We start from the raw sequence: 144,179 nt of genomic DNA on the forward strand, positions 1-144,179 counted from the left end.
ATTTCCATCAAGGTAAAACAGTTTAGACCAACTCAGCTCTAAAGATGCAAATCTAAGTGTGAATCTGTCAGGACAATGCTTGGAGTTAAATCAAAGCATCATAAGCTGACAGCAGGGAGAATTTACTTCAAATGTTCTTTCATCCAAAGTTGAGAGGCCCTGTGTTGGTTTGTGTGTTTGCATGACGACATGTGTGCATACATTTCTTTACAGGTTTTTCTCAATGGAAAAAGGAAACTCTGCTTCTGAGCTATTTATTCAGAATTAGGATTTCTGGCTTTATAATTACTTTACAGACATTGAAAGTGATTGCTTTTATAGAAAACATGGGAGTATTCCATTGATTGTTGACAATGTTGAGTAAAGGCATATCTCTATGTTTTTATGATTGAGTCTTTAATCACAGAAATACTCTTATCTCATTAATTCTCACACTATTAATAAAGAACTTATAAAAGCAATTTCTCTAAATTCCATTAACAAGAATTTGAGGACTCCTCAAATTCTTGCAGGTTCAAATCCTTTCACTGGTACTAAATATTGAAACTGTTTTTCTTTTCTCTCAATTAGCTGATAATAAGTGTTCACCTTAATGGGTTTAATGGTGACATTTTCACACATGCATAAAATATATTTTGGTCATAATCACCCCTTCCCCTCTTTTGGCCCCCTTCCCCTTTCTTTCCTGTGGACCTCTTCCTCTTCTCAAATGGTCCTCCTTCTACTATCATGTCTTTAATAATTCCTGGATTTTGCATATGAAAGAAAATGTGATATTTGTCTTTCTGAGTCCGGCTAATTTTGATTAACATGATGATCTCCAGTTCTATTAATTTTCTTCCAAATGACATGATTTTATTCTTTATAGCACATCATATTTTCTTTTCCCACCCTTCCATTAATGGGTACCTATAGAATCACCTAAGATTCTATACCTTGTCCATTGTGAATAGTGCCACAATAAACATGGGTAGGTAGGTATCTGTATTGCATGCTGACTTTGATTCCTTTGGGAATTTACCTAGCATTATTATACATGGAACATAACAATAGTTCTACTTTTTGATTTTTGAGGAACCTCCACACTGTTTTTCACAATGCCTGGACTACTTTACTTTCCCAACAGTGTATAGGGGTTCCTTCCCCTTCCTTGCCTCTTTATCCTCACCAGCATTTGTTGTCATTTGTATTCTTGATGATTGCCATTCTGACTGGGGTGAGATACAATCTCAATGCTTTAATATGGGTGGAAGAATGGCTCAAGTGGTAGAGCACCCAACAAGTAACCACAAGGTCCTGAGTTCAAACCCCAGTACTGCCAAAAAAAAAGAGAGAGAGAGAGTTAATGCTTTGATTCCCTGATTGTTAAAGATAGTAAACCTTATTTCTTTTGTTTATCAGGAATTTTTCCTTTTCTTGAGAACTGTATATTCAGTTCAGTTGCCCGTTTATTTATTGTATCATTGATTTTCTTGGTTCTTAATTTTTTTCACTTCTTTATACATTATAGATATTAATCCCGTCAGTTGAACAGATGACGATTATTTTTTTCCCATTCTGCAGACTGATTTAACTCTCTTAATCATTTCCTTTTGCTGTGCAGCAGCTTCTTACTCGGGTGCAATCCTATTGTGAATTCTTGTTATTATTTTCTGACCTATTGAACCTTTATTAGGAAAGTCATTTCCAAAGCTTATATCTTTTTTTGACTTTTCTTTCTTTGGTCGGACTAAGGTTTGAACTCTGGGCTTTGTGCTTATTCTTATGCAAGTAAAAGTAGGCACTCTACCACTTGAGTCACACATTCAGCTCACTTTGCTTGGTTATTTTCGAAATAGGAACTTGGTTACTTTTTGTCAGAGCTGGCCTTGAATTTAGATCATACCTGTCTCAGACTCCCAAGTAGCTAGGATTACAGATGTGAGCCATTGGTGCCTGGATTCTATGCTTATATCTTGAATTGTTGTCTTTATGCTTTACTGTATTAATTTGAAAGTTTTAGGTCTTATATTAAGGTATTTGATCAAGTTTGAAGTCATTTTTGTAGGATGGGAGATAGGCATCAATCTTCTATTCAGTTTTCCCAGTACACATTTTGTCAACAGAAGAAGCTGTCTGTTCCCCTATATATGTTTTTGGCACCTTCATCAAGAATCAGATGGCTGAAGCTGTGTGGGGTTTTTCTGGGTCATGTATTCTATTCTGTTGTTCTACATATCTATTTTTATGCCAGGATCATGCAGTTTTCATTACTATGACTCAATATTTAAAAATTGAGTCATATTGAGCAATATTTGAAATCAGGCCATGTGAGAACTTCAGCTTTGCTCTTTTTACTCAGGTCTGCTATGGCTATTCTGGGTATTTATGCTTCCATGTAAATTTAGGATTTTTTTATAGTTCTATAAAAATCATCATTGGGATTTTGATGCCAATTGCATTGAATCCATGGAATTTTTTTGGTAATGTGGTTATTTTCACAATATAATTCTGCCAGTCCATGAACATGGATCTTCTAGTCATTTTCAAATTAATTCCTGAATATTTTATAGTTTTCATTGTAAAGATCTTTCATCTCCTTGGTCAGATTTAATTTAGTTCTTTTTTTGAGGCTATTGCAAATGGTATTGTTTTTCTATTTTTTTCTTAGTCTTTTCTTAAAAGAAAAGGTACTGTTTTCTGTGTATTGATTTTGTGTCCTGCTGCTTTGCTTAGCATTCTTCTGAGATCTAAGAATTTTCTGATGGAATATTTATACTCTCCTATGTATGTAATCATATTGTCTGAAAACAGAGATAATTTGACTTCTGTCTTTCTTATTTTGTATCTTTTTTACTTCTTTCTTTAGCCTTCTTTCTCTGTGTAAGAAATCCAGAAGTATTTTAAGAAAGAGTGGTGAGAGTAAACACCCCTCTCTCATTCTAATTTTAGAGGAAATATTTTCCATTTTCCACCTTAGTATCATGTTGGGTATATTTTTTGTATAGTGTCTTTATTATGCTGAGGTATGATCTTTCTATTATCAGTTTCTTCAGGACTCTTATCATGAAGGATGTTGAATGTTATGAAAGGTTTCTTCTGTATCTACTGACATGATCATGTGATTTTTGCCCTGATTCTGTTTATGTGCAGTGATACATTTATTGATTTGTGTATATTGAACCACCCTTGCATTGTGGTATAAAACCAAATTTATCATTGTTTATGATGTTTTTAACACACTATTGAATTCAGTTTGTGAATATTTTATTTTCTTTCAGTTTTATGAGCTTCGTCGTAATCATCTGGAGCATCGTTGTGACCCAGTTTGAAATGAAGGGACAAGTATGAGTCATCAGCTTTGTCATTTTTGTCACATAGGTGAACTGGTTATGATGAGAGTGAGCCCTTTCTACATGTGCTTTGTTTTCTTGAAATGTAGCAGCTTGGACTAGATTAGCAATTACAAATAGTAATCTGCACATCGACCATATCATAATCCTTTCTAAAGTTGTCTTCAAACTGTAGAATGCACTAAATACAATATTGTATTGTCTTGGATTAAATCTTACAGCAGAAAAGTAACAACGGTGGTTACATTGGTGATAGCTGAATAAAGTCTATAGTTCAGTTAATTATATTTCTCCTGTCTCAATCTTAGTTTTGGATTGGCATAGTGGTATATGCCTGTACTTCCATCTCTTTGGAGGTGAAGGTAGTTTGATCTGTGGTTCAAGGCCAGCCTGACCTAGACAGTGAAGCATTGTCCCCCCCTAAAAGATAAATTTATTAGTTTTGTCAAACATGCCATGGCTATTAGGAAAAGTGGGGGTGTAAAGACTAGCAACAACTGGGGTAAAGGACAGAAAGCAAGTCCCTGATCAACCTTTATGTTAATATAAAACCTTTATGTTAATATATAAACTTTTATGTTAATATAAAATTGTCACAAAATAAAAAGTTTATTTAACAATATGGAATTCATATTCCTATACCAAAATGAGCATGAAGCCTACATTCCTGGAAAAAAATCGTATAACAACAATATATGCAGCAGAGACAGAAGTTATGAGTTAGAAAGACTATTCAAATCTACAAAAGTCATTAATTTATGAGCCACCTGAATTAAAAAAATCCCAACCATCCTTCAATTCCCTATAACTATCTCAATTTGCCTCGAGGCATTTCCTAACATCAATTTTCTCCCACTTTTCCAAAACCCACTATTTGGTACAATAAAACTATGCAATTTATTCCATTCTGTTATATTATTGTTCTCTGCCTTTCTCATGTGCTGAAAAGCAGTAGTATATAATGGAGAGAAGGAAATAATGGTAGTCATAAGCCAGATCAGATGCAATCTACCGGATCCTTATGTTCTTTTCTTGATAATAAAGGGTCATAGTACTTATTTTGTAAAGCTTTTGCCTAGTTTACATTGTGAAACATACATAAAAATATTTGGCATTCTATTGGTAGATACTCAGTATTGTTCACTTTTTTCTTCAGCTCTATGCATTTTATAATTTAAAATAGTATCTAATACTTATAGAGCTTTTCACAATTCATAAACTCGTAAAGTTCTGGTAAAGTGTATATGGATACACAATTTCACCAGTGAAAAAAGTGATGGGATCCCAAAAGTTTAAATACTTCCCACAAACCACAAATTTATGTGAGTTTGCTGACAAAACCTGGTCCTTCCATGATATTACAACAAATGTTTGTAAGTTGATCATAATAATTAATTCACTCACATCCAAGGGATCATCTTTTATTCACGAAGTTGTCAGCTACACATTCCAGGTATAGTAATCAATGAGAGACTTAAACTGTTTATTCATGGAATTTAGCGACTAGCAATTATTATTACAGCAAAGATGATATGAGTAGACCCATTGATGTTGAGGCCAAACTCTTTCTGCTAACTCTAACACTGTGGAACATTAACATAAAAGTGATGGCCTAACCTGAGTCAGCAACATTTCTAACGGTCATGGCCCTTATGATCAACCATACTCATGGAGACAGATATTGGCAGACTAAAATTAACTCACCCCTATGTCCATCAAACCTGCCACCCTGTCCTCATTAACACATATCAGAAATTTCCAGAAGCTAAGCACTCTAACAAGATTACTACAATTACAGAAATAATAATCATTAGTTCTATTCTGTTCTTTATAGGAGAGCAATCCTTTGGAGGACAGTCAGACAGATCTTCCCTCACATAGTCTCACTTTCCCTCAGGCTAACATTCATCCTAACCTAGAAATGTCCTTTTACAGTTGGTGACTTATGACAAAGTGACTTTAAAAAATCCACTGTAGTAGGCTTTGTAGACACCCTGTCTCTACTATCAGATTACTAGGTTATTGTGTTGGAAAGATAGTGAGATGGAGGTTAGATTGTGCCTCTCCTTACCCCTGAGCAAGCCACAAATCTGGGACATTTGTGCTCCTGCTGATGTCCATGATTTATGTACAGCCTGAAAACCAGCTTTCCACCATCGCACTAGAGAAAGACTCACTAATCCCATTCTTGGAGTTCTTTAGATTCTTGCCTTCAAGCACTTGCCACTGCTCCAGCTTATCCATTGTTACCACTTACAGCTGTACGTGTTTTGAAAGTGGAGCGTTTGTTGTAGTCTCCCTTGCCTTTGAAGAAATTATCAATGAATCCAATACTTACCCTAGTTATCTTGTTTATTTGTTTTTCTCATTTTTTCTAAAACAGTATAGAAAATTGGTGGAAAACAAAAGCTGGTATGATGATTTACATCACCTAATTTCAACATTACTAACCTATGTCCTTGGGTAAATACTTGCCATATTATGATTTTGTAATCCCAAGAGCAAAATGATTGGATTTAATTGGCATCCCATATTTCTGAAACTATTAGTGAATAGTGATAGTGAAGGAAGTAATGGCAAAAAACAGGTTAGCAGTTTTATAAGCAAATAAGTTCAGAAGTTGCCTCACTAAATAAGAGATACTCTAAACTCATTCTTAATAATTTTTGTGTTGTATAACTCTAGTTAATTAAAAGAATTCCACATCTTTTATTGTGTGCAAATTGATTCTTCCAAGTACTCTTCCTGACTGAAGATTTTCTGTGGCATTGTGTCTGTTAATTAATCCTATGATTATCATATCAACAGAAAACATGCAAAACAGCTAATAATGATTAGAACAGTATATGGCTCAATTTTATTTAAGACTTAAATTCTCATGTTCTTTATTTCTCTTATTATTTAGACACTGAAACATATATCTTCCTGTCTGTGCCTATTGACGTGACTGATTTTGCAAATTATTCCAGTGTACTTGAATCATTTAAAAGAAGTCTGGGGTATTCAAAAAGTTATACAAAACAGCTCTTGAGCAGTTATGGAATACTGGGTTGTTTGGGTAAAATTTTCCATGAATTCTACATTGACTGAGGCAGAAAGAAAAGTTAGATAGTGGTGGGGGTATTATTCTTAAAACTAATCATTGCTGTGAATAGCTTAAGAATGATGAGGCGGGGACAACAATAAAACCTGTTTCCCCAGCTGGGTAACGTGCCATAGCAGAACAGAGCCCCTGGAGATCAATGAACACACAGTTTCATCAGCTCACTTGGAGACATGGCACATGAATGGGCCATGCACAGCTGGTGTGCTCAGCACCATGCTGAGAGAGAGCTAAGTAATCATTTTCTATCCCCCTTTGTTTTCCCAGCAAACATTTCTCCATAACACCCATGTAGGCCAGGAATCATCTGTAAGATTCTCAGGGACAGAGTCAAATGCCTTTAGGAATTCACAGAGGGCATCATGATATACCACCTATAGCCCCATTCTTGAGGCCCACCCTGTACTAAAAATGAAATTGAAATGGCAATTTCAATTACTAAGACAATTTGTATTTCTAGCCTGTTGCTCACTGTGGACCAGCAAACCTCTATCTACAACAGCCTCCTTCAACTTCATGTTCAACATAAATAAAATTAATCTAATAATATTTTTTCTATGTCTGGTTTTTGCTTTCAGGTTACCTGGCAAAAAAATAGAAAGCCCCCTTTTCCTTGTTTCAAGTCTAAACTCCACCTTTTCTCTTCATCATGTAAGCTCTAGAATTAAAGGGACTCTGTTTTATTCATATCGTATCTCAGGATATCCAAGGAGATACTAATGAAATAAATTAATGATGAATAAACAATCAAAATGCAAAAACAATAATGCACTGTCAAAGACTATGGTATGCAATATCATTAAGAAACATGTGAAGCTGAAAAGACAAGCATCTTTTTTTGGGGGGGGAGGGAGTTTTTGGAGTTTTTTTTTGGTAGTACTGGTGTTTGAACTCAGAACCTTCAATTTGAACCACTCCACCAGCCATTTTTTCTAGATAGGGTCTCAAAAATTATTTGCTGGGGCTGGCTTCCAACCTCAATCCTCCTGATCTCTGCCTCCTGAGTAGCTAGGATTACAAGCATGAGCCACTGGCATCAGGGTGCATGTAGGTTTTATATAATGAAAATCATGTAAATTAAAGAAAAAATAACCTTTTGTCTTTAGTTTTGTTTTGTTGGTATAACAAGTTGCCACAAACTTAGTTGCCTAAAACAATAGAAGTGTAATACCTTACAGATCTGAAGGTCAGAATTCTGAAAGGAATTTCACTGAGCTAAGATCAAAGTGTTGTCACAGCTGCATTGCGTTTTGGAGGCCAGATGGGAGAGTCTGTTTTCTTGTTCCTCAGCTTCTGAAGTTGGCCCACATTCTTTGGATCATGGCATGATTCAATGTTCAAATCCAATATTGACTGAATAATTTCTCTCATACTTCCATTTGTCTTGTTCTGGTTCTTCTAGCCCCCTCTTCCCCTTTACTAACCCTGGGATAATATTGGATCTATCCATCCAAATAATCTAAGATAACATTTTTTTAAGGTCAACTGATTAGCAACTCTATGAATATCCAATAGTACGCAACCTTAAATCTTTCTTCGCAACCTTAAATCTTTCTTGTCATGCAACATAACACTTCACACATTCTGACAATTAGGACATGGATGTTTGTGAGGCCACTGTTCTGATCACCACAGCATACTAGACTGATAACCAGATTATTTCCAACTGTCAGATGAGAAGAAATCACCTGGATAATGAGAGAATTAAAGGGATGTGTGTCTGTGATGTTTCTTGTTCCCATTTTGGCATGTTGAACTAAAACTTAATCTCCAAGTGTTGCCCTAAATGACTCTTCTATGATTCCTTTTGTGATTGTCCTTGTGGACATCCATTATTTCTTTCTTGAATTTTCATGTAGTTTTAAAATTTATTTTGTAATAATTTTATTAAAATTTTGAATTAGCATACATTAACATTTTGAGGGGGCTTCATTTTGGTAGTTTCATGCATCCGTATAGTGTGTTTAAGCAAGATCACCCTCACCATTACATTCCTATTTCCCACTCTCTCCTCCCCCATTTTTCACAGTGTTTGGTGGGTTTCATTATGTTACATATATATATATATATATATATATATATATATATATATATACACACACACACATATACCTCTTACTCCCATCAATCTTCTTCACACGTCAGTATCCTCATCCCCAAGTGTTCTCCTTTCTCACTCATGTCCCATTATTGTTGTTATCATCACCATCAGTTTAGGTCTAGAATCCACAAATGAGTGAGAGCATGTGATATTTAGCTTTATGAGCTTGACTTATTTCACTCAACATGGTGATCTCTGGTTCATTAATTTTCTTGCAATTATATATTTTTTTTGGTGCTAGTGTTTGAACTTATAGCCTTATGTTTGGTACCCAAGTGCTCTACCACTTGAGCCACACCCCTGGCACATTTTATTTATATGAGAAGTTCCTTTAAAGTTTGCACACTGGATAGACAGGCTCACATAATGTATCTCTTTATTTTGAATTTAAACTTCTTGAGGAAAAAAGTCTTTTCTGAACCAATATTAAGACATTACTTCTTTACAATTCCTTTGTTATTTAGGGACTTTGTTTTCCTTCCATTTTTATTAAGTTTGCACATAAGAAATATGAAGCCCAAACAGTATGTTGGCACATGTTGATCATTCAATGACTGTTATTTCTTTTCCTAACATATGTGCATGGAAAAATTAAATTTACTTGTGTGAGGTTCTCCTCTAGGACAGATAGTCCACACTTGTGTATTTTTCCTAAATGACTACAATCTAAGAGAGTGCAGAGACCTGGTTTTTCATGTTCATTGCCATGTCCCAATGCCAGTGTGCCTTGAAAAGATAAACATTTGCTGAACTAATGAATAATTCTCCCTGAAATCAATAGGAATGACTTTTTGTCTTCTAATTGTGTATACTCTCAGCTACATATTTTGTCACAGATTTACATGGTTCAATTGGCTTTATACAGATCCCTAAACCATTCATTCCCATCCACAAAATAGACCCTAGCAAAGTTAAAAATTTTTGCATACTTAAAGCTTAAAAGACATCCAATCTGCCTATCTCCTGCTTTTACTATCACTGCCTGCAGATGTCTACATCTCCCCTTTATGTTAATGCAAAGACAAAAAGAAGTGTAATTCCTAAAATGAATAATTAACATTTCTTCAGAGCAAGCTACCCTATTCTACTTGTTCTCTTAATTTACTCGGTTTATACCAATTGATGACAGAAGCCCATTGTTTTGCTGAAACATTAACTTCACAAAGTCATTCTGCTCCCATCTGCAGCACTAAAATTAATGATTCCCTCTGCAACATCTGTTTAATTAACTATCGGCACCATAGAAGAGGCATCCAAATACCCCAGCGACTAAATCAGGCTCAAATTAGGGAAATACGTTGTTAAATTGTATCAGGGAGAAGCTGAGTTTATCCTTCTGAGCACTGGCATTCATTAGCAAGAAGTCACCACATGCATCTTTATAATGAAGTAGTGTCTGCAGTGCCTGCCTGTAAAGTTCTCGTTTAGGGGATGCCCTGGTCCTTCTACTCATAGTCGTAATAAGGAGGCAAGGAAGAGGGACATCGAAGGCCTCAGAACACATCATTCTATCATTTTAGTTCTTGGAAAGAGCAATGGGGTTTCATTTTGGCGTATGCAGGTGAAGGATGCTGGGAACAGTAGAAGTGTTGAGAAAATGAAAATTGTGAATCATTTCTATTAGCACTGCTCTATTTTCTGAGTTCTTTTAGGTGTATTTGCATAATTATTTGAACTATCTACATCAGCAGAAAATTTGTCTGGTCTCATCATGTATACTGGAGATTCTCTGAAATTGATATTCCTTAGAGTGATTACTCAGCAATGATCTATAAAGAATCTACTTTGCTCAAAGCATTATCCTTGGCACCAGAGACAGGAAAACTATATGAAGACCTTGCTCATCAGCATTTTACACTAGACAGAGGGCACTGTGAACATTAGTAAAAGCTTGTGTGTACTTATATGTACATACGTAACTAAACATACTAGCACTCTGCTCCTTGTTGGAATGAGAGTTAACAAGGTGACATGATTTCTCATACTAGGAAGTTTAGGGTTTAATTGTCCACACACACAAAGAAATTTGAAAACCAAGTACAATACAATGAATAAAGCAGCAATATTATGGGAAAAATAGATAGCATGAGTTATAGGAATTCAGATGGAGGATATATAATATTTAATTCTGAGGATTGTATAAAAGAAAGAGTTGGTGAAACTGATATTTTTTCACCTGCTGTTTTTTCTTATTATTTTCTTTAGTTTTTTAAGGATAATAAAATTTGTGTGTGCATCTATTTTGAGAATGGGCAATTAAGAGGTATAGAAAAAAGAACTTTCGGAATCCAGGAGTACTATATTATGTAGTTTTTTGGATGACCAGGATGTTTGAGGAGAAAATTCTCCTTTCTTTCATCCAATATTATTTCTGCAATTGTCCTAAAATAATAAGTGGTCAGTGTAAAAGGAGAATTTTATTCACTCATAGGTGGCTGATGTCTCTATATTTTAAGTTTTTCACTGTGTAGCAACAGGTGTACCTGGTGTCCCTTCTTAAACCTGACTTTTCAAGTAATCTTTCTTTTTTGATTGGTCTTCTCTCAGATCTGGTCATTAAGCTCCATTTTAGTTTTATACCAGACTTTGACCGTGAAATACAACTTAATTAAGCTAACTCCTGATGTCCAATCTCAGGTTTTGTCTGACCAAAATTCCTATATGTCCCTCTTCAATTATAACATTTAGTTTGGAAGCAATTCTCTCCACATTCTTTGACCTACACAGAGGGCTATGATAAACATTATTTCTTAAACTTCAATTGTTTCCAAAGCTTATTTTCCATCTCAGATGAAGACCTACTGAAAATAAGATTAGGGGTATACAAGGGCAAAAAAAAAGTCTTGGTCATGTAACAAGTTTAGACCAGAAGAAAACAAGATTAGAAAAGAAGGGATTGAGACAGGTTGGAATTGAAGGCTAAGTTCTAAAGATCTCAGGAATTATTTCAGTCCATTATGTAGGTCACCCAAGACACAGTGATGTGTTTGACGTACACCCAGTAGACATATATCTGGGGCTGTGTCAGCAAATTTTCCACTTTGTAGGGGTGTTTTGTTGGTATGGGAACAAATATGGTGTGATATTGCAAGTTTGCAAACTGTACAGTCAGACAGTTCCTGAAGCCATACGCTGGACAAAGCCTGAAGATGTGAGGAAGGTAGAGGAAACAGAACAAGAACAAAATGGTCCAAGAAATTACCATATTTCTCCACAGTAGTGTTCTCATTTTCTCCCCTCCTAGAACTGCTATTAGTCCCGAATATAAGTGACCATGTGGGAAAGAATATTACAGTCAGATGTACACATGTGTTACTTTAGTCACATGTACGAAATGAAGAATGTCATATAAGGTTGGTAGTTAGTTTTTAAGAAAATCCCTGAAATATTGCAACTTTTAGTAATGGGAAAAAATCCTAGTGCATTGTACTATTACATCATTGAGGTTTCTTAGTTATCATCTACAGGAAACGAGTCTTTTTTTCTCTTTCTTTTCCTGTTCATTCTCAATCCGAAGATCACTGTGGTTCCATTCTCAATGCAAACTTGAATTTGGGTATGTGTTCTATCAAAATTGGCCAAGAGGCAAGTTGTTTTGGTGAATAGGAATTGGGCTCCAATATCAACAAATCTAGGCTCTAGATCTGGTTAAGTTGTTAATTCACCACACAAGTTTTGAGCTTCTGATCTGATATTTCTAAGCCTTGGGCTTTGACTGTCTTGTTTTAATCAGAAAAAAAAGTAGTGTTTTTTCTTAAACTACCTATCTTGCAGGATTATTGTATTAAAGGAAGTAAGATTCACAAAGAATTTAGTAGCATTTGTCATAAGATAAACACTCAAATTTTAGTTATTATGATTATAATCAACTAACTTCTGCTATAATCTTTGACAGGCTAGAGTATTTAGTGTCTCTCCTTTTTGAATGAAACGAAAATCATGCTCCATTGTGGATTCATGGGAAAGGGGTAAAAAGGGAAATATGGGTGTAAAAGAATTTACCTCTCATATAAAGAAAGGTTTAATTGCATCTTTCTAAACATGTACCAGAAGTGATGATGCGGGAACAGATAATGGAATCAACAGCAGAATAACATATAAAAATAATCTCCAGCTCAAACACTGATAGAAGACAAGAGGGTTATCTAGAAATGCTGGCATCAAGAAAACTCAGGACTTTATTTAAAGAAGGAGTAATATAGGGTACAAACTTGGACAATCTAGAAAAACTCCTTAGAAATACAAACCTGGAGGTTTTGACTTCAGCACAGTCTATGTGCAGACAAGTTTCAGACAAGGTCAGAGCAGAGTTCAGAGCAAATTTCTATAACCTGGATGTAGAAATTAGGAAAGAAAGATGTAATGACTCTCTAAGTGTGAGAAATATGAGACTAATTTTGGAAAGTAACACAAAGGAAGAGCACAGAACATCAAACTCTAAAAGGAGGCAAAAATGATTGATAGACACATTCAAGAAATGTTGAAAATACTTTAAGTGCATAGATGAATAAAAGTCATAGTCCTGTGCTTATATAATTATGAAGTACAGAAATCAAAAGCACAAATATAGAACAGTGAATGTAACAATGGCACTGCCTTATAGAGGGACTCTTTATTTACCCCATCCAAGAATGTTGGGACACCAAGTAATGTTCATCACACAATTTTGGTTGAATATTAAAATAGTAAAATGTAAATATGTGCCAGGTGCCAGTGGCTGCACCTGTCATCTAGCTATACAGGAGGCAGAGATCAGGAGGATCGCGATATGAAGTCAGCCCAGGCAAATAGTTCACAAGACCCTATATCAAAATACCCTTCACAAATATAGGGCTGGTGGAGTGACTAAAGGAGAACGCCCTGAGTTCAAGCCCCAGTAGAGCAAAAAAAAAAAAAAATGTAAATAAGTGGATACAAATAATGTAGAAATCAAACCATCTGGTCTGTAGCATTTCCAAGTACTGTGTGGGGCTATTATCTGAAACATAAGGCAAAAATTATACTAGTGGCTTGAAATCAAGCATGTACTACCAAAAACTTTGGCATTGATTCCCTGAATGCTGGGAATAAGGGTTTTTTTTGTTTTTGTTTTGTTTTTTTATCATTTTCCAACAGAGGGCAGGACTGGATCCAAAGTCTGCAGTTACTTCCATATTATGAGATTCCCGGTACATTATATAAAAACCAGAAAAATACCAACAGGAAAACATTTTTGAAATGATATATTTTTAAGTGTTTACGTTTGAAAATTTTATACAAGCATTTTTGTTGAAGCTCACTTAAATAAGCATGAGTATTATGTAAAAAAAAACACTTACTTATACCAAAACAACCATTTCCTTATAAGGTTATCTATACAAAATTTACTTATCCAAAGTGGGCAATGTAGCAAAGTGTATAAGCCATGAGATAGACATGCTTGTAAAACATGGAATTCATTTTCTTATTTTGGGGAACAATTTTTAAAATCCAATCAGAGAGGCTCTGTGATTATATGAGCAAAGCCATTTGTCTAAATTTCTATCTCTCCTGAGGCCACATGGTCTTCCTCTCCCCTTTCCTCTCTACTCCTTCAGCACTCCCCTCATTATTCCCATTGACTTTTGCTTGGGGTTACCAAAGCCTTATTCACCCAGAGATTAGTTAGATTAGTAGTGCAAAACCAAAGAAATGGCAGATCATCCTTGGAGAACGTCAACATCTCCCCCGCCCCACCTGCTCTCTTTCTGGCTGAACCTATTTAGCCACATAATTCTTTTGTTTGTTTTCTATTGAATTGCAAGTTTATCTATGGCATTTAATGGTTGTTGTTGCAAAGCAATAACTGTGATTTTGATCATGTAAAAGATGTGTTTCAGAAGTTCATAGATGGATTGTCGTTTTCTGCTTTGCTTTTGAGTCTAAGAGGTTTTGGTCTGTTGTCTTCACCTGTGTTGTTTTCTTCTTGAGACAAGATAAGGTTAATTATTGGCTCAACAATATTTATTTGGAAAAGTTTAAGGAGCGAGAACAAAGAAATATCACAGAAGTGGGGAGCACTTTAACTGTATATTCCAAGAAAAATGTTAGCCAGTTGCCAAGAAACTACTGGAATCTGATGTCACATCAAGCAAAAACACTAAATGTAATAAATTACAAAAAGAAACTGGCTATCATTTCTTTAGAAATAACCACCTTAGTCCTGTTTGTATTTAAAATTAAGATAACCAATTTTCATCTAAAATTCACTCACTCTATAGTTGCTAATTAATAATGAATGGAAAATGGATGACTTTTGAAATCAGCCTTTCACACTTGGTGGACATTAAAAAAACATAGTCACTTCCTAACTTGTACTTTAATGCAGTATTAATCTTTGTGGTATTTGAAACTCCATATAGAAAGGGAAACGTACCCTGTATAGCTATCCTTATCTCAACCAGCAAAACCCCTTGTTCCTTCCTATTATTGCTTATACTCTCTCTACAACAAAATTAGAGATAAGGGGAAAATAGTTTCTGCTGGGTATTGAGGGGGGGGAGCGGGAGGGGGTGGAGTGGGTGGTAAGGGAGGGGGTGGGGGCAGGGGGGAGAAATGAACCAAGCCTTGTATGCACATATGAATAATAAAAGAAAAAAAAAAAAAAAAGAAAGGGAAACGTAAACCAGTGAGGCTTTCGTGTATTCTACAACAGACTACAAGTTCAGACAAGGAGATCCTAAGACATTCAGTATCTGTTCAACATATGGTCCTCATGCATACTATTCCATTTCATCTTTACTCTTTCTTTATTTAGTAGGGATGATTTTCTCCCTTATACAGATGAACAGAGACAAAGAAAATTATATTATTTGGCTAGTTAATGAAAGAACAAAATTTGTGTTAATCCCAGCCCTTTGCTTTTATCTACTATATAATTCTGTCTGAAATAATAAATTATTGAATGAGTGAGATTATCTGAACAACCACAAATTAGATAAAGTTTGCTTAATGAAATCATATAATAAAATTGTTAGAATTTTCAGTAGCAGTACTAGAATGATAGGTATATAATCTAATTTGAGTATCTTTGATAAATATAATAATCTCTACTAATATCATTCTCCTTATAAGTGAGGATATAGGTTAGGTAAATACTAAGACATAAACACTGTTTATAAAAAATTGAGGCCTGTAGAGAACATGAGAGACAGGTTTTCTACCTGACAGACAGTTGATATTGAAGTCATTCTATATGAGTCAAACCTATGAAAATACAATTCATATTCCCACCAAACATTCTGAGCTCAGACGCTTTCAGGGTGGTATGGCTGTAGATGCTACCTCCCACCAAACATTCTGGTACTTGAGTTCTGGTGGCTATTCATCTATTCCATATAGCAAATGTAAGTGACTCACAATGAAGTGTATATTGTTGGAATGTTGTTAACACTTTTCATCTCTTGTAATGGAATTTCAGAGTTAATATACAAATGCCTGTTAATGAAGTCTTGATTGGGTAATAGGCTATTTGTACATAATTCTGTTAAGTGCCATTTTGTAGTAAAAACTAATTGACACAACAAAATGGGTATTATTTTATAATCCAGACTTCAGATATTCTAACAGGACTTCCTATAGATCATGTGAGTTAGCAACAGTTATAAGCTTCACTGTAACTTTAATTATTCCAAATATTGTGGTTACCAAAATATGTTTGTCTATTTTTCTCATGAGTTGTGCCTATGGTGGACATTGTCACTACACCATGGCCCATGTGTATCATTATTCTTGATATTCAATAAAGGATTTCAAGATTCTCACTAGCTATTGATTGGTGATAATTGCCTGAATTGAAATGTTCTGACTTTCACCAATCTTTTAGGAAAAAAAATAAACAAACATTGACTGGGGCCACAATATTGGATCAGAAGCCACTTTTTCCTAATAGGCACAATTAATAAACAAGTATCAGAGTGCATCAGATTTTCATCTCTTCCAAACACCTGTGAAATATCAGAGAAGTCACAGTGAAAAATGTACAGGTGTTAGGTAACTTCCGATAGGCTGATATTTGCTATGGGTCTCATTTAAGCAATGGGGGATATTTTTCTTCCTGTTGGGAATTATAAACCTTGCTCATACCAGGAAAGTCATAAAATCCTCGCTCATATCTATAATCAATCATGGCTAGTATATCTACCATTCATTCTCCAAGTTTAAAATAGAATAAAGTCACATAATAATCTTTCTCCCAGCAGCTACATTGCTTTCAGCACAATGACCCACACTCTATGACTGTATTAACAGATACGATCTATTCTTTAATGGAGCTCAGCCATCGGGATTAGCTACCTGTAATGCAGTTTAGGCTGTCAAGCACTCTACTAAACTGCTAACACATTACAAGTTATAGGCATCAATTCTTTCTAAGTGAAAAGGCATTTCACATTCAAAACACTTCAAACCTAATAACAGGAAATTATCATGATGGATCCCCTTCAGCTGCTGAAAGGTAAAGAGACGGAGAGGAAAAAAAAGACAGGTACCCAATCAAAAAATTCATATCAATTTTTTTTGATCTACCTGGTCAGATTAATCCTGAGTAGTAGATAAGGCTGTCAAAAGGATTGCAGGAGCTCAGTGTAGATCAGAAGTGTTTCTATTTGATGGGAGAAGGCAAATCCTAATTGAATAGGAATAATCTGAAAGAAGGGAGACATCAGTTTGGCTAGACTCAGCGTGGCCTGACCAGTGGATGGAGTCAAAGTAATATATATAGAGATAGATAGACAGATAGATAGATCACTTATTTTCCCTATGCTCAGTGTTACTCCAGGATGTTGGAAACCCCTTGGCAATCTGATCTGGAGTGAGATGCTGGAAGAAAGATCCAAATAGACCAGAATGTTCTATCATCCCTGTCTGATTTCATATGGCTTTCCAACTGTGGCTAGTTACTTGGTTGGTCAGAAGATTCTGTTGACTACAAAATAAACTAAGGGGCAGAAATGCTTAAATTATCCTGCATTTGCTTTTGTTTCTGTTTTTGATTTTTGGCAGTTCTGAGAATTAAACTCAGGGCCTCACACTGGCTAGACAGACACTGTGTGAACTGAGTCACTTCCAGTCCTCACCCTGCATTTGGGATTGCATGCAAAAATTAAGGATCATATTGCTGTTATTCCTCTGTGACTCATTCACATTTATTCATCTTTAAATCCATGCATTTAGTCATGCATCCAATTTGGATGCTGTATTTAACTATTTAAAGGTTCTATTAAGTGAGGAATGGTGGTGCACATTTGTCATTCCAGCATTTGGCAGGCAGAGGCCTGAGGATCATAGGTTCCAGGTTAACTTGAGCTGCAGAGTGAAACTCTGCCTTCCTCCCCCTCAAAAAAAAGAAAGAAAAATGAAAAAGTCTATAAATTAGTCATTTCTATAACCTCCTATTTAGAAAAGTGAAAAGTGTGGCTCAAAATTGTGAACTGAAGTGAAATTAAGCTTATGATTTTGGAGATAGAGGGATGTAAACCTAAGGAAGTAAATTGAAACCCTGCAGCAGTCTCTACTTTTGCTGATTTATCTCCACTCCAAACTCTGGAAAACGTTCTTTGCTCCAGTCCTCTGCTTTTCATTCATGCCTGCATAGCCTCATATCCTTTGAGCTCACAGTGTTTTTGTGGATACCTGAATTCCCCTCTTGATGTACCAGTCTAGCTTCAAAAAATATATATGACAATGTAGCAGAGAAGTGATGGAAGCTATGAAGTTAATTTTTCATAGAACTCATTTTCTGAAAATCCCTGTGATTGAACTCTGGTTTCATTTACTTTTCTGACTCTTCCACAAGCCTGAAGGGGAGGACAAATGTTTGCTCCTGTGAAAAAGGGGGCTGAGGGAAGCAAGCCTATTTGGTCTTGTTAGTGACACAGTTTAGGAGACTGTTCAGACTGTCTCATTAGTCATACAGCATTTGCACATTGATGACTGAAGGCAGAATATGACCTTAATTACATTATCATGCTAAACATAATTTTTCCTTGAGGGACAAGGGAGGAAGGGAGAAGGATTGAGGCAGCAATTATGAGCCCAGGATGTAAGACAACACAGTGTTTTGTAAATGATAAGATGATGAAGCAGGACATTTAAAGCAAAACAAGTGAGATAGTTTGATTGTATGCTCTCAGGGAAAAAGAAAAGACTAAGCTATGTTTAGATACATCTCATATAAAATAATTAGTAAGAATACTAGAGAATTTACATTATGAGTAAAACAACATAAAATTTTTTGGAGTTTACAATGCACTTTAGAAATAGTAAGCACTATTGTGTTATAATTTGAAGAGGTCAGTAAATCACAAAATTTTCTTTCCCTCAAGGTCAGAAATAGCTGAGAAATAGAAGTGACTGATGGGAACAAAAGTTAAGTTTATTGTGGTTAAAGAAGTAAGGTAATCAGTTTTTCTAATTAAGTTCTTATCCCCCACATTTACCCTTACCCATCTAGGTAACAACAGAGGGAAAGGGGACAGGTCAGTTGACTCACAAGAGCACTTGAAGGCATGATGTTGCAAAGAATTTCTACTTGGAGATCCTTGCACCTTATTGTTACTCAACCCTCAAGTGTTGCTCCTCCTTCTCTGAGAAGAACACAGCTGTGAGAACAGACCTCTAGAAAACATCCCTCCGGTAAAAATTGTAATAGCAGAATAGTTCCCATCATTGCATGGCAGATTTCAAAGATCATGGTCTTTAAAGGAAACAAAGCACTTAATAAGTTGCCTCCTACAGTTCCCTGAACAAATCAAGAGTGATCTTTTGTTTTTCTCTTTTTTATTGAAATATAATATTTTACACCTTTATTGCATAGATAAAAACAATACACATAATGTCTAATTATGAAATCAGAGTAATACACATTTCTATCTCCTTAAACGCTAATAACTTTTATATGTTGGGAAATTTGAATTATTCTAGTAATTTTGAAACCTGTCATAGATTACTTTAATCTATGTTTATTCTACTGTGCTAACAATGAACCAGACTAATTTCTCTACTCTGTGTTTGGGTGCCCCTTATTGAAATTTCTTCTAATTTCCTCTTTCTCCCTGCCCTTCCTAATCTCTAGTGATCACTATTCCACTAATTTGTTTGACAAGATTGACTTACTAGTTTCCACAAATGGGCTTATTTCACTTAAGATAATGACCTCCAGTTCTATACATGTTGCTACAAATCACAGGATTTCATTCCTTTTCATGACTATATAATGTCCCATGGTGTATATATATCATATGTTCATTTTTGTTATTCATCTATGGAAGGTCATCTGATGCATACAAAACCCTAAATACTTCTTCAAAAATCTGTTGGAACTTTTAAACAAATTAAGTAAACATACAGGATACAAAATAACATATGAAAAAAGAGTAGAGTTTATATATACTAGTAATGAACTTGTTGAAAAAGAAATTTAGAAAACCATCCCATTTACCATACCTGTAAAAAATAAAATACTAACTTTAATCAAGGAAGTGAAAGATCTGATGAATGCAAACTATAAGACACTGAGGAAGGAATTATAGGGAACACAATACAATGGAAAGATATCATGTTCATGGATAAGAAGAATAGACCTTGTTAAAATGATTATACTACTCAAAGTAATCTATACACTCAATGAAATTCCTAATGATTTTCCTCACAGAAATAAAAAGGTGAAATCCATAAGGAGGGATCATATCTGCTTATATATACATTTATTGAATATTTTAATGCTTTGTTCACAGGAAACCTTTGTATTAATTTTTATTTTTCATATGTTTACATTTTGAGGTTATATCAAAATAACACAATATTAAAATATTTATCTTGATTTCTAAGGTTTTGATGTCTTACCATGCTGTTTGCACATACAGAGGCATAGCAAAAGTACCTGGGTACATTGCATTATGTAAAAAAATATATCACTGGACATAAGGACCTACAATGAAAAATGGGACATGCTTGTAAAGAACAGTATGAGTTTATATGTAGGATATGAACTACAGGTGGCACTCAAATGATTAGAGGAGATAGGTAAACTAATTTTTTAAATGTTATATCTGTGTTATTTTGATAATTCCTCAAATAATATATGTACATATATATAATTTCATCAAAATTTACTTAATATATAAGTCTAAGAAAGAAACTCATAATAAATACTTTTAGGTGGTTCATATCAAGAGAATAATGAATCAATATAAAACAGACAGCACACAGATTTAGCAAAATATCTCAAACAAATGTGCAGATGGATGAAACATGTTTGCAGTCAAATGGTAGGAAATTATAGTAGCTACACCAATAGATGCAGAAAACATGAAGAAAATATTTGAAAGAAAGTAGAAATTAATGTAAATTTTTGGGAATGTGAGAAAGCTTTAAGGAGGAAACAATCACTGAACTAGGTCTTGAAGACTGGAAAGAACATTAAGAATCACAGTAAAAGCCATTCTCTAAATATTTGAGTTCCAAACCTCAGGCTGCATTTTATTTCAGAGTCTAATTCTGTTTCACTTCATCTAGCCTCATGTCCATGCCACGTGTGAAGAGCTGGTTGCATTTCTAATCCCCACAAAGAATTATTTGTTTTGCACTTTAAGGTCACCTGAATAATGACAACAATTTCTCACTTCTTTAACATTGCTTGATTGTCTTCTAAATTTGTTTATGATGCAATTATAGACAAGAACCCAATTAAGGGTGTTCATTCCCCACGTAAGTGTGATCAGCAGCACCTGGAAACAATAACAGTGTTCCCCCTACCACCACCACACACATCCTTTTCTTTGTAAATTTTATTTCTTAAAATGAAAGTCAGTTAAGGATCCATTAAGTGAGGGTTGTAACAGGAGGGAGGTGAAGTGAGCTGTATGTGGGTTGAAGAGATGAGCTGCATAAATCAGCTCACCTTGCAGCTGAACATGTCTTTAAATAGCTGAACAGGAAAAGAACATGCCTCTTCTATTAATAGCACCAGCACTCCCTCCTGTCTTCAGGTGAAACCTGCCCAAGATGTTGGGATGCAATTATTTAGTGCTGAGGGACTTTGGACTCAACCATGAGAGTGCATTGGTCAAATTTTCTGTACTGAAATCGACCCTAGGGCAGATTTTGTCCCAGCGAATACTTGGCATCTGTGTTCCTCTGCATCTTCATCACATTCAAACCTACCTATTTTGCATTCTGTCTAATAAGTTTCCTTTCTCTCACCTGGAAACTCTGAGTTGATGAAATCTGAGTGTTAAGTCCGTTTCAAGTAGGAATATACCAAGCTATGCCTGGCTAAGGCAAAAACTGTCATTATTTGTAGTTCCTTTTATAAAATGACTAGAAATTCTTTCTAAAGTTTGCCTGCCCAGATGCAGGAGCTCAAACCTGTATTCACCTATTTGGGTAGCAGAGATAGAAGGATTGCAGTTTGAGGGCAGCCTAGGACCCCACACCCTCAAAAAAAGAAAAAAAAAAAGATAGTACCTTTCTCAAAGAACAAGCTCCACATGGTGGATCATACCTGTTAATTCTAGCTATGAGAAAGGCATAGGTGGGAGGATCCACAGATCCAAGGCTATTCTGGGGAAAAAGAGCAGGAGACCTTATCTCAAATAACTAAAGCAAAAAGTTCACAGGTCTCAAGTGGTAGTGCTTGCCTAGCAAGTGCAAAGCTGTTTTTAAACTTCAGTACTGCCAACAAAAGTTTTAACTTATCATGTGTATTTTATTTTATGTGTTACAGAAGAATTTTGTTGTAGAAAGCAAAGTACAAGAAATAGCTGAGCAAAAAGGAAAAAAATCCACTCAAAAACTGCACCAAGTAAAGATAATAGTTTTGGTGTGAAGATGCAGGAATTGGATATGTTGAAGAACTGCTTCTGATTTAGAAAGTTAATCTGGAGCATATTCTTTATATGCCATATCACCCACAGTAGATTCTGGGGCTGAATTATTGAAAATTATGAATATTTATATCATGTGTCACTTAGATCTATAAATAAGCATATGTCAGTTCTGATTACATTTTGTGGCCAAAATTTGTTTTGGTAACAAATATTAAAAAGTACATCTAGTTTGTGAAGTGTTTTGGCTTTTTGAGTTGAACATTAATGCTCAAACTATTACTATTCCCGAAACTGTTTTTCAACATGATGAGTATACTATCAACAGCTTTGAATGTGAAAAAATATCTACACCATCATTGAATATCAAATTTCCACTGTTAAAAATTAATATGTACGTATTTTAAATGCAAATTACATAGAAATGTGAAACAAAGATGCTAAGTACCATTTCAAACTGCCTCATGAGATAACCTCTACTAGCTGGCATACACCCTTCTCAGTCTTCATTTCAATCCCCAAAAACCTGATACCTTTTAGTGAGTTGGAATAATAGTATACACACAATTCTAAAATCTGTTTTCTCCCTGCAATATATTTTGGAAATACTCCCATATTATTAATACAGATAAGCTTCATAATTATGAATGACTTAACAATAATAAACATAACCAATGGATTTCCCTTCTCTTTCATTCCTTCCTATTCTCCCTATTCCCCCTCTTTTCCTTTCTTCTGTCAATGATCTTTTGTTCCCAACACTATTATTCTGAGTGCTAGTAATATGGAGAGAATAATTCAAACACAAACTCCTGCATTTATAAAACATAGTTTCTAAGGGAGTGAAAGGCATCAATCAAGACAAAAAAGTACAATTTATAGTGCCTTCAGTTGCAAGATGGAAAGGTGGTTAATGAGGCATCATTCTTAAGAGTATATTTCTATTCCATAAGCACAAGAAGTTCAGGATGATGTCTGGAGACTCAGGTAAGAAGAGAAAAACTAACGAAGTTGTACTTAAAATGTATAAAGCATGATTGGGGATGCAGAATGATTTTTATAAGGTAAATTTGATGAAAGTCATAAAATTAATAGTAAGTGGGGATATAATATAGGGCATACAATATCTGAGGAAAGAACAGTCTAGGCAGAGCTATCAAATGTAAAAATTTTGATGTAAGAATTCTGGCATGTTTTGGTAACATAAAGGTAACCAGTATGGCCAGAGCCAAGTAAATACAGGGGAAAGAAATGACAAATATCAAAGATTGAACTTGTGTCCCCAAGTTTTATCGGGCCTTATAAAAAAGATTTTACTGTGGATGGTAGAAGTTTTCAAAGGGTTTGGAGAAGCATAGGATCTCAATTTTAGTTTAATAGAACGTTTCCATGTTTAATGCAGTGAAAAGCGATGAAAAGGTATATGGGCATTTTAGGGTGTTATTGAAATCATTTAGGTGAGAAATATCTTAGATGAGTGAGATAGCAGTGATGTGATAAGTAATGATCAAGTTATACACATATTTTGAAGGTCTCAGTGTCAGGATTTGTGTTAGGTTAGATAGGGTATGTAAGAACAGTGATGTCAAGATATTTGACTTGAGCCATTGTAAGAACAGAGCTGCTATTAGCTGAGGTGGAGGAAAATGCTGAAGGAATTAGTTTGGGAGGGAATAATAGAAGTTCCCTTTTGACCATACTAAGTTTGTGATATCTATAGCACATCCAAATGGAAATGTCAAATAAGCAAGTAAACAGAGGGGAAAGTTCCAAGCTTTGTATATAAGTTCTCAACATTTAAATTGATTTAAAAGATCTGAGACTAGATTGATCCTTAAAGACCTAGTTAAAGTTACAAAGAAATATTTTTGCTTAGTCACTATCCAAATATTAGGGTATACAGTTTTAAAGTTTTTCATGGAGACAAAAAAGTAGAAAAATTGTTACACCAAATATTTGAACACATGTATGATTGCTTTCTTAAGTCAGTCTTCTTCAAGAATTATTTCTTGATCAAAAATATCTATAAACATGGTTTATAGAAGTAAACATGGTTAATCACCAATGAGGATAAATTATTTTTCAGTAACAATGAGTAGAGATCATGTTGATTTCTGGAGAGTAAGTAAAGGTTTCTATGAGGGAATGCCACTTTTGCACTGAATGAAATTTTGCATACAAGTGGTAAAAGAGGCAACCATATTCAATGTATAGAAGAAACATAAAGCAAACAGATAATGGGTAAGAAGAACATTCTTTCAATAATTAACTTTAATTTCCCACATTAAAGAAATTCATGGAATCTGAAGAGCAGTGGTATATGAAAAAGTATATTAATTTGGAGCCAAAAACTCAAGGATTTCACATTACAAGTAAGAAAATTTTTATTAGTTCTATAAACATGACACAAAGTGATAGTAGAGATACCTAGACAGTTGTTGTCATTTATTTAAATATCTATTTATGAAAAGCACTAGAAAGGCAAATACAACTCCATTGATAATAAGATTGGTTAAATCCAGCGAATATACATTGGCTTCAGGAAGATTCCTGGTTTCAGGCTGCTATAAGAGCCTTCTTAAGAGATGCAAACTATTTGGAAAACAGCAGTGTCAGGGCTTGAGGTATTGGTGACATTATATCTGAGCCTGACCTTTCATTACTTCCCTTTCTCAACCTATTAAGCTGGAATCACTGTCCCCAGCTCTGGTTCAGTGCTACTCATACCTAAAGCAGTCATCTCAACTTTAAATTACTTTGATTATTGACATATCAGAATTATGGATGCAGTTTTGTTTTGAAATTCAGAGCTCCGTTTGTATGTAAGCATGTGTAGTCATTATGAGAGACAACCTGTGAAGTGGGAGTATTCTGTACTCTAATCTGAGCCAGGACTTACCCAGCATCTCTCATTTCTCCTCTGTGAGATTGGCTGCTACAAATCACCAAGAGTTTCTTCACTTCATGGTTTCACCTCTGTAATGGGCTTTATTAACGTTCCTCAGATAACTTTGCTGCATATATTAATTGATATGATCATAAGGATATTTTTTGTAATGAGCTCTCTAAGTATATAGTGTTCCATCAAATTAGACTCATAATTACTTTGTTCCCTTAAATTCCTTTTGTGACAAGGCAGTGTGTATAAACAAATAAGTAGGTAAATAACATGCTGGCTATTGGAGGTTTTTAGGGAATGTGAATCAATAAGACACCAACAAATTTCTAGTTACATTATAATTATTGTATGTAAATAACTGAAATCACTTTCATTTCTACTCATTTCAAGCTTTAAAATTTATATTCCCATACTATTATATTTTTCTTGTCAGACCAAACCTTCATATGCATGAAAAAGTAAATTCCATTGCAACATAGACAAAAATCTGAATTAAAGATCTTTTACTATTTAATCAGCCCATTTTCATGGAATGTTATTTTTACATTGGTTGACTTTCTCTGATAGTCCAATTTGTTGCATGTTAATTCCTTGACAGCAGCTGGTCTTCTGAAACAAAGTGATTCTAGGAAATTAAAACCTTCCATGCCAGAGGAAACAAACTGTGTCCATTTAGAGATGTAAAATAGATTAATTCAAATGTGATGAGGAAGGAGATGAAGACCAAACACTTGAGTCGGGTTTTTTCATCTATTTCAACCAAGGAAAGTTTGGTTTATGCAGGATCTTTCAAAGACCTGAAGTACAGATGTTCCTGGAGCAGCAGGAACATCTACAACTCATACTCTGTTCACTTGTTTATTTATTTCACTCAGCATACTTATAATCAGCATTTGTATGCAAAATACTATTTGATAGGCCTGAAGGTATAGGGACAGACAGTTTTATTCCTCAAGAGGTATGGTTTTCTGCTGTTCTCCCTAAGTCTATAAATTCATTTAGAGGAGGAAATATTTCCTCTGAAAGTGCATACATAGTAACATAATGGGGCAGTCATAGAAGTTAAAAATCTTACTCCTATTCTTTGTGCTAAAGATTAGCAAAAGTTTCTACTATGTAAACTAGGGGGTGTCTCTAGACTGTGATCTTAACAAAATTAATGAAAAAGAAATAATTTGTGGCATTTTGACACTAATTTATTTATTAATCCTCCCCAGTCACTCAAATGATCTTCAATTCAATACAGTGGCTAAAGATTGTCTTCCAATAATTTTTTATGAAACATTGCTGGGAAGAAAAATTTCAACATTATTTTTGCCTTTATAAAGAACAAGATCTAGAGCAGAAATACCTTCTTGACACCTAAAACTATACTGCATGTTAAATGCTTTAATACATGCAGAACACATTTTGTCAGTGATACAAAAAGTAAGGACAATTAAATGAAGCCAGAGCCAGGGGAGAAAAATGAAGTTTCTGTGGCAGGTGCACCTACAAATCCTTCACTGAAAGACAGTATGTGGATTGATTAAGACTCTAAACTTTGATAAATTTCCATGATTCAGTTGAAATTCCTGCTCAGTGCATGGTAGCTTTGAGTAAACCAGTGTTCTCTGGATCTCAGTGTCCTCATCTAGAACATGTAGGATTTGATAGACTTTAGGATATGATAGAATCACTCACTTATACTTAATTTCATGTTAAATAAGGCCCCATATTAAGTCCTTTCACATTATCTAGTATATATTAAGAACTAGATAAGTGGAAACTATCTATATTGCTTTAAAATGAAAACATCTTACTGGTTGGTTTATCTTATATTTCTCCGTTGTATACTGCAAGACCTTTGCCCTTCTAACATTGTACTAGGATCAGAGAAGAAAATATCAGACAAGGGCAGTTTTCCTTACATCACTGAACCAATGCAGAATAGAAGTTAAACAAATGACCTAAGGAAACCTCTCCACAGGAGATTCCCAACTCAGTTTGGGGGTCTTTTGGATGTTCAGAACACATCTCAAAGTTTAAGTTCTGAAGATTTGGCTTCCTTGAATCAAAGAGAAATTCTAAACTGTTTAGTATTCAGAAATCAGTTCCAGCTGTTTCCTCTTGGAACAAGTTATTCACCTTCTCTTTCTGTTAATCCTGATGGCCTTTGTCTCACTTTGATGGCGTGTCTGTTAGCATGGGTCATGGCTCTTCTTGTATTCTCTACAATGCCAGAAATGCTGATGCAATTCATTAAAAGTTGTAACAATTGTTCTAGTTCAAATAACAATTCTAGTTATTTGAAATCACTAAAAAGTTTGAATATACCTATTCAATTTTGCTTTTCCTTTATGTGTAGAAAGAAATGATGCTGAAAATCATGCACATCCATTCATTCACTCATTAAAAAGGTGAGTGAGCCTCAAATGGAACAAAGATCCCTGGCATTTCTATAGCACTATAGATGGCATCTGTAAATGACAAAATAGTCCACACTCATTCATTCACTCATTCACTTATTCATTAATGAGCTTCAAATGGAGCAAGCTCCCCAGTATTTACACAGCATGAGTTTACAAAATGTCTCATATACCTAACTTTAATTAATCATAACTCCATTCTTATAGAATAGTATGTTTAGAGAGTTCATTATCTTATTTCTCACCATGCCTGACACATTACAGGTGCTCAATATATGTTTGTCAACCGACAATATAAAAAAAATCACATAAATTCTCTGAGCCCCAGTTTTCATATCTGTAAAAACAAAATAGAGTGACAACATTGACTTTTCAAGACCGTTTTAAAGATTCAGTGAGATTTTACGGGTCATCCCAACAAGTGTTAGCTTGTTTGAGATTGAGCACAAATAAAAACACCACAAAGAAAATAAACACTTTGAAATGCAATAGATCAAATCATTCATTGATGTATAAACCAGGAAACCAACCTCAGATAGATCCAAGCAAGAAATTGCCAAAGATCTGTAAAAATACAGAATTATCCCCATCAGTTCAGTAATCTAATGGAATGTAAAATCTAACTATAGAAAGGATGTACAAAAATAGATTGGAAGTGTTCTGCAATGGTAGCATAAAGCCATCATTAGAATTGTTCTATGCAGGACAGAATATTCATAAGCCTAAAAATATCACCTGCTTGGTTCTAGTTGCTGATGTATGCCTATTGTGGAGAGGGACACATCAGTGTCTATTAAACTGAAGCAATTAGGCATTTGCGTCATTCCAACTCATCTGCCTTGTCTCAATTCCTTGCTGACTGGGCATACTTCCTGCTAATTTATCTTTTCACTTATTGGGTCTATAGGGAGAAAATGTACAAGCTGAAATAAAACTCAATCTATGTTAGATTTATATTTCTTGTTGTAAATTAGCACATTGTTATTCTAGTTTTATTCATCAGCCTCTTGTGAGTTTCCGTAGTGTGAACCAGCATTGTTGAATGTGATAAACTAAGAAACATTTTAAACAATGAATTATCTAAGACATTCAAGTCAAGGGAAGGTCATCAGAGGGATTCAAATCTATCAAGGTAGTGGCACGCCATGGAGAGTGGCATGATCAGGCAGCTAACCAACTGAACTCTTAACCATCTCCTGGGTGGTTTTTATATTTTCTATGGTTAGAGTTCACATTTTTGCTTTAATATTACCAAAAAATTAATTCAATGAGAAATAAGTCTGTTTGTTCAAGACCTTATAGGCAGAGATTCTTCTATAAAGAGGGAAGACTGGGAGCCTGTCTGACTTTCAGGATTTCAGAAAAAAAAGATGAGCTACGAAAAATGCTGTGTTTCTTCTTTATTAAATTGTAGGAGGTGGAAGGGAAGTTTGTTTGATCCTTTATAAGAAGAGGGAAGAGATAATTGAATTTATGTCCATCTAATTCTGGATTTTCTCCATTGTCATTCAATACAGAATTAAATTAAGAAGAAAAAAGCTGTATTTGAATCCTTACCCAATAATGCTCATCTCTATTTCTTACCACATTCTTCCATTCCTCTCCACACTCTTCTCTTGCCAGTGATATCTACTGAGAGCAAAAAAAATTGTGATTCATCCTATCAAATGAGCCCTGGAAGAATACATAATTATAGATAAAGAAATCCCCAAGGTTGAAAAATAGCTATTAATATTAATAAATAAATTTAGCAAGGTTTCAGAATAAAAGAATAATCCAAATATCAATTGTTTTACCTACTAGCAGTCAAAAATTGGAAATAAAAATAAACCAATTACATTTATAATGTCATTTTAAAATATACCATTTTTTACAAGAGTTATATAAGAACTATACATTAAACTGTACGGAACATTACTAAGGGAAATTAAAGAACATCTTAAGTAAGTGGGAATTTTTGGAACTGAATACTCTGTCTCTCCCTTTTTAAGATTGAAGTCACCTTTTACTCTTGTTCTTTCATATTTTTTTCTTTTTACTCTTTATCATCCTCTCCTTGTAATTTTCCTTATACTCTTTTGGTTACTGAAAATTAGGTGGGGCCCAGTACAAAGTCTAGAGTGCATGTTTAGGGGCATGACCTCAAAGGAATTAATGAGACTTCACCCCCTTTCTCTTTTGAGGTGAACCGTTCTTCTCTACCAAATGCTCTTGTCATGATGTGCTACTTACTCACCTCCCACACCACCAAAATCTAAAAGGAATTGATCAGCCAGACCATGGACTGAATCCTTCAATTGCCAATAGGAGTGCAGCTAGTGATGGATGGCAATGCTGATGAGGTTTCATGTGGAAATATGCATTCTATTAGGAATTGGACTAGAGGCTCCCTTGTTACATTGTGGCAAAGAATTTGGGGAAATGTTACTCATTCCCTGATTCCACACATCACAGGAACAAAATTGTGAAGGTGAAAAGGTTCTCGAAAGATTTTCTACAGAAGAATCCTGAGAAGAGAGTCCTGAACTTCCGCTTCCTCTCCAAAACCCCTATGAGTTCATTTCCTCATGTTTAGTCAGTGAAATATTCAGATACTAATGCAGAGATGGTCCAAGAAGGCATAGGTGCAACTTGTGCTGGTTGCAGAAATTGCCATCATCTAAGTGATATTGAGTTTTCAGGAATTCAGAATGTAAGAGTTACAGCATCATGGAAGCTCCCACCAAGATTTCAAAGTAATGCACCAATATAGCTAGCTTGTTTGTAGAGAAGGGGTCTCCGCTAACTTTTTGTCCTGGCTGGTATGCATCACAATCCTCCTGATGTGAATCTTCCATATAGTTGGTATTTCAGGCATGCGCAACCATACCTGGCTCTGCTATTTTATTTTGAGAGGCTTTATGAGGCCTCACCACTGAGTTTGTCTGCAGTATCAGAGGAATTTAAACTTTTGAACAATGCTGGAACTGGTAAGACAAGAATGGACTAAATGTAGTTTGCATTTTGACTTGGACATGAGACTTTTGGGTCCAGGAGTAGAATTCTGCAGATCAGATCATAAATGTCCCCCCATGGTCAATGTGTTAAAAATTTAGTCCCTAGTTTGTGCTTTTGTGAGGTGGTGAATACCTTAAGACATGAGACCTACAAATCTACCATCAAAAGACATCGATTGACAAACAACAGTTTGTTGTTTATAAGAAACCCACCCTACAGACAGAAATAAACATTGGCTGAAATAAACCTTGGGTAAAAGGATGGAAAAAGATTTTCCAAGCTAATGCCCCCTAAAACAGGCAGGATTATATTTATATCAGATAAGGTAGGCTTCAAACCTAAGTAAATCGGAAGAGAAAAAGATCACTTCATACTAATAAAAGGAGCAATATATCAAGAGGAAATAACAAGTGTTAACCTATACGCACCCAATGTTGGTGCACCCAACTTCATTAAACATATACTACTGGACTTAAAGACACATAGACCCAAACACAGTTGTGATGGGAGACTTTATTACTCTTCTATCACAAATAGATAGATCATTCAGGGAAAAACATCAACAAAGAAAGTGTAAAATTGATTGACACCATATATCAGATGAACCTAACAGACACCTACAGAGAATTCCATCCCGCAACAGCACAATACACATTTCTTCTCAGCAGTCCATGGAACTTTCTTCAAAATAGACCATATTTAGGACACAAAGCAAGTCTTCACAAATATAAGGAAACTGATATAACTCCCTAAATAGTGTATGTCCACAACATGACAACAAAAGATACAAGAGAAATTCCCAAACACCTGGATACTGAAAAACATGTTATTCCATAATTAGAAGATCATCAAAGAAATAAGGAAGGAAATAAAAATGTTCTTATAATTTAATAGAAATGAAAACATAACTTATCAGAATCTATGGGACACAGCAAAGATAGTGCTAAAGGGAAAGTATATAGCTATAAATGCATATATTAAAAACACAGAAAGATCTCAAATAAATGGTCTAATGATGCATCTTAAACTCCTAGAAAAATAAGAACAAGCTAAACTCAAGTGAGCAAAAGGAGAGAAATAAGAGATAAAACCAATGAAATAGAGACCAAAAAAAAAAAAAAAAAACCAAAGAATCAATGAAATAAAAAGCCTGCTTCTTTGAAGAAATAAATAAGATTGATAAACCCTTAACAAATCTGAGTATAATGAAGAGAGAACAGAACCAAATTAACAAAATTAGAAATAAAAAAGGGGAGATCAGAACAAACACCAAGGAGATCCAGGGAATCATTAAAGATTACTTTGAAAATATACATTAAAATAAATTGAAAATGAAGAGAAAATAGAAAAATTGCTAGGCACAAATGACATCCCTAAATGAAACAAGAGGATATAAGTCACCTAAATAGATGTGTAACAAGCAATGAAATTGAAGCAACAATGAAGAGTCTCTAAAAAAAAAAAGTCCAGGACCTGATTGATTCAGTGCTGAATTCTATCTGACTTTTAAAGAAGAATGAATACTAACACTTCTCAATCTTTTTCATGAAATAGAAAGGAAAGGAATACTGCCAATATCTTTCTATGAAGTCGGTATTACACTCACTGTAAAACAGAGAAAGAGAGAATTACAGGCCAATTTCTTCAATGAATTTACATTCAAAAATGCTTATAAACACTAGCAAACCAAATTCAACAACATATCCAAAAGATCATACAATATGATCAGTCAGTTTCATACCAAGGATGCAGTGATGGTTCAAAATATGCAAATTATTAAATGTCACACAGCATGTTAACAGAAGCAAAAACTAAAACCACTTGATCACCTCAACAGATGCAGAAAAAGCCTGCAACAAAATTCAGCACTCTTTGATGATGAAAGCTCAAATAAAACTAAGAATAAAAGGAATGTACTTCAAGATGATGAAAGCTATGTATGACAAGCATATAGCCAACATCACATTAAATGAAGAAAACCTCTGAAATCAGTAACAAGAAAAGACTGTTATTCAACATAGTCTTGGAATTTCTAGCCAGAGCAATAATACAGGAAGTACAAATGAAAGAAATATAAATTGGAAAGGAAGAAGTGAAACTATCCCTATTTACAGATGATATGATCTTATAACAAAAAGATGCAAAAATCTTCTACACAACATAAACACCTTTAAAAATATAGCAGGATAAAAAAATATATAAAAATCAGTTCCTATATACCAACAATGAACAGAGTGAGAAAAAATACTGGAAAATAATTCCATGTACAATAGCCTCAAAAAAATCTAAAAATAAACTGAACAAATAAAGTGAAAGACCTCTACAATGAAAACTACGGACCACTGAAGAAAAAAGCTGAAGACCACAAAGGATGGAAAGATCTTCCACGCTCATGGATTGGCAGAATGAATATTGTAAAAAAGACTGCATTACCAAAATCAACCTACCTATTCAATGCAATTCCCATCAAAATTCCAATGCTATTCAACACAGAGATTGAGAAATCAACCCAAAATTCATTTGGAAGCACAAAAGACCACAAATGGCTAATGCGATACTAAGCAAAAGGAGCCATGCTGGAGATACCACTTCAAACTACTCCAGAGCCACAACAATAAAAACAGCATGGTATTGGCACAAATCTAGACATGAAGACCAGTGGAACAGAGTAGCAGCAACTATACCCACCTAAGTTTTGACAAAGGTGACTAATGCTTAAGATGGAGAAAAGATAGCTTCTTCAACAAATGTTGCTGGGAAAACTGGCTATCTGTATGTAGAAAATTGAAATAGATCCATCTTTGTCTCTCTGTACAAGTATCAACTCAAAGTGGACTTTAATACAAGACCCTAAACTTTGAAGCTAGTGCTGGAAAGAGCAGGGAATACACTGGAATTAATGGGCATAGGTAACGATTTACTAAATAGAAGTCAAATGTTTCAGCAACTAAGAGAAAGGGGTAACAATTGGGATTACATGAAATTACAAAGCTTCGGCACAAAAATGGAAATGGTAACCAGATTGAAGAGGCAACCCAAACAACGGGAGAAAATCTTTGCCAGTATGCATCTGACAAGAGATTAATAACAGAGTTACAGAGAACTCAGAAAACTAAATACCCCCCAAATTAATGACCCAATGAAGAAATGGGCAAATGAACTGAACATAGCTTTTTCAAAGAAAGAAGTCCAAATGGCCAAAAGCCACATGAAGAAATGCACAACATCACTGTCCACAAAGGAAATGAAAATCGAAACCATCTTAAGATTTTCCCTTCATTCCTCTGAAAATGGCTATTATTGAGAACACAAATATCAACAAATGTTGGCAAGAATGTGGGGTAAAAGGAACTCTTAGACATTGTTAGAGGGAATGTAAATTAGTAAAATCACTGCTGAAAACAGTATGGAAGTTCCTGAAAATATTAAAATAGAATTTCCATATGATCCACAATATCACTCCTTGGTACATATCCAAAGGGATATACGTCTGGTTACAATAAAGGTACCTGAACACACATCTTATTGCAACATTATTCATAACAGCTAAGCTATAGAAACAGCCAAGATACCCCACTACTGATAAATGGATTAAGAAAATGTGATGTTTATGTACAATGGAATTTTATTGAGCCATAAAAAAGAAAAATTTTGTCATTTGCAGGTAAATGGATGGAACTGGAGAACATCATCATAAGTGAAGTTAGCCAGATTCAGAAAGTCAAAGGCTGCATGTTTTCTCTCATATGTGGCATATAGACCCAATACAAATATAAGAAAAATAATGAAAATCAGGTCATGCTAAGGGGATGTCACATATGAAAGGAGGGTAAAAAAAGGAAGCTGAGAAGGTGAATATGGTTCATGTACTTACTGTACAAAAACAAATATAGAACTTTTAAACCTATTGAAATCACCATAAGAAGGGGCTAGGGCAGAAAGGAGAAAAATAAAGGGTATGAAAAAATTCAGTTTATAACACATATGTTAATGGAAATGTCACAATAAAACACTTTATATTGCTATCTTAAACAAAAATAGATTTTTTTTTCAAAAACAGAGAGCAGGAAGGTAAAACAGATCCTGCTTAGGGGTTAGTGCCAGAGGGAGTGGGGGAGGATATAAGGAAAGGGTCTAGGAAGGTGAATATGGTGAATAAATATTGTGTACACATGTATATAATGGAAAAGTGAGAGCTGTTGAAACTATTCCAGGAATGGGGGGAGGTGGGGAGGTGGAATAAAAGAGAATGATAGAGGGGGTGAATTCAACTATGACACATTGTAAGAACTTTTATAAATGTCACAATGTACTCCCAGTACAATCATAGTAATAAAAATAAGAAAAAAAGAGGTGAGACCTTGTGGGAAGTTTTCTCCTCCTTGGACCCATATTCTTTAAAGGTGTAATAAGACCCCCAGCATCTGCTCTTTTGCAGACTGTTCTTTCACTCTTTTGCCTTCAAGTCATGAGGTGAATGGTCTTGCTCTTCCATTCACTCCTGCCATGATGTGCTGCATGCTATAAAACTAAAATCTTTAAAACACAGTCCATCCTTCATGGAATAAAACTTCTAGAACAGATACAAAATAGAGCTTTTCTCTCTGCAAAATGATTATCTTGGGTATTTGTTACATTAATAGAAAATTGGCTAACACAATGAATAACCACAGTGAGAAGTTGAAAAATTGAATCCTTCGTGAAGACACTGATAATGGCATAAGATTCTTTGCTCTCTATATAAATAGCTTTCCACCATCTCCTCAATTCTTGAAAGAATTCTTACCTCTCTTTGTCTTTGTATTTTACGTGGATATCTGCTATAGATTCTTACCTCATTTTTGGAGCAAGTATATAGAGACAGCTTCACTTGTAGTCCCAAACCATTCTATTCAAGTTCTCAGCACAATAATTATTACTAAACAAATAATGAACCCCTTCTTATGGTGTTATATTATACTTGTTATCCTGAAGATTTTCTTCCATAGACTTATCCAAATTAGCTTTGACAATATGGACATCATTTTTCCTTTCTTTATTTTCAGTAATTACTAAGTCAAAAATTATTTTTTACCTGCCAGTGTTTAAGTTGAGGAAATAAATTCCAATAACCAAAGAACTAATGGCTAAATATCTCCCAGTAGGATGAGTTACACAATTTGTGGAGAATATAATCTGCTCTCATACACCTTAATGGAATGCAGTCTTTCAGTTCCCTACTTTCTGCCTGAAGAAATTTTTGTTTCTCTTAGAGAATGAGTTCATGATTATGGAAGGATGATAATTTGTTAAGGGAAAGTGTAAAGACCATGTATAACTTAGTAATTTTGGATGCATGCAATCTAATAAGTCCCATGAAAGTGCTCTGAGCTTCTTAAAATATTAAAAGAATCATTATATTTCTCTCTCTACTTTCAATATAAGCCTGGAGTTAAGGCAGTCAAAAGTTTTCTTTTTAAAAGTCTCCCAGATCTATTTAATTCTAGCACCAATAATAGCAAGAAGCTTGGATTACTAAGTTCTACCCTTGAATATCTTATGCCATTAAGTGCTTCCTCATTTTGATTTTAACACATTCACGCTACAACCTAGATATTGGCATCCCCCTTTTATTATCTCCATTTTATTTCTGCAAGTGTTGACTCCAGTTGTATATGTGCCAGATACATTTCCTTATTTCCTACTATTTTCATCTCATCTTTTTTCTCTAGCTAAATCACACATAACTTTAAAACTCAATAGAAGTGTCAATGCCCCCCAAGAACCTGTTATAATCCTTCAAAGCCATCTGGCTACACTATGCCCACCACTGTGCAAATTCTCAAACATGTATCCATACTACACCCTCTGAGATAGATTCTTACTTCCACCCCAATAAAACTACTAGTCCATTTTATGAAAAGACTCTGTATCTTATTTATCTTTGTTTTCCTCGGAAACTGGATGACAGCCAAATATTTATTTTTGAAGGTGTGATGAATTTTAGTGATGTAGTTCAGCTTCTTATTCAGGGAAAATTGTTCAACAGAAATTAAGAAGAGAGGTTAGTGTCCCAGAATTCCACAGAAAGTTTACAGTTCCAGCAAGAGTTTTTGAAATAGTTTAAACTAAAATTCATTTATGGCAATGGCTGTTTATGGTTTACTACAAAAAACAAAAATAAACTTCTTAGTTGGCTAAAAATAAAAAAGGGAAACACCTTGACCTGATGAAGAGCCTCTGTAAAAAAAAAAATCCCACTGGTAATCTCACACATAATGATTAGAGTTTGAGTCCTTTCCATCTGAGGTTAAGATTCACCAATCTCAAAGGATATCCAGTTTCATTATTCTTATCAAAATATTACTAGGAAATATAACCACTACAACATGACTAATGATATTTTTAAAAGTGTATCTATTTGAAAGAAAAAACTATCCTAACTTGCAGAATATTGTCTAAGTTGAAAATACCAGGAACTTACTAATGTTTCCAGAACTAATTATTGAGGTCAGAATAGTCAATAAGATACAAGAAGGATATACAAAATGCATCCCAATAAATCTTATTCTATATGCTGAAAAGAATATGTAGGAACTAAAATTAAAAGCACAAAAATATTAACCATTGTTCAAAGATGTGATGTTCAAAAATAACTGTTAAACTTAGTGTCAACCTTGAAATTGTTTAGGATTTGTATGTCAAAAAATATAAAATATTGATGAAAGAGATTAATGACTACCTCAATTAATGTAGTGGTTTAGCATGTTTATAGATTAGGAAATTTAACCTAGTAAAGATATCAATCTGCAAGTTGCCAATTAATAACATGATCTATAGATTTAATGTAATTACTATCAAAATTACAGTATTTTATAGACACTGACAAGCTTATTCTAATGTTTAAATGGAAAAGAATGGCTAATCAAAATCTTGTAAGAGAAAAAATGCAATTTGTTCTATCCATTTTTAGGAACTAACATAGAGCTACAGTAACCAAGAGTGCATAATATTGAAGAAAGTAGATCCATAGATCAATGGAACTAAATAGAGAACCCAGACAAGACTCATGAAAGTATGCTCAACTAACTCTTTTGAAAAGGTATAAAGGCAATTCAATGGAGCAAAGATGGACATTTCAACTAGTGATTCTGAAATAATTGTACATTCATAGGAACAAGTAAATAATAGAGGATGTGTGGGGATGAGGGGTAGAACAGGTGAGAAAGAGAAAGAAGCTCTCCTAAGTCTCATATCTTATACAAAAATTAATTCAAAATAAATATTGCTTTATTTATTTATTTTTTCTTTTATTATTCATATGTGCATACAAGGCTTGGGTCATTTCACCCCCCTGCCCCCACCCCCTCCCTTACCACCCACTCCGCCCCCTCCCTCTCCCCCCCATCCCCTCAATACCCAGCAGAAACTATTTTGCCCTTATAAAATATTGCTTTAAATACGAAAAATAAAATGCTAAAAAATGAGGAAAATTTTCATAATCAGGGGCTGGGTAAAGAGCTCTTTTATATTTCCTTTCCAAAGCATGGCTGAGAGAATGAAAAATGAGTAAGTTGGACCCATCAAACTTAATCCTGCCTTAGTCAATTTGAAGAGGATCTAAAAATCACAAATCTAATTACATAGAGTTAGAATTATCTGGAAAATATTTTTAAACTCCTAAAACACAAAAGTAAAATTAAGAACAATTAAAAAAAGAAAATTGGTAAAAATTTAACTTTTAGGAAAATAAAAACTATAATCCTAAAGATAAGTTGTTACACAACTACCAGAATGATTCAAACAAACAAAACTAATGGCAATCTCAAATAAGCATAAAGTGAAACTATTATTCATATTGTGCTAGTAAGAATGTAAATTTATTTTTTTATTTTATGCTATAAACTTGTTAAATTGCTTGCCATAGTTAGCAGTTTCTCAAAAATAACAATAATAAAAACACTAAGCATGTATCATAATAATTGTCCTCCTGGGCTTCTATAAAGAAATGAAAATTTATGTTGTCATACCAAGCACCATAACAATCACCACACAGGGTAGTCATAACAACTTTATATTCATAGCCAAAAAATCCTAGAAGCATTGGGTAAAGAGTTTAAAAATGTGGTATGTCCATACCATGAACTACCACTCAGTAATAAAAAGGAAACAAGTATAGATATATGAAACAAGTTGGATTCATCTTAAAGGAATTATGCTAAATTTAAAATGTCTACACAGATTATAAAATTTATATAATGGAGAGCAGATTAGTGAATGACACTATTATCTTTTTTTTATTCATATGTGCATACAATGTTTGGGTCATTTCTCCCCCCTTCTCCCCCATCCCTTAACTCCTCACCTCCTCCCTCTCCCCTCTTACCCCCTCACTACCAGGTAGAAATTCTTTTGCCCTTATCTCTAATTTTGTTGAAGAGAGAGTATAAGCAATAATAGGAAGGACCAAAGGTTTTTGCTAGTTGAGATAAGGACAGCTACACAGGGAGTTGACTGCATTGACTTCCTGTATATGTGTGTTACCTTCTAAATTGTTCTCGAACTAACCTTTTCTCTAGCTCCTGGTCCCCTTTTCCTATTGGCCTCTGTCACTTTAAACTATCTGCATTAGTTTCTCTGCATTGAGGGGAACAAATGCTATCTAGTTTTTTGGTTGTCTTACCTCTCATCATACCTTGCTTGTGTGCTCTCGCTTTATCATGTGATCAAAGTCCAATCCCCTTGTTGTGTTTGCCCTTGATCTAATATCCACATATGAGGGAGAACATATGATTTTTGGTCTTTGGGGCCACACTAACCTCACTCAGAATGATGTTCTCCAGTTCCATCCATTTACTTGCAAATGATAAGATTTGAATGACACCATTATCTTAACTATATCATTCACAGTATCTTGGTTGTGATGTACTGGCCTCAGAAATTGGTGGGTAGAAACTGAGCAGATGGAACTGATGAAAACTTGTACTGACACTATGGAATATTCCACTGAGCATATGAGGCTGGAAAGAAACTGATTTAGTTACTGAATGTGAGGAAATAATTTGATTATATTTTATTTAATAATTCTACCAGTTATTTCTTAGAGGCAAAAAGGGCAAAGAATCTTGATAATCTAAGCAAAATAGAATTGCTAGAGAGTATATCAAGAAATTTTCATAGTTCATGGATAACTGTAGGTCTAGCTTTAGAAATCAGACACAAAGTATGGTGCAGGGATCCTCCACTAGTTTAGTGTCAGGGATAGTCTGGTAAGGACATTGCTTCTGCAGTGCTGCATTACAACTTTTCCTACCATACTTAAGTCATGTGCTCAAACACAAAGCCAGAAAAGGAAGGTGTCTCCTTGGTTGAGTTAAGGCTTTAAGCTCACTACGGTGTCTAGGATCAGATGAAAGGGAATCTAGCCTCTTTATTTTTTGTAAAGGAAGACATTCATCCTGAATTATCCTCTAAGTTAATTTTGTTTTGCTGCATAAGCACTACTACAAACTCAACAATTTAAACATCTCCACTTATTAGCTCCCAACTCTGTAGGTCAGAAGTCACAGTGAGTTTTCTTGGGTTTTTCTATTGAGGATATTCCAAGACCAAAATCTGTCTGTCACCAAGCTGAGCTAATACTTGGAGTATCTGGAGAAAGAACCTGTTTCTTTGTGCATTAGGTCATCAGTAAAATTCTGTTCTTTACATTTAGAAGGGTGAGTTCAACATTTCTTTGTTGGCTTTCAATTAGGGGTCATTTTCTGTTCATAGACACTGATAGTTCTTATATGTGTTCTCCACCATTTTCAGACCCAAATTTTTCAGGCCACATTCATTTGAATCTCTTTGGCTTCTTCTGTTCTCAGTTGAAGTAGGTTGAAGAAGGTAGTTTTTAAAACTCTCATGTTTTTTATTAGATTGAATTAGTTAATCTACCTGTTTTAAATAGTACATTAATACCTCAAATGTATCCACACGATCCTATTACCGTGGAAGGTAATATAAAAATCATAAAGCACCAGTGAGTCATTTAGAATTCTGGCTAATGCATACTCCTACCAAAAATAAATACAGTGATGAAGGAAAAAATGCTGCCAAAGAATAGTGAGGTTCTCTTAGAAAGATTTCCAGAACAGTAAAAACAAGCCAGCAATTAAAGATATTAATATCTACTAATACTGTCAAAAATCTTATCTTAAAAAGGACAATATATATTTGATTGGTTGTGAAAAAGTAAACATGAAGATATGTTTTACAATGGTAATAATAAATAAAATATTAATAAATAATGCTTTTTATTGGTGCATGTAGTCACACATTGCAAAGGACTCTGTAGTGATATAATGGGCCCTGAACAACAATGGTTAAGTGATCTGGACTCAATTTCCTATTCCAACAATAATGACATACTTTATAACCTTGAATAATCCACTGGCTCTCTTTAGTTTTCTTTCCCTTGAGTTGTAAAATAAGATAATTTAACTTACTTCTAAGAACCTCTCCAACAGTAAGTCTACAATACATTGTAAAAATTAGGTGTGTTTCAAGGCTTAACTGTTATTCAGAAATTAAGTTATATGTCTATATCTACATATCTATATCTATATCTATATATCTATTTATATATATATATATGAGAGGCTAGGCAAAATTGGTACAGTACTCATCTCAATATTATTTTTATATTCCTTTGTGAAACTTTTTTTTGGCAATATTGTGGTTTGAATTCAGGGCTTTATTCTTACAAGGCAGGTGATATAACAGTTAAGCCATACCTCCAGCCCTTTTTGCTCTGATTATTTTGGAGACAGAGCCTTGTTTATTGCCCAGACAGATCCTCCTATTTGAGGCTTCCCATTGTTGTTGGGATGACAAGTGTGCCACCATGCCTAGCTTTTTTCCATTGAGATGGGGGGGTGGGTCTCATAAAATTTTTCACCAGGCTAGCCTGCAACCTAGATCCTCCCAATTTCAGCCTCCCAAGTAGCTAGGATTATAGGTGTAAGCCTTAGCCAAGCTATGAAACAATTTCTCACAGTGAATCCAAAACTATAAAACCATTGATATGAGCAATTAGAGATATTTGGGATACCATATCCAATTAAAAGCCTCTATTATTTACAGACAGCATTTTCTAAAGGATGTTCAATATAGCATTGTTTACTGTATAGGAAATATGAATATGATATAAAGTCTCTGAAAGAGGTATTAATTAACTTATAAATTGATTGCTAATTAATTTATAAAATTTAAATGAAGTGTGGTCTACACCACACATGAAGAGTAAAATCATAAAATCTGCCTTGCATTCTGGAAAATATTCAGAACATAATAATTAGAGTATCACATTACAAGTTATTAACATATATATGAGTATGTATTAATTTCAAAGGAGAAAATATAAAAATTGAGGATTGTTAGAAAAATTAGGGTGATTGCTTTGCTTATAAATTTTCCCAAACCTAAGAATCTGCACAGATATGAAATATGTTAATGGCTCTCAGTAAATATTGCTTTCATTTTCAAAGTTTCTTTCTCACCATTAGATAGCGCTCGCTGTCAAAAATTAATTGTGCAATCAAGACCTTCTTAGGACAAAAATTATGAAGACTTTCTTAAAATGAAAACTGATATATGGAGGAAAAGAGACACAAGGTCATTGGTGGTACTTTAAATCTTCAAACACACTCTATTGATAACAATTTGGAATAGTCTAAATGTTGTTTCGTTTTACCTTTCTAGTTTTATTATTTTTTGCTACAGTGAATTCTGTTCCAGCTTGACCCCTATTACTTTGCTTATAGCTCCTGGATCCTCTTGTACACTACAGTGTACTTCTGGATTATAGACTCTGCATCTATTCATAGTGATCCCTTAGTTTCTGCCATGGCCTGGCTGTCTCCAGAAGCAAATGTGCTAAAATATCTGTTTCCAGTTGTAGACTTCAGCACTGAAGGGCTCAGCTCTAACCCTTATTTAAACTAGTATTGTGGTACATAAAGAGGACTATATAGAGCTTTTTCCAAATTATGGGTTATAACCAGAAAGTGAGCCCATGATCAAGATTCCAAATATAGAGCAAAAAGTGAGTGGAAGGAAATAGCTGATTATCTACCAGGAGTTAAGGAGATAAAAGAGGGAGTAATGTTAGGATTGGCCAAGAGTCCAGTGCTGAGAATAAAGCAATGGAAAGGTGGGTAGCTTAGAAATAATACATGTTGTTTGATATCCTTCAGAGGATTGAGATTTCAATCCTGAAATCTCAATAAATAGGTCCTGATGAATATAATAACACTGGAGAAAGAGAGTCCTAAAAGGCCTTAAGACAGGGGAATGGGCCCATGGCAGTAAAGAAAAGAAACTTAGGATGTGAATTCATGGCAAACATTATCAATTGTAAAAAAAAAAGCACCCCAAAAGGTTAGCATAGCAGACCTTCCATAATCTCCATGGCTAAACACGATCACCCATGTAACATTTGTATCACAAATCAAATTCATTCTCCAGGAAACAAAGCCTAACAGATTGAAAATTTATCAGCATCTGTTGTGTTGTTATTATGGCTTTTAAAATGATTCACATCACATGTGTAAAATGCACAAATACATTTAACTATTGCAAAATACATGGCATTTTGGTCGTATATAACGACAGATTTTATCTAACACAGGATGCTGCCTTTTTATTGCTCCCTGCCAAGAGGATGCTTGGAATGCTATTATTGGTTTAATATAATAATAAAATGAGATTGCACCCAATACAAAAGCCAGAAGGACACCCATATTGAAGAAGGTATTTTAATTGATTTCTCTGAGGACATAAACTACTCTTCTGTGAATTTAAGCATAGGGTTGTTTGAGTACTCACATTTTGAGATGAACATTATCCAAATACACTTTCACTGGCATAAATAAAAACTACTCTTTTATCCAAGAAACTAAAGTTGTTATTTTTGTTTTCATTGAACTTGTATTATTTCCAAGGTGACCTACATTAGTGGATGAGGCTGTCAGAATTGTGAATAGAAAACTCTTAAGGAGTAACCTTGGAGTATAGTAAATATTTGAGTTTCATAAGGTTTTATTCTTATTTATTCATCAGTAAATAAATTCATAGAAGGTGTGGCTTTGTGTGGGTTGGACTACTTAATGCTTTGTATCTCTTTTATGGAATTATAATTGCAAGACAAAATGAGTTTCATTGAAAGGAAATTACTTTTATGAAATTTATTTACATAAACAAGTAAAGAAAGAGGTCCAAGTGATGGGGTGGCACAATACTACTTATTTGATTTAAAAAATAAATGAATGAGTAAATGAGTGGGGTACACAATAGAATAAAAAGTGAGTGAGAATTTCTGTTGCTGCTCATTCAAGACAGATTTTCTGCTCCTGAAATAAGAGACTCATGTCAGGATAGCAAGATGGCTGTAAATATGCCGTCTGTGGGAAGCCAGCAGGATTTGAAATCACCAGCTCTGCAGTATATTAGCCATGTAAATTGAAACAAGATCTTTAACCTTTCCATGCTTAAATTCTATGACTGCATAATAGGAAATATTAACATGTCTACTCCATGTGGCTGTTGTGATGATCACATGAGTCCACATGTTATGTGCTTGAATGGCACTTGACATATAGGACACTCCATGCCAATATTAGATATTATTATTGTATAGAGTCTAGGTCTGTATCTTTATTCTCTTCCCTACTTCCTAGTGTATTAAGTGTAGCTGAAGGTGCTCAATAGGTGATCACTGAAATTATGATTTGATATTTTGAATGTATTAGATTTTTATCATTTTTATAGAAATCTTATACATAGCTGGAGGGGAAACCATTGAATTTTCTATTTCACCAGTTTCCAAATTTCCAAGCACCAAAAATTTAATGAGATTGTATATAGAAATTAAAATATTGAACAAAAATTGTTAAACCACCCTACAAGTAAAGGACTAGAAGTTTTATTCCCTTTAGTTTTAACTTAACTTCTTGGAGTAAACTTTGTGTCTTTTCATAGAACTTTCTTGGGCCTTTCCAGTTGAAAAATGAGGATGACACTTTCGGTTTTCCACTGAGAAAAGTGATTTTCTAAATGGAAAAGTGAAATCTTATACCAAAATATGAAGTACAAAAATAAAAAGGAAAATTTATAGTTTAACCCATTGTATCAAAATGTGTTTTAAATATCAACATTGTATAGTATATTAAAAATAGTATTTCATATCAGGAGTAATCCTTAGTAATTAACAAGGTTATACAAATATTACTTTATTTTTAAAATAAGTTGGTGAAATAAGTTCTGGTATGTTATTGCACATTAGGCAAATAGGCATTTTACATTTTGAAAGCTAATTGAGAGGATTTTGAATATTTTTACTATAAAGAAATGATAAGTGTTTGAGATGATATGCATAAGGTCTTAAACATTATTCAATGTGTATATATATCAAAACATCACATGATACGCCATTAATTTGAATTATTTTCTCTTTATGTATCAGTTAAAAATAAATGTAACTTACATTTAAAAAAATGAAATGGATGAACAACTAAAAGAAAGGATTGACAAACGGGACTACTTAAAGCTAAAAAGTTTCTGCACAACAACAGAAATTGTCTCTAAATTGAAGACACTGCTCACAGAATGAGAGAAAAACTTTGCCATCTATACATCTGACTGGGTTTGATAACCAGAATACACATGGAGCTCAGAAAACTAAACTCCCATGAATTCAATGATCCAATGAAGAAATGGGCAAAAGAACTGAACAGAGATTTCTCAAAGGAAATAGTCCAAATGCATAAAAAATACATGAAGAAATGCTCAACATCTCTGGCCATAAAGAAAATGAAAATCAAAACCACACTAAGATTTTTCCTCACTCCTGTTAGAATGGCCACCATCAAGAATGCAAATGACAATAAATGTTGGCAAGGATGTGTAGATAAAGGACCCCTCACACACTGCTGGTGGGAATGTAAATTAGTACAATCACTATGGAAAACACCATGGAGCCTCTGTAAAAAACTAAGAATAGAATTGCTATACGATCCAACAGTTCCACTCCTGTGATATACCCAAAGGAATGTAAGTCATATTACAACAAAGGCACCTGCACAACTATGTTTATTGCAGTATTATTCACAATATCTAAGCTATAGAAACAGCCAAGATTCCCCACTACTGATGAATGGATTAAGAAAATGTGTTATTTATATACAGTGGAATTTTATTCAGTCACAAGGAAGAATGAAATTTTGTTGTTTGCAGGTAAATGGATGGAACTGGAGGACATCATCTTAAGTGAAGTTAGCCAGGTGCAGAAAGCCAAAAGCTGCATGGTTTTTTTCTCATATATAGAATATAGACCTACTACAAATACAGAAATATTATTAAACACAGGTTACCCTAAAGGGAGATCACATGTGAGAGGGGAAGGGTAAAAGAAAGAATTTAAGGTAAAGATGATTGTTGTACTCTCTATACAAAAATGAATATAAAATTTTAAACTGGTTGAAACAACCACAAGGAAGGGACTAAGGTAGAAAGAAGAAAAATAGAGGAGATGAACCAAATCGGGCTATAATACATGTATACTTGTAAGTTCCACAAGGAAACTCCTTGTGTAGCTATCTTAAACAAGCAAAATGTCATTTTTTCTTTCTCTTAAAAATCAGAGGACAGGATGGTAGAACAGGTCATTCCTAGGGAGGTTGATATCAGTGGGAGGGAGAGGATGGGGAAAAGGTGGGGGGGTGAGTATGGTACTAATACTGTGTATACATGTATGTAAGTGGAAAAGTGATACTTGTTGAAACTACTCCAGGAATGTGGGCGAAGGGGACGATAAAAGAGAATGATGGAGGGAGAAAACTCAAGTAGGATATGTTTGATATATTGTGAGAACTTTTGTAAATTCCACAATGTACCCCCACCCAACACAACAATAAAAATTTAAAAAAATAAAGAGAATAAAAATAAACAAGAAAGAAAAATGGAAGTTGGTAACTTAAGAATGAGTTATCTTGTACACAGAAAATTCTTACTTAAGTCTTACTCATTGTTCTAATAATCTTATTGAATTAGCAGCCTATTTTAGGCTTGTCAATTTCTTTGTCTCCTGTGTCCAAAAGTAGAAGTCTCCTTGAGTCTTATAATCTGCTAATTTTGTCACTGAAACTACTTAGGCATCTTGTCAGTTATATGGATTTTTCTTTCTTGTGCTCTGTTAGCACATGGCACTCCCTGTATTGCTCATAGAGTCACAGGTTTGTTTGGCAAACAAGTAGGATGGCTGGTATTTTACCTCCCTAGATACTTTATTACCCAGATATATTGTCTTCTTGATGCTCCATAGAGCTGGGTTTATTCTTTCTCAGACTTTCTTTTCACATCTCAGGGTCAGAAGTTTTCTTTAATTAGTCTCACACTTCCCAGCCATAGATACATACAACTAGACAAAACCATACCTGAGGGTCTCAAAATTTATAGCATATTCTAAACACTTATCATTGCCCCTTACAGGCCAATGCTCATATAACAATTAACCTTTAATTTTTTAATGATTAAATATTCAGTGTTGACCTCCATCTGTAAGTTTATAGGATTTTACTCCTGAAGTCCCTCATTCATTTAGTCTCCAGAGTAGCCTGCATGAATTCAGAAGAAAACAAAAAAAGCAAAATAAACCAAAGTGGGCTATGTTTTCTATGTCCAGAAATTTAATCCACTCACCTCTTTCTTAAAGTCAGTGAATTAAGTTCAGTGCTGAAGAGATAAAAAGGACCAACACAGACAGACTGTAATGAATAAAACTACTTCTCATTGTACTCTACTGCAGCTCATTGGTAGCCAGAATTTATGCTATGATTCCTATAAATGATGTCCTAATTTACTGGGAACGTGTTGTGGCCCAGGAGACCTGCAGAGGGCTTCTGACAACACTGCCCAAATAAAGTCTGATGAAACACACATACACACCCACACCCACATCCCCGCACCCTCCACACACAGTATGCCCACACACTTACTCATCTTGCCCATTTCACTTTAAAAATTCAGAGTTGAGACTGTTCCAAATTATCAAATTGAAACTGCTACATCTCAGCTGCTCACTCTGTCATGAATATTCAAGGACACTGAAGTAGAACAGAATGGGTCAGACAAGGGGAACAAGTCAAAAATTATTCCCTTTTCTTCCTTACTCAATGAGGTCCTTTCACAATAACCTTTAGGTCATTTTCATGCTTTCCTGAGCTTGAAACACATGGCTGGACATACTTACTAACAAATAATTACGGAAGACCTGTCACGCACTACTCACTGTGTTTACTACTGATGATACAATGAAGAACAAAGGAGACATCCTATCTTCATGGGCCAATTCCATAAAGTCTATAAGCATTTCTTATATGGCAGACATTTGTGCTATTCTTTCAAACATGGAGGCAGATATCACCTTTCAAGATCTTCTAAGACTTAGGTCAGAAATAGTAGATATTGGGGCTGATTTTGTGGTTCAAGTAGGAGAATGCCTGCCTAGCAAGCGTGAAGCCCTGAGTTCTAACCTCAGTATCACCAAAACTAGTAGATATTGTTTATCCTACTCTAAATAATATAGGTAGTATAATGCAAGTTTATCATAAAGCCCTTTTTGCTTTTTTCACATTAATTATTAACATGCATGATTATGATTATTTATTTCATAGTATTCTTCCCCACCTATGAGTTCCATGATTATAAGAATTTTATTTCATTCACCAGTACATCCCCTCTGTCTAGTAGAATATTGGCTTTAATTTAAAAATTAAATATTGGGTATAGTCATGAATCAATCAAAGTGTAAATGAAAATATATTCTTGATTTTACCTGTATAGGAAGCATTGAGAATTCATTATTGAATTGGAAGATCAGAAAAGAAAATAATAGTACCACATTTTGAATTTTTACACTATCCCAGACCAGCACTTTGGGACTATTAGGTAATAATAATTATTTTCACATATTTCAAATGAAATAAAAATTAGAACTTAAAAATTTCAAGGAATTTACCCTGATCATATATCTACTTAGAAGGCAAGTCAAGATTTAAGCCCAGATTTAATAACTTTCAAATCTTAAAGCTTTATCAATATACTGAATATCCTTGAACTCTTTAGAATTATCTACTGTAACAGGATGAAATAAAAAGAGAAAAAATATAATTTATATTTTGCTATTATAATTCTCAAATGAAAAAGTCATATGTAAAATAAAATAAATTTTGTTCAAAGCATTCTGAGTTTGAATCAACAATACAATGTATATACCCAAAAGGCTGCAGTAATTAAATCATTAATTATATTAATAAAATGAGTGCAGTGGTAATTCTATTCTTTTCAAAGATACTTAGACCAGAGCTGGAAAATTTCATCTAGTCCCAGGCAGTACACTCATAATAGAAAGTTATCCAGCTGAAGCATGTTTTCAGGAAAATTACCACCATTGGGAAGGGGTCAGTGACTTGTCACAGGAAAAGTGAGACTGCTTATGTGAGCTAGAGCAGAGATGGCTGGGTAGAATGATCACAGCCTTATAATGGCTAGCAGGTCACCATGGGCAGAGGGTACAGACTTGTTTCATCTGATTCTTAGGAATAAAATTTTTATTTGAATGGAATCCAAAAAAGGGGAGTTTTAGTTCAAATAGGTAAGGTAAGAACTATGGAAAGATAAAATATGTTGCCCTAGAGTATTATAAATTTCTTCTCATTAGAAATATTCCAAGAGATACTGAAAGTTCTCTCTTAGAAGGACATAGTAAAAAGGACTACATTGAGGTCATCAAACACATGGCACACACCACTAGATTTCCCTGCAAGCTCAGTAAAGGTATCAGTTATTAATATGGCATTTTTTGTGTCTTTTTAATGGTTCCATTATGAGATTTCCATATATGTGCATAGTGTATTTTTGTCATGTTTGCTTGTATTACTTCCTTATATTGTGGCATTTTTCTTAATGTCTCCTCAGAATCTTTGAATACTGATCTTCAAGAACAGCTTTGAGGTCCCCTGAAATAAGATTATCTAAGTTCTGAAATTTGTATATGAAAACTACCCCCAGTTACAAGTCTAGCACAGATGGTAAACAGGTATTTATCAACCATTAGTAAAAGATCCATTGAAACCCTTTCGATTTTTGACTCTTTGTTAAATCAGATAACTAAGAATAAAAGTGTCTGTTTGTCCTCGAATATATGGTACAATTTTACCTTTTGTTATGTGTGCGTGTGTTATTCATGTATGCAATTCTCGTATTTTCTCCACATTTTACGTGCACATCTTCCCACAACGCAGATTTATGCATGCATCAGGCTCCTGACTTATATGGACTGGGTGAATCATGCTACCTGTTAGAGTATAAAAGAGCAAACATTAGTAAAACTGATAATACGCCTTGTGGTGGTGACTCAACCAAAACAAGCACATCTGTCACAGAGGAGCAGCCTGCCAGCTTTTCACCAGGGGAAATGCAATTGAATACTAATGCGCCACACATAAAGCAGTTTCAATAATGTTTTCTACCAAGTGAAAATTCCCTTTAGTTGGGAACATGTGCGCATAGTGGACAAATGCATACTCATATAGAATAAACTGGCCAAAAAGCTTTACTCAGAATATTACATCCTAAATTCGTAGATTCAACCAAATGTGTCAGGCACAGTGCTCAGGACTGAGAGAACAGGTGTGAGAACAACAGACATACTCCCCATACTTTTAGTTCTCCAAGTACAGATGTGTGAATGTTGAGTACTATGTTTGGAAGAAAGAAGTAAAACTGGAGAGGAGGCAAAGGTGAACATATGAGTATTGTAAGATAAAGCATTTTAAAAGGTTTAGCATTTAATTAGAAGTTGGGATGAGCAACAAGTCTTGAAAGGCTTCCAAACAAATAGTGCATTTTGTATTTTAGAAAGACAATGTAGGACACAATGTAGGAAAAGAAAGGCAGCTAAGACTAGAAGAAAATATACCCATAAGAAGACTGTGTGGCAGTGGTTGTATCAGGGCGATTGTTCTGGCTTAAGATATGATTGTCAGTGTTTACATTCAATATGAATTCAGTGGTTTCAAGTTGGCAGGAGGAAATTGGTGTGAGTATTTATACCACAGGTTTTGCCAAATGCTATGAGCAAGGTGATTCAGCAGCAGAAAGCCAGTTGCTAAACTTTTACTGCATATCTTGTTCATATCAAATCTATAGTTTGTGTTCACAAATAGCATAAATGAAAGCACCAATCCAATAGTCTAATTCAAAGGGCTAATTCACGGGAAGAGACTAATTCATAGGGAAAAAAGTTTCATTGATGAGAGTAACTGTTACTCATACTCAATTGCAAAGCACTGGTATATTGGTCATCTATTTAGATTTTTTTCTTTTCTAAAATTTTGATAATAATTATCCTTATTTGAAAAAGAAGAAAAGTTTAACAGAATTAATACAATATTTGAAAGAACTGAATGAGACATTCATGCAAGACACTAAGCAGAATGCTGGGCACATAATAAGTGCTCAATAAATTTTAGCTATCATTGCAGTTATTATTTAAAATTATTATTTTACTTTTAGAACAATCTTGCAACCTAAGCATGGGAGAAACATGAACTGTATTTTCTGAGAGATGGATTTAGGATTCAAAGAATGGAAATGAAGTTACTGAGATTCGGACAAGAAATCACAGAACTGTTACTAAAATGCAAGTTATTTTGACTTCTAACAGTGTGCTATGTCCACAATGCAAGTTATAATTTATTCTTTTGTGTATTGATCCATTTATTAAGTATGTATAGTATACCTACTATATGTAGATGCCAATAAAAAGAATCAGTAACAAAACAAAAAAGTCTTTGCTCTCTTGGAAGAAATACCAAAGTAGTGAATGATAGAAAGAGTATATTAAAAATGAATCACTAAGTACATAAAAAAATTTGAGTGATGGTAAATGCTGTGTAGAATAAAATACCTGTGTGAAAGAAAGAGTAAAGAGTGGTGGTATTTTGAGTAGTGTTGTCCCTGAACATTTCTCTGAGGAAATGCCACTTGATCTAATTAATTGACTCAATGGAGGGAGAGAACATGTTGGGAAGAATGTTCCAAAAAAGAAGGCAAAGTGAGTACAAAGGTCCTAAGGGACCAAATGCTTTGTATGTTTGAAAAATTCAAGATCATAGAATGAGCAGAGTAAGCCAGGGAGAAGGATATGGAGCTAGATGAAACCAAAGGAAGAGTCAGAATCTGGATCACAAGAGGCTGCCTTAGATAGCTGAAGGTCAGCACCCTCCATAGAAATGTACACATTGTAGTAAATGGAGATGGTTTCGAGTAGAAGGTGGAAATCTCAGCTAACATTACGAAAATCTATCCTGGTAAACTCATAAAATTTTCCCATCAGAGAACAAATGTTGGTTGACCTCTCTGGAGTCCTTCAGTCTCTCAGTTCTTACTTTAATTGAGTAAATGTGATTTCATTAACTAATTCATTCATTCATTTATGATGACACTCCCACTATGTGCCAAATATTTTGTTAGTCCCTAGGCAGAAGCCACTGATCCAAAGGATAAGGACTCTTTCCTCTTAGGCACTGACAATTTAATAGGAAATACAAACATAGACACAAGAAATAAAGTGCAGAGTGACAAGAATTATACCACAAAAATATTCAGAAAATACATGTGCCCATGTACCCAACAATCCATCTCATGGGTACTCTGGGGAAGCCCATTCTGAAATGCAATTCTGTGACCATAAGGGTGGTAGAGCTTGTGAATGCAAAGCACAGCTTTCTTTGCCAAGTCTGCGGAAATTATCAATAAAGACGGGAAAACATTATTTTGTTGTTTTTAACTAAACTCTATAACTGGAATAATATTACCTTTAATGAGGCTGGGGAACTTCCTCTGAGGAGTCTAAAGCCCTTTACCGATGCTATTCCATTAATTTTCCTTGCGTCTGGAACTTGGCACCTGAAGCACAATGCATTATGCAAAACCAAAGCATATTTGCATAGAGAAAAGATTGTGCTTCAATGTTTCCCTTGTGCTTAACTACAAAAATTTTGACAGATCTGCCATTAAACTGTTTCCATACCCATGCTCTTTATCCTGAAATCATCCTAATGGCACATATATTCAAGATTTTGTGTATGTGATATATATATATATATATATATTTATATATGAGAGATGAACAGCATGAGAAGTTTGGCACAATAGAAAAAAAATTTACCTCAAATCATATATTGGATTTGAAGATAGAATTGTAGGAAGGATCTAACTGAATGGCACTGCTTATGCATGCCTTTCATGAACATTCATGACAATGCTGAGTGTTAAAAGGTCGATACAAACAAATGTGCCTAGTCTGGTGTTAGACATTTTGAAAGCAGAAAATGAGATTAAGATACATTCTGTGTTTCAAGCTAAAAGAAATAACTGCCTTTCAAAAAAGTAATTAATATAATGCAAAATTAGAGCAAGTGTTAGATTGGGCCCTTTAGTCTCTAGGTGCTTCTTCCAGTTCAAAGATGACAAATCAATGTTGAGTAGAAAGATAAGAAAATCTTCATGATGAGCAAAAGATTTCAACTGATCTTTGAAGATTAGAAAGGATTTATAAAGTTGGTTTTGCAATATAATACCAATGTTGCATATGCTGCCTCTAACACAGATATTCCAAAATCCAAGAGCACCTGAGGGCACCCATTCTCTCCAGTGTTAGACAGGAAGATTCCATACCTTGCAATCTCTAGGTCCAGGATTCACCTTGTAATTCCAAGTGTTTTCTAAATGGTGATGATATTTAAATGATTCTGTGGGCTTCCTATCATCTTCCAATCTAAACCTCCTTTGTCTACTTTTTTCTTTCTTCTCTGGATGCCATTTGCACCCTTACTTTTTCACACAGACTCTCTTACCTTCCGCTAGCATCTCTGTGTCCTCTGTCACTTTCCTTCTTCATTTTCACTCCTCTTCCTTCTTGATTCATCCATGCATAAAACTGTTCTTCAATACTTCATTCCCCAAACACCTCTAACTCAATGCCTTTTAATTGTAGCCTCCTTTTATTTCCCTGAAAGTTTAGGGAATGATGGAGAAGAAAGAAAACCCAAGAAAGAACTAGAATATTAGAAATCACTACAGTTCGAATTAATAAGCAGCCTATTCCCAACTTCTCCACAGGTGCCTCAATTAGTCTCTGGTTCTGTGGCCCCCTAGACTGTGACCTGTCTTCACCACACCAGGAGTTAGACCACATGGGATCATGAAAACTTCAGCAAGTTTCTACATTTGTAGGATGGAGATACTAGTGCTAAGAGTCATGCTAAGGACTGAGTAAGTTCACATAGATAAAGCAGTCATAGATCCCATATTTTGAAAATGTAGGAAGAGTTGTAGCTACAAGCATTATTATCATGCTCAGCAAATGCCTGGGCCCTAGTATATATTTTCCAGAAGTTCAAGACAATACAAATTCTCTTACTTTCATACTTAGAGAAATTTGGCTCCCTCAGAATCAGCAGCCTTGCTTCCTGTCAGGTGATGCCAGTTCTTCCCTTTCATAGTCTTGCATAAAATACATATAAGAGTCTTCAAAAAGAAAGAGCTTTATCCCCAAAATAAACATGGCTATCTTTCCTAAACGTTTTTCTCTACATAAGAGTTGTGTAGAGTCACACAATCAGAGAAAATCAGAGATCTGGAGTGGTCCTTAGAGATCCATGGGTGTTAGCTACTTCATTTTATAAATGAGGAAACTGAGACCCAGATGAATGGAATTTTCTGAGGTATTCCAGGTATTTATCTGTTTCTGATAATGTATCATTGGTGCACTTTTTTTCTTAAATGAAAATACATCTACTTTTTTTAAATCAAAGCAAGCTATTTTCAGAGTATGAGGATTCAAAAACCTTGAATTAATTTTTAAATATTTCTGAAGACTATTGATCAAGATTATCTTGTTTCCTCTTACCTGACAAAATTTAGACAAATTTCTTCCTGACTATAGGATCCTGATCTCATGTAATTTATAAAATTTGCAATTTTCAATTATTTTTCTGCTCCTTAATGATGTAAACTTTTAAAATAGTCTCTTGCTATTTTACAACTTAGGAATGTCTTCCTCAAGAATTTGGAGACATATGACTATGGAGGAAGATAGCACCCCTATCTCCCAGTATTGGTGGGAAGATAGAATCTAACTTCAGTAAGGGATAATTAGAAAGCACAGATGGCCTTAGTTTAACAAACCTCCCCACTAATGTTCTCTAGTAATTTTCCATTAGCTATGCCAAAGCTAAAAAAATGGGACTAGATTTTGTTTCAATGGATTTGAGCTCAGTCTTCTGAAGGAAATCTCTCTTGTGTTGGAATAGTCTAGGGAAAAATTTGTATTGTCATTTTTTAGCAACTGTCTTATGAAATTGTATTTTGATATCACACAATCCAAGACAAAAGGTTGCTCCAGCTCAACTTCCCCTTTCATTTGGGAAAGTGCATTCAAGTTAACTGGAAGCAGCCCAAATATTACCAATTCATTTGCATTTAAATTGTCCAAATGGCATTTGGTAAGAGCTATTTGATGTCCAAAAAGGCTTTGGAGGCTTTTAAACTTCAAAACAGAAGGTCAGAATTGATCAGCAGGAAAAGAACCTCAGTGCTAAGTGGCAGAATTGGTTCCAAACTTCCGAACTGGAAGCTAGGTTCAGCTTAAAGAGTGGGAGAGAAATGAAACACATAGACTCATTCTAGGAAGGATGTCCGGGGTGGGGATATCTTATTGTCTTTCTTTCTAGAATGTTATGGTCCAGCCATCTGTTCCTATTCGTGATTTCCTAAGAAAAGAGCAAGAAAACAAAGGATCAACATGAATCTCTTATCTCCCCCCTTTACTCTTACACAATGCATATGTATGCCAAAACATCAGTCATTATCCCATTAATATGTACAATGTTTATGTTTTCATGTGTCAGTTAAAAATAACTCTGTTTTTAAAAAGTTTTTTTTAAGAAATGAACATGGAGTGCATGCCTATAATTCCTGGTAGCCCACACTTACAAACCTCGCTACTCTCAAGGCAAAGATCAGGAAGACCATGGTTGGAAACCAGCCCAGGCAAGTAGTTCCTCAAGATCCTATCTTGAAAAAACCTAACACGAAAAAATGGCTGGTGGAGTGACTCAGGGTGTAGGCCCTGAGTTCAAACCCCAGCACCACAAAATAAAAGAGATAATTTTACTACCAAGTCTTCTCATTTTTACCAAGCTCATACACATCATAGATTCACTGTCATTAACATGTTATTTATAGAATATGGACAGTAAAGTACTTTTGTTTCATAAGGTTGGCAAACAGAATCATGACAATAATTATTATTATGTGATGATGGTGGTGGTAGTGATGATTCTAGGTGCCAGGAGCTTGTTAATATTTTTAAAAGCCATGGAGGGCAGGACAAATGCTTGCTCCCTCTTTCATGTATAACAGCCTTATAAAATTTGCTTTACTATCCCCATTTATACAAAAAAATACCAAAAAAAGCAAAAACAAAAACATCAGCACATAAAGTCTATTCAGCTTGCAAGAGGTTACATGACTAGTAGCAATAGCTCTAGTATACAAACAGACATATCAGCTTCAGAGAGTTAATATTTCATGCAATGTTTTTAAGACAAATATTTTGTCTACAATTATGATATAAAGTATCTAAAACTATGATCATGTCATTATTATTTTAAAAATAAATTTTATCCAAGCCCATATCATTACAGACATTCCACACCAAAACCCATGTTATCTCTCCAGCTGTTGTTTCATATAGAATTACCCCATCCAAACTCTAGATCTTGCTTCTATTTTCATAAGTTTGACTCCAGCCTTCCTGCTCATGCCTCTAAAACGTAATACCTTCTTGATGAACAAAACTATGAAAGAAAATATGTAATAATGAGACAGAATTCTGCAAAAGTCAAAAGAAATAGGAAATTATCAAAATGTTCACGCAGTGCTCAACAAGTAAGATGTTATGAGCAGAAAAAACAGCATGGACAGAACTTTTTAGACAGGAGATCACAAAACACAATCAAAGCCAAGCAATGCTATTGTGACTTAGCACGAATGCAAGCAGATGGGGCAAAAGTGGTGAAAGAGGAAAGTAGAACGTAAGAGTCAAAGATTGTGGAATTCTCTGTATATTATGCTAAATACTGGAAAGACTCACACAATGCTTTCCTAAACATACTATCTAGATGATCATCACTGAGCTGAAAGAGGAGATTAAAATGGCCCAGATTCTAATCAAACTTCTACATCATTGAAATTCCTTAATTTTTTCCAATCCATAGTCTATTTCTTGCTATCTCATCACTTCTGTGTATTTGCAGTTTATCTCGTCTTGTTTTATAGAATAATAGTGCTAAAGTATGTCTTATAAATCATCTAGTTCAATTTCATCATTTCACTGGTAAACATGTTTGGTTTAAAGGTGAAGTTTACCAATGACACACAGGTCAATAGTGATAGATCCAAAATAAAAATAGGGTTGGTTCTCTTAGGAAAAGAGGATCAATGGCCATCTTGAAATTGTGTGCACTATATTTTAGAAAAGTGCTTTATTTTTCTCAATGAAAATTATGAATCAAGTAAACAAAACTATTAAAGGGTTTTCCAATATGCATTCAAAAGGTGAAAGTAAATTGTATTTTGACCTCATTGTTTTTGCTGGCTCCTTTATAGCCATAATGGGAAAAGAAATCTGGCAAGTAAACAATAAATAGTCCTTCTCAAATTCCTTTAGTCTACTTAGTACAAAAGGTTTATTTCCTAATAATATTGCAGTCATTGAAGAAGTGACTTAGACCAAGAAAGAAAGAAAGAGAGAAAGGAAAAAGGAGGAGGATGTTTGGTGGTACTGCAACTAATTTAAATGATCCCATATTTCCTCCTCTGGTAGTTTAAGCACCTGGGCCTTCTGGCACAGGCCCTACCACACACTTGCCACTACATGACATCACTCCTGACTTTGGTATCATAGGAAGCAAAAGCTTTACCTAGGTCAATTCCCTTCTACAGAGAATTCAATAATAACACAAAAGGAAAAGGCCAAAGGAAAAAACAATTGTCATAATATTGGCTGTGAAAAAAAAGAGGAATGCTGAATCCTCTCCAAATTTAACTTGGAAAGAAAACAGTGTAACCTCTTCATGCTTTGTATGGGGATGCAAAATGTTTTCTGTGGTTTAGTTGGAGAACAGATATGATAATGGTGACAGTAATAATAATAAATACATATATGCAATGAAAGACCCTGTGACCATATAAAAGGATGAAGCAAGATAATATTTGGGAATTTATTATGAAAATACAAAGATGAGAAATGACCCAAACAATGTATGCACATGTGAATAAATGAATAAAAAAAAAGATAAGCTGAGTGAAAAAAAAAGAAAATACAAAGATGAGAATGATGGTAGAGAAAGTTGAGATTCAGGTACCAAGTTACATATTTGTTTATTTGTATTAATTTTTTATGGAAGAAAACAATTCTAAAATCCTTACCTATGTCATAATTTGAATATTAAATGTCTCCCACAATTTCATGTGTTGATTGCTTAGCACTCACCTAGTGTTGTTATTTTGGGAGATTGTGAAAAATTGGCCTAGCTAAAGAAATTAGGTCACTGGCAGCATTGCTTTGAAAGTTATACCTATTCCCTGTCCTTTTATCATTTTGTTTCCTGTCCGTCATGAGGTTAAAGAAACTTCTTTATACATGCTCATTCCACCATAATGTTCTTCCCAAGGGCATGGTGCCAACAACCTGGACCAAAAGGTGTCAAATTGTGAATCAAAATAAAGCTTTCTTCTGTTTGTTATGTCAGGCATTCTGTCACATTGATGAGAAAAGTAACTAATATAGCCTTATCAAGTGAATCTTATGCATATGTTTTCTTATGCCAACCCTAAATCAGTGATGGGCAAGCTTCAATCATTCCAGAGTTTGAAAAACATAAAGCCTTAGAATAGGCATGCCATGCTAATGGAGTAGCAATAGGCAAAAGGCATATTATAAGACTTTCTTCTAGGTAGATTTTCTTACTCCAATTTTATAGGAGAAATGGAAAATGAGGGTAATTAAGCCAGTCACAGGGCTAGTATCCCACAGAGAAAGGACTTAAAATTGAATTTGTGTACAAAGCCCAACTACACCTATTGATGTGTGGCTATATCCTGAAATTAAAATGTCCACTTTTTTATTGAATTATCTTTTTTTACCTTTGTTTATAGATTATGCTTGAAGTACATTTCCCACACTCTATTATAAATATTCAACTATGTCTCATCATTTGAGACATAGTTCTAAGTCTGTCTTGTCTGAGGAGCTTTAGTTGAATATTTTCAGTTAGAAGTAATTTCTCTTATCTTGTAACATTATGAAATTTTATATCTACATTTCATAGAATTGTCTCATGCTCTACTCAGTACCATGACTAATGATATAATTATTCTATAATTAATATAATTTTAGGATCTCCTCTGAGACTGAAAATACTTATTTTGCTTTGCAAACTTTAGTGTGAACTGTGATTTATACAAAGTAGATATTATATCATACATAAGCAAGAACTTTAGGTTAGGTGCCAGAGATACATAAGTTCCAGATCTACCACTACCCAGTTATGCACAAACCAGCTAATGCCTATGAGTATCATTATCCTAACTCCTATAACAAAGGGTTTTCTTCTCATCACGTGCATGAGAATCAGGTTAATTAAAGAGGTAAAAATTATGCTTGATTAAATCTGGAGTGCATTGGTAAAATAAACATTAGATTGTTGCAAGGATGAGAGGCCAAAATAAAATGTCCTTATGAACATGGAAGTTTATTTCCCTCAGATGGAATATCAGGCAAGTGTTTCTTTTTGAGAGTATCTCCAGTCCATGAAGTCACACATGTTCCTTGCATCTTCTTACTCCTTCATCATTGCTGGGTTTTTTTCTATAGATTTGGAAGATAACTATGTTCACTTAAGTGAAGGGAGGAAGAAGTCACACACAGAACTTCTGCTTACTTTCATTTGGAAACAGTTTACTTCCGGTGGTCACACTCAGCCACAAAATCCTAGAGAAAAGTTTACCTCTGGGACCACGGGCCCAACTTGTACTCCTTTGCTATAAATAAGGGGAGAATGAATGCTGTCAGAAAACTAACAGTTTCAACCTTCAAAAGCAAATTCAAAATGGGATAGTTTAGTGGGCATCATTAAAGCATAGGACTCAAATAGGCTTAACAGATAGATTTTATATAGACAAAATGACATAAAAGACTGTTATCAGTACAGTTTACTATGCATAATGAGGTTAAGTGGTTTAGAGGAATGAGAGGGTGATTAATGTATGCTAATTATGGGTATCCATGAACTGATCTTTTTGAAACTCTCAGAAAGCAAGTACAGCTGTAGCATGACGTATACAATCCAGGCGATGTTCAATAGCACTTTAAAAAATTTTTAAGTTATCTGCAGGAGTAAAGCATTTGAGGTTTTTTTTTGACTCCTTAGTAATCACACATTTCCTGATTCTATACTTAGGTGATCGGTTTAACAATTACACATATGGCACTTGTTTCTGGGGAAAATTTTTTAAAAATAATTTCAGTTACATACCAGTGAAAACTACTCATTTAAATGGTAGTAAGAAAGGGTAGCACTTCTTTATTCAAAAGCACACCATATCATCCTCTGGATAGAGGCACAGGAGTCAGGAAACCATCTCATGTTGACCCACATAAACAGAATTTAAAACAAGCAGATATTCAGAACCAATATGATGAAGACATGTGCTTTTCCAATATGATGAAGACATGTGCTTTTCCAATAAACATGATGAGGAGCACGATGAGATAAACACAGGGAAATGAGAGCAACTCTATATCCCATAATGAGAATACTTACTCATTATTTTATTTCCAATAAAGGAATAGTTTTGGAAACTGCTTGGTAAATTTTAATTATTAACAAAAGTAATAAAAATATTTATAAGAAAACAGATATAAAGTAAATGAAGGAACACACCAATGAATTAGCATTTAATTACTAAACATTGCAAGAGGCAGATAAACACAGTGCTGCAATTGAGCAGGTGGATGGAGAAAGATTCCTGGGACTTGAATTTCAAGCCTTCTAGGTAAAGGAATTAGCCACATGGGGGTGTTCTAAGATTTGTTCCCACAAATAACTAGAAAACCATGTTTGTGTTAGTTTGGGGGCAAATAAAATTCTATCTTCAGAGATAAGTGTATACTCAAAGTGATTCGTATTCTAGAAAGGCTTTATTTCAAGACAACTTTCTGCTAATGTTTAAGAATCATTTAGTCACTTATTCCATGCCTTCACTGAGTCTCTGGGCCTTCTTTCTAGAAAATGAGTAAGAGAAAGGAGTATAGGGACTAGAGGTGAGAATTGATTTAGGTGATTTTATATATGGAAGGTCCCCACTATTTTGTACTATATTCTCTTTGCTCTTGAATGTTTCAAGTTGGTGACTTGAGGAATTCACTTACCACTTGTGTGGGTATGGTTGGGATTTCCTTAGCTCTCTGAAAAGGGAATGTTTGCTTCTGTTCCATAATAGCAGTTAATAACTATGAGTCTGTTGTCAATCCGCCTCATTCAGAATTTGGCATAACCATGTATTGTTTTGATGTCTTTGGTGGCCTACAAACCCCTCTACATCTTGAAAAATACTCTAGATAATACTGATAGAATCTGCACTATACTTGAAGAACTCTCTCTTAGGAAATTCTCCTATGGTATCTTCACTAGTTCTTCCTCTTTATTCTCACCTGCAGGCAATCTTGGGTGAGCATTTACTGTATTCTTGCCAGTACACTGTGTCCTTTCTCATAAATCATTTTAGTACATTTTTATTAAAAAATCTTATGGTAAGTATTATTTTTCCCATTTTACTGGAGAGGCTCAGGGATCTTGAAATTAGAAGAGTATTTCAAGGTCACAAAAGTATGCACGTTATCAAGAAAAATAAGACATGAGTTCTATTAAAAGAAAGGATGAGAGTTAGTTGTGCAGGAATTCTTCTATCACAAAGTTTAAATAGCAGATAATGATATAGGACAGTCAATAGCTCATGCCTCAGTTTCTTCATTGTCAAATTAGGGATGACGCTGGTTTTAAATGAAGTTATAAGACTACAGGGGAAACATGGCTTCCAGGTGCAAAATGAGATTAGCATGACAAGAAGCATAACAAATTGATCAAACTGCTGGTTAGACACCCAGAGTTCTCACAAAGCATCATCTTGCAGCACTAAATGCCAATCAATGAGGATTAACTGGATTGAATTTTCCTTGGAGAAACGTGAGTTTTTAAAATTAAAAGGAAACAGTCTTAGATTAATGGCTACTAAGGGTTTTGCAAATGCAACACTGAAAAAATCAGTCATTTGATAAACTTACTGTTGGAAGGAAAAGCATAGAGCTCAGAATCATGGAAGTACTGAGTACAAAGTCTAGAAAGAAGCTAATATGTGGAATAGCACCATTACAAACCAAGTTTTCAGTGTAACCAGGATATATGAAGGTAAAAAATTAATCAGATTAGTCAGATTGTTTCCTGCTACTTCAAGGGCATATCCAGCAAAGTTATAAAGTTTAACGCAGTTATATAAATAGATAGATCTGATATATATGTAGACTGTACATGTTATAGAGAGTTTATTATACCTATATGTACTTCTTTCAGGAAAAGAAAAAAAAAGAAGGTAAGCCCACATTTTATTCTAATTCAGTCCTAGTAAATGACACTCAGTCATTCTCAGGACATTATATTTAGAAATATGGACCACAAAAGAACAAAACAGGTCAATTGATGAGACCCATTGATTTATCTTAATACATGCATTGATTGTTTTCATCACACAGTCCCTGATCAAAGGTCTTTCAAGCTATTGGCAGAAGAGGGCTTTTAAGACATCCTGGAAAACAGTCATCTTATATGAGCCAATAAAAGCAGTTCCATGTAATACAAGTATGGTGTGGCAGAGTAAGTTAGATACTAACTCGGCAGGTCTATTTAATGTGCTGCTTATTTCCATGGCTGCATTGTCTATCACAGCTCCTACACTGGGACCCAATTCCTTTGTCACTTCCTGATCTGAATTGTTATTGATTTCTTCCCTCATTTTAATCGGATTACTACACCAGGTTTCTGTTAATACCTAGCATTTATAATCATGATCTGAAGCTACTATCTAGATTTCTTTTTGCTCTTGATCTAAATTGCCTCTCCCTTAACTTATACTTTATTCTTAATAGGTGATTAATTTATTCTACAAAATACACATATTTATCTACTCTTCAGAGTACTTAGAAGGAACACTCTGGAAAAACCACCTGATTAAGATTAGAATATTTTGTGCTCCCATAAACCAAAATTTGAATAGGAAAAACAGACAATGAAACAGCCAATTATCATTAATGTATTAAGAAATCTCACAGGATGGTTACAAAACAGCAGCCACTGACATGCACTGTTGGGTTTAGGTAAGGAATCCTGATGAAGGTGAATTTAATCTGACTAGGTAAGAAGAGATATCAGAAATAAGGATTCAAGTAGAGAAAAACAATACGCCATTTGGTTCTAGTGTTAAAGGGAAACCAATGTCTTGAAGGCAGATAAGGAAGTTATGAGTGGCTTGGAAAGAATTCAACTAGAGATTTGGCTGAGAAGGAAGCTAGAGATGTGGGCAAGGAGCAGATCTATAGGATCTTGAAATCCACACTAAGGAATTTAAACTTCGTGCTGATTATAAAAGGGATCTATTTTAGCAAGGTCAGGTAAGATGGTGAAAAAAACCATTTGAAAAATGATTCTTGTGGTATACAACAAAAAGACTTCCTCTTTTTCTGTCCTGAAATTGCCATTATTGAAATGAATTCAAACAAGTATCACTATGGAAGGGCTAGTCTATTTTGGAGGCTGTCCTACTCACTCACCTACTTGGGGACAGTTAAAGGACAGTAGACATAGACCTGGCACTGCTTTTCTATCACCATTCTAGTAATAAGACTGGGAAAACCAGGTAAGTGGCATCTCTGAACAATAATAATCCCCAAGTGAGATACGCCATCCCTTACATAAGCAAGCAAGAAAAGGCAGAGACAGTAACCGAAAAACAGACATTTTATATATCATGCCAAAGATCGCTGAGGGTAAGTAAAAATCTAAGAACTGTCATCCATCATCCATCTAAGCAATTGTCTGCTCTGACAGCTTATGCAGGGACCAAGGACATATTGCTGGGAAGCTTGGAGTGGTGGGGGTGGATTATACTCCTCTGTGTGCTTACAGGTGAGCTTTAGGCCAGGAATATCATTCAATTTCTCAACTGTAAGAATACATTCATCTAATAAACATGCCAGGACTTTCTTTTTTATTAACATTTTTAATTTGCACTGACAATATTGTGAATGACCAGTACATTTCAAAATAAAGTTTTCAAATCCCATTTCTTAGAGGAGGTGCTTCCGTTCCTGATTCTCAATACATGCTTTGATTAAATAACTCCATTATTTTAATCTAAATACTAAGGTTTAGTGATATCTTTTATTAAATAAACAGTCCCACTGTTTGGGGGGAATATCCTGGAAAAAATTGATATGGTGAAAATTAAACTTGAGTTTAATTAACTGTTAGATGTTTGAACATGTACCTTCTCTCTCAGCCACTATTACATGAACTGAACATTGAGAAACAAAGGCAGATAAACACTAAGATTCCTTCCAGATACAAAATTCTGATATATGTCTTAAAAGCTAATGGAATGCAAATAATACCTACTTCTCTTCTAAATCATTCCTCTCTGGGAGAAATTTTGAACATGTCCTGTTATTTCTGAAATAACCCTTTGTACTAATCTTATTTAATCCATAGAAACCACCTTTACGTCATGATATAATTCTCCTTAGCTAAAGCTAATAATAATAATCACATTCATATTTTTAATTAGTTATTCTTAATATATAATAAAAGTGTGATCCTGTGTACCAGGAATGTCCAAACCTACATTTAGTTTCACATGCAATTTCAGACTTCAGTCACTCCCCATCATGGATCCATCTCAAAAGTACTTCATTTAACTCCATTTGTTTGTGTATTCATTTCAACAAATGTGTAGTTTATCATTTATTGGCCCCAAACTTCTCTAGGTATTGTTGTTGCAGTGGTCTTACAACCACTGGAAATAAACAAATCTGTAAACAAGTCAATAGGCAAATTGTGACCGTGACTGTAATAGAGAGGTCAGAGGGAGGAATTGACATACCGAGAGTTACACAGCTCATAATTTGCTTAGCCGTGGGCCCAGGTCTGTTGCCCTTTTGCTTTTAGCTAACATCACAAAAAAAATCTGCTAATATTTGCATTCAACTTCTTTCTCTCTGAAGGACAACTAAGGCCTTAAGAAGATACTTGATGGTCCTTGACTAGGAGCATTAATCACTAAATTACACTGATGTGGTCCATCAATCATCAAATGAGCAAGATCCAGACTGTGAGTCAGTGTGAGCAAGGCATGTTAAGAATGATAACCACCAGGATCAGGTTGGAGATTTGCAGGCTACCCATGGTGGCTCACACTAAGTCTGCAGGAAGCTTCCTTTTGGTTTTCACATTGCCAAAGAAGGAAAAAGAATGAAGACTTTTCTTCCCTAAATCATGATGAGGACTGTTACAAAACTAGGTTGTCTGGGATTGGATTCCATGCTTTTAAAATGTGGAATTTCCAACAAATTTTGTGACCTTAGGCACCTTATGTCACCTTTTCTGATGAACCTTTGTAGAGTGACCTTATAGACTGAATAATATGTTTTATGAAGTGCTTAGCTTGGCCCTTGGTACAGTAAGTGTTCAGAAGATGTGAAGAGCATATGCTTATAATTGCTTTTTAAAAATATTATCTTAGTTTGGACCTTTTTAGTTTACAGTTTTGCACTGAGGAATGAAAGGAATTCATGCCAATATTTCATCACTGACATTGTTAAGGCATACCAAATATTAATTTTATTTTTGTCTTTATATTCTCTAAGGAAGATACATCACCTTATTATCTGTACTTGGTACACACCACTCCTACCGCCATCCTTGTCACACCACTAAGACATTCTTTTATCAACACTAATACATTTGACTTTATACCAATCTTGCTTATTAGGCAGTATTATTTGTTTCTTTCAATATTAAAACTGAAGCATGTGAAGATAAAGTTATGATAATAATTATAATAGCTATTATATGATAGCATCTACGATGTGTTCAGTATGGTAAAATTTACTTAAAACTTCTTTTAACAATGAATGCTTGTCTCAAATCTATGACAAAAAGTTGTTTCCCATTCCTCAGATGAAGATACTGAAATCCCCAGAGATTAGTCACTTATAATGACAAGGTGAAGCTGGAATACAGTTGTAAGCTGAAATTCTAGCTTCCATTCCTGAGAAACCTTCCTCCACATGACTCTAACCTAGTGGTGATGCCACATTTTGAGTATAGGCTTGCTGGTACTTTCTGTTTGACAGCCCAGGAAGTTGGGGGTATATTCATTTGGCAGTACTGCCATAGCAAAGTTCCTCAGACTGGGTGGCTTAAATTTCCTCTCAGTTCCATGAGCTACAAGTGTAAGGCCAAAGTGTTGGGAGGCTTGCTGTCGTTTAAGGCCTCTGTCCTTAGATTTTAGATTGTCATCTCCTCCCTGTGTCCTCACATGGTGTTCCTTCAGTATGCCCTCTGTCCTAATCAACCTGTCATATTTGATTAAGACCTGGCCTAATGATTTCAGGATAGCTTAATTACCTCTTTAAATACCATCCCTGATATTGTCACATTCTAAGGTATTATCTGGGAAACAGGAATTCAACATACAATTTTCTAGTAGGTCATGATTCAGCCTATAGCATAAGAGTATCAGCTTCTTACCATTCTCTGTCCACAATTGTCTCAGCCACAGGAAAGTTTCCAGTTATTGTATATACCATTATATTTTAGAGAATGTACCAGCTGTGACCTAATATTAGAACAATGTCAACTCTTATAATAAAACAAGTAGTGATCTTATTTGAGGCATGGATCAAGTGATAGAAGACCTGCTTAGCAAGCACGCAACCATGAGTTAAACCCCCAGTCCCTTCAAAAAAGTCTTTAGCAGATGTGGTTTAGACATTATTTAAAAGACGTGAGCCCACGAAATAAAATTAGTTTGAAACATATAGTCATCGCTATATATGATTTAATGTGCATTATCTTAGTGAACACTTGCAGTAAAGCTATGAGATAATTGCTGTGATGATATGCAGAAAAAGAGTAAAAAATATCTATTATAATTAATCCACACTGAAATATTTGCCCCTAGAAGAAAATGTGGCATCATTGATGAAGCATGCATTGAGTGCATATGACATGTCAGGCACCGTGAGAGATAAAGAGGTTCCTGATGATTTTTGAACATGGAATGCTTCAAGAGGAATCAGAGCCCAGCATAGTAATGCATACCTGGAATCTCAGCATTCAGGAGGTGGAGGTACGAGGATCAAGAGTTCAGGGGCAGCCTGGGCTATGTAGCAAAACCTGTTTCAAAACAGAAACAAAACAAAATAACAACAAAAAAGGAATCAGGATCAGCAACACAGTTATTGATGAAAGAAATCTGAGTATCCAGGAATGGCTTCCTATACACACACATGTAGAAATATTGGAACATAGATCCATTAACATTCTAATTTTCTATATCTTTATAAAAACTTTACTTTCATTTGAGACAAATGATACAACATATTTTGTATCTTTTGGCCTTTGGGAGGAAGGTTGTTTTCAGGAGTTCTCAAATCCCTTGTAACTCATCATATCATTCTGTGTATATTAGTTCGAGCTATAATCTTACCTATTCTGGATCCCAGGAGCAACTGTGAAAGAATAAACTTGGTGGATTCTATTTTTCTCAGCCATATATAATTTTGAGATTGATTGCCATTTTATCTTGTAGATGGTGGAAAAGTTGGCATTGGAGTAGAATATTTCAGCAGGACCTGGGTGGCAGAGACCAGAAATTCTAGTAGGTATTATGACCATAAGTCATTACAGGTAGAGGTTGAAGGACAGTGTCCATATGGAGAGGTCAGCAGGCCACTGATATAATAGTAAAAAGCAAGACTGGGAATCTTTGGTTCTAGAATAAAGCAACTGAGTCAAGGAAAATTTGAAATCATCCCACATCTTTTTTAAAATTTTTGTGCTGAGTGAGGGTACATTGTGACATTTACAAAAGTTCTTACAATATATCAAATATATCATACTTGAGTTCACCCTCCTCACAGCTTTCCTATACTATTAAACAAAGCTGGGCTTTGAATTAGATAATCTTTAATGTAATATATTAACCCGATATTGAAATTGAAGGACATTAGCTTCCCCTCCTTGCTTTTTAACACAACCTATTTGCAGCTTATTTACATTCATAGTACAACCCTGTTTTTTTGATTGTGAAGTATTTGTGATATTTATTTAAAGTCTTAGGTTTTTTCTTCTGTTGAAGTTTCACGTAATGGCCAGGTTCATCTAGCATGAATTTGGAAAGTTTTGTAGGTCAACCAGCACAAAGTACTCTGTGATTTTCCTTGTTATTGAATGTTTTCATACCAGAACAAATTTGTCTTTCAAATTGGTCAAGGTTGCTTACAATTCTAATATGTCTTCCCAAGACTACAGCAGTAGTTTTCTCATTCTCAGCTTCAAATCATGCCTTATTTAAAAAAAAATGGAGAAAGCCTCATTAAGAATAGGATGAATAGATTCTTGCTGAGGAGGTAAGTCACTCCTGTGGGAAAGAGACATTTATGATCTGGCATATGGTGAACATTCTCTTCAGTGCTGGTGATGGTAGGCGCTTTTTGGGTGTAATTCACAATTAATTGTGCCCAGCAGTTCAATAATAATTTAGATGGAAACAGAAATGCAGAGAATTTCTTAGTTACTCAGGTCTTAGAATTTTCAACAAATAGCTGGAAACTAAGTTTCATATTGAGGAACTTTGCTACTATTCATTTACTTTTTAAATTTTTCTCTCTTCTCCATTTCATTTAAGTCCCCCTCCTCCACTCTTGGCTTTTTACACAGGCACACATTCTCTTTCTCTCCATTTTCACTCAGTCTTTCAGATACTCCATTATGTCCTCACACTCTTTCTTCATCTTCCAGACACAGCGCTGTCTCTGAACATTTCTCCCTCCGGAACAGCAGACCAAGATTTTAGCTATAGTTTATGTCAGTGTGAGATAACAGGGAGTTGAGAAGATGAGGAGTTGGGAAGAATGAGGTTATATTTTGTCTTCTTCAACAGAAAATATCAACATGTACAATTACCTGCTTAATTATAATTCTCCTCACATTGCCTTTTGTAAATGTCTAGAGTGAGAAGGTTGGGAGTAGTTGAAAGAAGGGAGGGGCTCTTCCTATTCTCTCTAAAGGGTGATAGACAACCAAAAGACATCCTTTACTCTCTCTACAATCTGCTGTGAGAAGAGCAAATTCAGCTGTTTTTGCAAAATTACCAACACAGCAAGAAAAGCAGGCAAACAGATTGCTCAGATGGACTGACTTTTAATAACTGGATCTATCAAGTCTCAGATTTGCTGCTTGCTGGGAGACTTCAAAGTGGACCTTCTGTTAAATATTTGATATCTCCAAATTAAGGAAAACCCTCTGAAACATTTAGCAGTACAGACCCCATTTTAAGAGACTCAGAGAGTGATTTTGATGTCCTCTTCAGTGGCAGGATTCCACAATTCTCCAAAGATTTGTGCTGGCACCTTGACTCCATTTCTTTTGATTTATCTATGAATTGGGTTAGTTGCTAACTCACCAAGTATAATGACAGACCTGCTCAATTTCCGTCTCAACCCTGATCTTTGTCTCCAGAGCTTGACTGTTTTTAACTATATCCATGGGCATCTGCTCTATGGCTTCTAGTGGATTTAAGCAATTGACAGAGTTTCCAAAGTCTTCCTTCAGTCTACTGCAACTTAGCTGCATTACTTTATGGAAAGCACTGCTTCTGTTAAGTGGCCCTTTGCTGTTGCTAATTGTCAATTAGAAATCCAGTTCCTAAAACTGCTTAATCACCTAATGTCTTCAGACAGGAAATTTGAGAGTACTCTGCTCCTTCCAAGACTAGGGTACTTCCTCAAGTCTTTTTAGTTTCTCTTAACCCTACTCATTTGATTATTAGAGTCCTTATATTGGGCTCTTTTCAAACACCTTCTTCTAGGTGTGCCTGTTTTTTCCCTGTAATTACCGTGACCATTATGATAAAAGGACCATTTATTCAGCTAGATGAGGGAGTAAGTTAGTTTTCATAGGCAAATATATTTGAGTTTCTATATGCATGCAGAGATTTATTGAGGTCAATAAATATTGCTTTACTCAAGGTCACAGAGAGATATTAATGGTACCAGGTTTAAAGCTCATCTTCAGAATCTATGTAACATATAATCCGAAGTGTGTTCCATGGACCACAAATCCATGGGTTCGCATGGCTGTGAAATATGGAAATAATCATACTTACTGTTAACTTAGGGAGACACAAAACACATTTAACTACTTGATAGACATTAAAAGAAATACTCCAATAGGGCAACAGTTTCAATGTAATTTTATTTAAACTAGAATTTAATATACATATCATACTATAGTCATTTTTACTTTCTCCTAATACCCAATTACATCTCATGGATATTATGGTGTGTGAAATCCATATTGGATTTCTCTGACCCCCAAAGCATACTTGAAAAACAGTACTAATCCAGTACTCCAGAGTTTGTCTCCTTCTTTCAATCTACCAGCACAGATTGAATTGAATGGCTCAGTCCAAATCCAATAATGAGGTAGGGATTGTGATTAAGTTGTCCTGGGTTGGACCCATTCTAGTGTGTCCATGGTGGTGGGGTTCACATAGTTGAAACATGGATTCTGGCACAAAGTCTTCATGTTGTGGGATGTGGTCAACAATAGAAGCTAATTTTAGCCTTTTCATACATCCCTAAAACACATCTATATTCATGTTTTAAAGACATATCTTAGTGATTCCTATAGCCAAGGAAGACAAATTTTTATTTGCTTATTTTATTCCAGATCTTTTCAGTCTCCACCATTGAAATCAAGATGTATCTAAATCCAAAATATTTCTTTTGAAAGTACACAATGACTTTTCTCTCTCATGGTATAGGCAGATGAATGTCTCTAGACAACACACACACTCACACACACACACACACAATATTCAGTTTGGTCTTAGACAATGTTCTTTATTTCCTCTTAGTCAATGTTCTCTATTTCCTCTTAGTCAATGTTCTCTATTTCCTCTTAGTCAATAGTGCTGCTTAACCTTATTTAACTCAGTTCCTGCTATAGTCATCACAACTCAAGGTGAGGGAAAAGGAAGGAAACTAGCAAATATTGAATACCTATATGTGCCTATTCCTTTACATCTCATTTCTTTCCTTTATTCCTCAGCATTTCTACATGAGAAAACTCAGGTTTATCACATTTGTGTTCCTTTCTTAATGTTGTAAACACAGGTTTCCAACTGCTGGATGCCTTACCAATGTTCATTCTTTTTTTCTGCACATATTCAGTGATGTCTGTTGTTAACCATCCATTGTTATAGATGCTTAATGTTTAAATGTATTTAAATGCAACAGAGACATCCTAGATACAGTAATGGAAGTATATCCATGAGACACGGAAGGCCATAAACAGAGTAGTGACTAATTTATAGGAAAGTAAAACAGAAGGTGAATTTTGTATTGAGTCTTGAAAACAGTTTATCAGTTAAATGTGATATGGTAGGACACTCCACAAAAAGTGAAGCAAACTGAGCAAAGGCTACTGGGATGATTTGGCATGATATGTTTAGGAAATTATGATTCATTTAAGTTGGTTGCAGTAGCAAATGCATGATAAGGAAAGAAAGAGAAAAAAAGTTGATTCTGTAGGCAAGGTTCCAGTGACAGAGGGTCTTATAGATACACCATGCTAAGGGGGCCATCTAATGTGCAAAATACACTTTAGAACAGAAGTACAGACTGCATGGCAACTGTGAGGATTTGTGAATACAATGTACATGAGAGAAAATTCTGAACATGCCATGATATAAAAAATGAAAAGGAAAGAGTTTCAGTTTCACATCCACTTTCAGTTGCTCGTGCCTTTGACTGAAAGTGCAAAATGGGAGGCTGGGTTGCATCAGTGTTTTTCACAAGACAATTAAATCCCATTTTCTTTGGATGGAGAATTCAGTTTGAACTTTGAACAAAGGGCCTGTTCACAATTCACATTTTGTCATTGTCCATCTATGGGGTTAACCTGGAGAGTTTTAGATAGATGAGAGTTTTTGTTTAACAATACTCATAGAGTTTTCTCCCCAAATAATGCTGTTTTCTAAATGAGTTTTTAGGCAAATAAAACTGGTTTGCTTTAGAACCACTAATAAGGAGTTGATTTTCTCTGTTCAAGTTCCCCAAAGGGGTTGTAAGCTTGCATGTTTAGCACTGTTCTTGCCTATGGGCTGTTGAGTTCTCTCAAGCTCCACTTTTGTATGCTAATTCATAATTCTTATTTTTTTTAGCAATGTTCCTTTTTCCATGTAAGTTGCATTGTATGAAATGTTAAGTTAGAATAAGAAACCAAACAGTGCTGAATATTTTCAACTCATCTATCTCTCAAAACGAAGGCAGGCAGCAAAGCTTCTGAGATATTTCAGCTTTTAGCTTCAAATTCCTATTTTACAACTCAAGAGAGTGTTTTACTATGAAATCTAGCTAATTTCTGAACTTTACAAAATGGAATATAAAGAGAAAAAAAAGAGAATTAAACCTTTGTAAACATACATAGCATTTGTTCCTATAACCACTCATTCTCTGGTGTACATCTTTATTCAATATTTAATTTACATCCTATGTATAACACATTGATACCAACACTACTACACTGAAATCATCATACATGAGTGCTGATAAAAATTGTTTTGAAAAAAGATAAACAAAAGGGAAAAAACAGAAAGAAAAAAATAAAGTAACAGAAATGTTTCATTAGACTGATTCCTCTGTAAGTAGACAGTGTTTCAATTTTAGTTTATGATTAAGTCTCCAGATTCTAAAAACATGACTTGCATATGTTTGAATTCTCTCAAACAATTTGTTGACTTGGGGTTGGTGATCCACCACTCATTTTTCCTTTGATAAAGGCAAGATTAAAATAATCTCTTTATGATCCCATATAGGTGAGCAATATATGCAAGAAAAATAGTTGTAATAATGCTGATTGTGCTTGATAAATATTCAGGAAAGCATCATACAATGTTTAATATGAAGTTTTGAAGCAAGCCCTTTTCAAGGACCTTAGCTAAGAGGCTACGAAGTTTGAATTTTACCCTCCAGACAAAAAAGAGAGCTGTTGCACCTAGTTTAGCAACCTAAGTGGAAAGGAAACATAGAGTAGTTTCTTGGTGATGACAGAATAGTAAAGTATGTTGATTTTAGTGGTGATTATACGCATCTAGATGAAAGATTAAATCACATAGCACTGAGTATGTGCTCGTGCACACACACACACACATACACACTTAAATACAGGTGAATAAAAATTGATGAAAACAGAGTAAGCACTGAAATCTGATTGACAGTGTTGTACCAATTAGATGCTCTGGATTTGGGGATTTGGTATAGTATTAGAATTATTTAACATGTTATCTAATCCATGGACACATTCTTGTGACTCTATGTACTATTCTTGCAACTATCTGAATCTGTAGTTATTGCAAACTAAAAATTTTAGAGAGAGAAGAGACAGGAATTATTGCTCCTTCTTCAAGTAAATGCTAAGAGCTATGTGTCACAATGTTCTGATTGTTGGCAGCTAGATGAGTTGAGATGAAGAAAGACTAGAAGTGAAGTCTCCATATGGAATCTCATCCCTTTTTTCTTCCACTAATACACTAGCAAACTTCCATTTTTAATGTCAAAAAATTGACTTTGAGGAGGGAAAAACAAACATGTTACAGATAAAATAATCAATTGAAAATAATTATTTCAATCATGTATTTAGTTTTCTTATACAAAGCACCAGAGAGAATCCTGAAAACTCTGTATATCACAGATTCTAGAGAGCCTGTGTTTAGAAAATTCAGAATGAGTTCCTCTGAGATTAAAGGATGATGTGAAGGTAGTGGTCAATTTCTCTGCATAACAGTCTTTATTTCTCTTTAATAACATGTGACCTTTAGTTAAATGCTTTACATACCTAGGACAAAATAGAACCCAGGATAGAGGAAGCAAATAAAACTAATATCTTTATGCAAAGGAACATTTAACATCTTAATGTGCTGTCATGCATTTTTTCCATTTTTTACAATTACAATAATTATTTAAGGAATTACTGACTGATTCTTTAATTAGCTTGGTTATGTGAAACAATAAATTGGTTTTTATTAGCTTCGTTTTACTCTGAGGAAAGTGAGGCACAAGTGATTAAATGACTGTCATGTATATCAGCCTGAACCAAGATTGAGTTGAGAGTAAAACTCTGATCTCTGACAGAACCACAGCCGTGACTATTATTCTCTGTGACCAGGCTAAACTATAGTTTCCAAGAAATACCAGAACATACAAATTATACCTAATGATGCATGGGAAAAAATGAACCTACCCTGTGAAGAGACATTTTTCCACACATTTGGCAAATGAAATCGCAGCCATTTGTACGGTGTTTTCAATCAGATTTCATTCCAAGAATGCTAAAATAACAGAAGTTACAACTGTTTATAATTGTGTTCAAAGCCAAACTTCAAGCTGGTTATAAAGGCTTTCCTACAGAAACCAACAAAAACCATTGCCACTTCCCACAGATTCAGATTCCTCAAATATGTAACTTAATTATGGTTTTGAAATAAATTGACCAGTAGAAGAGAATATATTCAACAAAGTTTACTATCTAATTCTCTATATTGTTGACTTTACAGTATTGGGGGAAATTTGATTTTGCCAAAAAGGTTAGAGGATTAATTAGATATCTTCAAAATGGAAAAACAATTGTTGAACTCTAATGTCAAAATTAAATTCCAAATGCACTTCTGATCTAAATGTAAAAGGAAAACAATGAAAACTTAGAAGAAAACATAGAAGAATATTTCTTAAACCTTGGAATATGCAAAGATTTTTAAATAGAAAGATAAAAATAACGATAAAAGGAAAAATATAGATTGAACTATAATATAATTAAGTATTTTATTCACCAAAATACATCATGCAAAAAGTGAATAGTCCTTGTCAGTGTAGGAGAAGGTAGTTTTTAGACATATTATGCAATAAAGTATTCTACGAAGTGTCCTACAGATACATAGGGCATCTTAAAATAAATATTGAAACAGAGAGAGAAGAGCAAAGAGATAAGAAAGATATAGAGGGAAAGATAAGAATTGGTTTTTACAAAATATGTAGGGTCAGTAAAAAAGAAAAACTGATAAACTGCATTAATTGAGTAATAAAAATGAAAACCACAGTACACCACTACTACCAAATTGATTAAAGAAAAAGGAAAGACAAGAAAATACACTGGCTCAGGTGACTCGCACCTGTAATCCTAGCTACTTGGGAGGCTGAGATCAGGAGAATAGTTGTTTGAAGCCTGCCTGGGCAAATAATTTGTGGGAGCTCATCCCATCTCCAAATGGACTAGATGTGTTACTCAAGCAGTTGAGTACCTACTTTGTGAGCTAAAAGCCCTGGCTTTAAACCCCTGTCCCACCAAAAAAAATTATAAAAGAGAATGAAAGAAATGTTAATATTGGGGAGAGGATATGGTGCAATTAAAATAATCATACTCTGTTGGTGGAGAATCAATTAAAACAGAAACTATAGAACACTGACAGTATCTACTAACTCTGAATATATGAATAACTGTGACTAAACCATGATACTTAAGTATCATCTACTCATGAAAATATGATTGCCATAAACCATACCCTAGAACTTTCAGCTAATAATTGTTAAATTTAGTAGGAAATTATCCAAGTGGCCATTATCAAAATTAGTAAATAAATCAACCCAAAGACACCCTATGCAGTAATGAGAATAAAAGACCCACTACTCCATCTAAAAGGCTGGGATGTCCTAAATACAATATTGGGCAAAAGAAACAGAATAGACATAAATGAATTCATACTTATATGCCTCCATATATATACAAAGTAAAAACAAGAATTCAACAAAATAATTTGCCAACAGGCATATCTAATGTCTGCTATAAGAAATAAGGACAGAGGTTTCTTTGAGAGGTGACAGTAAGAAAACAAGAGTTTGAGGAGGTGGGTTAATTTTCTGATGTTTAAAAAATTTTTTCGATACGTCTGGGAGATGTATGGGCTTGTTCACTTTGTGGAAGTTCATGATATTATATTATTTAAGTTATATGAATATCTCTGGGTGCAACAGTCTAATTTTAATAGTCTTTTTCTCTGGATGTTTTCAAATTTATCATTCATTTATTCTTTCTTTCACTGATACATTATTTTGAGAACCCATTATGTTCAAAGTGTTTTGCTAGGCAGTGGGGTTATTGCAGTGAGCAATGATGTATATTTATAAGACTCCTCTCTTGTCCAGGTTTTCCATATCACCTTTTATCCAATCTCTTGGCTGGTCTCTTTATGATGGGTTTCATGCCCCAGTAATTCTACTTCTCCATACTACAGAAAATAAGTCTCTTTTTAAAATGAAATAATTTTCATTGTGTCTTCTGACATACAGATTGAATTCAAGTTCCTAGGTAACAATAAAAATAAATATAAAATAAAATACATACTAACATAACTAATATTTATTGAATTACTATTATTTGCTAACAAGTATGCCTACATTTATCATTTCAGTTAATCGTGAAAATAAGGATTTATGTTTTGGTCAATGTCATTGATCACATTTTACAGATCAAGACATTTAGTCAGAAAGGATATCTCACTTGCCCAATATCATATACCAAGTAAATGGAAGAATGAGAATTTAAGTTGAGCTAGAGCGATGTGGAGTTTAAGCTCATAACCTAATCTTACCTATTAGATACTTCATGGAGTGCTTCTTCTTAAGTTTCCTGCCTCAAACCTCCTCTCTGCTCTGAAAAATCCTCTACCCTAGCAGTTCTTCTCTGATTATAGTGCCCTGACTTGTTTCAGCAGTTCCAATTCCCCGTTCTTGCCCACTTGTCCTCTTTTGACTCCATGACTGACATGTATTCATCTTATCTCTTTTCTCAAACTTCCTGCTGTTGTAAATTGCCTTATTCAGCCCAACTTTTCATTCAGAATCCTTGCTCAAAAATCAATTTCCCTTCTAGTTGACATTGTCAAGGCCAAAATTTGACATCTAACTTTATCATGAGAAATAAACCTATGTATTTGTATACATGCTTAATTACTACTGGCCATTCATTCTATGTTTTTATCAAATTCAATTTGTTCCTAATTCCTTTTCTGTTTCCATGTCTCTGATTTTTTATGTTCACTTTTCTTAATCTTCCTTTCCTCCATTTTTAATCATCTATGGTCTACCTCTCCTCGAGACCCAAAAAATATTGCCTTATTCAGAGTCTTTCTTTAAGACCAGAGTCTTCCTTTGTTCTTTTCAGGCTAGAATGAATGAGTACCTCCCCTCTAGCTTTCTGTGGGAATTTCTGTTGCTATTTATCATGACAATATGATAATTATTTCCTTCCATGGTGGCACAGGGCCTGTGCCTTCATAAACCCCTCTACCTTACTCCCTGTCACACTGTTACAATTATCCTTAGTTCCTAGAACATAGTTCCATAGTTCCACCTCAAATCTGTTGAGCTAAATTGAAGTGGAGACACAGTAAGATCCCAATTTCAGTATCTAATGGGCAAAATTGGACATATGATTTTACATAGTAGTGGTTACATAATTACCTTTCCATGCCTTGTTACCTTCTTAGGAACTGATACCACCATTTATTTTACTGTGCTGCTAAGGCCCTGGGATATGAATTTACCCAAACAATGTAATGCGAAGTTATGAAAAGAAACCCATGTCTTTCCAGGTATTGAACTTCTCTAGAAGGTCTGCTTTTAGGAATCATACCTTTGATAGGAACACACTGAACAAACAGGGGACACGTTTTTGTTTTTAAAATATTTTCTTGTCTTTGGTTATTACTAGACCTTTTAGGTTGTGCTCTATAAACTCACAGATGAAAGGTAACAATGACAAAATGGAGTGTCTAGCATTTTTTTCTTACTTGTTATTTTCTCTTCTATATTATGTTCTATAGAACTTGCCCTAGAATCAAGAGGACACTAGAGACATTGTGTCAGCAGGAGATCCTTTAGAGAAGATAAATGGTCTGAATGAAAAGGCTCCTGGGATTCATCCTGACAAGACTACTTCTTTTGGCATTCTCAGCTGCAAAATCCCAGGACAATTATAGACTCTGGAATAGGAAGGTGGGACCTTATGTTTGTGGGACAGAGAAGCCTGAGTTAAGGTAAACCCCTTTGCCAGGAAGAAAAGTGGTAAACATACAACTGCACAGGGTATTCTGTTAGTCAGATTTCCATCAGTTTAACAATTATCCACAATAATGAACTTGTAAAATTGAAAGGTTTAATTTTGTTCACAGTTTGGGAAGGTTCCAGCCCATGATCAAGCAGCTCTGCTTTTGGGCTTGAGGCTAGGCATCACGTCATGGATGGGAGTGCAAGGACAACCAAAACTGCTAACTCATGACCATTATGGCAAAGATATCGTGGAAGAGGAAGGCACTCTGGGATGTCAAGATTTCCTTCTTGGGCATGTTTCCAATAACCAGAAAACCTCTCACTATGTCCCATCTTTTAAATGTTGTACTACCAGTAAAAGTGTCAAACTAGGGACCAACTCTTTAATGCGTTGACCTTTGGGAGACATTTAAAGTCCAAACAATAGCAAGAGTATTTACATGGATTTATTTAATAAAAATTAATATCACCAAGCATGGTGCTAGTGTCAGAAATTTGGTATTTAGTGGTCACTGACCCCATAGTAGCAAAATTCTTAATGAATTACATAACTCAAGTATATAATTGTATAATTCAGCAAGAATGATTTTCTTGGCTATTTTCTTAAAAACACTTCTTCATACCACAATGTTCATACCTGAATGTATTATTTGTAATCTCCAAAAACCAAAATACAATCAAACAATGCCAGGCACTGGTGGCTCATGACTAACCCTAGCTAAGGAGATCAGAAGGATGATAATTATAAGCCAACCCAGGGAAATAGTAGAAGAGACTCTTATCTTCAAAATATCCAACCCCAAAAAAGGGCTCAAGGGGTAGAGTACCTGCCCAGCAAGCATGAAGCCTTGAGTTCAAACCCCAGAATCACCAAAAGGAAAAAAAAAACACCCTAGAGCCTAATCAATGGCAACAAATGCTCAAAAAACTTGTATCATGGAATACATAACAAGAGGAGACAAAGTACTATATACAAAATCTTTTATTAATCTCAATGTAATTTTTCTGTATGAATCTAGTCAATTCCAAAATGGTGCATTTATGCAACACAAAATATTGTCCTACTTATAGAATATATTTAAATGAAAAAATATCATTAAAATGAAGAAAATATTACTGGTTTCTAGGAATTAGAGAGGGTGGGGGTTTCAAGGGTTGACATGAGCAGAGGGAAGTAATGTGACTATAAAGGGACCTATTTGTAATGATGAACTAGTCTGCATCTTGAACGTGTTAGTGATTCAGAAACAAGGTATGTGATAAAATTTTGTAGAACTAAACACATGCACACACACAAACTTATGCAAATATAAATGAACAATATAAATAAAATTGGTAGAGTATATTAATGTCCTTATCCTGGCTGTGATTTTGTACTATCCTTTTGCCAGAGGTTACCTTGGCAGAATCTGGGAAAAGGGTACAACAGAACCTCACTGCATTATTTCTTGCTGACATGTTAATTTATGACTACTTGAAAATTTAAAATGAGATATAAACTATGAAGGCATACATTTGATAGGATTACGGTCTATGGCCAAGGATTTAATCCAGCCTGGACAACCAGGAAAATTTCTCCTGCACACAGGACGTTTGATCTGAGGTCAGAAGAAGAGTATGTTATCCAGGCAAATAGTGAAGGAGTCTTGGCAATAGGAGACATAATGGTTCTAACTACTAAAACACAATTTACACAGCAAGAATGTGTAAGAATGCATGGTAAGCTAAAGAAGTAAAAGGGATCCCCTATCATTTTAAGAGAGATGTTAAGGGGTTGATTTTTAACTATAATTTTCTAAACACACAATGTGCTCTGATCTCTTTTTTTACACAGAACTTTCATCAAATAGTAAATTTTCCAGATCTGAAGGTACTTAATCACAATAATTAATCATTGAAAGAATAGATAGATAGATAGATAGAGTAGGAACAAGATTAAAATAGATGATTTTTAAATTTCCTTACCACTTTTATGAGATGATGCTATTGTGTTCATTTTAAGTTTCAAGATTTTTAAAAAAGCACAGGCAGAATTGGGTTCAACATCTAGGAACTGATCATAGAAACTTGGGAATTGTTCCAGTAATTAATTGTAATATGCAGGTTGCAAAACCCAGAAGTGTGATGAGTGATAACAGGCATGACATCACAAAGGACTTCAAGCATGGTTCCCTGATCCCTTATCCCCAGGGTTGTCACTTCCTCTGGGTAGATGTGACTTCTCTTAATGGTCTGCATTGCAGGCTACTCATACTGGGTTGGGTTATAAACACAAGCCCTTCTATTAATTTCAAATGATGCATTTCTATCTCTGGCTATGAATAAAACAGATCAATGCCACCCGCATGTTTTATTGGGCCTCCTGTGAAATGAATCTGTAGAGAGACAGCCAGCAGGATGGAGTTGACATGCAGATGAGATTTGTAAGTGAGGACATATTGATTATTTCCATCTCAGCTCAGGCAGTAATTCCACCCAATGCCACTTCCCCTGTTTGAGCTCATTATTTATGCCATAAAAACACTATCTCAATGATCATAACAGGCTTCATTTACAAGCCAGAACATAAAGCATCAGCGCTTAAGATATCAGGAGGTAGGAGAAGAGGAAGAGAGAAATTTAACAAGTCCTAGAGAAACACAAAACTGCCATGGCTTATCTTGCAACTTTTATTCCCTCAAAAAATTAGAATGAGAGCAGAAGCTACAATACCAGGCTCTTAATTAATAAGTCTAAGGGTTGGATTGATGGAGCACTCAGAACTTTCCTCCATAGTGAACACTTCCTATTGACCTATGAGTTGTACAGTCTCATGCCACTCACTACCTCTTTCCAACATGTGAAAATCCTCTGACAGCGTTCTTCGTTGTCTTGAAATTGACAACCCTCACTTACATACTCAAGTGTCCACTAAAATGGATTCATTTTCAGAAACCAAACAATTCTTCAAGGTAATATTTTAAGTGGGTATTTCAGTACCTAACATGGCCAATAGACATGGTCTTTCCATCTATACATTTTATACTTTATAATCCCCCTATTAAGTCAAAGTTAACACAGGTAATTCCATTCAAGTAAACAATTAAGGTATATAGAAGTTTTTTTATGCTGCTTTTGGTAGCTAGCTGGGTTTCCCAGTTGGATGTGACATGGTTCCTGCCTTGAGAAAATTGGCACCTTTGCAAGAGCCAATACAATTCAGTAAAAGAGGCTTTAACACATGCTGGGAAGTATTCATGGGCAAAAGGAGAAATAATGACAGCAAGAAACATAGGAAGACATAGTGAAATAGATCACTCCTTAGCAATATCTTAAAATTATTATTATTTTTTTTTTTCAACTTTCAAAAAACTAATTTTAATCAAACAAAAATTGTTGATCATTAACAAGTTTATAAAACAGTGATTTAGTTACATAAATAAATTGATATCAGTGTATCAAATCTTAATTACTTTCAACTTCATGAGCATGTTTACATGAGTGATGAAGTACAACTTTTTTTTCTTTTTAGCTATTATAATAAATAAAATGGAGCGCATGAAATAGTTCTTCTAAACAAAAATACCTACAAACATACCTCTAGCATGTTCTCTAATGAAGGGAACAAGAGACACTGGACAACTTTGCACCAAAACATAAAAATTGCTTTAAAAAGCACAAGGTTACAGAACCATCAGCTAAAGTAAAGACACTATACTGTAACCAAAGTTGGTATTTTAATAATATAATGAACAGTTTGGTAGTTAGATCTCCAGTTTGGTTATTTTAAAGCATTAAGACAAGGCAAGATAGAAGGCTGCTTTTGTTTGAGTAATTCTAGAGAAAATAAAATATATTTAAAAAAAAAAAGAAAGAAAACTGAAAAGTAGAACAGTCATACCTACACAACTTTCTGTCCTGCACAAAGTCAAAATACCTATGCAGAATAGATATATAATATATATAATGTTATTTGTGCACAAAGGTTAGCTTATTATTAGCTCACTGCAAAGGCGTAATGTATCATATGTCAATTGTTTTTGGAAAATGTTTTGCTTTCAGTGTCAAAAGGATATTTCTTTTAAGTTTCCTAGGCTAAGAGGCACGAACCCCAATTTCGGCATACTGTATATTCTTAATGCTAAGGCTTGCTGCTCTGGCTGTGTATTTTGTTGTCCCTCTTTATTCTAGTGCCTGTTACAAGCATGTGTGGTGTAGTGGTTGTTGTTGATGTGTGTGTCTGTGTGTATTCTTCTATTATATATTTTTACATTAGAAATGCTTAATTTACTGTAGTGACAGAATAATATATTTATTAGGAAAATTTGAGGAAATATGCTTAATGAAATGTAGGGCATTATCTCATTCAAAGATAACTGTTGATGAAATTTTAGTTTATGTTCTTTTATATCCTTTGCTATTTGGATTTTATTTACAAAAATGGATGTGTATTTTACATAATTTTTGTGTTTGTATTTGTTTTTCATTTAAAGATGCGTCATGAACGTCTATTTACATCATTGTGCATTGTTCTCTATGATTCTAATGACTAAAAGGGTTGCTTTTGTAGGTATTTCTCATGCCTTAATAAGTTTTCTAATATTAGACATTTATAATAAAGTCATTTTAATAAAGACAATATTCCAGTGAACACCCTCAAAACTATGTATTTACACACAATCATGGTGATTGCTTTAGATTAAACTTCTAAAACTGAAATTGCCAGATTAAAAGGAATATTTTTTAAGTTGTTGAGAGATAGAACTCCATCATCTTTGAAAAATGGTCCATCAATCTTCTTGACCAAAAGTGTCATAGGAGTGTGTCTTCAGAGATAGTTTACTGATAAGCAGAGTTGATGAAGAGTGCTTTTATCACTGAACAAATAGTATCAGCTGGGGTTATATAAATATTTGGAGATATGCAAGCTTTTTCTTTAGGTGTTAGTTGGTGATAAAACTGGAAAGAAGTTTTGGAGAAAGTAAGTGAAAAATGAACTTGTGTTTTTCTGCAATGGCAATCAGGTAGACATAAATATTTTAAATTGATTTTTATTGCTATAATTATTACTAGAATAATATGTGCACATAGGAAAAACAAATCTGAATAATACATAGCATAAGTCTCCTCAACAGTTCATCCAATTCCCTTTCAAAAGTCTAATCAATTAATAGGGTCAATTCAACTTTTCAAAAAGATTTGAGTTATTCAAGTATATGGCATGAATTAAAACATAACAAAATAAGATTACTTATATTTACTGTGTCTTTTATGTTTAATAATATTTTTTGTAGTTTTTCTTTTTGGCACATATTTGTTCTCATCCATATTTTAGGAAAAAGGATAATCTTTGACCCAGGTGTTGAATTTTCCTACCTTGCTCAGGGACATCCAATAGTAGAACAGTATTGGCCTTTTCCTGTGCTTGTTTATTTAGGCTGCGTACCCTTCAATAAAGTGATCTGTGAGACTGTTCAATTTGGGATGAGTGAGCTGGCTATTGCTCACCTCAGCTTTTTCCTTTTGGCCCTTTAGAAAGACTTGCTCCAAGGAACATGCACTATACTCTGTCTCTACAGGAGCAAGCTCAGCCTTATAGCTGCACTGGGTATTCCAGGAAGCTGATCTACTGACAAATATCAACCACATTGTCTAACAAGCCTTCTTTGATTTTTTTAAGGGTATATTTTGTCTACCACAGACGCTATTGTTTGCCATTTTCCTCAATTAACTATGAACTTAGTTTAGAGAAAAGAGTACTGTTTGTTGGAACCTTTCTCAAGTAACCCAATGCATATTAATGTAGGCGACTTAATTAGCTTCTCTTCTGATTATGGACCTTCATGTTGTCTGTAATCATTTTTTAAATCCCATGTAAACCTCTAACATACTTTCACAAACAAATGTGAGTATATGTGATTGTATAATCTAAGAAACTGAGTTACTCCATAAAAGGGTATGCATTTTTATGTTTTGATAGAATAAAACTTATTTTTTTATGTATTTTGTTTTTAAAATTTTAAAATCTCATAAATAGTTATGCAAGACCTGGTTTTCTCAACCACAGCCAATATTCTGTATTCTCAAATTCTGATCTATTCTGATAAGTGAAAAAAAAACTCATTAAAACTTTAATATACTTTTCCTTAACAACAATTAGATTGAGATTGTATTCTTTCATGTTTATTTGCCATTTATATAATCCTTTTTAAATAATGACTGTTCAAATTCTTTGCCAATTTGTCTATGGGTCATTTGTCTTTCTCTTACTGATTTTCAAGAGCTCTTTGCATATTAATAAAGGAATCACCTTTTCTATGTATTATGTGATGTGGGTAATCTCTCCATCTATTACTTGTCTTTTTATTATGTATAAGAATTTTTGTTTTTTATTAAGAATTTTTATTGACCAAATGTTCCCTAAGAGAAGGTACCACTTAGATTGGCAAAGAAAATGCTATAAATAGAGTGATGACTTAGAGGAAAATTAAAATGATATGGATAATTAACCAAAATTACTGAAATATTAAATAAATGAGAAGGATATGAGTATGAGATTCCTCAGAAAGCAGACCGTGTTAAGGAAGAAGAGATGGTAACTAGAAATTAAGAAGGGTAAAATGCTAAGGTTAAAAAGTGGTTACAACTGGAAATTGATACATACTTCTTCTCCAAATAGTATATTTGTTTTCCAGTCTTCCCTGAACTGTATTAACTTGGACTTGGAAATAAATCTAACACATCTGGCTATTTTTTTCCCTTTTTGAGACACCTATCTTATCTCTTTAGATAATGAGAAAACTAACATATAAACATTGGCATAATAAAAGTTTGTCTTAGAACAATGCAAGTTTCAGAAGTATGCTATTATTTATTGATAAATGTTAATGGGCTGTCTCTTTTGTAACCTTTTGTACTATTTTAGTATTATTTTGCTTCTTGAACATAATAATGATGTATTTGCTTATTAATATTTAACAATTTTCTCTCACTTAGACTAAAAGCTCCATGAGAACATGGGATGTGTCTAATTTTTTCACTATCTCTTCTACTTAGCACAAAAATGAGATATTCTTGGTGTCTAGTAAGTCCTTTTAAATGAATTCCTAGCAACTTCCATTCATATAGGATTCACTTAAGTTTGAATAAAGTTGTAGTACTTAGAAAATATATCCACAAACAGTATTTTCTGGATGTTTAATATCACAGTAACTCTATGGGTTAGGTTTTATCTCTATTTTATTGAGGAGAAAATTCAGACTCAGATATGTGACATGACATTTCCAAGATCATAGAGAAAATAAAATAATTGCTCTCAGCTACAGTTTTCCTTAATGTTTTTTTTTTCTACGAAGTCATTCTTCAAGTTTAGAATCACATAAACATCAATATGAAAAGGTTAAAAACTTCCTAAATGTTGCCAGGCTTGGAAGTTCATAAGAAAATATGTTTGGTGTATACAAATAATGAAATGAGAATAGGTTTTCATTCAGTGTTTTACCCAAATTTCTGTGGTGACTGTTATGCTTAAAGCCCAAAGAATAATTTACTAATACTAAGTTTAGAGACTGCACACAAGGAAAACACAGGATTTTTTTTCTTGAATAAATATGAAAAGAAGACGACCTTTAGGAATGAAGGCTTCGGGTTATTTATCTGGATGATTGTAGAAATTTATAATTTATAAAATTTTAAACCTTAATTTGGCCATATATACTGAGACTAGTTTCATGTAAAACTGAAAACTGGACAAAAAGCTACTTCTGATTTCAGTAGGGCCTGCGCAGTAGGGAAATCCAGAATACTAAGTTAGTCATTCAATAAATTCTATAAATATGCATTGTATGCTTGCTTTGTCCCAGTTCCTCTGATGAGATACAGAGATTACACAGTAAGTTGTACAAAAAAATCTCTGCCTTCAAGAAGCACACATTCGAAGGTTACATAGCATAAAATTTGTCTAAGGTGCCAGGTGCTGGTGGCTCATGCTTGTAATCCTATCTACTCAGGAGGCAGCGATCATGAGGATTGCAGTTTGAACCCAGCCCAGACAAATAGTTCAAGAGACCCTATCTCTTAATGGGTATCTCAAAAATACCCATCACAAAAAAGGCTGGAGGAGTGGCTCAAGGTGCAGGCCCTGAGTTCAAATTCCAGTACCTCAAAAAAAAAAGTCTAGGGTGACATAGCATAAAAATGAATACAAAAATAAACAATTATAACACATTCTGATTACTGCTGCAAAGAAAATATTTTGAGTGAGCTACTAAAGAGGGACAAGGTAAATAGAAAGACACAACATGAATTTATGTCTCCTAGGAGATGACAACCAAGCTACAAGTGGGAAATAAGTTAAGAACTCTTAGAAAAATGTTCAAGGCAGAGAAAAAAAAAAGAAGTTAACTTCCAGAGAAAGAAAGCTTTATGTTCACAAAGCAGAAGAGAAGTTTTTAAACTAGATTGAGATGGAATAGGACTTCATGCAGTGAAAAATGCCAACAGAATATGATACAGAGACACATGACCATGGAAAGAAATCTGAGTTTTTCTTTATCAAATGAAATATTTTGAAGAGTTTTAAACAGGGTGATTTTTTATATCTCATACATTTTCTTTGAATCTATCACATCTGAGTTTATAAAAATATAAATATTAAAAATATGCACATTAAAAAATTTTATAAAAATCCTTTCTCTAGAGGAAGCACCCAGAGATCTAAGAGGAATCAGCAAATTTAGAATGAGATCAAATGGGAGGCAGGGTGACCTCAGTGTGAGGGATTTACCCAAGAGGAAATGTTGCTGATGGAGGGCTCCTGGAAGCACCCGGGCTTTGAAGAACCTCTTCTGGCCTCTTGTCTCTAAAACTGATCACAGCATATCCTGGCCACTCATCCATGAGAGGTCTGAAAATTACCAGTGGAGAACTGAAGGGTTCTATCACTGAACATTCGTTACTAAAATGAATGAGTACATGGCTGAATGAATAAATGGACGTACACACATGCAAACAAAACTACTTTTGGGGTTTCAGCTGAAGTTGAGATATAAATTAAAGCAGTGATTTCCAATCTTAGCTGATCATCAGAAACATTTGGGAAGCTATGTGAAGATTAAATCTTACCACTTGTGCAGCTTCGAACCTACAGATCAGTAAGGGCTTTATGCCCAGGAATCTGTATTTTTTAAAGGTCCCCATTAAATGTTGAAATTCAGCCAGGTTCAGGAACTATTGAATTAAATAAGCTCGCCAAGTCCCTTTCAGCCCAATGAGTCTGTAAATTATCAAACTGCAGTAGAAGCAACATGGGACTGTTGCTAGATGGTGCTAATGTGGATTGCCAAACTGTTTCATTTCAAATTTCATTTGAAGAGAAAGCCAAATGATATTAGCAAATAAAAAAAAGTAATTGGTGCCAAATTTTCCCAGCTGCTCTGCATCAGAGACACAAATTATATATATATTCTAAATGTGTGAGGCAGTAAATGAATCTTCCAGAGAGACTTAACTTATAGTTTAGGGAAGTGTTTGGGGACAGGGAGAAAGTATGTAGAGTCATCATACATTGTTTTTGTAGTATTTCCTGTATTGTCACTTCAGACAAACTTTTTTCTCCTCTGTTACTGTGTTTTATGGCTCAAAGATGTGCTAAGAGATGTACAAGCTGATGTCAAAGGATGCCATGAGTTCAAGGTCATATGAATCGTTGACAAAGTGCTTTTCATACATAAACTCTGTATTCTTAATTATAAAATTTGTCTCCCAAGACAAAGCAATAGCATAAACAGCAAAGTAACAAGCCATTTAGATGGAAATTATATTGCTTTTCTGTTATATAGTAAGTCCAGCTAGGAAAAATGATAGGATTTGGAGGGAGAAGAGTATTGGAAAAGTCTTTTGTTCACAAATATTTTGCTTTCTCTATCCTGATGTCGTATTTGAAAAGCCACCAGTAGTGACTGTTTTGGGAGAGAAAAGATAACACATTCTGGCCACCATTGTTTTTAATTCCTGGACAAAATGTTAGGTATTTTGCATGTGTATCCACTATTTGATAGTCTTTCCATAGAGTTTGATTGAATTATTTATTCAACAAACATCAGTAGAGAATCTGCTACGTGCCAGCCATTGGGACAGGCACTAAAAAGGCAATGATGATTAAAACACACATCTTACTCTCAAAATCTTAGCTAGTGTGGTGGCTATATATAAATATTTTAGAGCAGTTCACATGAGCATTCCCACTCTGTGCCATTGTTCAAAAAAAAGAGAAACTTTAGGGAATAGTCTTACAGCATAATTTAATTTCCCCAAATGCCCACAAAATATTTCACATCTGATGTGTTCTCTTAATGTTCTTTTGGTACATTTTCTCTTGGATCAAACTGCCAGGAATTGAATAGCCCAAGCGACATGACATGGCCCACATTCAGTGCCCTCTGGAACACTACGCCAAGTAGTCCAGAAGTCTGAGTCAGAGCTCAGAAGGTGATTCTAGCCTCACCCATTGGAGGCTTATCAGATGAGAGTACAAACTCCCAGGGAATGGGCGGAGGTACTCTCACATTAAAAAATATTAATAATAACAATTAATACATATTGTGCCCTTATTGCTTGTTATGTATCATGCCCTGTGCTTGCTTACTCCTTTAAATGACCATGAATAGTTTGTTACTCAGCTCTTTTTTTTACTCAGTACTAGAGATGGAACTCAGGGCTTTGTGCTTGCTAGGAAAGTGCTTTGCTACTTAGGCCACTTCTCTAGTCCTTGTTATTCTTCTCATGACCATTTCACAGATTATAAAGCAGAGAAATATAGAGGGTGTCACTTGCCCAAGCTGATGTAGCTATAAAGTACAGAGCTGAGAATGAAATTTGGGTATGGTTGCTTATGACTATGCTGCCACTGTATTTTACTTTGACCGATAATAAACTTAATTTATCCACATGTATGAGTAATATAGACGAATTCTTAAGCTTTAGAATGCTTAGCATGCTACACTATTTGAGGTTCATTGCTATTTAAAATCAGTCTTCCCTAGTCCTACACAAACTTATAACAAAAATCAATATCACTCAAAGATCATTTTATTGGCCATTATTGGCTAAAAAGTGATTATGCCCTATATTAAGTACCTAATTTGCTAGATTATAAATTTTGCTTTAGGGGCATTCTGGACCTCATTTTTCAGAGGACCACATTTACTTTGAGAATGGAGAAATGGTCAAAGACATTACCTACAATATTCGTTTTTCATGAATTGAGCTTTTAATATTCACTATCCTACTCAGACTGCCTATCTCACACTTGTCCTTCTCATAATCAGCCTAGACTCGATGTACTCAGGAAAGTTTTCTCTGATCCCTAATATTTAATTAGATAGTGCTCTCCAGGCTCCTGAAGCACACACACACAGGCATAGCAAGTATTTTAGAACTATAAATATTTTACTTTTTCATTTTGTTGGCTAAACTATAAGATCCTTGAGGATGGAGATATAGCATTGTTCTCTGTTTCATGAGCATAGCCTAGTATAGTGCCTAGTAAATGAAAATGGGCACTGACAGAAACAGGAGCTATGTCCCTAGGATCTTGCTTCAAACATCTTACAAAACCACTTAGCTCTTCTATTTGTGATCATTAAAAACCTCCATTATTTTCTATTACCATATCTTCTTTCATTGTCACAATTCATTCAGATTTAAAGCCTGGCATAATGGATGACTGATGGATATTTAGAGAAAGAGGAGGGGCAGGATGTAAGAAAATCAGAAGGACTGATGGGAGATCAGATAGAAAGAAGCAGACCAGTTACATTCATAGGTCCTACCTTGACTCAAATCCTGACTTTTTACCTTTTACTTGTGTCCGCAGTCAGTTTTCCTCTTGGATCTAATTTTCCTCATTTAGTAAAAGGTAGTAATAAAAATTATTGGAGAAACATATGAAAGCATGCACATTAAGTGCGTGACAGAGGGCATGACTCATGGCGAGCATTTAGTTATTATTAGTAGTCATTACAGAAACACTAGAGGAAACTGGTAATAAAAACATTAGCACCAGGACATGAATGCAAGTCACTATTCAAATTATTATTTTCTTCTTGGATCCAAGTCTTAGTTTTATGTCTGAGTTGCTCTGACATGGTTATTCACATTGTATTTGTGTTGTTTGGATGTCTGCAGTGTTCTACAGCAATAATTGCATTCAATAAAATAATGATATCATAAAGTTCCAAAAAGAGAGAGAATGAAGATTTCTATGTATTAAAACCCAACTATATGCCAGGTATTTGCACTGGTTTTTAAACTAGGGTACTTTGAATAATAATGTAAATTTTCCAAAAAGCTAAGCTGGAATAAGAAAATATTTCAAGTAAAATTCTAAACATGGAACTACAGAATATGTAAAAAAGTATTTTAAAAGAAGTCAAGGTGAGTAAAACATATTGTGTTGTAGGGGAAGAAAAGGCATGACCCTTTTCCTGCCCATCATCAAGGGTCATAGCCAATTCCTCTATAGCAAAACACAGGTTAAGAAGAGAAAAATATAACAAATTTATTTGATAATAGTTTCTTTGTGACATGGCAGCCTTCAGATTGAAGGCCCAAAGATCAAGGTGGATTGCCCATTTTTAGGTTTGATGAAGCATGGACAGCTATTTAGAAATATCATTGGGAGAACAGGAAATGGTATAATAATAATAGACTGCATAGGGGAGGCTGTCTGCTTAGATATTTTTGGCCCCTCAGTTAGAGTGTATTTTTTTCCTCCAGAAAAGGAGGAAGCAGAAAACTTTCTGGAATGAAGATCTTATGACCTACAATCAAATAAGATAGGTCAGAGAATTTCTTTATGGCTTGTTCATAAACAGAAAAAAAGGGAGAGTTATATTTTTAGGTGTTATAGATGGCTTTAGGGAAAGCCTTGGAGAAAAGGAATTGTAGCCCCTATGATTTACATCATGGGGAGAATGATAAGTGAATGACAGGAGGGAAGGAGAAGTTCAGAGAGAAATTTGTTTCTGAGGTCTCATTTTGGGGTACCATTTTCTGATCCCCAATCTACCCTTAGGCTTTCTCATGGTAACCCACAGAGCAGGGGATAACCCAAAATTCAGTAGAAAGATGGAAAGTAAGAATAGGGACTTACATTCATGAGGAAGGTTTGAAGTAACTCTTTTCCCTTTAGTGGAGCTGATGTAGTGAAGTAAGAAGAACCTCTTAAAACAGCATTGAGACTTTATTAATTAGAAGCAGAGTCATTGGAGATAGAGAGAAACTATTGTTTTGCTTCTCCCTGGGGTCTGGGCTGGGATGATTCCTCACTGGGGTATTTCCAGTTCTCTGTGAGTTAATGACTCCAGTGTAATCAACCTCAGCCAAAGAGAGTACAACATAAAGAACAAACAAAAGAAAATTGTTGGGATTACACATAAACTCTCTTTGGACATATGCAGGCTCACACAGCTAATGAGATCCCCATTCAGACTCTCCAGTGGCAGACTATTGTAATAGCCCTAAACATTCTGAGAAAAGTGCTGCTGAAGTTAGGGAGGAATGGCTATTATGGCTGAATGCTGAGGAAGGCAGTTTGATTAGGGAGGAAGGTCTTCTTCCTGCTGGCTGCCTTTCACTGATAGGAAAATGCAAAGCCAGGGAAGGCATGCCAGATGCTTGGCAAGACCTATTTTAGCTTCTATAAAGTTACAAAAGGATGGAAAAAGTGGAGGGGAGGGATATGAGAGCACATACTCCATGTACTACAGAACTGAGGCCTCCCTTGAGGCTTGAATAGGATATTTTCAGAATAATTCAACTGCTTTTAAGGAAGGACAGTATACGCACAAAACTCATTACACACAACAAATAGAAATAGCAGCAAGAAATTAGATGAATCTGTTGATTATTAATCCCATTGTTTGTAAATGGAAGGGAGAAATATTTTAATATATATTATTATTTTGTTTGTAGGTAGCAAAATAGATTAAGATAGTTCAAGATTTTTTCACAATTTTTTAAGTATCAGAAGCCATTTATCTATGAAAACTAGTGTGGAAGTCCAAACCATAAAGTATATTCAAATAGGTTTACTAAGTTTAAAGAGAATGTGTGGGCTAAGATTCTGGTCTTTTCACTTCCTGGCCCTCACAGGTGCACTGATACAAATTACTTTGGGCTGGCTTAGCCACAAACTGCCCTTGAAATAGTAGACAAGCTACTTCAATTCTCTCAGCCTTAGTTTCTTTATTTCCAAAATGACAATAATGAAATCTACCAGGAATATAGAAAACTTACTAAGTTAGTTCAGTAACTGGAAGGCATCTATCTCTCAGCCATCGTTCTTTCCCTTCATACCAGAAAACCCATCATGGATTTTGTGATCTTCGAAAATCTTTTTTACTTGCATATATTAATTGTACAAAGGGATCTCACTGTGATATTTTTGTTCATTCCTATAATGCTCTTTAATCAACTTCACCCTTCTATTACTCTTGAATAACAGAAGTTCTTCAACACATACAAATCTATCCCTTCTATAAATGCTATTACTTATTAGTCCATATATCACCTTATGATTTGGTCATCTCAATTATTATTATTACTAAAAAATAACTATAGCAGTCACAATTTCATTAGTCCTGTATTCTATACATACAACAACAGTAACCAATGAGGATGACTATTTTTTTCTAGTATAGACCTACGGTAAAAGAATGGAGTCAGGTGTTAAGTAAGGTACTTCATTATTAACTCAACTGTGTGCTGTTGGAGAGGAAATGGGATCATAGCCCTATTACACTGTGAGGTAAAAAGTTGACATGAACCTACTTCAGTCTAGATTTGTTATCAGTGAGATGTGGATTCAAGAGCAAAAGCAGAGAGGAAGAACTGAAACTATCAATAACCATTTTAGAATTCCCTGACATGATATTATTTATGTTTTATTTTACAGAGAAGGAATTAGACTTATGGATCTTCAAAAACTAAGGACATACAGCTAATGAGTAGGATATTCTGTTAAAACAAAAACAACAGAGACTAAACATTTGCACATTAAGTGGATCCTTCTTTTCTCGACATTCCTCACTCCCTCCATCCCCTAGCAATGAATTCACCTATTCTGAATATTTCATAGGAATGAAATTATGGACTTATACAACCTTTTTTTGTGTCTTCTTTCACTCGTATCAGGGCAATGTTTCAAATTTCATGTATATTGTAGCTTATAATCAGTATTTTATTTCATTTCATTGCTAAATAATAATTCTATTCTATGAAAACACTTTATTTTGTTCCATGCGTCAGTCAGAAGAGCTAGACTGTATCTACCTTCTGGCTATTGTGAATCATATTTCTATGAAAATTCTTGTGTACTTTAAAAAAATTTTTTGAAGACTTATTTTCAGTTCTTCAGATTATATATCTAGAAGTGGAATTATTTGGCCATATTGGAATTTTTTGTTTAATTTCTTGAGGAAATATCATATTTATTTCCATAGTGGCTAAATCATCTTATATTCCAATCAGCAATGGATGAAAGTCCCAATTTCTCCATATCATCATGAACATTTGTCACTTTCTATTATTCAATTATAGCCATCTGAGTAGGGATGAAGTGGTTTCTTTTTGAGGTTTTGATTTTTCATTTCCCTAATGATTAATGGCTACATGCAAGATCTTCACTAAAACCCTGTGCTTGACTTAATGCTACATCTCTTCTTTTCTCTAGTTTGCACCAGATTATTCTACCTATGAGCCTCCTTTAGAACAATGTGACTAGGTTATTGGTAGATTCTGTCTTTCTCTATGCAGAATTTTGCCTCTTGTTTCTTAGAAAGATGCCTTCTTTCTAGCTGATGTTTGAACTCTTTCCTCAATCATTGGGTACTCATAGGTAGCTCGTGTTTGCCTTCCTCTCACTCTAGTTTTCTCATTGAATAGGGTACAGAAAATCCATTTCTGCTTTCACCACCAGATTCATAGAAAACAAACTGCATCCTTGCTATAACCATCTCAGGAGCATGTGCTGAACTCACTGTACAGCACATGTACAGCTCTTATAGTTTTGCTGTCAAAACCATTGTGCAGCCCAGGCTGTTTCTCCAGTTAAATTGGGGAGAAGTCTTACTTCAGGCCATAGTGTCTATCAACTTCAGAGGCACACATATCAAGCTTTTTAGGTGAGTCTAAAGAATCCTACTATCCTAAATATTGAGTTAAAGTGGTTTCCTCTAAGAATATGTTCTGAGGGGGAGTTGCACCTTCATGTGACTGTATTCGAAATAAGATCTTTGAGATATTGTTAAGTCAAGATAAAGTTGCTAATCTGCCTCATGTATTTAAAAAGGGAGAAATCCATACATACAAAAGGATCACAGAAGTACATGTGCACAAAAAGAAGATCATGTGAAGGGGCAGTGAGAGGGTCGCATCTGCAAGCCAAGAAGACTCAGAGGAATCCAATCCTGTATGAAAACAAATTTCTCTTATTAAAGTCACTCGGTGTGTGATGCTTCATTACAACAGCCCAGAAAACTAACAAAGCCTCCAGTAGAAAATTAGGTATGTACTGATCCAATACAACATTCTGCAGAACATGTGACTGTTGGTGATCATTGGTGCTATGAATTAAATGGCTGGATATCCCCAAAATGCATATATTGAGGTCTAACCACAAATATGATGATATCTTTAGTTAGGATATGAAGACAAAACCCTCAGAGATGAAATTAATGTCCCTGTGAGAAAAGAAACAAGAGAGCTTCACTCATCTTCCTCTGCTCTTTACCATTTGAGGTTACAAGAAAGTAACCACTTGCAAATGAGAAGCCAGACCCCTACCAGAAGTCTTTGTTTATAAATTGGATTCTTGGACATCCCCACTCCAAAACTTTGGGTAATAAATGTTTATTTTACTCACCCAGTCTGTTACACGTGTTACAGCAACCTGAATTAAGACAAACAGCTCTATAATCCCATATCATTTATTTGGCACTGGGTTTAACACTTAGTAACTGAGTGCCCTGGCATAATTGACTTTGATTTCCCAAAACTCTTTCCCCATATATAAAATGAGGATAATAATGGGGAAATTGTGACTCTCTTCTTTTATTACAAAGGGTTTTAAATCAATGCATAACCATTTATGTGCCTGCATGAATCTCAAGCCACCCTTTGAAGGATTGTGAAGCTCAGATGAGAGAATCTTTGTGAAAGTGCTTTCTAAATTCTAAAGTGCTCTAAAATGCTCATTAATACAATCACAACATCTTCAAAATTGCTAATGGGAGGGAGATGAAATCAATTGGTGTGTTATTTTGTTTTGGGTTCAGGGTCAGGGTGTAAAGAGGCATACACGCCTCTCCACCTGTCAGCAACCAACAATTAATCAGTCTCAGAGTATTTTTAAACATCAGGAATTGTGCATTTTCCATTCATAGCTGGAAGACTGCCATCCAAAACAGCCAGCATCAGCTACCAGTTGAATTAATACTTGCTGTTACTATGAATTCAATTCCTCCACCCCTTCCTTCACTTCTGGCTCATGCAAAGCAGCCAACATAAAGTTCTGTGAAGCTGAGAATAGGCATATATCTGAATCCAGAAACTTGGTCTCTGATATTTACAGGATCAGGAATCCATCATCTGTTTAATATCCATACATGCTGGCAAAATGCTAGAGATTTTACATACATTTTTCACATTTAATATTCATGACAGTTCTTAAGGATGGGCCTAAAAACTTTGTCTTAGTAAACTGGAGTTTAGCAAGGTCAGTAACTTTTCAATCACTCATTTGATACAGTATTAATTGATTGTATTTTCTTTGCTAATTACTAAGTATATGCTGTATAAATGCAATACTGAACTTGCAAACTTGGAGAGACAGCAGATCATAAAAAATAAGCAATATACATAGTATTACAGAGAAATATAGAGAGAATATTAGATTTATAAGGGATACTGATGACAGATATAAGCTAGGTCTTAAAAATCTTAGTGGAGGAACATCACAGTTGAAGTGGTAAAATTCAGGTAGGTGGATGAGGAAGTATCACTCAGAAAATTGAAGGATGAAAATAATCATGCATCCCAAAAGGTGACATGGAGTCAAAACCCTAGTGATATCAACTAAACCTCTATATCCTACCATGGAATACGTTTATACATTTCTAGTATCAGAGTTGATATGTTCTCTTTTTTATAAAGTAATTTTAATACAGACCCAAAGACAGAGAGTCAAATTAGAAGGCTTTTCGTGACACTATCAGCTGGTGTCTTCAGGAGATTCATTTTGTCTTTCTGAGCTCCAGCTCAGGAAGACATAATTAAAATACCTTGTTAAAGTAAATTGTTTTCTAAAGATGAGAGGGGATAGTTTAGGAGGAATTGCCTTTAAATGTGCTGTAGAAATGTAAGAAATTATTGAAACACCAGTAATGTGTTGTAGAAAAACAATTATGATCTACATCTTTCACAAATGGATGTTAACCCAATAGCTTACTTATTCCAGGAAAGTTTACCAAAGCAATGCTTAGCTATAGTCCTGAATCACAAACTGCCTGAAAAACTGCTTATCTTTCAGTTGCTGACCAAATATGAAACGTGCTACCTGTCTCATTGCATTGGTCTCCTGCCACTATGCCACCTCTATCATTGCCTCCAAACCATAAGCATTTAAAAAATATTCATGAGGTTTATGAGGACTTGATAAATAATCAAATTCCAAGACTCAATTCCTGACTTACTAAATCTGAATCTTGAACCATGTGTATATTTAATGAGCAACATTTCTTGTGATTGGCTTGTTTTGAGAAAATTTTACAGGTCATTCATCCCCAATTTATATGCACATAAGTATGGCCTAGGAACCTTATGCAAAAGCAAATTTCTAAAAGAAATTTGCAATAAAATATCTAATTTAGTGTGTTGGGGCACCAAATAGGACTTGCATTTTTTTTTTTAGTTCTTTTATTCATATGTGCATACAATGTTTGGGTCATTTCTCCCCCCTTCCCCCTATCCCTTCCCTTTCCCCTCACCCCTTCCCTCTCCCCAGCTACCCCCTCGCTACCAGGCAGAAACTATTTTGCCCTTATCTCTAATTTTGTTGTAGAGAGAGCATAAGCAATAATAGGAAGGACCAAGGGTTTTTGCTAGTTGAGATAAGGATAGCTATACAGGGAGTTGACTCGCATTGCTTTCCTGTACATGTGTGTTTCCTTCTAAATTAATTCTTCTCAAACTATCCTTTTCTCTAGTTCCTGGTCCCCTTCTCCTATTGGCCTCTGTCATTTTAAAGTTTCTGTATTAGTTCCTTTGCATTTGAGAACATCAAATGCTATCTTGTTTATTGGGGGGTTTCTTGCCTGTCCTCATACCTCCCTTGTGTGCTCTCACCTCATCATGTGCTCAAAGTCCAATCCCCTTATTGTATTTGCCCTTGATCTAATGTCTGCATATGAGGGAGAATATACAATTTTTGTTTACTGGGCCAGGCTAACCTCACTCAGGATGATGTTCTCCAGTTCCATCCGTTTACTTACAATTGACAAGATTTCATTCTTCTTCATGGCTGAGTAAAATTCCATTGTGTATAAATACCACATTTTCCTAATCCATTCATCGGTAGTGGGGCATCTTGGCTGTTTCCATAAGTTGGCTATTGTGAGTAGTGCTGCAATAAACATGGGTGTGCAAGTGCCGTTGGTGTTACCTGTGTCACATTCTCTTGGGTATGTCCCCACTAGTGGTATTGCTGGATCATATGACAGATCTATGTTTAGATTTTTAAGAAGTCTCCAAATTTTTTTCTAGAGTGACTGTAATAGTTTTCATTCCCACCAACAGTGTATAGGGTTCCTTTTTCCCCACATCCTCACCAACACCTATGGTTGGTGGTGTTTCTAATGACGGCTATTCTAACAGGTGGAATCTTAGTGTGGTTTTGATTTTTTAACAAGCATTCACTAGCACTTATCTGAGGCCCATTGTTTGAGTGAAAGGAAACACCAACCTAGAATGGAATAAGTCACTATCTCCTGAACCCTAGAACTGTCTACCTTCAAACACCAATCTACAATGGAATAAATCACTATCTCCTGAACCCTAGAAATGTCTACCTTCGTATCTCTCCTCCAGACTACTATCAATATGAATTCTACTTCTTTCATACAGTCAAGGAATTGTTTCATTTTCCTCCATTGTTGTAGCATTTTCTAAACTTGGTGGAGGGAAGACATGAATATTCAGAACTTACTCCAGTTTTTAGTTTAGATTATTTTTTAGTTACATATTGAGGGAAAAAGTAAAGATTTCGAGATAATTAGAAAATGAGGGAAGGGGGAGGTAAGGAAAGAAGGAGTAAGAGAGGGAGGAAGGAGAGAGTAGAGAAAGATGGAAACAGAATATTTATTAAGTTTCAGAAATTAATATTGATGTTCAAGAGGCCCAGGGATCAGGAAGTCCAAATGCAATTTGTGTTTCCTTCGTGTTTATGGAGAGAAAATACTTTGTAGATTTCTTCTGGGATAAAGATATCTATGTACATCTATAAAAATTCTTAACTTCTTAGAACAAGAGGGATCTGTGTATAGGTAATCTTGAGATATTCTCCAGGGCCACTTAACTCACACTAATTATAAGTATTTTAACTCTGAGGAATATGATTCTTCCAATAAAAAATGAACTTAGATAAAAATGAACAAAAGAGCTTGTAGGGAAAAAAAACTTTATTCAGGCAAACTATGTTTCTCCAGATCCAATCCAGCTCATAGTCGAATTTTCTCAATCATTAAGCCTCCCAATTGTCTGTATACAACTTCTCAACTCAACTGCAATCATCAGTAAGAGAAAATGTTTCTTAAAGCAAATGTGTGAAGTCAGTGACAAAGGGATTTTAGGATGGGGTATGTGGAAGATGGCAATGAGTAAGGCTATGCAGTTGTTCCTAAGCATGTACATACTACTCTGTCAATACCCATTCTTTCCTTGAGGATAGCCTCAAGGCTTCCTACCAGGAACACCTATGATGGCTTGGTGAAGTGTCCTTACATGTTCAACTGGGCTTTTCTTCCTGGAAGTACACCATATCCTCTCCTCTAATGAAGCTGTTTGATTCATCCTCTGTTCTTAGGTTTCTCTGAAGCATGGGGTATCAGGAACTCAGTCCTGGTGTTCTCTTTGACTCCTTTCTCTTTATATCCATATTGAAAATGGTCCTGTTTGTTACCTTCACCTATGGAGACAATGTAGCCATTGTTTCTAGCCCATGGCAAAAAATTGAAGACTGCATGATCAGTCTCATTGGTTCTTTTGAAAATATATCTATGTTCATACTACAAATGCCACTGGACTTCCTTTTCTCCCAACCATGATGATCTTAAAATTTTTTGTGAGTTCCAAAGCTCTTTCAACTAAACCAGTGAAAGAGTTTTCAGAACATGTTGAAGCAATCTCCTCTTCCTCCATCACTTCACCATCTGCCTCCATCCCCTGCCCATCTTCCTCTAAATCAACATATTTAAGTCTTCTTTAATCCTCTCTAGTCAAGGCTCAGGTAAAATTTTACTTCTCAAGAGGTTGTTCCCATGAGAGTGTAGGTTTACAGTGAGAAGACTATTGTCTTTTAGCTCCTGCATTTCTTGCTTATATCACCTGTCAAAATTGTAACTATCTAATATCAGTTATAACATTTGTTTTTTAATATTGATTGTTAGATTTTCTAGTGGAATACAAATTCCATGCAGATAAAGAGCTATTGTTATGCTTAACATCCCCAGAGTTTGGAGGATCTCAGGGACTTAATGAACTATTTTTTGAAAGGATATTAAATGTAAGTGAAGAGTGTTTATAAGAAAAGCCTCTTTGTTTGTCTCATTTTCTCTTCATTTGCATATACAAGTTAAATAGTGGAACAGAAGGAGTCCCCTCTGATCTTCAGACTGTAAGGAGAATTGACAAGAGCCCCTAATTCCAGTCTCAGATGCAAAAATCTATCCACTCCTGAAAATTATTTCTGTACATTTTTATTTCTACAGTGTTTTTATTTCCCAAGAATCTTGGCTTTCAGTTACTTTTTCCAGACGTTCTCTCCTACATACTATGCCAAAAATTTGAATAACCAAAAGTATTTCTGAATATGGACAATGTTACTGAAAATTTCAAGGGTTAAGAGTTTGCAGAAATAGTGCTTACATCCCAGGAAAGCAAAAAACCTGCCAAGATTTTAGCTGCCACACCCGCCCGTATTACCACCTGACCACAGCCAAGAACATCCTCTAGTCCCTTTCATCTTCATCCATACTACCATACTTTTCAGTAAACATACTTCAGTCTTAACCACATCCCCTACTTTATTTTAGATGTTCCAAAGAAAATAACTTTCTATTCCTCAATAGGTCAATTCCCGCCCTCTTTAAATTCCTTCACATATTCCAAAAACAAATCTGATCTACTTCCAGTGATAGTTTCAGTCATTTCCCCAGAGATAGTTCCTTTCAAAAAGATATCTTACTGTTTTTTATTTCCTCTCCCTACTCCCCTTTAAAATTAGTATAATATTTTCTTCTCAATTTGCTTGTATTACAGAAACTTCAGTGAATTCTTCCAAGTGAAAAGCAAAGTATGAATGAGATCACACATAACACTAAAAGTTAAATATACATAACTCTGGCAGAAAATCTCTTCAAAGCTGCAACCTGTGAGGCTATACATAAGTTACTTAAACTTCCTGACACTCCTTTTCCTTAAATGCAAAATGAAAATAATAATGTTTCTATATTTTTCATCTACCTAAAATAATAAAATACATCATTGTTTACATCAATTCAAATGATTTGCTCTCTGCTTACAATCAAAAAGCTTAATAAATACACCATTTCAGCACTGTATTTTCAGTTCACTTGGTTTGTGTTTATTTGCTTACTACTACAGTTTGGAATCGAGTAAAGTCTCAGTAAGTAACAAGGAGGATTAAAATAATAAACTTGATTATTAGTTTTAAATATTATTCCAGCACACTTCTGAATTTATAATTATTTTCCACTTGTATCATGTTAAAATAAAATTATATTGATAAATGTTTATGTGCACATGTGTACATACACTAGGAAACTTGATTCCGTATTACCTATACAAACTCCTTTCCATCTCACCATTGCACTCATCTGAGATATTCCCCTGGGAAGCCTCTATTTCTTAAATAGCAAAACATTGAGGGGCAGAATTGACATTGACCCCTGATGTGGTGTGGAATTACCTGGCCATAAAGAGCTGTTAGAGCTAAAATAGGATTTTTTATTTGGTAGTGGAGGAAACCTACAACAGAACATGGAACCTTAATTAGTAATTATAGCCAACTTGCAGCTATGAGGACAACCAGTCTAATATAAGACTGACATTGAGAAGACAACAGAGTGAAGAAAACTGCAAAAAAATAGAGATTACATTTTTCATTTATGTGAATTTCTTCTTTTCAATCACTCAATGAAACTCATCACGAGTGGTTACAGAAACAAACAAACAAAAGTGTGTTAACTAATATACGACCTGGTGATAAAATCTTTCCATTCAATTTTATTATTTAATGTTTGTATATTTGTAAACATAGTATGACTTTTATATGATAAAATTGGAACTACTGTCACTGATTTTCTTTCGTTGAATATTAGAATTTTCATCTGTTTACATTTCCAAATGAATATAAAATCACTTAATTGAGTTTTGAAGATAAAATGGTTTAGATTTACCCTGAAATTAATTAAATCTAAAAATCAAGATAAATATAAAAAATTTCCCAATTTTTTTTCCTATTTAGGAATGTAGATTGTCCAACCATTTAATCAAATTTTCTTTTAAATTCTCCCTAGTATGATTTTATAGTGTTATTGATGATTGCATATTGCTTATTCAATTTATGTCTTAATATTTCACATTTTATTGCTATTATGAAAGGATTTTAAGTATGTTTTCCAAATGGCAATTTTTATTATGCTAATATTCTTCTTGGCAGTTTAGTGTAGTTTTTAGAAGCACAGATCCTTAGAAGCAGATCACTTATATTTAACTATAGCTCAGCCACTAACTACCATTGTGTCCTTGGCCAATATATTCACTCCTGCTTGCCTCAAGTAACATCTGTAAAATGGGATGTACCACGTAAGGATGCTATGAATATGAACTGAATTAGTACATGGAAAACACTTAGGCCTTAAAATGTTGCCTATCTTATTTCCTATTGTCATTCTTGCTGTTGTTGTGATTCACTTCAATACTTTTGTTTTGAAAAGGAAATCTTGTATCAATATTATCAAATCTCTCAATAGAGAGATAGATGAATAGAAAGAGATAGCTATATCTCTCCTGATAGATTTATCAATAGCTCCTGTTCTCTCATAAATTTTCCTCTCTTAATTCATTTGTAACAGTATTAAATTAAAAATGAAAATCTTAGTGGATGTGGTGTTTTATTTATAAATTTATAGAAGATGTATATGGAATTTCTTCATTCTTTATATTTGGTTTTAAGGTGGCCCTATGTCATTTTAAAGACGGATTTCCCCTTCACTTCCCTCTTTCATTTCTGCTTTCCTTCCTTCTTAGTTCCCAAGAAGTTTATATTGTCCTGTGGAAAAAAGAAAAACAAATGATAAATAGTAAAGGTTAAAGCTTTTTCTTAAACATTGAATCCATTATTGTTTCCTTCAAAAAATGTCCTTGTTAAGTATTTAGTATCCTTTACATCTTTTCTTGTGCATTTATTTATTACACATGTTTATATACATTAACAAAATTCAGGGATTTGTTTTTCTTGAAAATTACATGTTCTAATAATCATTTATGTATAAATGAATTTGTTTATTCTTTTTCATTGTTGCAGAATATTCAATAGTAGTATATTGCAATTTCTTTACCAACCTCTACTTTCCACTATTATGACTAGTGAACTGTAGGACTGCTCAGGAGGCAGAGATCAGAAAGATTGTGGTTTGAGGCCAGCCTAAGCAAAAAGTTACAAAGACCCCATGTCAACCAACAAGCAGTGCATAGCAGTTTAAGTCTGTAACCCCAGGTACATTGGAGGCATAATAAGAACATCACATTCTGAGACCAGCCCCAGCCAAATTGCATAAGACCCTATCCAAAAAATAAATAATACAAAAAAAGGCCTGGAGGCATAGCTCAATTGATGGAGTTTCTGACCAGCAAGTATGAAGCCCTGAATTTATACACCAGTATTGGCTAAAGTAAATAAATAAATAAGTTTAACAGAAAGAAAATTGACTTCTAATCTAGAATGACAAACCCAGTCAAAGCATCAATTGAATATCAAGTAGATATTGATATAGTTATTAATCAACTATCACCTAAATTAAAAAATAAAATTTATTATAGGATATGCTTCAAAAATGTTGACAACTCATTTTCTGGAAGTTACTAGAAAATGTTCTCCACCAAAGAAGAGAAAAGAATGACAAGAGATTCAAGAAATAGAAGATGTAACCAGGGAGAATCAAGAAGAAAATTTCCTGACCTGTAATGAAGCATAATCCAGGAGTGGTACACATCGTCAGCAGAAGGAAAGAAGGGTGCTCTAGAGAGAGATGGGACTCATGTATATTTAGATTCACAGTTCAGAGCAGGAGCACAGCTAGTACTTATATGCTTGTGGAAAATTAATAACAGAATGAGAAATAAGTATTAAGTGGTTTGAACAAAATTTTGAGAAAATAAAATTTCCTCAACTACCTTCCTATGCACTATGGTCCATCTCTGCAAAACATTTACATGTAATAGTAAAATGGTTCAGTACAGATTATATGAGACTGTACAGTGTTAATTTAGTATGTTAGTACACATGAAGTCTATCAGGAACAAGAGTAACAAGGCTAAATTCTCAACTTTTATAGATGGAAAACAACAGAAGCACAAATAGCAAAGGAAAATTTATTACAAATGATACGCTGTTCAAATATGCCTTGAAATATATTGACTTTTGTTAAATAAACCATTATGATAAGTATCTTCAGAAGATGTAATAGTTTGGCACTCAGAGTTATAAGCATAAGGAGTGAAATCAGCATGAGATTCATATTAAAAAGACTCCTGACCCCAAAAATAATATGCAAAATTATGTGTATGAGTGTCTTATCTATCTGTGCATATAGCTGAGAAAAACAGAAACTCTGAGAGGGAAGGAGAGAGAGAAAGAGAGGAGAAGCAGAGACAGAGATACAGCAAGAGATAAGAGAACCAAAGAGAGAGAAAGTCATGGAGGGATTCAAATGAACAAATGATCTCAATGTCAAAACCTTTGCCTTACCTTTACTGATTGGATTTCCAGTTCAGCCACAGGCAGTTACACTGCAAAGCAAGTAATAGTAGAGCCATCAATATAGGAGAAGAGAGAGAAGATCCTTTTCTTCCCATATAATGAAATATTTTAAGCTCCTCATGACACAAGTGCACTCACTTTATTTTTTTATTATTTCCTGAATTTCATTTAAATGTAAGAACTTGGGAATCTTTCTGCATAGCTATCTTTATCTTAAACTAGCAAAAATGCTATGTCTTTCTTATTACCTGTTATGTTTTCTCTTCAACAAAATTGGAGAACAAGAGGACAGAACAGGTTCTGCCTGGAAGTGAGGGGGAGTGAGAGGTGGGGAGGGGAATGGAGGGGTGGGGGTAGGGGGAGTGTGGGGAAGGGGAGAGGGAAGGGGTCGGGGGGGAGAAGGGTGGCCCAAACAATGTATATACATAGGAACAAATGTAAATACAATAAAAATACATAAATAAATAAATGTAAGAACATTTAAACTTCAGATCTATTCTCAATAAATTTTTATGTACAATATACAATTATTTACCATAGCTCAGGTTATACAGCAGTGTATTCAAAGAAATCCTATCCATTCCACTTTGAATCCTCTGCAGCTTCTTCCTTATCTGTTTGGCCTTTATCTAGTTCACTCTAATCTTTCCTAGCTTAATGTTTGATATCCCCCCAAGGCAGGTCTGCTCCATAAATGGGTATGCTTTTTCCATTGTTTTTGAAATATTTTGTATTTCATATTTTTTGCATGCTTCACTGCATGAAGAGATAATTGTTCTCTCTGTCAATTTGCTTAAAAAGTAAAAATTCCTCCATAAGAACAAGAAATGTGTCTGCATGCTGAAGGGAATATTTCAAGGACGCTGATATTTACTTACTATGCTAAATTGGGAAGAAATACATTTGCAGTACATTGATTTGCACAGATATACAATAAAATATCTATTTTGAATAATGCTAAGAAACAAAGTTATTTCCTAAAGAAGTAACCTAACCTCTAAACAGTCATTCATTCATCCATTCATTAATGGAGAGCTATTAAATTATAAAATATTTATTGAGAATAACAAAGTACCTACTCTATACCAAACACAGATAACTACTACACTAAAGCAGTTAACAAGTCAAGCATTGCTCCCTTCAGGGAACTTACATTATAGTTGCAAAAACAAATGATACAAATTGAAGTATCATCCTTGTTTAGTTGAGCTGCTGTAAATATTACCTGATAGAAAAATATTGTTTCCAGTGCTAGAGGAATGGCTCAAGTTGTAGAGAGACTGCCTAGAAGAAGGAAAGAAAGAAAGAAAGAAAAGGAAAGAGCCTAAATACAGTTTTCTTTATATTGCATGAGTACTCCATTGATTCTTGCTTCCTGTATGTAAAATGAACTAGAACTTGAAATATAACTACAGGAGACTGGATGGGAAACCCTCCTGCAGCATCTTTGGGCCTTGAAAGCCTTCTGCCTGCGTCATTGCTGATTAATCCTTGTCTCAGCTTTCAGTTGCCTCACAGTGAGCTGTTACTTTAAATATTGATAACCAGGCTCATACATCACAGAGCTGAGAGAATGACAGTTTCAGTGCATAATGGTTAAAGCTTTCTACAATAATCAGATATTCAATAATTCATGAAAATATATCCCTCCAAATCAAATTGGAGGCTGTTTTGTGTAATATATTATTTAAAATTCAATATTATAATGCACACAACTTCTTCTCAGCCAGAGGAAGACTATTTCAAAATGTGATTATGTGTAGACTCTATTTAAAAGTGACAATTTTGCTTTTCATTTGTTTAATGGCTTAAGCGGAGGAGCTCAACTGGAACTAAGTCATCTGACAATGAAACCAGTGTGGCCACAAGCAACTTTGCAAAAGTGTCATCAGGGTCTAAAAAATCTACATGCATTTTTGATGGGAGAGACGTGTATTTTGGGGAAAAAATTTTAACTTGCTCCCTAACAATCTTCTCTAAATTAGCTGTAATTTGTCATAATTTTAAGACTCATTGCAACCTCCTAAACCTGACAAGTGAAGATGCCTTCATCCCACATCACTGCTGCAGTAGTCTCAGTAGCTGTGTGAGCCACCATTTCTAATCTTTGCTTTGGTCAGGTAGGGAGAAAATTGCCCTCTCAAGGCATGCATGACATTAAGAGAAGACTTGTGTGACTTTCCAATGTATAGTTTGGTCTTTCTCAGAACACTTATAAATTATTAAACTATATCATTCATATTATTCAACTAGATAACACTTCTGGTGCACTGAGCATGTCATTCTGGTCAAATGTAATATAATAATCATGTTTTGATTATAAATATAACACCATTGATAACTCTACATTATAACTGAAGACACCAAGTCTTGGTGACATTCAGTGAGTTGTTCAGAGATACAAAGCAGAATTGCTAAAGAGGAGATTTTTCTGTTTACTGCAGCAATTCTCAATGCCTAGATTGGTGTCTGGTGTGTACTCAGGGCTCTATATCTGTTAACTGACTGAATCAACAAACAAATGCCTGATCATTCACTTATATATAACTTATGGTATATTTTTACCTTGTAGGCAACATGGTTGGAAGAGACCAACATCATGATACTAAGTGAAAAGAATGAAGTTTGGTGTTTTAGAATGAGCATTGAATTTCAATATCTAGGTTCCTGATAACATTATAAATTTAATTGTAGTTGTATGACCTTGCACAAAGTTACTGACTTTTGGGACTCTCAATTGACTCAGCTATAGTGACTTTGCATTATTCTATAATAGGAAGATGTCCATGAAGTAGTAGAGAGCTGTGATTAAGAATGTATGAGGAAGGCTTAAGTTTAGATGTCAGATCTAAACTGCAGAACATGAGAAAGTTACTTAATACCTTTGTTCCTCAAATGGAACATTGAAAAGTACTGGTGACATAATAGGGCTATGAGTTTCACATGGTTTCCTAAGTGCAAATTTCAAGAACAGTGCCAAGTACGTAAGATGCTTTAAATAAATCTTACCTCTCATTATTATGTACATTTAATTGACTCAAAATCCCTCACATACTAGGTCCTCATGGAATATTTTTCCTAACCATCTTTGAAAACTCGCTCAACTGTTTTGTTACTCCATTTTCCTCATTAATTAAATTAGAAATTTTAGAAAATTGTCTTTTCTCCAAATTTCAGGGTTAACTGACATTGTAATAATATTTTCAACTCTCAGATGCCAGTTGTGCATTACAGGCACATTTTAAAATAGTTGAAAAATGGGGAAGAAGATGAGAAAGAGTAATGAGGGAGTAAACATGGTCAAAGTACTTTATGTTCATGTGTGGACATATCACAAAGATACTCCTTTGTTTAGTTAATGTACACTAATAAAATAATGTTAGGAGATATAAACCTGAAGCTATACAGGAATGAAGTAAAGAAAACATAAATATTTTAGGGTGATTTAAAAAATCTACACAAAACTGACATGAAAAGTGTATCAGTAGAAATGAGGAAAAGAATAGAAAATTATGAAAATAGGTCCTATACTGCATAATTTTCTGCCATAATTTCACAAAAGCTGATTTGATTAGATAATTTGATTAAGTGTTGCAATATTATCTGGCTATAGAAAGAGTAACTAACAAAGGGAAAACTTAATATAAACATTATCATATCTTCCTTTTCTACCTGTTTATTTTGATTAAATGTTGTACATTTAATGTTCTTAATTATTTTATATGCTTTGTGTTGAATACAGTCTTCTTCACTTAGGGATAGGAAAAGGAGTTTAGCATGGTTGGGCCATCTGACCTTGGGCTCCTCTCAGGGATGGAGTCCACTTATGAACCCAGCTCATGATCATCCCTCATGATCAACCTCTGTATCTTTTTGGCTATGTTATTCCAAACAATAATGAGTTGAATGGATTAAGAATATTATGAAGGAAGACCTTCACTTCTCTATAAGATTCCATTAGCATAATGAAATATGCAAATCATTAATTTTATAGCATCTAAACAAAGCAGACAAATTCTTTCTCCTTCCAAGAATACCAACTTAAAGAGATTGGAATACAATGGTGCAGCAGATTCATTAACTAGGAAAAGAGAGACTAAAACTCAATATCCAAGGTAAAATAGCACGCAGCTGGCCCTACCCTGGGACATAGAATAGTATGGAAAACAGTGTATCCATAGAAATCCATGTAAACACAAATAGCAGTAAACATAGACACTATCACAAGCTATTCACTCACACTAATGTGGTGTAATTTAAGGGCCACAGTTTTTTTTTTCTCATTAGCCTACCACAAAGTATACAATTCTAAACAATGTATGTCCTTCATTCCATCTTTTCATCATCCCTGCCTTTCTTCTCCAGATATTTTTTGAGCATCTACACTGTGACATTGTGTTGTCTTTTTAAACATTAATTGATCAGAAAGAACAAACTGGTTGTTACCTTTATTAAGCTTATGTTCTACTAAGACATAAATTTTAACACATATAATGTCACTTGCTGCTCATAAGAAATCACTTGCATATCACTTATAAGTAAATTGAGACACCTGAATGATAAATAGGAGAAAAAGTTAATAACATGCATGTGTGTTTTGGTTTGTTATGTTTGTGTATCTGACTTTATGTGGGATGGGGTAATGTAAGGATATATGTTCTTGGCAGAAAAAATAAACATTTGCAAAGACTTGGCAATGAAAAAGAAAAGCAGGAGAGAAGAGCTCCAACATGATTGCTTCTGTGTATAGTAACTTCAGCAAGGCATGCTTAGCATAGGTCAGGCAGCATCCTTTCCAGAGATGAAGCAAAAGAGGTAAGCAGAGATCAGAGTAGGATGAGGTAAGGAGTTTCCGTTTCATTGAAAGGATAGTATAAAACTGTACAATGGTCATAAGAAGAGGAATGTGGTCCTAGCTGTGTATAAAACCTTTCCTTATAGCTACAGATTATGGAGGATGGAGGATCGATTATAGAAGTAGACTTACATCAGGTGAGTAAAGGCTCTGGTGAAATGTAAAGGATTCATGGTATTTCCTAAAATGTTTCCCTGGGGGGGCATTTTTTAACAGAAAGAAATAGGCCTTCAAGATTCTCTTTCAGTAGCTGTAATACAGCTTCTGGCTGAGTGATGAAGGTATTTTTGTTGGACTCAAAATTACAATTAGGAAAATGGACAGAAATTACAGGACAGCTTATTCTACTAAGAATCTTTTTGTGGAGCAAAGTATTTCATGGGTTTCATTTTGGATTTTTCCAGTTCACCATCTGGATATCCTAGTAGTCACTCTGGATCTTTGTCTTGCATTGTGTCAAGCTTTCATAAAAACTCCATGCAAAAGAAACAGACATCCTATATCTTCACTTGTCCAATGTGACACAAACAACTGCCCTGGGTTTTCAACCTGGTAGAGAAAAGGCTTCTTCAGCCAAGGGTAAATAAGGATCAGAAGACTCTTCTTTCCTTCATGTCTAAGATGACCAATACCTCCAGCTGCAAGAGGCAACAAACACACTAGATGTTTTCCACAAAGCCATCATAACTCATTAAACCATTTAAGTGCATCATCCTTGAAGACACTCATCCTGACCATTTATCAGATATTTGCACTATCTTCATCTTCAAGACTGAAGTTTTTGCAGGAACCTGGTAAATGGTATGTCCTCTAACTTGAAATAATTAACTACTGTTTTAGTTCCTCCAGTCACTATAACAAAATGTTATAGCCAGGTTGACTGAAACAACAGACATGTATTTTCTTACTGTTCTTGAGATGAAGTGACTGCCAATTCAGTTTCTGGAGAATATGCAGATGTGTTTTAAAGGATTCTTATACTCTTTTATAGGAGACTCACTCTTACAACTTTATTTAGCCTTAATTACATCCTTTCTCCTACAGCCACACTTGAAGTTATGACTTTAACATATATATTTTCGTGGCATGTATATATTCAGTCTGTAACATATATTTGTCTTTAAAGCCTTAAATTCGAACATCATTGTGATTTCTCTCATGTTTATTTGCTATCACAATTGAAAAATAAGTTAACTATCAAATGGACATTTTCAGTGTGTCATAAACAAATTCCCTCTGTTGCTGAATTTCTCTTGAACCGTCTTTTCCCCTTCTTTTTGAATTGATCCTTGAGATGACAACTTCTCCTCCACAGACAGTTCCAGGAGGGCTTGAGTGTGGATAATTGTCTGTATACCTCCCATTCCAACTTCCAAACACTTTTCCTTGTTATTTCTGAAGTGTTTCTTTTAAGGGAAATATCAGACACATTACCATCCATAATTAGTGCTTGTTTCCAGGGTCTGTTTCATGAGTGTATCAACTATGCAGTTACACAGGGCCTTCTGCTTAGAAGAACCCCAGGCTTGTTTTAATTTTCTGTTTAATATCTTCTTAAAATTTTTAATACTAATAACACTACAGACTCGACATACTCACTTTTACTAGTGTTTGAATATTATAGAACTGGTCCTACTTTTTGGTACCATCAATCATCACTAAACCTATTTCATTAAGATTTTTGCATGTAGCTCACTGTTTTCTCCCTGTCATTATTACTTTGATTATTTTGTGTCACTTCATCATTTATGGAGCTCTGTCCCCACTTCTTAACCTGATAGCTCATTAATTTGCTTGGATTCTGTAAGCTTTCTCTGTCACCTGTTAGTGACCCTGAAACAAGAATATATCCTAGAGAGAGATCCAAAATGGTACCTGGGACACAGACACAGATAGCATGAGCTCCATGAATCAGGGACCTTGCCAAGACACTGGAGACACACATGACAGAGGTGAAGCACCAGGGAGAACTGAAACTTCGGCACCCTGAACACCTAGCCCATGGAAGCCTTCTCCATGCCATGATACACTGAGAGAACAGGCAGGCTGCCACCCCCATGCCACCACTGCCCGCCCACTGACCTGCCAGCCACCAGCTCCAAACATGCTTCGGAGACCTTTGGCAGACCAAACAGGTGAGCCCCAAGCATCATGCAGTATCCCTCAGCCACCCCTGGGATAAACCAGCACAACCCCCTGGACAGACTGATCCCCACACACACAAAGAAAAATAAAACCTGAATAAACAACAGAACTGAGAGGAATCCAAAAGGGGAATTAGGACACAGACACTGACAGCATAAGTTCTGTGAATCAGTGACCTGGCTAAGATGCTGGAGCCACACTTGGCAGATGTGAAGAACTAGGGAGAGTTGAAACTTTGGCACCCTGAACTCCTACACTATGGAAGGCTTCTCCCACTGATACACTGAGAAAACAGGCAGTCAGCAGCCACCTGCTGCCACAAGCCACCTGTGGCCACCCGCCAGCTACAAATGTGCTTGTGAGACCTTCAGCAGACCAAAAAGAACACTTTTCCACTGGAGCCACATTTGGCAGAAAAAAACCAAAAAACAAAAAGAAGAAACAAAACTCCAAAGTCCTGAATTTTCCCAGCCCATACAAAGCTTCTCCATGCCACATTACACTGAGAAAACAGGAGGGCTCTCACAACACCAGGTGCAGGCTCCAAACCTACTTAGGAGATGCAGACAAGCAGGACTGGATGCTGAAGGAGTAACACCAGAATTAATAAAACTGAAATTCTACTGTTTCTGAACCTGAAATTTTTTTTTCTTTAAGTGTTTGTTTGTCTTATTCACTGTTTATTTGTCCACCATCTCTCCCTGTTGATTTCTTTGGTTCTGCATTTATTTTCTTTTTTCTCTTTCTTTCTTGGTATTGTTAGTTTTACTATTGTAAGTTAACTAATACTAAATTACGCATAGACCAGGGACAGAAACAGCACCAAGTGGAATGATGGGAAGATGAAAAAGGGATGGAAACCTTTCTCCCTCCAAAAATAAATTTGTACAGAATTCAGAGGGAAATGAAGAAAATGGATACCCAGATCCAGACTCCAACAGAACAAAGATAAATATACCAAGGAACCCAATGAAGGCCAAAAGAACACCCTGAAACAAGAAATCCTGCAAGAAATCACTGAGAATTTCATGGATATGTTACTAGACAAAAACAACAAAAACATATAAGAAGCACTCAAGAAATTCCAAGAGGACAAAAATAAAGAAAATGAGAAAATGCAAAAACAAATAAATGAACTCATAGGAGCCTAAAATAAACATGAAAGTAAAACAGAGAATACAAAAAACAGAGAGATAAATGAATTAAGGACAAAAATTGACAATATTAAAGAGGAAGAGACCCATGATATGGAAAACCTCAGGAAAAAAACTGAAACAGAAATACAAAACAAAATGGAAGTTCATTCCAGCAGAATGGAACAAACAGAAGACAGAATCTCAGAACTTGAAGATGAAATGGCAATTAAAGGAAAAACTGAAGAACTGTAAGTCAGACAACTCAAGACCTGTGAAAGGAAAGGAACATGCAAGAACTCACTGACTCCATCAAAACACCAAACCTGAGAATGATGGTCATTGAAGAAGGAGAAGAAGTGCAAGCAAAAGGAATTCATAATATATACAACCAAATAATAACAGAAAATTTCCCAAATCTAGAGAAAACTAAGTCCATTCAGGTACAGGAAGCCTGCAGGACATGAAACAGACTTGACCAAAATAGAACTACTGCAGGATATATTATCAATAAAACAACAAGCACAGAGTATAGAGAAAGAATATTGAAGGCTGTAAGAGAGAAAAAACAAGTAATCTACAAAGGTAAACCCATCAAAATCACAGCAGATTTCTCAACAGAAACCTTAAAAGAGCATGGAGTGAGGTCTTCTGGGCACTGAATGAAAGTAACTTCAATCCTAAGATACCTAGCAAAACTATCATTCAAAATAGATGGAGCAATAAATGTCTTCCATGATAAGCAGAAACTAAACCAATATATGACTACCAAGCCATCACTGCAAAAGATTCTTCAAGGAATTCTGCACACAGAAAGTGAAAGAAAACAAAACCATGAAAAGACAGGCAGTACCAAACCACAGGAGAAGAAAAGGCAAGAAACTAGAGAGTAGCATTGATTCAGCTGCACTTAATCAAACCCTTAAACAACAAAGACAACAAAATGACAGGAATCACCACATACCTGTTAATACTAACACTGAATGTTAACAGACTTAATTCTCCCATCAAAAGACACCTATTGGCAAACTGGATTAAAAAGGAAGATCCAACAATCTGTTGTCTACAGGAGAACAATCTTATCAATAGAAACAAGCACTGGTTGAGGGTGAAAGGCTGGAAGAAGATTTACCAAGCCATTAGCCCCCCAAAACAGGCAGGAGTAGCAACACTTTTCTTGGACAAAGTAGACTTCAAATTTACATTGATCAAGTGAGCTAAAGGACACTCCATACTAATAAAGGGAACATACAACAAAAGGAAATAACAATTAGCCCATATGCACCCAACATGAATTCACCCAATTTCATCAAACATACACTGAGGGACCAAAAAACATATATAGACTCCAACACAGTGGTAGTGGGTGACTTTAATATCCCCCTATCACCAATAGATAGGTGATACAAGTAAAAAATCAATAAAGAAATTCTAGAACTAAGTGGAACTAAGTCACACCATACAGCAAATGGACCTAGCAAATGTCTACAGAATATTTAATTCAACTTCTGCACAATATACATTTTTCTCTGCAGCTCATGTAACCTTCTCCAAAACTGATCATATCTTAGGGCACAAAGCAAGCCTCAGCAAATATAAAATAGAAATAATTCCCTGCCTTCTATCTGATCTCTATGCATTAAAACTAGAACTCAACAACAAAAACAACAGTAACATGCAAACAATTGGAAGCTGAACAACACATTGCTCAATGATAAATGGGTTGTTGATGAAATAAAATTGGAAATTAAAAGGTTCCTGGAAGTTAATGAAAATGAAAACACACCTTACTGGAACCTATGGGACACAGCAAAGGAAGTACTAAGAAGAAAGTTTATAGGCATAAGTGCATATATTAAAAGGTCAGAAAGATCTCAAATCAATGACCTAATGCTACATCTCAAACTCCTAGAAAAACAAGAACAAGCAAATCACAATACAAGCAGAAGGAGAGAAATAATAAAATAAGGGATGAAATAGAAACCAAAAATACAAAGAATCAATGAAACAAAAAGCTGTTTCTTTGAAAAAATAAATAAGATTGACAGACTGCTGACAAACCTGACTGAAAAGAGAGAAAAAACCCAAATCAGTAAAATCAGAAATGCAAAAGTGGAGATAACAACAATGGAAATCCAGGAAATCATCAGAGACTATACATTTGAAAATCTTAAAGAAATGGACAGCTTTCTAGATACTTATGACCATCCAAAATTGAACCAAGAGGATATTAATCACCTGAATAGATCTATAACACAAAATGAAATTGAAGCAGCAATAAAGAGTCTTCCAAAAATGAAAAGTCCAGGACCTGATGGTTCTTTGCTGAATTCTCTCAGACCTTTAAAGAAGAACTAATACCAACCCTCCTTAAACTGTTCCACAAAATAGAAAAGGAAGGAACACTGCCTAACTCATTTTGTGAAGCCAACAATACTCTCATTGCAAAACCAGACAAAGACACCTCTAAAAAGGAGAACTGTAGGCTAATCTCCTTAAGGAGCAATGATGTAAATACCTCAATAAAATAATGGCAAACCAAATCCAACAACACATCAGGGTGATCATCCACCACGACAAAGTCGGCTTCATCCCAAGGATGCAGGGGTGGCTCAACATACACAAAACTATAAATGCAATACAGCACATTAATAAAAGCAAAGACAAAAATGACTTGATCACCTCAATGGATGCAGAAAAAGCCTTTGACAAGATCCAACATTACTTCATGACAAAAGTCCTAAGGAAACTAGGAATAGAAGGAATGCACTTCAACATTGTGAAGGCTATATATGACAAACCTATGGCCAACATCGTACTTAATGGTGAGAAAATGAAACCATTTTCTCTACAATCAGGAACAAGACAAGGGTGCCAATTAATCCCAATCCTATTCAATGTAGTACTGGAATTTCCAGCCAGGGCAATTGGCAAGAAGAAGAAATAAAAGGAATACAAAAAGGTAAAGAAACTGTCAAAATATCCCTATTTGCAGACGATGTGATCCTATACCTTATAGACCCAAAAAAATCTACCAAAAAATTCCTAGACACCAAAAACAGCTATAACAAGGTGGCAGGATATAAAATCAACATAGAAAAATCATTAGCTTTTCTATACATCAATAATGAACAAACTGAGAAGGAATATATGGAAGCAATTCCATTTACAATAGCCTCAAAAAAAAAATCAAATACCTAGAAGTAAACTTAACAAAGGATGTGAATGACCTCTACAAGGAGAACCACAAACCCCTGAAGAAAGAGATCAAGGAAGACTATAGAAGGTGGAGAGATCTCCAGTGTTCTTGGATTGGTAGAATCATTGTAGTAAAAATAGCTATACTACCAAAAGCAATCTACATGTTTAATGCAATTCCTACCAAAATCCCAGTGACATTCATCACAGAGATTGAAAAATCCATTCTCAAGTTCATTTGGAAACACAAGAGACCACGAATAGCCAAGGCAATACTCAGCAAAAAGAGCAATGCTGGAGGTATCACAATACCCTACTTCAAGCTATATTAAAAAGCAATTACAAAAAATCCAGCATGGTACTGGCACAAAAGCTGACATGAAGACCAGTGAAACAGAATAGAGGATCCGGATATGAACCCACACAACTATAACCACCTTGTTTTTGACAAAATATACAAAAATATAGGATGGAGAAAACCTCTTCAACAAATGTTGCTGGGAAAGGTGGTTATCCATCTGCAAGAAACTGAAACTAGGTCCATGTTTATCACCCTGTACTAGTATCAACTCAAAATGGATCAAGGACCTTAATATCAGTCCTGAAAGTCTGAAGTTAGTACAGGAAGGAACAGGAAATACTCTGGAAGTAATAGGTTGGCAAGGACTTCCTCAATAGAACGCCAGCAGCCCAGCAACGAAGAGAAAGGATGGACAAACGGGACTTTATAGAATTAAAAAGCTTCTGCACAACAAAAGAAATGGTCTCTAAACTGAAGAGACCACCCACAGAGTGGGAGATAATATTTGCCAGCTATACATCAGACAAAGGACTGATAACAAGAGGGGCAACATAAGAAATTAAACTCTCGCAAAATCAATGAACCAATAAAGAAATGGGCAAGTGAACTAAACAGAACTTTTTCAAAAGAAGAAATTCAAATGGCCTAAAAACACATGAAAAAATGCTCACTATCTCTAGCCATAAAAGAAATGCAAATCAAAACCACACTATGATTCCACCTCACCCCTATTAGAATAGCCATCACCCAAAACACCACAAACAACAGAAGTTGGCAAGGATGTGGGGAAAAAGGAACCCTTGTACATTGCTGGTGGGAATGCAAACTAGTGCAACCACTCTGGCAAAAAATTTGGAGGCTTCTTAAGAATCTAAACATAGATCTGCCATATGATCCAGCAATCCCACTCCTTGGGATACACCCAAAGGAATGCGACACTGGTTACTCCAGAGGCACCTGCACACCCATGCTTATTGCAGCAGTATTCACAATAGCCAAGCTATGGAAACAGCCAAGATGCCCTAGTACTGACAAATGGATCAAGAAAATGTGGTATTTAACCACTCTTGGGGATATACCCAAAAGACTGTGACATGGGTTACTCCAGATGCACCTGCACACCCATATTTATTGTACCACTATTCACAATAGCCAAGTTATGGAAACAGCCAAGATGCCCCACTACTGATGAATAGGTCAAGAAAATGTATCTATACACAATGGAATTTTATGCAACCATGAAGAAGAATGAAATGTTATCATTCGCTGGTAAATGGATGGAATTGGAGAACAGCATTCTGAGTAAGGTTAACCTGGCCCCAAAGACTAAAAATCATATGTTCACCCTCATATGTGGACATTAGATCAAGGGCAAACACAAGGGGATTGGACTTTGATCAGATGATAAAGCAAGAGCACACAAGGGAGGTATGAGGATAGGTAAGACACTTGTTGCCCTCAATGCAGAGAAACTAAAGCAGATACCTTAAAGCAACTGAAGCCAATAAGAGAAGGGGACCAGGAACTAAAGAAAAGGTTAGATCAAGAAGAATTAACTTTGAAGATAACACACATGCACAGGAAATTAATGTGAGCCAACTCCTTGTATAGCTATCCTTATCTCAACTAGCAAAAACCCTTGATCCTTCCTGTTATTGCTTATATTCTCTCTTCAACAAAATTAGAGATAAGGGCAAAATAGTTTCTGCCTGGTAGAGAGGGAGTAAGAGGGGAGAGGGAAGAGGTGAGGAGAAAGAGAAGGGATAGGGGAAGGGGGAGAAGTGACCCAAACATTGTATGCACATATAAATAAAAAATGTGGTATTTATACACAATGGAGTTTTACTCAGCCATGAAGAAGAATGAAATTTTATCATTTGCAGGTAAATGGATCGAAGTGGAGAACATCCTTCTGAGCGATGTTAGCCAGGCTCAGAAGACCAAAAATCATATGTTATCCATTATAAGCAGACTTTAGATCTAGGGCAAATACAGCAATGTTTTGGACTTGGGTCACACGACAAGGGGAGAGCACATATGGGAGGTATGGGGATAGGAGAAAACCTAAAACATGAAAGTGTTTGATGTCCCCACTGCAGAGGAACTAATACAGAAACTTTAAAGTGACAGAGGTCAATATGAGAAGGGGTACAGGAGAGATCAGTTAGAGATCAATCAACTTGGGTTGTAACACATTTTTACATGGAAACAATGGTAGGAATATAGCTATCCTTAACTCAACAAGCAAAAATGCTTTGTCTTTCTTATTATTGCTTATGTCTTCTCTTCAACAAAATTAGAGATAAGCACAGAACAGGTTCTGCCTAGAAGCAAGGGGCAGGGATGGGAGAGGGGGCATGGGGCAGAAATGACTCAAACAATGTATGCACATGTGAATAAATGAATAAAATAAGGATATGAAAAAGAATATATCCTATACCTTGTCATCCACATTAACCACTCTATCACTACAGCTTTTAAATCTAAAAATTAAGCATGCCAGATCTTAGTTCTTATCTCCCATCTTTCTAGTTGACTTGTTCTTGTTGTTCAGTGTCAACCAACTTTTAGACTCCACCAATATTCTCAACCCATTCACTATGCTATGTCTTCCTTTTAATTTATGTGGTACTTGATAGCTATAAAATAATGTAAGCAACTGATAAAGTTATGAAGCATGATCAAAACCATATTCAGGAAAGTATCATCTGATGTAAAACATAAAACACTTAAAATCACTGAAGCTATCTCTGTATTGCACTTTGAACCCAACTCCTTTCCTTACTCCTTCACTTTGAAGTCATAGTTTTCCTGAGTTATATGTATCTCATCTATTGCTTTCTTTTTTGTGTTTTTATTATATGCATATATTGAACATGTTATAATAGCCTATTTAATTTTCTACAATGATTTTCCCCATTCAGTATTATGTACATAAAATTTAGTCTTATTTTCATGATTAAGATTAACAAAAATCAGTCTTAGGTACACCTTGTGGGACTGGAATTCAGAATGGTAGGATTTGTGCTAGTTCTGCTTTGCAAGGCAATGTAAATTTGTTTCCCTAAGTGCTTACAGTAGTTTGCATTCCCACTTAAAGTGTATATATCCATTGGTCTACATTCTTCCCAATACTAAATACTGGGTGAAAATTTTCCCACTACAATCATAATTTTACAATTCCTCATTACTGAGGAGAGACATCATTATGTTTGTTTTACATGACTTTTTCTTTTTTGTGAAATGCTAGACCATGATTTTGAGTTGCTTATTGTATATCATATTTATTTATTAAATAATTTCTACATATAGGATATTCATCTTTCAGGACACATTGCTTCCTAGTTTGTTACTTGATACTTAAGTTTATGACCTCTTTTTATAAACAGGAATTCTTTACTTATGTGGCTTAGTGATTGGTCTTTTTAGAAAAGCTTAGTAGGTCTTGTTTAAGGTGCTATGCCATAAGCAAAATCATTAAAATACACATGTATGACTTTTTTTCTAACAGATTTAAAATTTTGTCTTTCATATTTAGAGCTTTGATTCATCTGAGATGAGTATTTTAATGTCAGGTTTATTGAGGTATAATTCAGTGCAATTAAATGCATATAATATGTACATGATATGTATAACTATATGGGCTTTTTCAAATTATTATGATCTTATAAGTACCATCACAACTAATGATAAAGAATATTTTAACTGAGGAACATTTGGGTTGTTTCCAGTTTTTACTAATAATGAATAAAACTGGTATGAGTATATGTGCATGCATTTTTTTCTATAAACACATCTTCATTTCTCTGGTATTAATATATTGCTAAGTCATATGGTAAGTTTTATATTTAATTTTACAATTACCAAAATGTGTTTCCACAGTATTTAGAGCCACCAGCAATGTCTGAGGGTCAGAGTCACTCCTTACACTTCCTAGTGCCTGATATTGTCAAGTTGAATTTATTTTAGCCATTAGAATGGTAACATAGCACTAGATACTTGTGATCTGAATTGAATTTTCCTAACCAAAGTTTTTTAGCATATTTTTATGTCCTTGCTCATCATCTGTGTGTCTTATTGGGTGGAATAATTCTTCATATCTTTTGTTGATTTTTCTTTAATTGGGCTGCTTATTTAATTATTACTGAACTGAAAGAATTCTTTGCATGAACTGATAAGTCTCTTATTAGATAGGTGTAGTAATTTTCTTTTGTCAAGTAGTCTTAGACTTGAATTTCACTTTCTTAATAGTATATTTGGAAGACTCACATATTTAAATTTTGATAAAGTCCAATTTGTAATGTTTTCCACTTCTGTTCAAGGTTTTTGTTTAAATCAAGTCTAATGATTCTTTTCCTAACTCAAGATGAGAAAGATTTTTCCCTTATATTTCTTCTGAAGTTCTAATTATTTTTTTGATTTTAGGCTTTATATTTTGGTCCATTATCAATTTTGAGACATTTGTTAACATGATTGAGGTTTTGATTCACATTACTTTGTGTTTTGTTTTTCTTTCTATTTTTTCCTGTGTGCATCTAATATTCAGAGAATCAATTGTGGGACGTACTAACCCCTCTTGATTAAATTTTCTTTGAATATTGGCTAAAAGTGAATTAAACTTATATATGTGGATCTCTTTCAAGGTAGTCCAAATCTGTTCCCCTGGCTCAAGTGTCTGATCCTCCACCCATGCCAGACTCTTGATTAATATTCCTAAAACTTAGGTCCTAGAACCAAATAAATCTTTAAATCAGGTACTACAAATCTACCACATATGTTATTTCAAAAAATGGCTGTTTCATTTTGCAACTATATGAATTCTAGATTCAACTTATTAACTTGTAAAAAAAGTCTTTCTTCAATTTTCATTGTGAGTGCATTGAAACTAAATTCAAATTTTGAAAAAGTGTTAATATTGGTCTTTTAATTCATTAGTACAATGTTTCTCAATTTACATTTTCTTTCTTTCTTAAAATTAGTTTTTTATCTGCTTGTTTTGTATGAAATCTGTGTCAGTCCAGGTTCAATCAGAAAACAAGAGTGAACAACAGATGTTTTTGGGAGAAGAGTGAGGGGGAGGGGCTGCTCAACTGGTACAATATTATAATTATATAGAAGGAATATGTTCTGCTATCCTATGGCACAGGAGGATGAATACAATTAACAATGACGCAGTATAGTTCTCAAAATATTTATGAGACAACTTTAATGTACTCACCATAAAGAAATGGTAAAACTATATGAAGGATACGCTAAATTACCCTGATTTGGTCATTACTCAATATGTACATGAATCAAAACTCCAAAAACTAAACTCTACCAAAATTAATGAACCAATAAAGAAATTGGCAAGTGAACTAAACAGAACTTTCTCAAAAGAAGAAATTCAAATGGCCAAAAAACATGAAAAAATGCTCACCATCTCTAGCCATAAAGGAAATGCAAGTCAAAACCACACTATGATTCCACCTAACCCTTGTTAGAATAGCCATCATTAAAAACACCACCAACAACAGGTGTTGGCAAGGATGTGGGGAAAAAGGAAACCTCTTACACTGTTGGTGGGAATGTAAACTAGTACAACCACTCTGGAAAAAAATTTGGAGGCTTCTTAAAAATCTAATCACAGGTCTGCCATATGATCCAGCAATCCCACTCCTGGGGATATACCCAAAGAAATGTGACACAGGTTACTCCAGAGGCACCTGCACACCCATGTTTATTACAGCGCTATTCACAATAGCCAAGTTATTGAAACAGCCACGATGCCCCACTACTGATGAAGGATTAAGAAAAATTGGTATTTATAAACAGTGGAATTTTACTCAGTCATGGCGACTAATGAAATCTTATCATTTGCAAGTAAATGGATGGAACTGGAGAACATCATCCTGAGCGAGGTTAGCCAGCTCAGAAGACCAAAAATCACATGTTCTCAGTCATATGTGGACTTTAGATCAAGGGCAAATACAGCAAGTTGATTGGATTTTGGTCACATGATAAGGCAAGAGCACATATGGGAGGTATGAGGACAGGTTAGAAACCCAAAAAACATGATAGTATTTGATGTCCTCAATGCAAAGGAACTAATTCAGAAACTTTAAAGCAACAGAGGTCAATAGGAGAAGGGGATCAAGAACTAGAGAAAAGGTCAGTTGGAGAATCAACTTAGAATGTAACACATATGTACATGGAAGAAATTCTAGGAATCTCCCTGTATAGCTATCCTTATCTCAACTAGCAAAAATACTTTGTCCTTCTTATTATTGTTTATACTTTCTCTTCAACAAAATTAGAGGTAAGGGCAGAACACTTTCTGCCTGGAAGAAAGGGGTTGGGGGAGAGAGGGTGGGAAGGGGGGGGAGGAAGTGGAGAAGGGTGGAGAGAGAAATGACCCAAACATTGTATGCACATATGAATAAATGAGAAAAAAACATTATATAGAAGTCAGGAGCCAGTGACTAACGCATGTAATCCTAGCTACTCAGGAGGCAGAGATATGGAGGATCATATTTGAAAGCCAGCGTAGGCAAATAGTTCATGAGACTCTATCTTGAAAAAGCCATCACAATAAAAGGCTGGTGGAGTGGCTTAAGGAGCAGGTCCTGATTTCAAACACCAGTACTACAACAAATGCATCATATGGTACTCATAAATATGTACACATATTATGTGCCAATTTAAAGTATAAAATTAGAAAATACAAAAATACATTAACTGTGAGGCATCAGTTTGTATGGTTGTTGGAGTTAGCTTGGAAAGTTCAAAGCAAGTAAGGCAGGCCACCAGGAAGTTTGAAGCTATCAGGAAGAGCGGGATGGATAGCCATCTGGATTATAAACCATAATTTAATTTGAAATTCTAGAAACATGGGGATGTCAGTGTTGACACGCAACTAAATCTGAATACTAAAGAATATACAAATGTCAGTAAGTGAATTTCCATCAGCAAAAATCATATCAAAGTGATGCCTGAACACTCAGGTCCATCAGCAACTTCAAGATAGATATGTAAAGAATTGATGTAGCAATATGTAAAAGAATCACAGGGAACAGCATATATAGAGGCACATACACAACCTTAAGAAATACAAGCATAAGAGCTAGTGGATGGAGAATATACAGATATAAGCAGATAGAGATTGTTTGTGTACTTCATAGTTGTTGCATTCTCCCCTCTTTCTTTCTGTATTTTATTGCCAAAGAAACCAAGGGTGGCTTGCAAAAGATAGGAAATGCTCAACTTCTACATTAACCTCTGAGGTTACAAACTAGTACAAGGATGAAGAAAGCAACTTGAACTGCTAATATCCAAGGATATACTCTTCAATTTTCATTTCATATATCACCACAGGAATATTAGAAAAAGAAGAATTGTTCAGAAGCTTAGGACAGGAAGGACACTGGACAAATAAATGCTTCTCAGAGAGTAAAAGCTGAGTCCAAACAGAAAGTTACATTACTACAGGGGGAGAGCAAATTTTCAATTCCTGATAAGTATTACTAGGGAATAATGACTGCAATGGATTGTCTTTGTATTACTCAGAATTTGACTTTTATTCTTGTGATTGTTCCCCATTCCTACTTCATCATTGCATATTTGGCATTTGAAAGACAGAATAGGTATTTATGTATTCATTAGTAAGTTCTTAGACACTATAAAAATTAAATTAGCTCAATAAAAATTATAAAAATCATAAAAATTATAAATGTCAATATATAAAAACAGTGCTAAATGAATCAAAACAGACAGATACTTGAATGTTAACAAATCTTGGGATGTAGGCAGAACAGTGAGTTAGATAAGTTCCTGTTGTTAAAGCTTTTATTTTGAAGACTATCTGCAGATGCAATGCATGGGGATGATATGAGTAGAAATCCATAGATTTATTATCTCAAAGAAACATAGAGGAGTTTGAGGAAACCACAGAGTTTAGAAAGTATGGAAACAAACTCCAGACAAGAAAAAAAGAAAGGGAGAATTGCAGAGCCTATGAATGAAATATTTCAAAACCTATAACTATGTAACAAATAAAGCTGTGTCCAAAGTAATGGTGAGACATGTATCTATTAGACCTCTGAAGTTTGTATGTAATGAGTAGAATCCTAACAGTCACATTAAGGATGAAAACCTAAACTGGGTTATCAGAGTTTGAGTGTGAGTCAAGACAAATCAACTACCTGCTAAAACATAATCATGCCAATAACAAAAAATGAATATTTTTAAAGAAATGTAAGATAACCCAGTCTTCACATGTGAATAATCCAGTACTAACTTTCTTTAAGTGTATAAAAGAAAACATTCTCCTAATGAATGTAAAAAGCACAGATAAATAGAAACTAGAAAAAAATTGCAAGTAGAAATTCTGTAATTAAGATCACAGAATCTGAAATATATGTTTAAGAATGGGCAAAAGTGGGTTTCTTTTTCCCCCGCATCCTCGCCAACACCTGTTGGTGGTGGTGTTGCTAATGATGGCTATTCTAACAGGGGTGAGGTGGAATCTTAGTGTGGTTTTAATTTGCATTTCCTTTATTGCTAGAGATGGTGAGCATTTTTCCATGTGTTTTTTGGCCTTTTGAATTTCTTCTTTCGAGAAAGTTCTGTTTAGTTCACTTGCTCATTTCTTTATTGGTTCATCAGTCCTGGAAGTATCTAGTCTTTTAAGTTCCCTATATATTCTGGTCATCAGTCCTTTGTCTGATGTGTAGCTGGCAAATATTTTCTCCCACTCTGTGGCTGTTCTCTTCAGTTTAGAGACCATTTCTTTTGATGAACAGAAGCTTTTTAGTTTTATGAGGTCCCATTTATCTATGCTATCTCTTAGTTGTAACTAGTACAACCACTCTGGAAAAAAATTTGGAGGTTACTTAAAAAGCTTAACATTAATCTACCATTTCATCCAGCAATACCACTCTTGGGGATATACCCAAAATACTGTGACACAGGTTACTCCAGAGGCACCTGCACACCCATGTTTATTGCAGCACTATCCACAATAGCTAAGCTATGGAAACAGCCAAGATGCCCCACCACTGACAAATGGATTAAGACAATGTGGTATCTATACACAATGGAATTTTATGCAGCCATGAAGAAGAACGAAATGTTATCATTCGCTGGTAAATGGATGGAATTGGAGAACATCATTCTGAGTGAGGTTAGCCTGGCTCAAAAGACCAAAAATCGTATGTTCTCCCTCATATGTGGACATTAGATCAAGGGCAAACACAACAAGGTGATTGGACTTTGAGCACATGATAAAAACGGGAGCACACAAGGGAGGGGTGAGGATAGGTAAGACACCTAAAAAATTAGCTATCATTTGTTGCCCTTAATGCAGAGAAACTAAAGCAGATACCTTAAAAGCAACTAAGGCCAATAGGAGAAGGGGACCAGGAACTAAAAGGTTAGATCAAAAAGAATTAACCTAGAAGGTAACACACATGCACAGGAAATTAATGTGAGCCAACTCCTTGTATAGCTATCCTTATCTCAACTAGCAAAAACACTTGTTCCTTCCTATTATTGCTCATGCTCTCTCTTCAACAAAATTAGAGATAAATAGTTTCTGCCAGGTATTGAGGGGGTGGGGGGGAGAGGGAGGGGGTGGAGTGGGTGTTAAGGGAAGGGGTGGGGGCAGGGGGGAGAAATGACCCAAGCATTGTATTCACATATGAATAATAAAACAATAAAAAAAAAATGGGGAAAAGCGACCACCAAAGGCTCATGCCTATCATCCTAGCTACCTGGGAGGTTGAGAACCTGATGATTGCAGTCTGAGACCAGACTGGGTAAATAGTTTGAGAGACCCCTATATCCAAAATAAACAAAGAAAAATGGACGGGTGTTGACATTCAAGAAATAGAGATTCTGCTTTGCAAGTACAAAGTTCTGAGTTCTAACTACAGGTTTACCAAATAATAATAATAATAATAAATAAATAAATAGGCAAGTATAAGAACAAATTTAAGAAAATGGAAGAGGTCCATGGCATAATTTAATAAATAATATCCAATGTAAAGGGGAGAAAAGATAAAGAAGGTAGAATCTCTGGGTCTTTTGATGCAATATTTAATGTTTCAACATACATATACTAGGAGTCCCAGAAGACGAAGAGAGAAAATGAGGAATTAAAATATCTGAAGAAACAATAGTTTTGGATTTATTTATTTTTATCAAATTGATTGCTGAGCAGGACAAATGGAAGAGAAACCATGTTTAAGTATAATATTATGATTGTGATAGAAATGTTAAATGGAAAATCCTGAAAGCAAAAAAATTAACTAACACATAGCATAAAGTGGAATGAAAGTTTGAATGATCACTCATTTCTCATTAGCAGCAATGAAATGACATTTTTAATCTACTGAAAGAAAAATAAAACTGAAACCTATAACTATACAACCAATAAAAATATGTCCAAAATAAAGATGACAGAAAAAAAGAAAAACTAAGAGAATTTAATGCCAACAAATTTCCAATGCAACACAGGCAGTTACTGCTTATCCCTTTTTACTGATTGTATGAGTCAGATTTTTATCACTGTTGTGAAATACCTGTAAAAAACAGGTTAAAGTAGGAAAGAATTTTGGCTCACAATTTCAGAGTTTTCAGTCTAAGGACAGGTGCATCCATTGCTTTTAAGCCTGTAACAAAGATGAAACATCATGGTAGAAGGGCATGGAGAATGAAAGCTGCTCACTTAATGGAAGCAAGGAAGTAGAGAGCCAGAAATAAGGTCTAGGGACAAGGTGTATCCTTCAAAGATACATCTTGTGACATAGCTTCTGCAACTAGACCTCAATCCTTAATAGCTCATCCAGCTATGAACTCATCAATGAATTAATTCCTCATGACTCAATCAAGTCTCAATAATGCTACCAGCTGGGAATCAAGCCTTTTTGGGAAAAACACCTGCTCAAAGTTTCACATCTAGTAGATGGTTCACCTCCAATGTGATTTTAAAAGTTGAAGTTTAATCATTACATTACATTCTTTAGACTCATCAAGATTGTGCACAGGAAACTCAAGATCAGAGTTAAGGTGATGGCTGCTCTGAAGCTAGAATAAAGGAATTTAGATTCTTAAGTCAAGAAGTATTTTTGCAGTCACAGTTGCCTCATTTCTCTCTCTGACCTGTAAGAATAGATGTCCATAGGGAACTCATGCTTAATAAAGTTGATTAATTTTTCAGTGGAGGTGACAGTCACATTAGATATGAATCATTTGGACTTCTAGTAAACTTTTGATGCAATGTACATCAAAGACTTATATATGAGGATAATGCTGAGTTTGTGGAGAAAAGTCAATTGGATAAACATCTTATGATGGGTTTAGTAATAAAAGACAAAAGGTCAATCGAAAGTTGCCTTGAAATGGATCATAAAGGTTAATCAATTCCAAGCTTAATATAAACTCATACATCAGTTACCTGGGGATGCTAAAAATGTGCTAAATTGGACATGGTAGTGCACACCCTTAATCTCAGCTGCTCAGGAGGTAGAGGTAGTAGGATTTCTAGCTTGAGGGCAGCTCTGGCAAAGTTAGCAAGACCCTATCTTGAAAATAAAATTCAAACAAAAGGGTTGGGGATGTACCTCAAGTGATAGAGAGCTTGCCTAGAATGTGTGATGCCCTGAGTTCAACTCCCAGTACTGCCAAAAAAAAAGGAAGAGAAATTCTACTCCATTATATCATCTACATTTACATATAGATACAGACACAGATAAGGATAGAGATATAGATATGTATATGGATACAGAATAGACAGATAGATAAAGATATATATGATATATAGATATTGTTGGGGATAATCAAAATGCCTTCTAGGAAACATCAAAAAACAGCTAGAAGTTGGAACATGAAGAAAAGTAAGACCATGGGCAGCCAATATTTAGTTAAAAGACATGTATTTATTTGTAGGGTAGCTATACATTTCAACTTTAGCTACGATATCCTGGTTTATACAAGTTGTCCTTGCATAGTTATCAATAAACATACCTTTCACACTGATTTTAACAATTAATTGTTTGATGACTATTTATTAAACAGTTACTATTCAACACTGTATAAAATATTTGCTGAGACTTGGAAAAAGAAAAATAATTCTTTGCCAGTACCTATAGCATAGTGTTATGCAGTGAGATAGAAATCAGGAGAGAGGAAAATATTATTTTTAGATGTATCAGATCATCTCTCTGGCTCACAATTTAGTCATTTATCAAATGAATGGGTAGAATTGAATATGAGCCTATGAATATTTGTTATTTAATTTTATTAGCATTAATTAATTATACCAAAGGGCTTCATTGTGCTTTACAGTATGCATATAATGTACTTTGATCAAATTAACTCATCCATGTTACTTGCTCTTCACTCTATTTCCTCCCAGTCCTTCCTTTTAAATAGTTTTAGTGTGTTTCATTATGCTCTTTTCATATATCTTATGTACTCCTACAATATCTCCCCCCTATTACCCTTTCTTTTCCTCTCTTCCCTAACCCACTGGTTCCCAACACCAAACAGTCCTCCTTTAATAACACGTTGGCTATCATTTAATAAAGTTCTATATCTTCTCTGCTATCCCCAAACATCTCATATATTACTAATATGAAAGTTTGTCCTATTAAGAAAGTTTCTCCCTTCCCTATGCAAACTGTGTCCTCTTGCAAGTTGCATCACATCCATGAACCCTTCTCCTTATATTAACTCAATAATGTATTCTTTGAAGGCAAAGCATACTCACCTATTAATGATGAGCTATAATCTGAAGACTTGAGCTCTACAGTCTCTGGCATAATTATTTACATTCGAGGGAATCATTGAATTTTTTTGGAGCAAAGTCTTTGTCTAACCGTTCTGCCTAATGATAACAATATTGCTTATAATTAATTTACTATGACTTATCAAATTATTTTATGAAAAGCTCTTGCTGAATGTATTATAGAGTCTATCTTATTTTTCCTGGCAAAAAAAGATTATCAAATATAGAATAGTTTGTATCTTTTTTTGACTCTTAAAAGTATTCAGTAATGTGGGCTGGGCTGTAGCTCAGTGGTACAGTGCTTGCCTAGCATGTGTGGGGCCCTGGGTTCGATCCCGGCACCAAAAAAGAAAAGACCCAAAAAAAGTATAAAAGTATTCAGTAATGTGATCAATATTACTTAATTATTAAGTAATAAGTAAGATGCCAAAATCTAAAATTGAGTCCCTGCTCTATGTCATGACATTATATTGATTTTACAACTCCTTGCTTCCATAAAGGGAACACCATTGCTTTTCTATGATGGCCTCTGAAACCAAGTGCCCTCTATTTTCTAAACTTTTTAAGTGATAACAGAGGAGAAATTTCACTTCTTGACCTTATCCTAAGCTTTACAAGAAGAGAAGATTATTCTGGGCATGGTGGTATGCACTGGAATCCCAGCAGTTGGGAGGTTGGAAACAGGACGATGGTGAGTTACGGGCCATTTGAATGTGAAATTTTGGCTGAGGACCAATGATGACCATGAAGATGTGGCAGGAAGAAAAACTTATTTGTGTCTCCTGAAATCCTTTTATGTGAGCTCTTTCTAAGTTAGTTTCAGCATCCCTGACTCCTAATATTAATTTTTCAAAGATTTTTTTTCCTAACTCCTAATTTTGATTCTATGTTTAAAGATGGATTTCCTGGGATCTGAATCTTCCCTTCTCCAGGAGCAATATCTGAAGTTTTAAGTTTGGATATAACCTTCATTGTCTTTAAGTGTCCTAAGAGTTCTTTTAGAATTCTAATATAATATATTTCCTTTCTTTCTAGAGACTCATTCCTTTTGAGAAGAGTGGAGGATGCTGGAGAATAAATGATTTGGTGATTATCAAAACCATGCTCATTTCCTCTTTCAGTTACAAAATCATATTTACTCCTTTCTGAAGGACTACCCAGACTTTGAGCTTATAGGGCTAGAGTCATAATATATGATTCATGGGCCCTTCTGGGATCTTGTTTTTCTGAATTTTCTTCTAAATGTGTGTCCACTTTCCCTCAAAGGACATAATTTCTACTTGAAGAACAGCTAATGGAGGGTAGCAAAGAGGACAGATAGCCTGTTCTTGGAAGTCACAGGAGAATCAGATATCAATGCTAAAGCAAAATGTTTCCCAAAGATTCAGATTCTCATGATTATGTTGAAATTGTCCCATAGGACAAATAATAAATCAAATGAAGGCAGGATTTTAGAGACTTTAGGAGTATGCAAAGCCCCTTCTCTAACAACTCATTTTTGTGTGTGACTCACCATGCAGTCACTATGCTTAAGTATCAAAGCCTCCAGAGGTGGAGACCAATTTTTAGTTATCTTTGTGTGGCTCTCATGTAAACCTCTATTTATTTTAATTTTAAAAATGATGCTTTGCTTTGTATCAGATCCATCTTATCTGGGATTCATCCTCTAATACTTGTGTTGCTTAATTTTGTGTCCAGTTGACTGGGTTAATGGATACTCAGAAATCTGGTAAAATATTATATCTGGAGCTCTCCTTACAGGGTGTTTAATATTAAAATCAGGAGTCTGAATGCTGATCTACCTTCACTAATGTGGGCAAGTACCATCCAATCATTTAGAATCCAAATATGACACAAAAGACAGAAGAACAATGAATCCCGTATCTCTCTGTTTTCGAGCTAGGACATACATCTTCTTCTACCCTCTAACGTCAAAGCTTCTACTTTTTGATCCTTCAGAATATTGAACTTACACCATTGGTTCCCCTCGTTCTCAAACTTTTAGAAGTGGACTGAATTACACAATCTGCTTTTCTTGTTTCTCAGACTGCATATTCATGTGAACTAATTCCCATAAAAATTTCTACTTATATAGCTACTTCTGTATCAATATCTCATCTTTGTTCTGGATTTTTCTGAAGAACATTGACTAATATATTTCTGTAGCTCTTTCTTTACTTTGGCCACAGTAAAACTCAGTGCAGCATTTTAAATCCACTTTATATATATTTTCTTAGCCAATTTTTAGGGTTAAACAGAAAAAAAAACATCCAAATTATGGAAGCTTAGTGGATTGAGTCAGTTAAAAGTTAAAAGCTTGTCCTTTCACATATAAGATGTAAGAAAGTAGGCTGCTCAGACCTGTCATAGAAATCCATAAGTACTCAGCGATTCTTCCTCCAGCTCACCACCAGCCAAGTCTGCTTTGAGGCTGAGGAAACCCTTATTGTCATAAGCCAAAAAGATGGCTAGAGCTCAAAATTACATTTGGTGTTTCAGGAGGCAATAAAAAAGGAACATAATGTAGAAGGTGAGGTTGGGAACCATAAGTCTCTGTCATAGGCAGTTTGGGGAGTTGCCTTTTAAGTTATAACACCATCTCTCTCTTTCTCTCTCTCTCCCTTTCTCTCCTATTGCCCCTCCCCCTTCTTTGGTATAGTTTATTTCTTTCCTTTTTTTTTTATCATTCCTAGACACATTTAGTAATTTGAAATATGCTCACTTTATTTTTAAGTCCACAGTATGAGTGAATCTGTGGACTAAAGTATAGGTCTTCACTGACCTACTATAGATGGATGACAAAGCACCTTCAGAGTTATTCCTTAGGTATAACTGGTTCCATCCGTGAGCCTTTTCATTCCCACATATCCCCCACTGGAGGCAGTCCTTTGCTCTATCTCAGTTCCTCATGTCCCCACTAAATATGACCTGTGCTTCATAGGTCATCCTATGTATGTAAATAATCAGTTATATTGGCAACATTGCACTCAGAAACATTCTCCCTCTTTAATATGAAAGAGCTGGAGAGTAAAGACAACCTGTCAAAAGTATCATTCAGGTAAAAACCAGCAGACTGTCTGACCTAGTAGTCAGACTTTCTGGGGTAATTATTTTCTACCACATACTTATATGTTTTTAGGCAAGCCAGTTAAGTTCTTTGGCCTTTATTTTTCTCCTCTACAAGATATGAATTTGAATAGTATTAATATCAAAGGGGCTTTGGTGAAAATTAAATGAGATGATGTATGCAAAGAATTTAGCACAAAGTTTGGCCTAAGGTTAGTGCTTAATAAGTTTTGGCAAACAGTGAAGAAATAGAAAAACCTAGAAAACAATGTGTAAATGAACACAATGTGTAACATGGACTTGTCCTGAGTTTAGATATGGCACAATCTCTGGGGGTCCAGAAGATGTGAGGAAGTATTTGCAGAGGAAACTATACAATTTCTCTGGCCAACTGTGCTTGCTTAGTAACTTTTTTTTTTTACAAAACTGCTGTCCAAGCTGCTAGCTGGGATTGAAAGATACAGTGATGGCTAGAGGGCCTATTTAGTAAGAGCAGAAAAATGCACTGGGAGTGAATTATTTTTCTGGACACAGAAGGCTGTGTCAGGAAGAATGGAGTGTCACATAGGCAGGTTGAACAAAAGCCAAAAATGATGGTTGCTCTGAGGGACATTTTCAAGTCGTGCACTGGGACATTCTCTGTGCTCCCACATATTTCCAAGTTCAGAGTCTTCCAAATAGCTCTTAGTTACAATTCCATAGAGGGGAGCACAGAGTGGTAAGAGAAGGTAAAAGCTAACATGATCCCTTAAGAATTATAGATAGCATCTAAGTGTCCTGTCAAAAGGGATTCATAAGATAAACAAAGAAATATCCATTCAATATGAGAGTCAATTTACTAAAACTCATGTCTCTTTAATGATGTGGAAGACTATGCCAAGAAGTAGTAGGTTCTTCAATGAGGGTTTCAAGCAAACACTGTTTAAACCCCCTGCCCCAAAGATAATGTATTTACTAAGGACAAGACATATTTTAATGACATCCAATCTCCGTGCTTCATCTTTTTACATTTTGAGTTGAATTAAAAACAACAAAGTAAACATTTATTTTACTAACTGAAAAAAGCCAACTTCATGGTTGAATTCAAGGTAGAAGTTATAATACTTGCTAAGAGCCTACTTTGCTAGAGACAATATCCTAGGTACTGTAGAGATGGAGTCCACTGAGCACAGCAACTGCCTTCAAAGCCTATAGTGAGGGTGAGGAAGGGTGAGTATTTTGCATTGATTGAATATTCATTATTTTCTTTCCAAAAGAAGAAAAAATATCGCTTATTGTAAACTACTTTCTACGTTCTGTTCTAGTCAATGTCAGTAAGGAACTCAGGCACAGGTCTCAAAGAGAAAGAACAGTGCTTATAGGTTCTGTCAGTCAAGAACTATTTTTTTTGGAGGATATATAGTAAAGTGAACAGGAGTAAAGGAGAAAATTTACACATTTAGCCCACATGCAGTAGAAAAGGGAAGGAAAGGACATTTAGTGTCTGTCAGGACTTGCAGTAAATACAGATCTCATAAGGTAAGAGAAAAGACCGGCTGATAATGGAGCAGCAGGAAATACGCTTTGACGTATATAAATACTATTGGTGTAAAACTGGCTGACAGATCCATTGTGTGCATGCTGTAAGTATTGGCTTCTAACGACTCAGCAAAGAAGTGTTGTTTTGCTTGAAAAAAAGATTAAGAGGCTACCCCTTCCTCCAGGTTGGTCTGAAGACAAGGGGTAATTGCAAGGTATTAAGATAAAAAAAATCTGACATTCTTACCACACTGTGGAACTAACCCTTGATACAATTCATATTCCCTATGACCAGGTTGAAATTAGACCTCAGCCAAATAGACATCTTTCTTTAGCTGCATTTCATGTTCTTCCTTGCTTCCCCAACTCCTTTAGAGATTTCTCTGTAATATCTTCCCCAATAAGCAATTTACAAAGCAATCCCGAGCTCTCTGCTTCTAGGAAACCCAACCCAAGGACTACTGACTTTTTAATGTTTTTTTTTTATCCCATTCAGTTATTTCCTATAACCCTAAGAATTAGTTTTCATACCTTGATTGGAATAAAGGACTGTGTCCTGAGGGCTTATTGATTTAAGTGCACACATCATGATACTCTCTTCATGCATGCACAACATGAATTATTTGATCAGGTTACATCCATGCATCTTGAAAGTGAATACTTATTGTCTTAATAACATGTATCAATAGTCCTCATTAAAATCTGGCATTAATGATACATGAAGTTTGCATGGCCATGCATTCCAATAAATAGCATGTCATATTTATTTCCATTTAGCACCTCTCCTCTTGTACAGAAATTACTGGGCATAGTGTTCCCATTCCTATCAAATGTATTAGGAAACTGGAGTGCTTAGAGAACAAAAGTCTAGAAGCACAGAGCAATAGAATCTGAACTATAGTCTGTCTTCTGATTCTCAGCCTCGTGTATTTTCCACCACACTAAGAGAGGAAAATGTTGAGTGTCCACAGATGCTATCTTCCCTTCCTTTCCCTTGCTTTTCTTTCCCTTCCCTCCTCCCCCACCCTCCTCTTTCTTCCTTCCTTTCTTCCTTCTTTCCTTCCTCCCTTCCTTCCAGTTTGAAGACCAACCCATACACTACCATATGTTTCTAAAGAGAATGCATTATGATTCCTTCTCAGCTTTTTGAGCAAAGTAGATACTTGGATCTATCCACTCTAGAAGCAATAGGGAAAGAACCAAATGGTGGAACAAGCCTAAAAGCCCAATATCTATGGAGGTGAAAATAGTAGAAAAAGTAGTAAAAAATTCCATGAAGATCCTATGCTTCAGCTACTATTCCACAAAATGTCCAAAGAGATCCAAGAATTTCTGGCATTTAACCACATTTAAATCCACAGTTCTCTTTTGTGCTTCATTGGGATTATCATCATTTATCGAAATTCTTAGTTTGGTGTCTAGAGTTTTTTTTGTCCTGAATTAAAATAGTACTGTTTCTTATAACAGGATTATTGAATATTTATTAACATACATTTTGACCCTTGATGATGTGGGAAACTGGAAATTTGAGATGAAGGAAAGAAATACCAGAATTGTTCCAAGGACAGAACAATCTGTAGATGTGTAACTTCAAAAATCCAGATTCAACCTAATCTTATTTTAGATCTCTAGTCAACATTGATTGAATGTCTTTTCTGTATCTAGCTGACTGTGTATGGCTATGACCACAAGAGTAAAATATAAAACATGTTTCTTTTGAGCTCACAAACCCACTCTGTGGCACAAGACTACAAATAAACCAATCAAATATTTATTCACAGAATGTTTGAATTTAACATTCTATCTGAAGACCAATGTATGTATAAGTATAGTGGAAGACATCATAATCTAGAAATAAAGCACTTTCCAATGGTATATAATTGCAGACATTGTAAATGTTCTTTTAAATACAAAATTTTCCTGAATGTTAAGAAACTTCAGGCAAACCTAGGTTAATTGTTTGCTGTGCAACTAATTGTGTCGATTAGGCAAGTGACTTAACTTTTTCAGTGTCCAGTTTCTCTGAATATAAAAGAAAAGTCCAAGCCACATGATTGAGGATTATGGGTGCTTGAAATATTTAGTGAAATTTTTAATGACTGTGAAATTTAACATTTTTTGAATTGAACTAAAGTCCTACAATGTGTAGAGGTTTTCCTGGCCCTTAAAAGAATTCCTCTGGCGTTTGAATTCCACTGAAACATCCTCTAAAGTAAGTTTGAATTTCCCCTACGTATAGAATTTGGTGATGGGCAGGTTGCCTGGAAAGATATTTCACTGCAATTAGTTTTCTTTATTTCCTGACAGAGGGTTTCAGAGCCTAGAGGCAACTTCCACTAGGATAAAAATACTCTGCACTGTCAGTAAAAGATATTCTTATATAACACACACCAATTTCTTTCCCCCATTTTGCAAGTACTCAGAGGAGTGGTAGAGTTTACTGACATACTCAAGCAGGTCAACATGCATTAATGCTTTATTCCTCATCTGATGTAATGAGAACATTGCTGATTTCAATTCCTCTCTGGATAAGTTGCAAAATGTGAATGTCAGGTCAAGGGTAAATATTATTTTCATTTTTACTTATGGGTGCTCTTTCTTTTAAAAATAATATTGGAAACTAATAAGAACACTTCATTAAAACAGTAGTTATCATCTTGGGATGATTTTGCCCCCTGCCTAGGGGACATTTGGCAATGACTAGAGATATTTTTGTCACAACTGGAGAAATGCTGCTGGCATACATAGTAGCCAGGGAAATAACTAAACATCCTACAGTGAGCAAGATGGCCCTCATCCCCACAAAAGGAATAATGAGACCCTAAATTAAGGGATGAGAGAAATTGCCTTATATTTAATGTTTATCCATATAAATATAGCATCTGGTTTTATTTATTCTATTCTTATTTTCTTTCACAAGCAAATATGAATTACATCATTATAATTATGATTGCATTTAATTTAGCACTTTCATTTTATTAATAATACATTCTAAACATTTCAGCATTTATGTGTTTAACTTTGTAATTATCATATTAGTGATTGCCTATTAACCCATTTGGTTGATCTATTGCAACATTGAATATAATTCTTCCATTGTTGGTCATTCAGGCTGTTTCCAACATATTCCCTTATTTTGAATGAGTTATTTTGGAAGATTTTCAGGGATGTAAATTACTGTGCCATCAATAAGATTTTTTTTTTAAGACTTCAGCTTTCCAAAAGTTTTACATAGTTACTCTTTGAAAGCTGGGATGTGGTTTGACTAACATCATTTAAAAGCAGTACTTAACAATGGTATAAATTTAAGTATTTAACTCCTTTTTTATCTCATAAAAATGCAATAATGAAGAACAAAGCCAAACTTGGATTACTTCTTGTTTCAAATCTCTAAAATCATATTTATTTTCCCTAAAAAGGGAAGGTAACTCCAGTCCTTCGTTCCCATCTACCTAACTTTCCAGAGAAGCACATATACTGCCAAGCTCTGGGAAGATTCAAAAATGACCACAATAGTGCAAGTGACCTTCAAATATTCCTACAGTTTAGTTCTATATTCCTAAAGGAGGAAAAAATGGAAAATGGACATTATCTTGGAATTCATGTCTGTGAACAGAAATCATTTTCCACAACAGGGTTTCTTTTGCTCTAAAGGAAAAAAAAATGATATTCTAACATTGCATTTTTCCAACCATTCTGACCTCCATCATCTAACCTATATCAACCCTGGTGCTAGAACATAGTGAATTCCCCTCTTTCTCTTGAATTGGATACTTTTCTTCTTGATTAAGGGATGAGCCAAAAAAGTGATTTCAGAAATGCTTCAGTAGACAAAATTTGTGATGGTTGAATAAGTACTGAAAAGATTTAAAAAGTCATCCAACAAGCAATATTATAGAAGGTAACTCAGAGCAAGTAGAACTTAGGGTACTGTGCATGGTTAGTTGCATTTGATTGTATAAGCAGCATAAAAAGGATGCCCCATGAAGTCAAGTTCACAGAGCACTGAGTGAATGTATAGAAATCCAGCACAGCATTCAAGTTCCTCATTTTAGAGAGCCTTGCCTGATCCTCTGAGTAGAAAGGGATCCATTCCTTTTATTTTTCCTGCAGTTTGAATGGATTCCCCAAAACTGATGTCTTAAAAACTTGTTCCCTAAAGTGACACTGTTAGGACTTGGAGCCTAAAGAGAAATATTATGATCATGGGGGCACTGTCCTCATGAATAGATTAACTCCATGATCTCAGAAGAGGGTTCATTATAAAAGGACATTTGGTTCCCTTTTGCTTTCTCTTTCTCTTGCTTCCTGCTGCCCTCTCTTTCCTCTCACAGTTCTTCAGTGGAGTGATGGAACAAGAAGGCGGTCAGTGGTTGCAATCATTGGAACTTGGACTTCCTGGTCTCCAGGACTTTGGAAAATAAATTTTTGTTCATTATAGGTTACCTGGTCTATTACAGCTTCACAAAACAGACTAAGTTATTATTCAAAAATAATGTCTCAAATTCTTAATTTTTTCAAGCACAGTGAACTCAAGTCCTACGTTACTTATATTTTAATTAATTGAGTCTCTTTCCTTGTGATTTTTCCTTATTAGCATAAATTAATTATACAAAAGCTTGTCAATGATAGTTACAACATGCAATGGTGTACTTTTATCAAATTCATCACATCTATGCTACTCTTAACCGCCCTCACATCTTCCCCTGTCCTTTCCAATAGGTTTTGGTGGGTTTCTTCCTCTTTTTAATAAAAAGATACACAAGAATATCCATTTTGAGGGTTGCTTCATTTTCTACCTTTTAAATTTTATTCCATTATATTTATGATACATTGTCTGGTTCCACTTGACAGCTGAGAAAATATACTATCCCATTAAGTGGTTTTAATAAAAAGACCAATGAATGTTTATCAAATATTATAATTAAAGAAAGACCAGAGAAGCTGAACTTTACATTATGTATATTATGTTTGCAGATGCTTGATTTCATTTGGAGGTTACAGAGAGAAAATTTCTGATTCCTATAGCTTTCAGTATCACAAATTTGAGATCTTTTTATTTAGGAGCTAAGACAGAGAAAATGAAGAAATAAAAGAGAATCCAAATAATAAATCAATGAAAGGGAGGAACTTGAAGGAATTAATTATCTATTGCTGCATAAGATACTACCCTGAAGCTTAGTAGTCTGAAACAATAATAATGATCTCACAGTTTCTCTGTGCTAGGAATCCAGGAGAACTTTGCTACATCCTAGGGCACAAGGTCTCTCACAGAACTAGAGTTGGAATGACAAACAAGTGTCTGTCAAAGCAAGACACAACTGGGGAAGTGCTTCTTCCAAGCCCATTGCAAGGCTGTTAAAAAGCAAAACTCTAGCTCTTTCATAGCTGGTTGCTGAAAACTTTAATTCCTTACCATGTGGGCCTCTTCACAAGCAGAGGGAGTGCTCTTCAACAAGATGAAATTCATGTTCTGTATGTATTATCAAGTTGGAAGTGCTATTCTGTAACTGGTATCATATGTTTATTAGAAGTAAGTCAATGGGTGCAGCCTTCAGACAAAGAGGGAATTGGGTATATGCGTCAATACCAGAAATGGAGGTCTCTGCAAGCCAGTTTAGAGAAGGCCTATGGTGTGGGTCAACAAATTGACAGGAAAATTCTGAGAATAAGGTTGGTTTTAAAAATTACGAAAAAAAGACAAGTAAGCTGGTAGAGAGTGTCAATTGGAAGAAAAAAACAAGGCAGCAGAGCAAAGTAAAACTAGTTAAATTGGGAAGCCTGAAAACCAAGTGTCCTTACCCCCACACTTCCCATTTTTAGCCAAAGTATATTTTTTAATCCTGAAGTTGCCCTAATGAGCGTAAAGAACCTGTTTAGAGAAATTGTCTTCAAATCAAATCTTCCAAGAGTAGCAAGCAAATGCATCCACCCAGACACAGACTGCTGTTTGTATCCTGCATCATGACTGACTGTCTCATTGGGCCTGGAACAACCTTTTTAAAAAGAAGTTTTGATCCTGTAGCCTGGGGAAGAACGTGCTGCAAAATTCTTGACCTTTTCCAGTGTTCCTAGGGGCCAAAAGTGTTTAGAGAAGTGAAAAATTTAATTTCTCTGCTTGACTTGTCATTCAGACCTCGAAAAGAAAAGAGAAACAGATAGACCATTGCAAATATCCACATAGCATTGCTCCAAGTCCTTCAGGGAAGGGAAAAAATTTGGAAACTGAAGACACCTTGCTGCCCCATGCTGGACAGAAATGAGAGAGTATAGTCATTGGATATGAATGGGCATTTCTCCCAAAATGGTCTTTATTTTTTTCACCAAATAATTTTTCACATGCTTTAAAATTATATTATTGCAATTCATCTACACTTTCCTATATTTCAAGTCTGAGCAGTTTTGTATGATTATAAAAAACAAAAAGGAAGATGAATTCAAAGCCCTTATTCTCATATCAAAATCCTCCCACCCCGATCATTATATGACTTACATCCCAAAGATTAAGTTTATTTCCTGTCCACTCATAATTTTAAGGAGAATCCTAAGAATTTAATAGATTTCTGTATAATAAAGGCTGGTGCTCAATTCAGTTTCAAAATGTTTCTTATGATCCTACCAGTTTATGCATACATTTTCAAAAATAATCAGTCATTAACATCTTTCACAAATATTTCTTCCTCTGCGTGAAATTTTTTTTTCCCTACAGCTTTCTCTCCCTGGATAGGTATAATTTTTCACTTGATGATTCATTTAGTATTCAGCTCTTTCATAAAACTTTTCTTATCTATGCTCCACCTTGATCAGATTGTGTTTGCTAGGCTTACTATAATAGAAACCTGGGTATAGACTGATCAGAACTTATCACAGTACACTCTAATTGTACAGTGAAAATAGAACTGTGTCCTTTTATCTGTAAATTATTAACACCTTGTATTACTCAAAATATTTGCTCATTATATATTTGTTGAACAACAAATAAACAAAAATTACTTACTTAGCTAGGTTTTAAAACATATGCTAGAAACTTTTCCTTCTTTCCTTGATATTCTGTGCAAAGAAATTACACCTACATATTATGCCAAATTGACAATGCAAAAGCGGTCTCTAACACCCCAACACTGGAGGTATTTATTAGAAACAAATAATTAAATCCGGCTTACATTCAGGACAAAGGTATCGTGCGTTGGATAACCATTGTCAGTTGGGAAAAGGATATTTGACCCTATCTGTGTCAATGCAAATACAATCTCAGAGATCTTAACCTAGTTTCTATTGAATATTTGAATTGAGCAGTCATGTGGAGTCCAAACAGAGGCAGTCATTGTCATGCCTCATGTAAATGGAACAGGGTGGTACTCCCTTTGGAGACAATAGTGAGCAGGACTGGCAACTTTAGACAGAGCTCTACTAACAGCAAATTCAGTTGACTGCAGGTTTCCAATGCTCTCCATCTGTTTAGAATGTTAATGTGCCAGAGTGGAGATCGGCAAAGGCATCTTTTCATCTCTGCAGAGCCAATGTAGATGCAAACCTGTTTGACTTTCAGCAATAGTTCATCAATTTTCTGAGCTATGGTATAATTCAAAATCTAGGTGGACAGAAAATACAGCCAAGGTCAATACACATGCATTGTTTAAAAAAAACTGAGATGAAATAGATTTTCCCCTGTCAAATCTATGTAAACTTAAAGTAGTTACATGACATTAATGAAAAAAATCCCTTCAAAGTGAGAGGATATTTTGATGCTTAGAGGAAGATGGTATTTAGTTTAAGACTTTAGGTAGAAAATCTTACTTGTAAGCTGTTATTGATTTTGATATTGATAATGATATAGTTTTCAAATAGGTAATATATATAAATATTTGAGTAGAACTAGAATCTGCCTAAATTATATAGTGAACTATTCTAAGATATATGTATGTACTTATATGTATGTGTTTTTATAGATATGTATAATGGACATGTAAATTCATATTAAATATAATTTATCAGCTATGTATTAAATATTAGAGAAGAGAGAGTTAGTTAAAATTAGAGTTAGAGAAAGTTAATTAGAGTTAGAGTTAAACAGAATAGAGGAGCCAGATATGAATCCACACAACTACACCCACCTTATTTTTGACAAAGGCTCTAAAAATATATGATGGAGAAAAGACAGCCTCTTCAACAAAAGTTGTTGGGAAAAGTGATTAGCCATCTGCAAAAAAATGAAACTAGATTCATGTTTATCACCCTGTACTAGTATTAACTCAAAATGGATCAAGGACCTTAACATCAGACCCCAAACTCTAAATGTGGTACAGGAAAGAGTAGGAAACACTTTGGAATTAATAGGTATAGGCAAGGATTTCCTCAATGGAACCCTAGCAGCTCAGCAACTAAGAGATAGCATAGATAAATGGGACCTCATAAAACTAAAAAGCTTCTGCACAGCAAAAGAAATGGTCTCTAAACTGAAGAGACCACCCACAGAGTGGGAGAAAATATTTGCCAGCTATACATCAGACAAAGGACTGATAACCAGAATATACAGGGAACTAAAAAAACTAAACTCTCCCAAAATCAATGGACTAATAAAGAAATGGGCAACTGAACTAAACAGAGCTTTCTCAAAAGAAGAAATTCAGATAGCCAAAAAACACATGAAAAAATGCTCAACATCTTTAGCAATAAAGGAAATGCAAATCAAAACCACACTAAGATTCCACCACAACACTGTCAGAATAGCCATCATTAGAAACACCACCAACAATAGGTGTTGGCTAGGATTTGGGAAAAAAAAGAACCCTTGTATACTGCTGGTGGGAATGCAAACTAGTACAACCACTCTGGCAAAAAAATTGGAGGCTTCTTAAAAATCTAAACATAGATCTACCATATGATCCAGCAATCCCACTCCTGGGGATATACCCAAAGAAATGTGACACAGGTTACTACAGAGGCACTTGCACACCCATGTTTATTGCAGTGCTATTCACAATAGCCAAGTTATGGAAACAGCCAAGATGCCCCACTACTGATGAATGGATTAAGAAAATGTGGTATTTATACACGATGGAATTCTACTCAGCCAGGAAGAAGAATGAAATCTTATCATTTGCAAGTAAATAGATGGAACTGGAGAACATCATTCTGAGTGATGTTAGCCAGGCTCAGAAGATCAAAAATTGTATGTTCTCCCTCATATGCTGACTTTAGATCAAGGGTAAACACAACAAGGGGATTGGAGTTTGATTGCATGATAAGGCATGAGCACACAAGGGAGGTATAAGGATAGATAAGACACCCAAAAACCAAGATAGTATTTGACATCCTCATTGCAAAGGAACTAATGCAGAAACTTTAAAGCAACAGAGGCCAATAGGAGAAGGGGATCAGGAACTAGAGAAAAGGTCAGTTTGAGAAGAATCAACTTAGAATGTAACACATTTGCATATGGAAGCAATGCTAGGAATCTCCCTGTATAGCTATCCTTATCTAAACTAGCAAAAATGCTTTGTCCCTCTTTTTATTGGTTATACTCTCTCTTCAACAAAATTAGAGATAAGGGCAGAACAGTTTCTGCCTTGAAGTGAGGGGTGGGGGGCAAAGGGAGAGGACGAGTGGTAGGGAGGAGAAATGACCTGAATACTGTATGCTCATACGAATAAACAAAAATAAAATAGAATTAGAGTTAGAACTGCCTTTGGCTCTATGTCAGGTGTTTTAGAAACTGAGTTAACCTTGGCTTTAAGAAGACTTTAGAAAAATTTGACTTGCTCTCAGAGATTCTTAGTGTCTTGAGAAAAGTTGGATAGAGCAATATGAAATTGGAAGGGTCCTGAGAGGCCATTTAGTCCTCTATACCTCTCATACAATGAAGAAGCTAATACTCAGTGAAGGAAAGTTAGGGGAAAACAGTCACAGGACACTTGGTTCTCAGGAGTCTTAGGTCAATATGTAAGAAACTTCAATTATTTCTCTTATCAAACATAGGAGTTTTGTTTAGGGTTTAAGATGTTCAGAATATCATGTTTGAAGGCTGATTTGCAAAATTTTATTTGTTTATGCAGGCAAGTAATGAAATCTCTATGAATCTACATTTTCTTATCTTTGTTTGTAGGATTGCTGTGCAAATGGTATGTTAATATCCATAAAGTACTGGGAACAGATTATAATCTGCTACGTATATTACATATTACATATTATAACATAATATATTCTCAATGAGTGTAATATATTGTTCTTAGTAGTATTATAGTCATTATTATAGTTCCTTGTGACAGTGACCATATGTTAATACTTTGATAAGACCGATTGATTAATAAAGGAATCATTGATATTACCAATATTGTGAGGTGTGCAAATGGTGTTATCTTTGCACACCAATAGCTGCCTGAGAGTTTATGTTCTATAGGGTAAGGGCTGCATTTTCTATTTGAATTGCTCTAGCACTAACGCCCTAGCAAATGTTCTAGGATATGTTAATTAGGAGTATCCCAATGGTGTGAAGGGCAAAAAATGAGTTTATGATAGTGTCAGTAATGGTGCTCAATTGAGAACT

Source organism: Castor canadensis, chromosome 13 (genome assembly GCF_047511655.1).
Source record: "Castor canadensis chromosome 13, mCasCan1.hap1v2, whole genome shotgun sequence".
NCBI classification, from domain to species: domain Eukaryota; kingdom Metazoa; phylum Chordata; class Mammalia; order Rodentia; family Castoridae; genus Castor; species Castor canadensis.